At 35.5% G+C, this 122,361-nt stretch overlaps 4 protein-coding genes across 4 annotated transcripts; 3 read left to right on the top strand and 1 right to left on the bottom strand.

Moving 5' to 3' along the window:
- Nucleotides 1-666: 666 nt before the first annotated feature.
- Nucleotides 667-23,381, top strand: LOC109083440 (LARGE xylosyl- and glucuronyltransferase 1). Its single transcript, XM_042745851.1, has 15 exons — nt 667-1,091; nt 6,082-6,266; nt 10,111-10,415; nt 10,941-11,023; nt 11,632-11,755; nt 13,104-13,275; nt 14,559-14,663; nt 14,844-14,956; nt 15,234-15,359; nt 15,565-15,720; nt 15,830-15,993; nt 18,553-18,831; nt 19,931-20,077; nt 20,762-20,957; nt 22,402-23,381. Exons 2-15 carry the CDS (start codon nt 6,161-6,163, stop codon nt 22,597-22,599), a joined length of 2,274 nt encoding a protein of 757 aa, XP_042601785.1. The 5' UTR covers nt 667-1,091; nt 6,082-6,160; the 3' UTR covers nt 22,600-23,381.
- Nucleotides 23,382-28,343: 4,962 nt separating this feature from the next.
- LOC109072959 (uncharacterized protein KIAA0930 homolog) lies at nt 28,344-37,256 on the top strand. The gene is made up of 10 exons (XM_019089152.2): nt 28,344-28,620; nt 31,714-31,862; nt 32,899-33,003; nt 33,161-33,238; nt 34,079-34,180; nt 35,458-35,598; nt 35,694-35,882; nt 36,040-36,199; nt 36,871-37,026; nt 37,127-37,256. Exons 1-10 carry the CDS (start codon nt 28,497-28,499, stop codon nt 37,165-37,167), a joined length of 1,245 nt encoding a protein of 414 aa, XP_018944697.1. The 5' UTR covers nt 28,344-28,496; the 3' UTR covers nt 37,168-37,256.
- Nucleotides 37,257-43,485: 6,229 nt separating this feature from the next.
- On the bottom strand, nt 43,486-57,091 carry LOC109060952 (nuclear pore complex protein Nup50-like). The gene is made up of 8 exons (XM_042745823.1): nt 56,937-57,091; nt 56,244-56,322; nt 56,015-56,098; nt 55,738-55,930; nt 48,246-48,857; nt 47,073-47,154; nt 46,872-46,990; nt 43,486-44,726 (listed from the first exon to the last, which is right to left on the bottom strand). Exons 2-8 carry the CDS (start codon nt 56,310-56,312, stop codon nt 44,527-44,529), a joined length of 1,359 nt encoding a protein of 452 aa, XP_042601757.1. The 5' UTR covers nt 56,313-56,322; nt 56,937-57,091; the 3' UTR covers nt 43,486-44,526.
- Nucleotides 57,092-63,929: 6,838 nt separating this feature from the next.
- LOC109060937 (PHD finger protein 21B-like) lies at nt 63,930-105,776 on the top strand. Its single transcript, XM_042747031.1, has 14 exons — nt 63,930-64,368; nt 86,489-86,710; nt 94,622-94,714; nt 96,247-96,591; nt 96,755-96,880; nt 98,314-98,416; nt 99,491-99,522; nt 100,281-100,337; nt 100,423-100,477; nt 100,782-100,804; nt 101,711-101,869; nt 102,905-102,971; nt 103,077-103,180; nt 103,339-105,776. Exons 1-14 carry the CDS (start codon nt 64,315-64,317, stop codon nt 103,594-103,596), a joined length of 1,698 nt encoding a protein of 565 aa, XP_042602965.1. The 5' UTR covers nt 63,930-64,314; the 3' UTR covers nt 103,597-105,776.
- Nucleotides 105,777-122,361: the final 16,585 nt, after the last annotated feature.

Raw genomic sequence — 122,361 nt, 5'->3', positions numbered from 1 at the left:
TGAAGGGCATAAAACAGAAACTTTCCTGTGTTTTAAGTATTTACGTTAACATGCTTTTACAATCAGCATCCACTTAAAATTTAATTTAATAATTGCTGGATTATTGAATAACTGGATAATTGCAAGGTTCATGAAATCATGTCTTAAAAGATTTAAAAAAAAAAAAAAAAGAAGTCTTGATTGCTACTTTGCCCACATATTAATTTTTTGTGTCTCTGACATTGTATTTACATATTACACATATTACATCAAGTTATGACATGCTCGCAATCCCTGGGCCGATTTGTATTAATTAATTATTTTATTTTATTTATTTATTATTTTTTTTAAATATAGCAATACATTACATTTACTGTGGAACTATTATGAAATGTTTTCATTATAGAAAAGAACACCCAGGTCTAAATAATCTGCATTCATATGGCAAATGATGGCTAAAAGACAAAACTACAAGGGGTACAAACAAATATATATATAAATCATTTAAGTTCAGTTTAGCTCATGTAAGGTACATTTTGGTTTTGCTTCTCCAGTATACGCTACTTTGTAGCACGATGGAAAGCAAAGCAATAGTGCGCTGGCTGTACTGAATCCTATCCATTCTTTCCAGGTTGTAGTGAAGACACATTCGCCTGGACTGGATTGTGGATTGTGGATTGAAGCAGTGATTGGAGGATATGTTGGGAATGAGAACTGGAGGAGGCTGGGAAACAAACAGGGAGTGTTGTGTAGTCTAGAGGCCGCCGTGTTCATATTATATGCGTCGATATCACAAAATGATCGAATAAACGGCGCGTTTGGTCGTTTGTAATGCATATAGCGTGCAGGGAAACAGATGACGATATTTCCCGCTGATCTTTACTAAAGACAAATCGCATCAATCAAGTCCAGCATGCGGCATTTTTACGCGCTGATCTTGCATATGAAATGAACACAAACGTGTCCTGAGACTGAAATATCTGTGGTATCTCCTCTCGGTGATTCTGACTGGATTAGCACGGATACCGAAGATCATCTGTTTGTCGGTCATTTTGGGTTTATTTTAGTGACGATAAAGGACTCGTTCAATCACAAGTGATTCAACATCACAGGTGAGACGGCATGCGTTGATAACAGTCCTACAATTTGCAACCAAAAACACCTTTAAATCACATGAATGGTTGTTTCTTCGTGCCATTATGGCCCTTATGGACTCATCCTTAAACTTAAAACACTTCTGACACTCTCATTAATTTATTTTATTCGTTCAAAGGTCATAGCCGACTTGCGTCATTTCCCATGTAAGTTACCGTTATGAGCAAATATCTTTTCACATGTCAATTCACCGGCATTCATTATGCGAGGGAAATACATTTTAAACATTTTTGTAATAAAATGGCCGACTCTTTTGCTACAGCTAAGTCCACTGTCATACCTGCGACATTTTATTTTGTGTATTGTTTTCACACGATAAATATTGAAATAGTTTATAAACACTGTGAGTTAACAGGAAACGACGATTGTATGAACATCGGATATAAAAAATATTGGTCGATGTAAGTAAATAAATAATAGTCACACGAAAAACAAATAACAAAACAAATGAAAATAATCAAGTCTGTATATGTACAAAGACGTAAAGACAACATACTTTATACTTGTATAAAGAAAGTTCAACCCATCTCAGTATATTTCTTCCATTTTTTATGGCAGTGCTACTAATTTACTACAGTTTTACTGCATTTCCAATATTCGTGGCATTTTGAGTAGGCTAATTGTGATTGTGAAGCTATTCATATAATAATATTTACATTGATTTATCATAGTTTAATTATCCACAGTCTGATGTTGTCACTGTTAATGTTTTGTTTGGAGTCAGGGGCTCTTCAAACGGTCAACTCTGAGGAGGCTTTGTTTTGTTTTTTTTTATTATATAAAATTTTACAAGATTGAATTTGGAGATTGAAATCTACTCGTTTGCATGTTTGATTGGTAGCAAGATCAACAGTAGGGCTGTAGCTATAGATTATTTTAGTAATAGAATATTTTTGCGATTATTCCATTGATTAATCGAGTAATCGGATAAGAAGCGTATTTTTCTTTATTAAAGAGCAATACTAGATGTACAAGAGAAAATAAGATGGGTCTCTTAAAATGAACAACTAATTTGTTTCCTTTTTAGAAAAAAATTTACATTTTTACTGCTGAAAATTGCATACATAATGGTTAAAAAAGTAACCCATTTTTTGTGTTTTTTTTTGGAATTTTATTTTAAATGTGAATATAAATATATATATATAAATATATATATTTTAAAAATATAAATAAACAAGAAAATACAAAAATCTATTTCACATTACTTTAAAAAAGATAAACTTTACAACCTAAAATTAAGGCATAAATAAAGAAGTATAAAAATCAATTTCACATTACTTTTAAAAAGGTACAAACTAAAACTAAGGCATAAATCAAAATAATAGTAATAAAAATAATAATACCTAAACATTGCATTTATGTCATGCAACTTAACTTTCAAGTTTCAGCCTAACTAAAGCTCAAACAAGACACACGCCTTTACTGTCTTTTTGGAAGGCTTTTGTAAGAGGCAAAAATCAGTGGATAGGAAGGTAACTTGGAACAAGAACAAGAGTCCTTACACAATTTCTAAACTCATTTTTCTACAACATGAAATTAGAGTTATTTGGAGAATAAACCCTCTTAAAGCTCCAGTATGTGACTTTTGTAATTGACCACAAGAGGGCGCATTTCCAACAATAACAAAGGCGAAGCTTGATGACGCTATGAAGCAGGTGACGATGGGAGATGTCGTTTTTAATGCGTTTTCACCATAGCAATGTATCTAAATTGGATAAACGAATCATGATCACGGATGAGGTAATTTATTCGTTTTTGTATTACCTGTACATATGATCGTATTATTTTATGTCATCATAATTAATGAACTGCAAGGAACGTGAAATGTTATACTATATTATCCCGTTACAACTTACAGCTATTTGTTAAATGATTTGTTGGGTTAATGTTGTTCAGTGTTACGTGTTTATGGTTAATGCCGTGTTGTTTAACGTGCTCAAACCCAATCGTTCTAAAAGTAAATTTGAACGAACATTTGCAAGTAATGACTAAATATATTTTTAACAACACATATCCGATTGTATTTAATTGTACTGCCATAATCTCGGTCACAATCGGTGCTAAAAATCCTTACCTTAGTACAAAGAGCAATATAACTTACGTTTTACTGGCACTTCAATACTCGCCAAAGAGTTATCGTGATCCATAACAACGACAACCAAACCATACACGCTGCTATAACATAACCACCACTTCCTCATTTGACCATGTGATATTCCGGTGTGGTGGAACATCACATGGTCTACACCGGAAAAAAAGTATAGAGCGGACATTGCGTCACTGAGAGGCGACATATTTTTTCCGGGACGGCCAGTTCTTTAAAATCAGAATTTCTCTGAAATAAAAAATCTTTGGAGACTTTTGAGATATTGTAAGTACACAACTGGAGGAAATATTTCACACTGTGCAAGTTATTTTCGGAAATTTTATTACAAAATTCCTACATATTGGAGCTTTAAGTGTCTCTCTACGTTCTGGTGTGTGTGTTTGTAACTTGTTTTTGATATCCTTCATATTCTTAGTGCTGGTCAGTTCACAACAGTGATAGAAATTAATTTGTTCAAATAAGTTTAAATTGATTTTTACATTTAATGGGTATTTTTACCTTTATAAAGCCTTTTTTTTCATAAAAGTACATCATCTTTTGAGTCAAATTCTTACATTTAATCAGTCAATTAGAATAATAAGACATTTGGGCTGTTACCAAACAAATGATATCATTATCAGTATCAACAAAATTCATCTTTGCAATGCTGAGGAAACGCAGAAGCTGCATCTGAAGAGGCATTTAGATGTAGGCCTATTTACACACCATTTAATTCAGCTCAGAGTAGGGCTGTTCAAAAAATCGAATACGATTTTCATGCGCATCTCTTCAGTAAAGACGCTCCTGTGATTAGTAGTATATCTCCAGCACGTGCGTTAAGATCAGGGTTGCCAGGTTTTCACAACAAATCCTGCCCAGTTGCTTCTCAAAACTAGTCCAAAAATAGCCCAATCGCGTTTCCAGGAGGTTCCCCGATAAAAATTGCATCCCGGGGTTAAAATATGCGTTTTTGTCAGGGTTGCCCTGGTAATATTCACATTTTAGGCGCTAAATATCACGTTATTGGTATTGAACATGGTTCATGAAAAACCATCGCGGACATGAAAAACAACCGCAGACTTGGCAACACTGGTTCAGGTGGAGCGGCATTTACTACACAGAGCCGTAGTCCACCGGCAAGCTACACAAAATCGCTTTCAAAATCGACAAAGAATCGCCTGCGATTTTAAAATCGATTTTGTGTAGATTGTCAGTGAATTACGGCTCTGTGTAGTAAATGTCAACCAGTGTTGCCAAGTGTGAGCTTGTTTTTAATTTCCGCGGGTTGAAGCGACCCCAATACCAATAACGTGATATTTAGCCCCTAAAATGTGAATATTACCAGGGCAACCCTGACAAAAAAACCGTATATTTTTAACCCCGGGTTGCAATTTTTATCGGGGAACCTCCTGGAAACGCGATTGGGCTAGTTTTGGACTAGTTTTGAGAAGCAACTGGGCAGGATTTGTTGTGAAAACCTGGATACCCTGATCTGAACGCACGTGCTGGAGATATACTACTAATCACAGGAACGTCTTTACTGAAGAGATGCGCATGAGAATCGTATTCGATTTTTTGCACAGCCCTAGCTCAGAGGGACATGAATGCATTTAACCTGCAGTTACAAATGCATAAATAATATTTTGTTATTTTAAACATGAAACATTGACTACAGATATTTAGGATTTTTTTTTTTTTTTTTTTTTCTGCAAATGCATGTTTGTTTGATTATTTTCTCTTAAATTTGGAACCTGAGCCCTGTACCACACAACACACTTTAATGTACACTTTCTGTCACTGTTATTTCACTGATTAATCAGTAGACTTTGATTGTTCAGCTTTTGCAATTAAAATGTTAAGTGATACATATTCTAACAAATAAATAAAGGTAATGACTTCAGCTTTTGAAAATCATATGATGTAATTCCAATTATTATACATTTATATAAATAAATATATTTGGCACAAAAATGAGATGACAGAGAAACTCTCTCATTCGCCATTTAATTAGCTATATGAAAAACTAACTGAATGACACATCATTCTTTCTAACATCTCATTTTCTAAGCCATATAATAAACAAAATAAAGGTAAGTGATGAGACGTTTTATTTTTGAAACTATTTTATTCACAGCATAATCTCACTTGAAATAGACCTGAGCTAGTTCAAGCTTTGATCTCTATAAACAAAACTATTACTTTAATTGAAGAATATTTTTCCCCACTAATAAAAACATTTTATCATTAGCTAGCTCCACACTGGAGAGCTGCTTTATAACAGAAAATCAGGTTTTAATTCTAACTGAAAGCGACACTGACTGGTTTTTCATGTTTATGCTGTAAAGCGGCTTGATTTCAGGCTATCTATTGCATAAAGTACTATATAAATAAACGTGACGTGACTGGACTTTACTGGAGTATCAAACTGCAAAGCTTGTGCAAACATCCACATCGCTGTAATCAGATGCTTTCTTAACTGCTGCTATCTCACCGCTGTCATGTTTTATTATGTTTATTTCGTTATTGAGAGGAAAGCACGCAGCATATAAGTACATATTCATCCAAACACCCCCCAGCAGGCAGCTTCAGGTTCAGCTGCATTTTCTCTGAACTGAAGTGCTGTGTCTTCCTCTCTTGAATTGAATCCAGGAGAGCTGAATTACAGTCTTGTACTACAGTGCCACACTGGTAAAACTGAATAACTGCAGGGTTTTTTTTTCAAAGACTTTAAAATACAAAAATATATATATATATTATGTATTTCAAATATGTATTTTAAATGCATGTATCTGAAATACTGCACATCCGTGGTTATCAATATATTTGTGCTATCGCTTACACTATTTTTTGTATTTTTACAGAGCAGTGCCATGCAACCCCTGTCCAAACAGCTAATGCCCACATAGAGGTGTCTGATCAGACACCCTCTGGCAGCAGAGGATGCTGGGAATGTGTCGTGGGCGCAGGAAGTTTGTGGCTGCCTCCCTCGCCCTGATCTTTATCCCAGCCCTCACCTGGCTCTATCTGTCATCCGCAAATTTCACAGGTATACAACTACACATCACAGATGTATTTTCTTTAACTGATGTCTCAAACTCAAATCTGATTCAAATGGGGGTGGTGCGAATTCTATATAAACATAATAAGAAGTTCTATTCAGAAACAATATATTTTTGAACACAATAGATGTACAATGTGCTCCTTCACATAATGTTTGTAACCAATGTTGACTTAGTTAAAACCAAGGCCAGATCTTACTATGTGAATTGTAGGGGTGTAAATCGGATGGTTCGTCACGATACGATACGATATCGATTCTCATACCTAGCGATACGATATTTGCCGATACTTCAAAAATGTCTACGATATGATTACGATTCGATTCGATACAGAAGTATATCAACTGATATATTGATATTTTGATATTGTTATTATACATTTTTATTTTTTTTAAATTGCAAATGAAATATAAATAATGAACATTTATCGGAAATTTTCACATTGTGTACCTCAGTTGGTAGATTCACAACAACAACAACAAAAAATAAGCCGTCACAATTTTTTTTTCTTTTTTTATATAATAAAGAAAATAAACAATTGGACAAACAATTCTGGTTGCTACTATGGGCTCAGTGCAAAAAATCTTTTCTACAGGTAACCAAACTATAAGCAATAGCAGGAAATAAATACAATACAACAAAGACACAAGCTCAATAAACTTTAAAACAGTTAAATAAACTGCTTTTCAGGTTTTTCGGCTCAGTCTAAAATAAATTTTAAGGTATGCTGCAGAAATGTAATAATCAAATGTAAATAACTGCATTGTCTTCACTGTTTAAAACTAAATATAGATTAATCATTTTTGATATTACAAAGGTTATTTAGTCAAAGGGGTGAGCACTTGTATTTTTCTTTGACAATGTTAGATTTATTATTAGTTTGCTTTCACTTTAAGAACCAAGCACGGATTTAATATACACATGCCTTTTCTTTCTGAACTGTTAACTTTAAGACATATGCCTAACCGACTGTGTTTACTAGGATATTCGCCAAAATGCGCATTTTGATTATAATTATGTATTTATTGATCCATGCACAAAAAAAGCGGAAGATAGCTCAATTTAGTATTCGCGCATGCGGCTGTCTGTGTGCGTGCACACGCTTCAGTTGTGTGCAGTGAAAACTTCTGCTCGACTGTTCCACAAACAATCCCAGGCGTCTTTTATGCTCACCTCGTGCCTTTGGCAGTCCTTATACTGAGTCCTGATCCGTGAGTTTGAATGAGAATGCATCCGTTGGCGGTAATGCATAGATGGACATTATGTGAAATTGTAGACAGTGCCAAATAAGCTGCCTATTTATATTACAGATATCGATATTTTACGTGTGCCATCGATGCATCGTATCGTCAGACATCATATCGATATATCGATCCATATCGATGAATCATTACACCCCTAGTGAATTGTGAGTGTTTTTAAAGTAAACTTACTCTGCTGAGCATGATTTTATATGATGCCTTTTCCACCACTGCACTGGCCCATTCTTTCAGTTTGGGACACTGTCTTTCAAAGTCTTAGAATAAAACTACTGACTGTTGTAAAACCTGCCATCATAACTGAATGTGCGCATTTTTATACATTTGGTATTTGGAACTTGTCACCTAAAAGGCATAGTTTAGGAGTTAAAAATTATTTGGAACTAAACCAGCAACTTAAAACGTCCATAACCTGTAGCCAGAATAGTTTGACAAAACTGCATTCCCATATACTGTGTAAAAGGGTACTTATTTCCAGCTGGCATTTCCAACATAAATCATCATTCATCAGTTTCATTCTATAACGCCTTAATGGAGTATGGTAGCATCAATCTTATATTGTGTGAACTTCGCCCTTGCTTCTTTTATCTATTTATTTACCACACCCAGCTAGAATGCTAGACCATTTTTTCAGTCATTTTCTTCACTGATGTGCCTCTGCCAAATGGTCTATGGTCCGTTTTTGACAATATGCATTCTCATTACCACAAGTGATGCTAATTTTGAAAGCTAAGACAATTAATTTAATTATCAATTTTGACAACTAAATTTGTTTTTAAATACATCTGTGCGTATCAAAATTTTGCTGGCTATCCAAGTAATCTAAGTTGTTGCAACAGGGTATTCTGGTATACTTGATAGACAAAATTATTTTATACACTGTGTACATTAATAGGCACGCCAATATGTTGCTATCTACCAACAATCAGCTTATTGAAATAACACATTTTACTGGTTTACATGACAGACTTGCAGATTTATTCTCCCCTCATGTTTGTAGTTTATATAAATATACCTTCAAACACAGATTAAAGTGTTTCCACGCCATACAAAATTGGGATAATGGGCAAAAAAATAAAGCTATGACCTTTCAGCTTAAGCATAATTGGTTGGAACATGCACATTTTTTTTTATCCTTGTACCAACCGTTAAACATAAAGATATTTTCAGATATTTGGATTAATCTGAAAAACATGCAAAAACAAACTATAAAGTTGGTTGTTGTGTTTAATTTTGTAAAGTAATAATAATTTTGTAAAGTAATGCGAGTAATGATTTTTGTTTTCTGTGCATCTGCTAAATGTTTTCATGTAACATTGTATCAGCATCTTAGATTTTGGACAATTTTTTGTGTTATGTGCTGTAAAATGCAGCAATATAAACATGTTTGAGTTCATTCTGCTAGTCTTGAACTTTTCTAGTTAGTAAAGTACTTTAGGGCCACTGAAGCATTTTTACACTGTGTGCTGAATGGAGTCACTCTAGCCTGTCTAAAATTGATGATTTACTCCAGTGGCTTTTAATGACTTTTGGCTGAAAGTTAAATGTCTTTGCTGTCACTTTATTAACTGAATTAATTATTACTCCTCTGATTAATGCTCACTGATGTTGAACAGCTCAAATAATGTATTACAGTTTGTTTCTTTAGGGTCATTCTGAAGTGTGTTTGCAGTACATTCTACATCTTACCTGTTAATGCAGTTTGTGCTTAAAATACCATTTTAAAATTAAATATAATAATTGTAATTTAGTTACATACAGTTTTGCTGCTTTCAAATGGTAAGCAAACTTTTTTGTGAAAGTTATCAGTTAGTTTTTAAAAACTTTTTAAACATCATATGAGCAAGCAACCTTGATAATATCAAATACACTCTAAAATAATTCAGTGTGATTGTGCGTATCACAAAATTATATTTTTAAGATATCCTTAATAATTTTGGTACATTTTAAAATATTTGAAAATGTAGTGGTTACACTGATCTGTTTCAAGAACTACAATTATTGCTCATTCTCTTTGAATATTCTTCAAATTTAACTTTAACAACTAAAATATTTGAGTAAGTTGCACAGAAAAACCTCACGACCTAGGCAAAATTAAAAAAACTGCCCATAGAGGGGAAGAGTCTGTTTTTCTCCATCATGCATTGCTTTTGACTATATTAGCTGTATACATGTTAAAATAAAGTGTTTGTATATTATCACACAAGATTGTTATATTGGGAGATTTGTTAGTGTTAAGTGATCATTTATTGGGGATTCTGTTATGTTGCAGTTTTGATGGTTACCATTTTGGTGATGAGTTGAATTATTGGGTTTTGCATTGTCCTCAATTATTATTATTATTATTATTTTTTATGTCATACTATTAAATATAATTTAGATCATTCAGATCTACTTGTTCAGACCTACAGATGCTGTATGTTTTTTATTTATGTATATATATATTTTTTCAAATCAGACCTCTTAAAAAAGTGCAATCATAAGATGGACAATTAACAGATTTAGTGCTGTAGTTGTGATTTGCTGGACGGATGTTTAGTGATCCTCGACTGTCTGTGTGTTTTCTCCTCAGTCAAACCGTTGCCTCTGTCGCCGCTGGATCCTCAGTCATCTGTGCTGATCGGAGCAGCTGCTGAGCATCAGGATTTGGAGCTGCAGCTACGAGATGTGGAAGAACATAACCATGTGCTGCGGAGAGAGATTAGCCTGCCACCCAGGGTTCCAACACATAGCAGCCATCATAGCAACAGTCGCCAAGGCAACCAGTTACACACCCATTCCACAGAAGAGGGTACAGGTGATAGTGAGGCTAAGAAAGGAGTTGCCTCGGGCAACAGCTCGGACTGTGTGCCTCAGCCTGTGGTGAACAAATGTGAGGTTAGTATGCTGAATCAGGACCTTACACTGAACAGATTCACATATTATCTAGACTCTAACCCTGACATCCTCAGATTCCTCAAATCATATGTTTTGTTGAGGAGAGATGTGCTGTTACTTAACTAAGTGATCAGACAGCACCACAGATACCACCCAGAACACTCTACAACTGCGTAACACCTTAGCAACCATTGAGAAACCCTAGAAACTGTATAGCAACCTACTGTAGTTTTCTTTCCAGAAAACTGTTTCTGTTCACTGGCATTTCCCTACTCTGTGAATTTGAATAAGATGTGATTTCATAAAATTGAAGTGTCATATTTTGAAATTGTGAACTGAAATGTATGCATTGCATCTAGAGTCGGTACCAGAGGGGACCTCGGTAGAAATTGCGTTCTGGGGGGTTCCCCCATCGGTAGAAATCGAAAAAGGTGAAGGGGGCACCGGGCAACTCGTGGCACCGACACTGAATGCATCAATACTGCTTCAAACTGTTCTAATTACTACTTGTCTTTCTCATCACAGACCATTCACATTGCCATTGTGTGTGCGGGGTACAATGCGAGCAGAGATGTTGTCACTTTGGTCAAGTCAGTTCTGTTTCACAGGTAAATTTAGAGTCTGTGGCTGTCCACATTCACAGGATATTCACTGCTCCACACAGTGAGTGAGCAGTATACAGCTAGGATGCTGTCTTAGGAGGTTCCTGCATGTTTAGACAGCAATGTAGCTCCATAAGTTTTTGAGTGTCCAAGTGCCTGTAAGTGTTATTGATCAGACTGAAATTTCTTTCATTCTACAATGCAGTGTAAAAAGTAGTAAAGCTAGAATTGGGTTTCATCATCAGCTTTACTGGTTTGCTGCTCTCTGCTTATACACCCTCCAGTAATGCAGTGCATAAAATGACTTTTCACTGTTTTATCACATGCAGTCAAATTACTTTACTATGCTCTTATGGTTTTATTGTGGTGCCAGTATTACACTCATCTTAGTTTGAAAGGATAAAAGCAAGAGTTCAGTCAGCAATGACAATGATATTTTTTATTCCCAATGATATTTAAAACTAATGACCTTTAAGGTGAATTTCTGAATATCCTGGCTTTTTGTAGGTAATAAAAAGTAATGAAAAGTTGAATAAACGATTTGAGGATTTTCATTTTTGGGTTAACTAGTCAATATTAAATGACAGGAAACGTTTGTTCTCTTTATGTTTTAGACGGAACCCTCTCCACTTCCATTTCATCACGGACTCCATCGCTCGGAAGATTCTGGCTGACCTCTTCCACACTTGGATGGTGCCGGCCGTTCATGTCAACTTTTATGATGCTGATGAGCTGAAGGTTTGTGCGACTACTGGATTGCTCAATAGACCTCAACAGTGATGCTCAGTATTTCAGCAGAATTGATGATGAAGTATTTTTCTCTGTTCATTTTCTGTGTAGGGTTTTCAGAAGATTTTTAAAGATTCCAATTCCTTAACCAAACCAAACATTGCCAGTCGTACAAGGGAGTAATAGACTCTGTCATATAGGCAAATAATTTAACAATGAATCAGAGCAGTGTTAATATTTGCTATTTCTAACAGTAATCTTCTTACGCTTTGCTGGTGATCTTTAATGTGCGTATTTATACATCAATAATCAGAATGCACACGTCTGACATGTAAAAACACTGTGATACTTAATTGTATGTACTACATACAATGTTCTGCTGCTTTCACTGGATATTTTCCAGAGAGATTTGCAGATCACCCAGTTGAGTACTAGCTCCAGCATGAAAACTAATTTGGTTAGTCCGGGTGGGAACTTGCAAGACTTTGCAAAAATAATTCAGATTTTTATGTCTAGCACCTGACTGTTACCTTCTGAAGGGCTGTGAGTCCCTTAAAGGGATACTCCATCCAAAAATTTTGTTATTAATCACTTACCCCCATGTCGTTCCAAACCCGTAAAAGCTTTGTTCATCTTCAGAACACAATTTAAGATATTTTGGATGAAAATCAGGAAGAAAACAAAAATAACAACTTTATTCAACAATTCCTCTCCTCTGTCTCTCTCCAAATCAGTGTAGCGCCATTTTGACAAATTGACCAGTACGCAGATGGCGTACACTCTTCTGTGTCAGCCGTGCCAAAATGATAGGTTTTTTACGTGTATTTATGCTTTGGTTTGAATGAAAACTGCATCGGCACAGCGCGGCTGACACAGAATAGTGTACGCCATCTGCGTTCTGCTCAGAATTGCCAAAATGGCGCTACGCTGATTTGGAGAGAGACAGGGGAGAGGAATTGTTGAATAAAGTCATTATTTTTGTTTCTTCGTGTACAAAAAGTATTCTCGCCAGTCGCCACTTCATAACGTTACAGTTGAATCACTGATGGCAGATGTAGACTATTCTGACGATGCTTTTCATACTTTCCTGGACCTTGACACTGTTATTTATTTGGCAGTCTATGGGACAGTCTCAAGCCTCCCGATTTTCATCCAAAATATCTTACATTGTGTTCTGAAGACAAATGAAGCTTTTACAGGTTTGGAACGACATGGGGGTAAGTGATTAATGACAAAATTTTCATTTTGGGATGGAGTAACCCTTTAATGATTATTGGATCCTTGCTTTTTTTTTTTTCTTTGTTGCAGTATTTGATTTAATTTGATGTTTCATATTTTCTCTTTGTATGTTTATCAGTCTGAGGTCTCTTGGATCCCTAACAAGCATTATTCTGGCATCTACGGCCTGATGAAGCTGGTGCTGACCAAGACACTGCCCTCTGACCTACAGAAGGTCATCGTCCTGGATACTGACATCACCTTTGCCACAGACATCGCTGAGCTGTGGGTCGTTTTCCACAAGTTCAAAGGTACTTTTGAATTACATTCATTTGAAATGATTGTTTATTTGTCATTTGAATTAAATAATGCAAGTTTTGTGGCTGTTGAAGATCAGAAAACCTGTGAAAACTGTGTGCATCCCACAGAAATACTTGTCATAACAAGACAACATTTTGACAGTTGAGACAATCATTAATGTTCAATGAGGCACGTGTTTGCAGCTCAGATCAATAATGTCACAGATTATTCCACCAGACACTGACCGCAGCAACCACAGTGATCAATGATTTCAGTAATGAACCAGCCTTTGTGACTAACTACATTTGATCTCATGCCTGAAGCTTTATCAACAGAGCAATGGCCCGTGACTTGCATATACACACATCACCAGCCAAATGCGGGTGGGCGAACTGTACCGGCCTTTGATGTGAAATCCTGTTGCTTAGAAACAACGACACACTGTTGTTGAATACATTTGATTACTGTGTCTTGAAGGACGGATGCTAGGAAAGCTAGAGATGTCCTTGTCTTATTAACCATTTGTTCTGATCTTCATGTCATGTGGTGTGACTCCCCAAACTACTTTTTACCTGAAAAACTACTACTGAAAATACTTTTTTACTAGATACTGGGCACCACATAACATTTTTAGAGCTGAAAATATTACTGTAGTTTTCCAAAACCATATGTGACCCAGGAGCACAAAACCAGTCTTAAGTCGCTGGGGTATATTTTTAGCAATAAGCAAAAAAACACTGTATGGGTCAAAATTATTGATTCTTTTATGGCAAAAATCATTAGGATATTAAGTAAAAATCATGTTCTATTAAGATATTTTGAAAATTTCCTACTGTAAATATATCAAAACTGAATTTTTGATTTGTAATATGCATTACTACGAACTTCATTTGGACAACTTTAAAAGTGATTTTCTCAGTATTTAGATTTTTTTGCTCCCTAAGATTCCAGATTTTCAAATAGTTGTATCTTGGCCAAATATTGTCTGATCCTAACAAACCATACATCAATCAAAAGCTTATTTATTCAGCTTTTAGATGATATACATCTTAATTTCGAAAAATTGACACTCAAGACTGGTTTTGTGGTCCAGGGTCACATATGAATCCACCATGAATACAAAATAGTACATTTGTTTTAAAGCAGATTTGTAAAAGATTTTTCCTATGTCATTGACCAAAATACGTGAGCGCTTTAAAACAACTACACAGATTTTTGTCCATAGTTCACCATAACTTCCGATCAGTCAATGCAGACACATTGATGTCACTGTGGGGGTGTTTGTGCATTTCAGGTCAGCAGGTTCTTGGTTTGGTGGAGAATCAGAGTGATTGGTACCTGGGGAACCTGTGGAAGAACCACCGGCCATGGCCAGCACTAGGCAGAGGCTTTAACACCGGTACGCCAGCCAGGTTACTGATTATCTGGCTTATCTAAAGGGGAAGACCAGTTTTAAAACAAATACTAAAGTTCCTGATGAATTAAATCATGCCTTTGTGATTTTGAACAGGACAGTTACACTATTTTATAAGTGTTATTTAGTGTAATGGCCAACAAATGATGTTGTATTTGTGTTGAGGTGTGATTCTGCTGTTGTTGGATCGATTGAGGAAGCTAAAGTGGGAGCAGATGTGGCGGCTAACGGCAGAGAGAGAGCTCATGAGCATGCTGTCTACATCACTCGCTGATCAGGTAAACACATAAGCTCGGTTTTAATCTGACCTGCTGTCTACTTAGACAGGAGAACATAATGTATTGTGCAATTCACTAGGGACATTGGTGTGATGAATGCATCATACAAATAGTTTCTCATGAGAAGCACATGGGAGACTCTAGTTTGATGTTATAAAGTCGCTAAGCTAAACCTGAGATACCTACTAAACATATGAAACACAAACATTGGGTGAAATATATTTTAAATGAAATGCACTTTATATCAAAATGACAGTTGACAATATTGTTTCTGCAGGATATCTTCAATGCTGTGATCAAGCAGAACCCATTCCTGGTGCACCAGCTGCCCTGCTTTTGGAATGTTCAGCTATCGGATCACACCCGCTCTGAAAAGTGCTACAAAGATGTGTCCGACCTCAAGGTGACATCACAGTGGAGACAAAAAGTGGAGCTCACACTTATGCTAGATGACAAAAAAACAATTTCTTCTGTAGCTGCCCCGTTTATATGTATATGTGTGCTTAATATAGAATTGTTACTTCTGCATAAAGAAACACAAGCAGTTCAGTTTGAGACAGAGGTCAAGCAGGGTCCACATTTCTGAACTTCTGCATCTGATTGTGCAGGTGATTCACTGGAACTCTCCGAAGAAACTGCGTGTAAAGAACAAACACGTGGAGTTCTTCAGGAATCTCTATCTGACATTCCTGGAGTATGATGGGAATCTGCTGAGGCGAGAGCTCTTTGGATGTCCCAGCGAAACAGACCACAACTCAGAGAATGTGAGTTTCACCTCACTGTGCTTCATGTTGGTTTCAGAGGTCTGCAATCATTTTTTTTTTGTTCAGGCAGCATGATGGAATAATATTTGTTTTCTTAATACCCCTGCAGCTTCAAAAGACCCTGTCTGAGCTTGACGAAGATGACCCATGTTATGAGTTTCGTCGGGAGCGCTTCACAGTCCACCGCACACATGTCTATTTCCTGCACTATGAGTACGAACCAGCCTTAGATAACACTGACGTGACACTGGTGGCCCAGCTGTCTATGGACAGGTATGAAAACACACTTATATTTACTTTCTTAAAGACACCAATAGCGCACAAATCACCTCACCAACAGATATTTAATACATGATGCTAAAAAGAGCCTTTTATAAGGAACATGTAATCAAGTTGATCAAAACTTCCTGGAGGACAATGTCATTTAAGAGCTTTCAAAGAAATAGTTGGTTTCATTTATACAAGTTAAGCACAATCGACAGCATTTGCAGCATAATGTTGATTAACATAAAGTAATTTAATTTGTCCCTTGTTGTTTTTAAAGAAAAAAAAGCAACAACCTAGATTAAAGTGATACATATTGAATGGATGTGAATTGGGCCAATTGGAGGATTTAAAAGCAGAAATGAGAAGCATATAATTTTATGAAAGCACTTCTTTATAATTATTAATTCTACATTTAAAGGGGTCATGACATGGGTTTTTTTATTTTATTAATATGGTCCCCTAGGTGCAATTATAGTATTACTATAGTTTTTTAAAAAAAAAACTTTTAAAATGTAGTGAATTATGACATTTTCCCACCCTGTTTCTCATCCTTTGATTCAAACAGTCTGTTTTTTGGGTTGTTTTCCCTTTAAGAGTTCAGTGTTAATGCCCACTGTTATGATTGGCTAACGACAGTGCCTATGGATCAATTATTAACACCCCAGCCAGAACATTTGCGGATTGAGCGTAACTGTTTAGTTGATTCCATGTACGATGTCGCTTTTCATTGGTCAGTCGTTGAAGCCTATTTCTGATTGGTTGTTGCCGTTTGACAGTTTTATGCCAAGAGCAAAGAGAAAGAGTTCGAAGAGAAGAGTACTTGGCCATGCGCGCGACGCGCACGGGGACACAGTCTAAGCACATACGCGCTTACTTTTAGATTCGCGATTGCACTGAACACGGTTTAAGTGCAGGCATACTCTCTGAGCGAGGCCCAGAGAAAATTCTTACAAGAGCAACGTGTATCTGAGAGCGCGCGTGCCCAGTTCCCGCGCGCGAGCAGAGAGATCCGCGCTCCGCGAGTTTCCGCGCGCGAGCAGAGAGATTCGCGCTCCACATTATATTTAATTGTACTTTCGCGCTACAATAATGCGCTCTCGACATTTGACAGGGAAATAACGCCATGCTGCGTGGCATTGTAATTTTCCTGTACACAGACCCACTCGCTGTCCGTCGACTGAAACACTTGTGAGGGCGCGCGGCGCGACAACGATACGAAATGAGCGTAGTTGTGTCTTGTGCTGGAGGCGGTCATATGCAAATGGTTGGAACGTCACTTCGCACCGTGACGTCACTTCGCACCGTGGATCCAGAACGAGCTGTATTTAGATGATTAAATAAATGGCTTGTTTATAATGGGGAGGACGTCTTAAGCTATGAAACTTGCAGGACGTTTTAATGGTACAAAGACCTCTTATATTCCAAAAGATCAAGGCAAATTTGGTTTCTCATTTCATGACCCCTTTAAGACGTGTTTATTAAAGCTTGTTTATTAAAGTTTATTAAACTAAATAAAAAAAACTAGCTTCTCTAATCTTTTTGTATTCTGTCTGTTTGCTTTTTATTTATTATATAATTAACAAAAGCAAAAAAGGCCTCTACCACTAGCTTGCTCTATTATTTTTCTATTCTGTCTGTTTTTTTGTTGTTGTTGTTGTTGTTGTTGTTTTATTATATACTAAAAAAAAAGAAATGCAGGATGGCTGCATTTAGTCAGGCATGTATGGGCTACCCCAGAATCCCAGATAACCTACACATCAGTCAGTGCCAGTGGCAGAGGGTTATCGTCCTTGTTAATACTATGGGATACAATTCATTGTCAAAGAGGGCATAACCTCTTTGACAGACAAGTTATAGCTCTCAAGGGCAAAACCTTTGTCAGAGTAGATGCCAAAACTAGTTCGACTTGAATGAAAGTTAGATTCTAGGAGACAGAAGTGTAGTCCGTTTAGTCAGAATACTGTGTATTAGGGCTGGGCGATATATCGCATGCAATTGTCACGCGCATTTCGTCATAAAAGCTGGTTCCCTGATTACAGCTAAATCGATAATGAATGCGATCGATTAAATCTCTGTCTATTAAATGCTGCTCCATTTGAAAGCAGGTGATGGCGATTTAGCGGTAATCAGGGAACCGGCTTTACTCACGAAATGCGCGTGACAATTGCATGCGATATATCGCCCAGACCTACTGTGTATACTTAATTAAAATCGTTAGGGTTTCTACATTCTTGGGAAAACCTGGAAATATTTGGGCATGATCAGGTCTGGAAAATCTATAATGATTTTTTTTACTGTGTTAACACCATGTCTCACAGCAGTGATATGCCAAATACAAGCTCCAAAATGGCTCTATTTGGATATAATTATTGTCAGTAGTAGTAGTATTAATTATTAATAGTAGTAGTGTTATTGTTGTTTTATAATTTTATAATCATTAGGTTTTGTTCATGTCAGCGTGTTTTGTCAAAGCAAAAGGAGATAAACCAAATGTGTGTTGACCTATTGTATGAAATTGTATGTTACATGTTTTTGGTGAGTTACTGGAGTGTTCCTTTGTTCCAGACTTCAGATGCTAGAGGCCATCTGTAAACACTGGGAAGGGCCCATCAGTCTGGCTCTCTACCTCTCAGACGCTGAAGCCCAGCAGTTCCTGCGATACTCTCAGGGCTCTGAGGTCCTGATGAGCAGGAGCAACGTGGGATATCACATAGTCTATAAAGAAGGCCAGTTCTACCCTGTTAATCTGCTGCGTAATGTTGCTATGGGCCAGGTCAACACGCCCTACATGTTTCTGTCGGATATTGACTTTTTGCCCATGTATGGACTCTATGAGTACCTCAGGTGAGACAAAACATACATTTAGAATTTTCCTCTCATCTAAACTAAGCCCCTAAACTAAGCCCCAGGTGCTAAATTCTTCAAACCAGTCACAGTACATTTTAAATTCATGTATTAGAATTTTAATAGGAACCGAGTACATTCTGGTACTGTCATTTTGGTGTTTTGCACAACAAATTACTCATTATAATTCAATAAAACAACACAGTTCTCTTTTGAAATATTTTGTATGAAAGCAAATTTAATTTCAGTATTCAACTTGGTTATTATTATCATTTTTATTTTTTATATATATATTTTTTGTTTGAGAAAACAAGAAAATCCCGCACACTATCAACTTGCAAAACAATAAAAAAATTCTTTAATAGCAACGTTTCGATCATATGATCTTCATCAGGTCTTCATATATTTTTTGTTTGAAAATGTTACTCATTTCAACAAATCATATTTTTTCACTTAAGGCCCAAAGAATCATAATCAACACAAATATTGTAGGACCATCACAGACGGACACGTCATCACAATATTCAAATTAGGGCTCAATAAACATGGCTTCTTCAGTGGCAGAATTATTAACAATCCTAAATTTGTTGTTACAGCTGCTTTCAGAATGCTTTGGGGTAAAATTATGCAGGCAATGCAAGAATGTAGTGATGCTTTTGTATCACAATATTTTGTCAAATATTGTAAACATTATTATTATTTTTTTTTTTAAGAAAATCACCTAAAACTGTTGAACAACTGAGCTTGACAATATAATGGAATACTGATAAAGACTGTGGTATAAAATTTTCTCTGATTAAATCGTGCTCAAAAACATTTATAAATGGGCACTTTTTTTAAATGTGATTTGAGGGGGAAAAGGGAAAGAAAAGTCATGACATAACAGAGTATCTGATTAAAGCTGATTGCAAAACTCATTTTGCTCAGAAATCATTAAAAATACAAGAGTGAAAATCCATATACTGTATATTAAAGCATGGTGTTTTTTTTTTCTTTTTTTGGTGCCAACAAAATGTTCTTAGGTTGTGAATGTAATTTGTACAAGAGTACAATCTATTACAGTCCATTCTACAAGTAATCCATCTTGTTTCTGTCTCAGGAAATCAGTTGGTCAGCTTGATATGGGGAACACTAAAAAGGCTCTTGTGGTTCCAGCATTTGAAACTCTGCGCTATCGGCTGTCCTTTCCCAAATCAAAAGCAGAGCTCCTGTCACAACTCGACATGGGCACTCTGTTCACATTCAGGTGATTAATCTAAGAAAAAAAAAAACTGATGAAAATGAATGGCAGAAGAGATTTTCTCAGATGTGACTGAATGATTCATGATTCTTTTAAATCAGTTAATATCAGTTAATCGATTGAACCAAACAATCATAAACTCTAAATAATATATATTTATTTTTTTATTTATTTAGTGAATTCTTGACAGTTTTACAATGACTTAATAAATTGACTATTGACTTAAAGGGATACTCCATGAAAATTTTGTCTTTAATCACTTACCCCCATGTCATTTTAAACCCGTAAAAGCTTTGTTAGTCTTAGGAACACAATTTAAAATATTTTGGATGAAAACCGGGAGGCCTGTGACTGTCCCATAGACTGCCAAGTAAATAACAGTGTCAAGGTCCATAAAAGGTATGAAAGTTGTCATCAGAATACTCCATCTGCCATCAGACATGCAATCTGGGTTATATGAAGCGACGGGAACACTTTTTGTAACAGTAGAAAACAAAAATAACTTTATTCAACAATTCCTTTGTCAACTTTGTCAGGCCTCCCGGTTTTCATCCAAAATATCTTAAATTGTGTTTCAAAGTCGAACGGAGCTTTTACGGGTTTGGAACGACATGGGCGTAAGTGATTAATGACAAAATTTTCATTTTGGGGTGGAGTATCCCTTTAATAAAGTAATTTGCTTGTCCACAGATATCATGTCTGGACAAAAGGTCACGCTCCAACAGACTTTGCCAAATGGAGAACTGCTACAACACCATACAGAGTTCAATGGGAGGCCGACTTTGAGCCGTATGTAATGGTCAGACGAGAAAGCCCAGAGTATGACCGGCGCTTTGTGGGGTTCGGGTGGAATAAAGTAGCTCACATCATGGAGCTGGATGCTCAGGTAACACTTACATTCATTAAAGGAATAGTTCATCCAAAAATGACAATTTGCTTACCCTCAGGCAATCCAAGAAGTAGATGAGTTTTTTTTCTTCAGATTTGGAGAAATTTTGCATTAAATCACTTGCTCAACAATGGATCCTCTGCAATAAATGGGTGCCGTCAAAATGAGAGTCCAAACAGCTGATAAAAACATCACAACAGTCCACAAGTAATCCACATGACTCATCAAGTTCATCAGTTAATATCTTGTGAAATGAAAAGCTGCATTTTCATAATAAACATCCATCAAGACATTTTTAACCTCAAATCATTGCTTCTGTTTAAAATATGATTCCCCTCTCCATAGTATTGCTTTTTCTAGTGAAAATGTTGTCTAATCTGAATCAGGTGAGAAATATGTACAGATTAAGTGACATTTACAAGGAAAAACAGCTCTAAACAAACATGTTGGTGCATTTTGATGTGAGAGGACAACAGGGATTGACATGAGGCGGCGGTTTAAAAGTTAAAACACCTGACGATGGATTTGTTTCTTACAAACATACAGCTTTTCACTTTACAAGATGTTAAGGATAGATCTGTTCATTGATATATTTGAAATGTGTGGATTATTTTGATGTTTTTATTAGCCTTTGGAACTTCATGCAGAGAATCCATTGGTAACCAAGTGTCATTACATAATGGTTAATTTTTCCAAATATCTTCCGATGAAGAAACAAACTCATTTACATCTCAGATGGCTTGAGGGTAAGCAAATTTTCAACAAATTTACATTTTTTCATTAACCGTTCCTTAAATGGACCTTTTTCACAGATTGCGATGATGCATTTTGACAGGTATTAAGATCGTAAAGGTTTTTTTTTTTTTTTTTTTTTTTACCTAATGTACATTTATAACACTATTGTTTGTGATATAAACTTGCCATTGAATTACAGAAACTAGTTAATGCTGCTGCATGAGTGTTTTTAATATAATGACAAATTATGGCATATTTGACATCTTTCTCTCTTCTGACTAATGTATTCAAACTATTTCTATAACACAAAAAATATTTTGTGTAAGTGTTTGTGCAATATGAGTTTGCAGTCTGAATTGAGTGTGATAAGAACTGTTCTTTTTAGTGGATTGGTTAATGGTCACGAATCAGTCAGTCTTGAACTTCCTGAACAACTCAGTGTTCTTAAAAGAATCTTAAAATATAAAATTCTGTAAAAAATATATAAATAAAGCAAATGTCCCAAATAAATCCTCAGTGGAGTTGAGTGAAATGATTGCTGTCTTTAGACATTAAAGGTCTTGAACTTAGTTTCAGTAATATTTCATGCTTTGTGATGTAATTAGGCTGCATTAAATAAATCACTTTTTGTTTAGTTTCTGGTCTTATTTTCTGGAAATTAACTGATCTTTCAGCATGCAAAATGTTGTTTGTTGTGTGTTTTCAGGAGTACGAGTTTGTGGTTCTGCCCAATGCCTACATGATCCACATGCCCCACGCTCCCAGTTTTGACATCACCAAGTTTCGCTCGAACAAACAGTACCGCGCTTGTCTGAAGACGCTGAAGGAGGAGTTTCAGCAGAATATGTCTCGGCGCTATGGTTTCGCCGCGCTCAAATACATGACAGTGGATAACAACAGCTAGCCGAGCACATTGTTCAGCGAACCGATAAAATAACTGCCATGCGCTGATCAAAGAGTGCTGTGTGACAGCGCTTTTATGAATGTGTTCAGTGAAACTGAGATTGCAGGGTCATTAGGAGGCACGGCTCGTGATCATCCATTCATTCAGGGATCCGATAAGACGTTTATCAGTGGTGTTTGACGACTGTGCTGAGAAATAAACTGCTGATTAGAAAGTCATTGATGAACTTTTGTGAGAAGGAAAGCAGATCCTACAACTGGAAACTTCTAGAATAAATAAGGTCTGTTGTTACTTATAAATGAAGGACAACAACACTGATGCACTTCAGATTAAAGCCTTGAATCTGTCTGTCATTCTGTCTTTCCGCCTTTCTAACTATTCACTTGGTTGTTTGTCAGTCTTTTTTTTCTCTCTGCCTCTGTTTCTAACCATCCATCTGTATTTCTGCCTGTCTATATAGTATCTGTAATTTTTTTTCTGTTTGTCTATTTTGCAATGTCTGTCTGCATCTTTCTTTCTAAGAGTCTGTCTATTGGTCTGTTTACCTTTCAATCAATATTTTTGTCTAGTTGTCAATCAATCAGTGTCTTTTTGTCTAGTTGTCTGTACCTCTGTCTGTCTAACAATCTGTTTTGCTGTCTATCTAGCAGTATCTTTATTTCTACATCTGTTTGTTTAAAGGGATACTCAAGCCCAAAATGAACATTTTGTCATTAATCACTTACCCCCATGTTGTTGCAAACCCGTTAAAAGCCTCGTTCTTCTTCGGAACACAATTTAAGATGTTTTGAGTGAAAACCGTGAGGCTTGTGACTGTCCCATAGACTGCCAAGTAAAATACACTGTCAAGGTCCAGAAAAGTATGAAAGACCGTCAGAATAGTCCATCTGCCATCAGTGATTCAACTGTAACTTTATGATGTGACAACAATACTTTTTGTGAATAAAACAAAACTAACGACGGTGATGCGGTGAGACAGAGGAGACAAATTGTTGAATAAAGTCGTTATTTTTGTTTTATTCACGTACAAAAAGTATTGTCGTTGCTTCATAATGTTACGGTTGAACCACTGATGGCAGATGGACTATTCTGACGATGCTTTTCATACTTTTCTGGACCGTGACACTGTTATTTACTTGGCAGTCTATGGGACAGTCACAGGCCTCACAGTTTTCATCCATAATATCTTAAATTGTGTTCCAAAGACGAACTAAGCTTTTATGGGTTTGGAACGACATGGGGGTAAGTGATTAATGACAAAATTTTCATTTTGGGTGGAGTATCCCGTTAACAATTGGTCTATATCTCTAACAAACGGTCCATCTAACAATCTATATCTCCCTGTCTCTCTAGCTGTCTATATCTCGTTCTGTTTGATGTCTATATCCAACAGTCTTTCTATATTTTTGTCTATACCTTTCTGTATATCCGACTGTCTAATCATCTATCTACAGTGGGTATAGAAAAGAATCACCCTGCTTTAAAATAATCACATTTTGTTGCTTTGCAGCCTGAAATGAAGAAGGACACAGTTTTTGTTTTATCCGGCTTTATTTATTCAGTTTTTGTTGTTTTGTATAATTGAATGATGAAGGACAAAGTTTTTGTTTTAAATAAAGAAAAAACAATCACAACTTTGGAAAAAGTATCACCCCCTCCTAAATATCATTTGTAAGCTAAATCAGGTGTAGCTGATCACCTTCTCAATGGCCCACAAAGCCATTTGACTTTTAGCTGTGGTCATTTTGATTAGTTCAGCATGAAAAGAGCTTTCCTAGAGCATTTCAGTCTTTGGTAGTGCAACTGAAATGAACAATCAACTATGGGTGGCAAAGCACTGTCAAAAGATCTATGGGATAAAGTTGTGGACAGGCACAAGTCAGGAGATGGAAAACATTTCAAAGGCTTTTTCAATACCTAGAAGCACAGTGAAGTCTATTATTAAGAAAAGGTATTTGGCACAACACAGACCCTCCCTTGATCAGGACGTTACTCCAATCTGGATGAAAGAGCCAGGAGGAAACTGGTCAGAGAGGCTACCAAGAGGCCTACAGCAACTCTGAAGCAGCTGCAGGAATTTATGACAAAGATTGTTCATTGTGTGCAGGTGACAACAATATCACAAATTCTCCACAAATGTGGCTTGTATGGGAGGGTTGCAAGAAAAAAGCTGCTACTCAAGAAAGGCAATATGCAGTCATGACTGAGCCTTGCCAAAATACAGCTGGATAAAACCAACACTGTGTCCGTCTTCATTTCAGGCTGCAAAGCAACAAAATGTGATTATTTTAAAGGGGGTGATTATTTTCTATACCCGCTGTATATCTCTCTTCCTGCTTTTTTTGCCTACATCTGTCTAAGATGGTTTATATCTTTATCTAACACTGTCTATAACTCTAACAAACTCTATATCTAAGCATCTATCTATCACTCTTCCATTCTGGTTGCCTATATCTTTAATAATAATGTCTATGTTTTTTATTATCTAACAATCTGTCTAGATCTCTTTACATCTGTTTGTCTGCAACTCTCTCTCTTTCCCTCTGTCTAACAATATATCTATGTCTTTAACAGTCTCTGTCAAACAACCTGCCTATATTTCTCTGCCTCTGTCTGCATATAACCATATCTGTTTAACAATGGCTATATTTGTCTGTCTGTCTAATGATCACTGTCAGTTTATATCTCTCTAGCAAACTGTCTAACAATCTATCTATATCTCTCTGTCTGCCTGACAATCTATCTGTATATTTTTTTATATCTTTTCCTCTCTCTGTATCTCTCGCTGTCTTTATATGATCTGCCTGTCTTACAATCTTCCTATATCTAACAAACTTTTTTTATCTCTTTATATCTGTCTGTCTTTCTTTATATCAACAATTTCTCCCACAATCTGTCGTTTTACTCTCTCGTTCTTTCTCGATTCAAGGTTTCTTTCTCAGTGTTGACAGTTGTTATGTGTGGTGAAGATGTGAACAAAGGTAATAAACTGGGATCTTCATTCACTGGACTGGCAATAATACGTGATTAGAGGCCAAAGTGAACACATCATTGACACATTAGAGATGGTTATTTAAGTGTTACTGACTGCATCACACACCACACTAACAATCTTATGCACTTGATTACAGGCTTAATTAACCAAGACTTAGTCATTTTCTTCATAATTTGTAAAAGAGTTGATGCTGATGCAGTAGCAGAACGTGTCATGAGTGTGTTTTGTGGTTATTCTGTACACAGACTATCAGCCAACATCAAGTCTGACTCAGGCTCTTGTTCTCACTGAATTATCATCTGATATTTTGCCTTTTTTGCCACCCTGACAGCACACAAACTCAACGTCGCAGAGTCATTTATGTATACATTTTCATATACCGTACGTCTCTAAAATATTTCCTGTCTGACATTCAGCAGGTTATCACATTTTTGATTGTGAATTTTTGTGAATCAGATATTTTCAAGATGTTTGCACACAATATTTAGAACTTAAAGCATTCTTCAACAGGCATCTTGGCAGCGTACGTGTGTTTTCTGCGGTATCAATGAAGTGCTTTTAAAAGGCTTCAGTCTGTTGCGTGCATTATAGGATGCCTGTGAGATCATCTTTTTAAGTTGACCCTACCCCCAGGACTGCTGCTTTATTTTGTGTTATTTTATTATTTGTAATGGACCGTAGACCGTTCATGCTAATGTCCTATAGAGCCCCTTATGGCAAAGCTGAGAACGCACTGGCATTGCATTACCAGTTGCATTTGACACATTTTGGAAGAAGTGTTTTTGTTTACATACTTGCTTGGAGTAAGTTGTGGGCTTAATGTGAGCAGATAAAAAAGATTCTGTGTATACAATGTAATGAATCTGTGCTGCTCATATTCAAGAGTTACATGTCCATAAGCGCAGACATGGGCTAGTTTTTTGTTTTTATAACTTTAGTGACTATTTCTCAGGGTGGGTTTATTTTTAAAGTCAGTTTCTATATAGACATAAACCTTATAGTCTTGAGAAAGCTATTGAGATATTTTCACCAGTAAAAAACAACAAAAACAGTTAATTCAGTACAGGGACATGTCACACTGTATGGAGTAATATGTCAGGCTGTTTAAACCTTTTTTTTTTAAATCAGAATTTAAATCTTAAAGCATTTTGACACGTACATACACACAAAAATCATAGAAAACGACAAATGTCAGTGTGCTTTTGAAATCACTTGTTCAACCTGTATTACAAAATTACAGTATTCCGTGTGACAACTAGCCCCAGTCTCCTGAATTTGCTATGTAAATTGTAAAACCAGCAGATGAAGTTAATAATGGACAACATTTATGGGTGGCTTTTTTTTTTTAATTAAATTTTTTTTTTTTTTTTTTTAAGTAAAATATTCTAGTACTGATATGTTCTGATGTGGAAGTTTCATAGGTGGCAGTGTTACTACTGATGTTCTGAGCACTCACTTAGATGGTTGTTGTGGAGCGGTGTCATTATTTTTCAGTATTTGGTGCGTGAGTACTGATGTGCAGAGCTGTATGTGCACACTAACTGATTGAAGTGTGTGTTTAATATAAATATAAACAGCCACGTTTCCAGGATAACACTGATAAAACTGCTCATGAATTAAACATCATGTCTTTGCCGCTTATTTTACTGTCACATACATGATGTTACAGTGCAAAACAATGTTTTTCAAACAAATGCAGCAAACCGTTTGAATATTTCATACATTCATTGCATTTTCTTTATGTATCTGGTAACCACTTAAAGCATAAATTGTTGAAAAATTATTTGAAGTGTCATTCTCTGAATTACTGTGACATCAATTTATTTCAAACAGCTGTCATTTTTTCTTTGATATGTATTAGATCAGCATGCTAGTGAATCTGATATATACCAGTAACATCAGTGCCAAAAATATTAAATGTTTTGGAACATCACATTAGAACAATTTGTCAGCAAATTTGAAAACAAAACAAAACTCAATGTCACAACAATAGACTCAACTGTAAATTAGAATAAAAGTCTGGCTTTTTTAAGAAATACTATAAACAATTCTAATTCATTTTAGAGAGAACATGTTAAAGAAAACAGACAGTTCTAAAAAAGGGACACTGTGGTTTAAATTATTTAACAAAAAAATACTTTGTTAATTACCAGTTACTAGTAACTTACTACTATTATTAGCAATAATGATAACTACTTAAGTAATAATTTATTAGGTTACAGTTTATTTTAAGGTGTCTTTGTAACAGTTTAATTATGCATTTAAGTACTGAGTAATATTAATTAACTACATGTACTTACTATATGGTAAGGGTTAGGATTAGCGTTTGTCTTAGGGTTACTTGTATGCAATTATGCATAATTAATTGTTATTATAATAGTAAGTACATGTAACGTGTAACAGGGACAACTTTAAATAATACCATTTATTTATTAATATTTATTAAGCCTATATACCAAACTCATTCAATATATTCAGCAAACTATTAATTTAATACAAGGTTCAGACACAATAGGGGAGCACAAAGAGTCTAAATAAAAACGTGAAAGAAACTGCATGTTAGTTTCAATTGCCTTTTGTTTTGAATGTTTAGTTTCTTTCATTAATATTAAATAATAAATAAAAAAATTAAGAATAAAACTGATTGACTGTTCCATATTCTCATAATATTGCACTTATGAGGTGAGAGCGATTAGTAATATTAGAAGTGGCGTGCCCCCTTTAAGTGACGCCTACGGCGTGACATCACGGGCCGAGCACGGGGTGTTCCCGACGCAACGCGTCGCAGCTGTCGGAAGTACAGAGCGCTTGTGTTGTTGTGCTCGGCTTGTGTCATGTACAGCGGTCTGTGAGGTTGCTGTGAGATGAGCGGTGAGATCGTCTCGTGACATCCGCGCGCATTATGGCAGCTCCATCGAGTCAAAACGATGATCCTGCCGAACCGGACCAGTCCCTGCAGCACATGCTGAAGGCCATCGCGGACGAGCGGAACCGCCTGACCGTCAGACAGGACCTTAGCGGACTGGGTCAGTACATTCAGCAGTAAACACTCACCCCTCGAGCCTGTCACAGCCTCTGTCCTTCATTAACGCCGCAGACACGGCAACATAACTTGATTTTATCATGCCGATCAAAGGCGAAAACAGGCCGCGGTCATCTATTCATTTTTTCAGCTGATGCTCCTTTATGACATCATAATTCGCGAGGCGTGCCGCCGCTCTCTCGCGCCTGTGATGATATATTTCTATCTATCTATCTATCTATCTATCTATCTATCTATCTATCTTTTTTGTCTACATGTCTGTCAATCTGTGTAATCAGATAACGTCAAGATAAAAATGTTTTACTTTATGTTATGGTTGATCAAATCATAATACAACTCTTTCTTAGCTAGCACCTGTTGAAAATGACCGTGCTGTAATGTATGATATTGACAATATAGACCAAGTGTTTATAAAATTACATTTTGGCTTATTGATTTCATTGACATTCCCTTTGGCTTGGGGGTTTTCCATCCTATAAACACAGAAAAGATTTGCAAGGGTTTTGATGATTTTTTTATTTTATTTTTTTGATCTTGTTAGGTGGTTTCTACAGTGTAATCTGAGGATAAACTGCGATTCTACTGACCCTATTTGGTTCGTATTGTCAGAGTACATGTTTGTCCCCATTAAGACCAGCTTTCATTACTGAAATCCTGAAAATTCCCTGAGGAGAGATCCCATAGCTGCCCTTGTAGACTATTGTGTCGTGTTGTCAGGGTCAGAGTTCTGGTGATTATTGAGTAATTTAAGTCACATACAAATTCATAATCTAAGCTCACAACAAACACATGATTGAGTGACTAGCTCTTATTCATTCTAAATCATATACTGTACCAGAATTTTAGCCTTTATTCAGAACATCTTTGATTTTGATGTGGTCTGTGTGCTTTATTCACTCTCTCTGTCACCTTTCTTTGATGATTTGTCCCTTTTAAATATTTCATTCTCTGTGCAACACACTGTTAATGTTTGCGGTTTTGCACAGCTATTCACTTCTGCTTTGTGAACATCTTCCTTTGGTTAGAACTGGCACGTTTAGTATCTCTTGCTGTCTTTGGGGCATGTCTTTTTTAGTAACACTTTAGTATAAGGTTCATTTTGTTAACGTTAATTAATAATGCACTATAAACTAATAATGACCTTTTTACATCTTTTGTTATTATAGAAGAATGTTCTTTATTGAGCTTCATAATACATTGACTAATGTTAATTTACACAACATAAAATGTTAAAAATCTAAAATGGCAAAAATGTATATATTACCATTATTAACCAACATTAATAAATGTTGTAAAAGTACAGTATTAACTTACTCCATTAACTGAATTTCATTTTATTTTAAAATGTTAGAATTTTCCCCCATCAATCCTGTTATTTAAGTTATCCTGAAATTAGCCAAGCAAGCTCTGTTTAAGGAACAGATCTGTGATGTCACTGAAACCTTTCAGTCCAAATGGTTCAGTTCGTGTCTCATGGAGGCATTCAGTGCTAGAAATTAGAATATCTGTCAGTAACTCAACAACTATACAATTAATCCAACAAAAGGCCTAGAACCGAGCCATTTAAGACAGTACAAAAAAAAAATCCTCAGATAAATTATTCTGTTTACTCTGATTAAATTCCATTGAAGTTGCCATTTTTTTTTCTAGCTGTAGAAGAACTGAAAAATTTCAGTAGCTCTAGTGGAACTGAAGAGAAAAAAAGAAGTAGGTTGTAATGTTGTTGTGCTGCCAATGCTTTAGACAGTGTCTGAGTGTTCGGGTTTGTCCGTTGCTGTTGATATACAGCATCTGCTCAAAGGTCAGAGATACCGGACTTCACAGTGCTCACTATCTTAATTTATGTAAGAAGAATTAATCTCAGCTCATGGATTTAAAAGATAGTATGATTTTGAAAGAGGAAGTACTGCTGGATATTTGTTCAGTTCTTCCTGAGGATCCACCTCTCAACAAGCTTAAAGGGGTAGTTCACCCAGAAATTAAAATTCTGTCATTATTTACTCACCTTCAAGTTGTTTCAAACCTGAATTAATTTCTTTCTTCTGCTGAACTCTCTTTTGACTTCTGTGGAAGGCAGTGGGGACCAGCAACAGTTTGGATACCCACATTATTCTAAATAGCTTCTTTTGTGTTCAGCAGAAGAAAGAAATTCATACTGGTTTGGAACAACCTGAGGGTGAGTAAGTGATGATTTTCATTTTTGTGTGATCTATCCCTTTAAGCTTGCTGAGTAGTGGACCATCAGGAAGAACTGAACCGATATCCAGCAGTATCTTCCTCTTTCTAAATGGGGATGTGGAAGTTCAGGTCCTATGATCATTTCTCCTTTTTTGTAGGTTGAAAACCATGGAAGTAAATGTCATGTTAGGAGCTCTTGTTACACAGCACTTTACCCCCTTTTCAGCTGACAGGGTGCTGGTGCAGATCTGGAAGTGTTCGACAACAAAACTAAATGGCTCATTAACATCAATAAAGATGTCACCAATCAACTGTACAGTGCAGCTAATGATGACATAAAGACACTGAATTACATTTCTTTTGAAATATGTTCCAAATGTTTTCAAACCTTGTAATCATTTACAAATTCTGTATCCATTTATTTTTTATCTGTGTTATTCTTTGGGAATTGATTGAATGGAATGGAATGAAGCCAGAAATTAATGCTTAATTGCTAAAACAGTTTCAGAGTTGAAGCAACATTTTAATATTGATGAAAGATTATAAAAATTTAGAATAATATGTAATAATAAATTGTTCACAGTAAGACCAATAATGTGTATTAAGCAAGTAAATAGATCAATTTTGATTTCATATTGACTGTAATATCTGCTTGTTAAACTTGCAGTGACATTGAAAATCACTAATAACATCTGAGAACAATTGTCAGAATTTTTGCTTCCTGAGATGAAAAAATATGTTTGCAGTCAGTTGTTGTTTTTCTAACAATGAAAAAAAAGGTAGCAGATATGGCTTAAAATTTTGCGCAAGAGCTTTTTCGCTGCATTTGATTAAAATGCTTGTACAAAATTCACTGTATTTAATTGGAATCTTTTTTTTTTTTCTTCTTTTTTTTAAGGGTGCTTCAAGGATGACCGCATAGTGTTCTGGACATGGATGTTCTCCACATACTTCATGGAGAAATGGGCACCACGTCAGGATGATATGCTCTTCTATGTGCGTCGCAAGCTCTCCTACGTCAGTACAGATAACACAGAAGGGAAGAAGGTGAGATGAACCTATTAATTCTCATTGAGTGAGGTGTAGAGTTGACAGAGAAATGGTTTCTAAAATTTCACACTTGGGGGTTAGACAATTTCATGCATGCCCTAGATTCCTTTGAGCACTGCATATTATAAACAGTAGCATTTTTCATTAGGTCCTTAACATATAATAGTGTGTATTATATAGTTCACCCAAGAATGAAAATTCTGTCATTTATTTACCCTCATGTGGTTCTAACACAAAAAATAATATATTTTAAGAATGCATCTGTTTTTATGTCTGTGTATTGAAAGTTAGTGGTGGTCAAGTGTTGTTTTGGATAGTTTCAAAGTAATTCAAAGAATGTTCAGAGGTTCTTTTTTTTTTGTATCCCACATAAGTTAAAAAAAAATGGTACAGGTTTGGAACATCATGAGGGTGAGTAAATGATGACAGAATTATTATTATTATTGAAAAAAGTGAAAGTGAAAGTGAAAAAAAAATATTAATATTATTATTATTATTATTATTATTATTATTATTATTATTTACTCTTTTAACTTCTAGTATATGTACTGTCTCCTTACTCTGTCACTATAGTCACCTTCTTTCAAACAGTAAAGATTTACAAAATGAATAAAAAAAAGTGACCAACCAATCTTAGATAACAGAGAAACTATTTTATTATGAATCATCTGGACATGAGATTTATGGGATGAGAACGTTGCTGGTCATATTTTTCGATGCAGTTGGCAGAGCTAATTTACAAAACCTGAAACCACAGTTGGCATTTAAAAGAACCTGCTAAAACTAAACAGATGGTTAATCTTGCCTACATTAATAATGTCATGTTGTGAAAGTTACACCAAAAAAGTTTATGAAATAAGTGTGTGAGAACAATTCAGTTTCATCTAGCTGTTTTAACATGTTCCATATGGCGCTAATCAGACTGAATACAGAGGAGAATCAGATGCTCCACCAAAATTTCCTGTCCTGTCAAAACACATGTGCGGAGCATCTGAACTGGGATTTGATTTGCTAAGACTTGTGTTGGTTTCAGGTGGAGGTCGAGGTTTACAGAAGAGACTCTAAAAAGCTGCCTGGACTCGGTGATCCTGACATCGACTGGGAGGAGAGCGTCTATCTCAATCTCATCCTGCAGAAAGTAAGCAAACCTCGATGATCAGATGTTAAAGGTGTATATGTGCAATGTAAATCCAAATAATTGCTCTAAAATAGAAACTGTAAACCAAAGACTACTCTCTCTGCGTCATAATGGCATTATGGTGTAGTTTTGCCCATGTAGTCTTTTTGTCCCACAGCTGGACTATGTGGTCACATGTGCAGTTTGCACACGCTCAGATGCAGGAGACATCCACATCCACAAGAAGAAATCACAGGTAAGACCACATTTGTGCAGTTTGTGTGATGGGATATAATTATGTAGTTCAGACACAAGATAACACAGTAGGCAGTCTTATAGTTCGGTTAGCCGTTTTTAGTCTAAGGTTATGATACTAAAAGTGATTATTGTAAAAGGAATTGTATACACTTGTCAATAATCAGATGGTTTCTGCACAAAATCTTAGTAACTGGGTTGAGAGTCTTGCAGTTATCCATTATTATCCTTAGCTGAAGATTGACACTAGAAGGTGTTTATTATTAAACCAGTTAATGCATTTGTTAGTAATCGGTTGTTTTAAAAAACAAAACTAAGTAACAGAGTTGACAGTCATACTTTATTAATCTAATGTCTGGTTTACGCAAAATCATCGTAACAGTCTGGCTGTTATTAGGCAAATCATAAGGTTATAAAATACAAATTGTAGTTTGATACTTAAAGTTTAAAGCATGATACATCATTTGTTTACTACACCAATACTCGTTACAGGGTTGATAGTCTTATTATTCAGTCAGCTGTTTTTAGAAAAAAAAACATAGGACTATGAAACTACAAGCTACAATACAATCACTACACAAAATCATGGTATGATTTTGACATGACACACCCAGATAGCACACATACATCTCCAAAATGTCTGATAAATGTTGATAAAATTCTTTCCATACTTTCTACATCATAAACCGAAACCCAAACTAAACGGATAAAAGAGACATTAACTAGTCCTTTAAGAGTTTACTTCCTTGTAGAGGTGACGACACAGACATATCGTAGTTGAATGATTTCATGTTATTTCTATGAATTTGCAACTGAAACCAGAGGATCTCTTTATTTACAGCAAGTGTTTGCCTCTCCAAGCAAACATCCAATGGACAGCAAAGGGGAGGAGTCAAAAATGAGCTACCCCAACATCTTCTTCATGATTGACAACTTTGAGGAGGTAACCTTTTTTAGGCTTCGTGGTGCTATAGCAATGGTGCTTGAACAAAACTGCGCGTCATCTAACATAACGAAATAAACTACTGTATATCTGTTCTGCGGTCATATGGAAGTGATATTTTCTGAGGTATGTATGAACAGGTTGGACAGGTTTACATGGTTTTCCTGGTGCCATTGCTACCTAGCTCAGTCAGGTAACTGAGTTTTAAGTCATAAATGTTCAAGCAATGAATTGTATATTGGGTTCAGAAAATATCATATTTTTTGTAGGTTTATCTATACTTAAGCTGCATCCTAAATGATGCACTTACACACTATGTACTTAACTGTGTAGTGTTATGATAAGGTTATTTTGTCATTCATAATCAGAATCTGATACCTACCTCTCCACTATGTAATTAATGCAGCAACAGTTGAGAGTATGAAGTGTCCAATATTCCACACTACTTTTTTTTTTTTTTTCGGTTAAGTACATCATCCAGGTATTTAAAGTGCACTTTTTCTTTTTGGAATTTTCAGTGTGAATGCACTACTCGCACTGTTTATACTACAAAACGGCAAAGAATAGTGCACAAGTATTTGAATTGGGATACACCTATTCACTGAAGTAAAATGTGTGACATCACGTCAAATTAAGATTATTTTTAATAGTCTTCTCACCATTATTATATCATTGATACTGTATACAATTCTTGTTTTAATATTTGAAGTTACATTTTATTTGTTTATTTTATTTTCTCATTTTATTTAAAGTTTCGGTAATTTTGCTGTGTGATTTTGACAATTTTTTTAGTTTTAGTTCATTTAGTACTTCAGTTTAAACTAAATGAAAGAAAGAAATGTTGCCTTGGCAACTAATTGAAAAAAAAAGTTTCTTTTTTTTCTGTTAATGTTTATTTTATTTTAAGTAATGAATATTTTAATGGTTTTTGTTTTAGTTAATAACCCTGCTTCTCACAACCAGCCATTTTAGTTCTATCTTATGTTCTGTTTGTACTTTGTGCTGATCAGATATAAATCACAGTGTGTTATGCTGTGTAATGCCATGATAATGCCATGTCTGCAGATTCAAGACAGTGTGTTTTTCTGAATTATACTCTGTCGTATAAAAATTAAATGTGCTGAACAAAATGTAGGCGAGAAAACAGTGGGAATTGTACCACTGGTGAGCTGTACTACATAAACACATTAACTAACAGCCCTAATAATTAGTAATTCTTTATAACCAGTGCTGTAATTGTCATCATTGGCTGTAATTATTGTGTGTGTGTTGGGCAGGTGTTCAACGAGATGACTGTTGGAGAAGGTGAGATGGTATGTGTGGAGTTGGTGGCCAGTGACAAAAGCAACACATTCCAGGGTGTCATCTTTCAGGGCTCCATCCGCTACGAGGCTCTCAAGAAGGTCTATGATAACCGGGTATGCTTCCTTTTACATTTGTCTAAAGTGTTTATTGTCTTATACATGCTTCTTGTGTGTATTTCATGGTACGTCTTGTGTGTACATCTTCATAGGTAAGTGTGGCTGCTAAGATGGCCCAGCGGATGTCATTCGGTTTCTACAAGTACAACAACATGGAGTTTGTGCGGATGAAGGGTCCTCAGGGGAAAGGTCATGCTGAGATGGCTGTGAGTCGAGTGCCCACTGGAGACACCTCACCCTGCGGCACTGAAGAGGACCAAGACTCCCCTCTTCACGAGAGGGTTAGTTAAACCCATTGTCTATTGCCACTTCAGTAGATGTTTTCAATTAATGCACAAACCATTAGCATTTGTTCTCTGCATTGAAATTCATGTAATTATATATGATGTAATTAATTTTACGTTTTTGAAGTAATTGATAGCCCTGTTTTTCTCATAGGTGACATCATTCAGCACTCCCCCGACCCCGGAGAAAAACAGACCCTCCTTCTTCTCACCGTCACTCCGACGGAAAGTGCCCCGAAACCGAAACGCTGAGATGAAGAAATCGCACTCGGCAAACGACAGTGAGGAGTTTTTTAGAGAAGAGGATGATGAAGGTACACAAACACACTGGGACAGTACTTACATTTAACAACATTGAAGAGTTTTAGTGGCGTATTTTATAGATTTGTGTCTTTTAACAGGTTGTTTTGGTTCTGATAGTTTTTTAGAGTTGGAATTAGCTGTGAATATACTGATTTAAAAAGTTTTCAGCTTTCATTTTCTGATCTATTAGTGATATCCTGCAGTCTGAAACTGCGAATTACCACAGCAAATAATAAATCTACTTTGAACTAAGGGACATGGAAGGGAAGATATAATCCATGGCCTAGTTTTGTATGATGTGAATTTAAATTTCAATCTAAACTTTTGAATTTCGGGAACTTCATCTGAAAACTGTATTTTTAAAATGATAACACAATACTGTTATATTAGTGATTCATTGTTGTGACAATGAATCACTCATATAATATAACAGTATATAATATAACATTTGATTAATCTGCAAAAAAAAAGTGTTGTGTATAGTTATGCTTTATATATTTATGTTTGTATTCAGACAGAAATCTTCAGATCAGATGGGTTTAGTTTATTGATAGTCCTAGTTTTAACAGGAAGAAATAAAAACAAACATGCATGCAATTTTGTGGCTGGAAAAGCATTCCTTCCTTGTAACAGTGATAGTTTCAGTTGAAGTGAAATTAATGGTACTTTCCTCTTTCCTCAGACATGTGCAACGCCACAAACTTGCGCTCCCGCTCTCTGTCAGGAACGGGCCGCTCGCTGGTGGGTTCTTGGCTCAAGCTGAACAGAAAAGAGGAGTATTTTTTGTTGTATTCTCATCTCACCTACGTGACTCTTCCTTTGCATCGCATTACCACAGGTACAGCACACCTGCCCTCCATACAATCATGCTTCTTTTCCATCTGTTAGCCGTGAACACTAATTGTAGTGGCTAAATGGCTCCATTGTTTCTTTTTTAGATATTCTGGAGGTGAGACAAAAGCCCATTTTGATGACATAGCATTTACTGACTCCCCAAAAACCACATTACTAAGTGCCTCCTCACATCAGGCCTCCGAGGAACAGCTGTGTGGCGTACGGACAGATAACCAAAAACAAAAACTATGAACAATACGCAACAGTGAACGAGAAGAGGAAAAGGGAAACCTAAGGAACAAACTCCATCAAGAAGTGCCTCTTCCACATGTTCTTCAGAGAGGCTCGAGACCTGGAACTAAAGTGGCACTAGATTGTGACATGAAAAGGAAATGTTTATTGGGAGATGAAACCCAATAAATGAATGTTGTTGTTGTAAATACACTGCTGCTTAGATACTCAGTGAACTGTACCGACCACAGCCGTCTCCCTTCAAAAGACACTCGTAGGTTTCACGATATTACTGATTTTGTGTGTAGTATATTTTCCAAAGGACGTTTCCTTGCAGCTCTAGGCCTTAATATTTCGCTAACCAGCTAATATATATCACACGTCGTCCTTTTGATAGCCCATTGTTGAATGAATCACAGATGTCCAGCAAATGTCCTCCTGTACTTAACACAACTGTCTGTTACTTGATATGTTCAAGGGGATTTATGATTTCCAAATACTAGTGAACGTGACGTATCTCCTGAAAAGACTCTGACGCATGTTTCGTAGGCCGTTTCTGGTAGATGGATGACAACACAACCTGAGCACAGTTCTTGGAAACATCTCCGTCCACAAAGACACTTTGTCCTGAAACATGACACTAGATCACATGATCCCACCCAGCAGACATTGCTTTTGATTTTTGGGTTTGTTCTCCACTGTCTTTCTTCAAGTTTGGTGACTGTCGTCTTTGAGTTTGTTTTGAATACTCTTTTGCACTAAAGGGCTTTTGGAGTTGAACATGTATAGCCAACCCAAAGTGTCAGTATTATTTTGTTTTATACATCAGCTGAATGTAATAACTGATCTGACAGCTTTAATATCTATTTGATATTTGATAGGCAGATTTGCCAGCAGCATTTGAAGATGTTGTTCAAACTATTTTAAGATCCTGGTCTTCAGTTTTAATTCATTTTTTTTGCTCGAGGTGCAAAGCTTCAGTGGAAGGCTGTTTTTAAGGAAGTCACAGTTTGTTAAACGCTTTACATGCGCTTTTGTATCAAGTGGTAATTTGGCAGTAAATGTGCATGTTGTCGTATTTATGTTGTAATATATACACACCTTTTCTGTACATCTTTATGAAAATACACATTATAAAAAAAGCTCTTGTTCAAATTTATTGCCCAATTACTTAAAGTGTATTGTGGGATATCGCACAAATTCTTGGAGACTGCAGTAACTACAGTAGTAGTGTAACTAATGACTAATAAGATTTAAGTCATAATATTACAGTTATCATCCATAAAACAGCTAGTTACTTTTGATAAGTTGTGGCATTATGAAAGTTCTGGCATTACTTTACTCTGGCATTACATGGCTTTGCTACCCAACATCCCTCTGATCTCAATATAAATTATATTACTATAATTAAACTTCTTATGAACTTTTGTGATTTCTTTTGATAAAATATTTCATGTAATTTAATCATATTTGGGTAACAGAGAAATTATAGCTACAATAAAGCTTCAAGCTTCACTTGACAATTAAAACAACACTTTTACTTAAGAGTCGACCGAGATTTTGTTCAAAAGATGAGTAGGGACGGTTCTGGGACGGTCCCCTTTGCCCCCCTAAATTTGGACTCACACCACAACAAACAATTTTGGGTGAAAAGCGCAGTTTGTCCTGTAATTATAAAAATAGAACATATAAAAAAAGAAAAACATCACCAGCTGCTAAATTCAAATCGGTATTCTCTGGCTGGCACTCAGGCACACATTTTTAAAGCACTGCTTGAACTCGTATTCTCTGGCCGCAAATGTTCTTTGATAATGTAACTATTCTTTGCTCTCTTCTTGTACAATGAAAGCGTTATAGGCTAATTAGTATTTAAAAAAAATAGTTTTGAATAAATTCACATTAAATACAAAGTTAGACGTATTAAAAATATTTTATGGTATGACCATATCTGGTACTTAAGTAAAAAGATGAATTTTTTATGCAACGTTAATAGATTACACTATTAGGCTACTTTGCCCATCGTGAATTAAAGATCAACAAAGGTGCAAAATGCATTTACTTACAAATATTTGAGAATCTAGATATTTCTTGATATATTTTTGGGGATAGTTTGAATAAAAAAATTTAAAAAAAATAATCCCTGCTGAAAAAATAAACCAATATTTGTAATGGTTTTACTAGTTATAATGGGACTTGTATTGGTTTTACTGGAAACTGTAATGGACCCTGTTAGTCTCTACTGGTAATTGGTTGCCTTCCATTGGTGGCTTGTTAAAACCAATAAAAAATATTGGAATATGTCCCAAAACACACTACAGAAAACCATTTTAATGGTTAAAAGTTGATGGTTTGTAATGTTTGTAATTGTATTTGTAGTGGAAACCATTTTTTTTTTTCAGTAGGGACATAAGCCTATATCAGTTAATACAGTGGTATTGTGGCTGCTGTGTCACATGAACAGCATTCATTTTTGTTGAAATTGATATATATTACTTGTAGAGATTGCAGTGATAGATGACATGGTGAGAAATCGTAGTAGTAATGAGTAATAATATTATTTTTTTTGGAAGGTGTATATTGTTGTGTGTTATTTTTTACTTTTTTGGGTTAAGGGGCCAGGACTGTTGTGGGGAACTTATTTAAATAATTTAACAACACATTCGCATGTTTAAAGCTTAATGGTCACATTGAAATGCAGGTAAACAGATGAAATATTTCAGTTTTTATTGTTTAATTAATTATTAACTTTTTATTAACTCACTAACCCGCTGCATTTCTTATAGTAAGCTCAGTTTGAGACACATCTGGTTTAATGTAGTTTATGCACTTTATGATGCTGGAAAAAAAGAAATTTATGTTAAGTTTAAAACAAGTTAGATCAAAAAAAGGAATCTAAAAGTAATCTAAAAACATAGAATACATTACCTAAAATTAGTACCCTAGATTATGTTACTTCAGTTTTCATCATATAATGTATAATCAATAACAGATTACAACAGATCTACCCAGCCCTGTACGTATTTGTATATGTATTTAATAGTCATTTTAAATATGTATGTGTACACATTCCCTACAGCTGAAGTTGCACCAATAAATTTGCATTTTTTTTAGCATTGCGGAGTCAGTCCATGACTCAAACTGATGACTCCTCTGTTTGACTCAGTTGGATTCACCAGCAGGTTCAACTGATTCTTTAAAAAGAACAAATTGGACAGCACATAATGCTGAATGTTTTCTGCATACAGACAGTAATGACAATGCAATATAAAGCTGTTTTCACATAGAATTCACAAACCTCCAAAAAAATAATGCGAAGTTATTTATACAGGTGGGTGTATATAAATTAGTTTGGATTGGGTGGGTTAGTTTATTTAATTAATTTAAATTTGTTTGTGTAATTTTTTTTTTAAATTAATTGAGTGCAAACTGAAGTAGTTTAAGTCTTTGGTTCTTTTAATTGTGATGATTTTGGCTCACAACAAATTAGAATACTTTAGAAGACAATTATTGTGATGTTTTTGGTTAATTGTTGGTTTTATTGATTTTGTGTTCATTTACTGTACATGTACTCAATACTTGGTAGGGGCTCCTTTTGCTTTAATTACTGCCTCAATTTGGTGTGGCATGGAGGTGATCAGTTTGTGGCACTGCTGAGGTGGTATGGAAGCCCAGGTTTCTTTGACAGTGGCCTTCAGCTCATCTGCATTGTTTGGTCTCTTGTTTCTCATTTTCCTTTTGACAGTCAAGCACACCAACACCATGGTCATTTAACCAACTTTTGGTGCTTTTGGCAGTGTGGGCAGGTGCCAAATCCTGCTGGAAAATGAAATCAGCATCTTCAAAAAGCTGGTCAGCAGAAGAAAGCACGAATGCTTCAAAATTTCTTGGTAAACAGGTGCAGTGACTTTGGTTTTCAAAAAACACAATGGACCAATACCAGCAGATGGCATTGAACCCCAAATCATCACAGACTGTGGAAACTTAGCCCAAGTTGCTTGAAGTCCAGTGTTATGAGCTTCTCCACCCTTCCTCCAGACTCTAGGAACTTGGTTTCCAAATGAAATACAAAACTTGCTCTCATCTGAAAAGTGGACTTTGGACCACTGGGCAACAGTCCAGTTCTTCTTCTCCTTAGCCCAGGTAAGACGCCTCTGACATTGTCTGTGGTTCAGGAGTGGCTTAACAAGAGGAATACGACAACTGTAGCCAAATTCCTTGACATGTCTGTGTGGTGGCTCTTGATTCCTTGACTCCAGCCTCAGTCTTTTCCTTGTGAAGTTCACTCAAATTCTTCAATCGATTTTGCTTGACAATCCTCATAAGGCTGTGGTTCTCTCGGTTGGTTGTGCATTTTTTTCTCCCACACTTTTTCCTTCCACTCAACTTTCTGTTAACATGCTTGGACACAGCACTCTGTGAACAGCCAGCTTCTTTGGCAATGAATGTTTGTGGCTTAACCTCCTAGTGAAGGGTGTCAATGATTGTCTTCTGGACAACTGTCAGATCAGCAGTCTTCTCCATGATTGTGTAGCCTAGTGAACCAAACTGAGAGACCATTTTGAAGGCTCAGGAAACCTTTGCAGGTGTTTTGAGTTGATTAGCTGATTGGCATGTGACTATATCCTAATTTGTTGAGATTTGAATTGGTGGGTTCAGCCAAAATCATCACAATTTAAAGAGCCAAAGACTTAAATTCAGTGCACACAGACTTAAGTAGTTTATTTAATACACAAGTTTCACAATTTGAGTTGAATTACTGAAATAAACGAACTTTTCCATGCCATTCTAATTTATTGAGATGCACCTGTGGCTCAGGGGTAGAGCATTGTTAGCAGTGCAAAAGGTTGTGGGTTCAATTCCCATGGTAAAAAAAAAAAAAATGTATATCCTGAATGCACTGTAAGTCGCTTTGGATAAAAGCGTCTGCTAAATGTAAATGTTATATAGCTAGATGTTGCAGATTGTGTGCACAAAAAGAATTCAGTGTGAAACTATTGCAAAATCACATCAAATTAAACATCAATGTATTGAACCGATTAACTGTAGTGAAAACTATTTTAAAATGAATCAACAAAAACAATATTAGTTACTACTAATAGTTACTGCATGATTTCCCCTTTTACAAATATTTATATTTACAAATACAAATTTTCACAACTCTGCATTTTAAATGATTACAAAACATTTTGGTAACACTTTAGAATAAGGTTCCATTAGTTAATGTATTAATTAACATGAACAAACAATGAACAATACATTTATTACTGTATTTATTAATCTTCGTTAATGTTAATGAAAATACAGTTATTCATTGTTAGTTCATGCTAATTCACAGTGCATTAACTAATGTTAACAAGCACAACTTTTGAATAATGCATTCGTAAATGTTGAAATTAACATCAACTAAGATTAATAAATGCTGTAGAAGGATTGTTCTTGCTTAGTTCATGTTAACTAACATTAACTAATGGAACCTTATTCTAAACATTTTCCAACATTTTACCAACATTTTCAATTCAAATATATATAATAAAATACTTAAAGGAAATGTTGAACATTGTTGGTCCTAAACTAGCATGCCACTACTTCGAAAACATTGATTTGTCACTTCTTTTTATCTTTTAACTTCATGTTTGATTTTAATTCTGTAATCTCTTGCTAGAAAATGTATATATATATAATTGCTATCAAACTTCTTAATGTCCCAAATAGCCACCTTTTTGAATTTTTTGAAGCAACTTTCACTGTTTACAAACAATAAAAATACAGCAATGTGCCAGGCACTGGTTTGTACACATTTTGGAAATCAGTGGTATTAAATCATCCTGAATCACATTCAAAACTCAAGGGCCTCTTAATTCAAGCTTGTGATATGAAGTGGCTTATTCTGTGCTTCAAGTTTAAACTCATAAAAGGAGGCAGCACTTGAATAGAATCTTCTCAATGTTTGATCCAACAACACAGCTATCTTCGTAAATAGACATTTCTTTAACTTAAGTGAAAAATAGGTGCTTAACCATTCAAATAAGTGTTTATCCGTTAAATACATAAATCAATGGACTGTAACACAAAATACTAAAGCTGTTATATTAATAATTGTACCTATTTAATGAGGTTTGCAACCTTATTTCTGATACTTGCATCTAAATGGTACATTGATATTTAGGCCAGAATGAGTAACAGGGTAGCAGATGGATAATTCAATAAATAAATAACCAAAACCAACAGATGGTCAATTATAACACTATTTTTAATCTTTAAGTCTGCAAGTAGGATACCCATTTGTACAAAAATGTGATTTACATCACCATGCGTGTACTGGAAATTAAACAAATCATGTCGGGTTAATTTGATTTATTCACCACTAAATTAATGTAAGGTAGATCTAGTGCTGCTCAACACTTAAAACACATACCTCATCGTGTAAGGCAGTAAAAGGCCACTTACAGGGGAAAGGAAGAAGAAGAAAAAAAAAAACATTGGGAGATCATCTTCAGGACAGATTGCCATAGAGCATTCATTCCTAACCTCAGCAGTTCTGTGGTTTATATACATCAGGTCATTCAATGTACAGAAAACAACATCCACACTGCCATAATCCAAAATAAATACCATCACAGAAAAGTACTGTGAGAGTACAGTACAGTGATATATATATATAAAATAACTAGGTCTATCTGATCACTTCCTCATATGAAGAACTGTGAGAATTACTTTTGAAAAGAGATGTGGAAATCTTCTTATGCCTATTTTGTTCTCCAAAAAACATTAGAAGCAAATCAGTATTTCAAGATCTTCGATGTAACACTGACCCCTAAACAATTCCTCCCGCAAGCATGGAAAACTGTAGAGAACTGATCTTCTCCATACTTGCATTGAAAATTTAGTCACAAGATTAAAAACAAATCAACAAAACGATCCTTGTAAAACAATCAGCTCCATCTAAATCTCGAATAATTCCTTAAATAGCAGCTAAATTAAAACTCAAAGGAATGTCGATGAATACAGACTCGTGTCATTGCTATAGCAAATGTGGCCGCCATCATTATTGATAGACTTTTCTCAAACATCTCTGATACAAGGAGCAGCATTTACAGTAGGACCACGAGTGATTTCACAGTAGGTGAACCAATTGGTTTCCATCACTTTAGATGATTTACAGGACGTAAACGAACAGTTCTAGATCAGACAGACAGAGTAAATGTGTGTTGTGTAACTGGGGTCGTACAATCCACATTCGGTCAAACACATATGAGTGGGGGTGGACGATGCTTTAGGCTTTTTTCTCTTGCAGGGTTCGATGCAGCTCGTCTGCGTCCTCTGCTGTTTTCACGCGTATGAGCACTGGGACGGGCGTGCTAGGGTTCTTGTCGTCCACAGGAGGGTTTGGCACGCACACCACCATCACGTTGTTTTTGCCAGTTCGTGAGCAGGGCATGGAAGAGGGCACCATGATGTTCAGCAAGATGTTCCCTATGAAAAAACAGGGAAGCCAGTAAGCACACATACAAGTTCTGTTACGTGTACAAACTAAAGCTGCATAACTAAAAAAGAAATTTACAGCCCATTTCAGGGGTGGCGAACTCCGGTCCTGAAGAGCCGCAGCCCTGCAGAGTTCAGCTCCAACCCTAATTAAAACTCACCTGCCTGTAGCTTTCTAATAAGGCTTCAGACCTTGATAAGCTTGTTCAGGTGTGTTTGATTAGGGTTGAAGCAAAACTCTGCAGGGCTGCGGCTTTCCAGGACCAACGTTCGCCACCCCTGGCCTATTTCATACATCCCTTTAAAAAGGGATTCTTTGACAAAAAGAACGTTCAAAAGAACAACATTTATTTTTTAACATTCTAAATGTCTTTACGCTCTCTTTTGATCAATTGAATGGGTCCTTGAAGTAAAATTTGTTTTTTTATCGTGCCGTAAACATCTGAATGGTAGTTTATTATGCTTTCCTCAAACAGGGCTGTTGCAGTGAAGAAATTTCCCTTGACTGGTGATTTTGAGAGGGTCAATAATCGCAATATGTAATAGCACCATTTGTTTATTTATAAATGTATCTACATAATTAAGCTCAATGGTATATTAATGTGTAAAATAGTAAGTTCCAATACAAGAGCCTTTTCAGTTGTTGACATTTCAGCAGTTTGAGTACAGGGAACCTTGTCTCTGCATTTGACACAGGCTGTCAGTTACATCGTTATGCCAGTAGGTGGCAGCAAGGGATCCATCTACTTATTAACTGAAACATTTAAAAACGCTTCATTCATGAATGAAACAAGGTGTTGAAATTCATTTAATTTTGAACACCTTTTTACAAGGCTCAATCGATGATCAATGCATTACCTGGTTATAGAGTTGGGCGATACGGAAAACCGGTTTGAATTGTGCAAATGATATGAATTTTTCAAAAAACGGCCTATTGGTAGTTACAAGTGTCTAAGCGTTAATTGAGAGGAGATCCCTGTTAACTGCATACACTTCTGACTAATAGTTGGAAAACATTTAGAACTATTAATACCACACAACTAATTCTTTGATTGGGCAAATAAACCAACTGCAAACGGCCGTTAACAGAAGCCAGAGACGCTGAAAGAAGTATCTGTATCGCAGCATCACTGTATCGCAGGTATTTAATAAGCACCACCTACTGTCAGAAGCCATTCATTTCAATTCTTTTCTATTTAAGTGATCACAATCAGTGACAAGTATAGTTTATCAAGTACACACACATACAAATCTCATGCAATAATAAAAATAAAAATAAAAATAATCACATCTGTTTGAATGTACCACCCGCTCTCGTTTCCCTTGCCTCTGCAAACCAAGACACTTCTATTTTTATGTGATTTTTGTTAACAGTTATTAGGTCCAATGATTGTAAACAGTCATTAGGTCCGTCAGACTTAAGATATTTTAGCGGTAACATGACCAAAAATATTTAAGACCCATCGAATCTGAATTTAATACATTTTGAGACTTTAAGGACCTGTGGACACCCTGGACCTAAATTGTGATATTAACTTTTTGAGCATTCAGTACACGTGCATTAAGTGTAAAATGAAGGGCATATCACATGGGCAAAGCGTGAACATCGTGGTTGTGGCGATGCTCATCATACTCTGTGGTTTGTCAGTATCACGGTATTACAGTATTGCAGTTATCGCGCCAGCCCTAACAGCAAAAACTGTTTTCAACATTGATAATAAAAATGTTTCTTCAGCACCAAATCAGCATATTAGAATGAGGTTTAGGGTGTGCTTTAGGGCTAACTTCACAACACTGTGTCGACTGTCAATGCCATTACGATGCCATTATTATGCTGCTAAACTACAAACTATTTGACTGCATTTCATGAAATGCCCTGCAGGGGGATCCAGATTTCATCTAATAATTTGATCTCTTTTAATTGTACACACCATGTGCCTTGTATCTAATAACTGCAACTTTATTTTACCCTGTGAGATAAAATGGTAGTGATAACTGTGATTACTCTCACAATTTACATCTCATTAATGAACAGAGCGCTTGACTATTGTCATCAATATCAGCCTGAAAAGGTTTCTTAAAAGATACATTTGTATCAGGATTCAGTTCACTGATGACACAGATGCAGACACTTACCCAGGTTGGTGTCGGCTCGCACTAAAAGCTGAAGTTTGCTCTCAGCCACCATCTTTAGATGCAGTGTTCCGACCCCTTTCTCTTTAAACTCGCCGTCCTTCTTATAAAACAACTTACACCTGCGGGAAGATCATTTTGAAATATAACTTATGAAAGAAACAGATGGTGTTTAAAAATTGAGTGACAGGACGTGATGTGTACTTTTTGGAGTAGAAGGCGTCTTTCTCCTTGATCTCTTTTACCACAGGAACAGGTGGCTCCTCTGATTCCTCCCCATTTTCATCTAAAACAGAAAAACAGAATTTATGAAAAAACTTTTGTAATACTAATAAAAAAATAATTATTATAAAATGTTAGTTCTGTGTGAGCACCATTTTGTTAAACTATGCATCAACTGCAAGTTCTAACTGATAAAATCGATAATGAGAATAAGATATACAAGATTTAGCCAGTGGATATCGAAAAAAAAAAAACATAACACATCAGTCCCATCGATACTGATTTTAAACCCAGAAACAGAAAACAAAAAACAATTCTTTGAAACAAAATATTGAAATAGGTGCTTGTTTCTTGAACTTAAGACTTAAAGTCTGCATGAAATCAAAATTTATAAAATTCATTTGTTAGCACCTAGTCTTGAGGTGAACAATGTATCAGTTAATCCACTGAAAAAAATTGTTTGTCTTGGTAAACTTTAATCAAAATTAACATTAACATTAGCTTCCACTCTGGAATGCCATTCCATCTCTGATGACGTCAGTTTGACGGTTGGGCAGAATGTGCTTAACCACGCCCCTCTAACCATGCCCTATATTCAATATTCCATTCCAGTTTGAAATACATCACTATACTGAAATAAAGTCGGCAGCAGCTTCCGGTTCAGGTGGACTTTAAAAATAGGCTATTCAAATATTCGAAAATTCAAAAATTGTCCCAAAATGAAGTCAATTTTGGAATTTTGACTAATCAATCATCAAAAATTGTTAATTGCAGCCTACATTATTGTTTAAACATTATTTATTTTTTTGTTAGCAAATGAAAAAATGATGTTCTGAACATTAATGAAATTACATTTCTACAGCATCTCTACTGAAAGAATCAATTATTTTCTCCCACATTTAAACTTAATTGTACCATGTTTCGACCATTACACAGAACTTCCCCATAACAATTGATACATCAAGAAAAATATCGTAAAGATAAACACTAGCCTATATTATATTAGACTGAAACGAAACCGTAAACTGCCTTGAAATGCAAACTAAATGACACCACTCACAATTTTACAGTGAAAACCTGACCTATGAATGTGAATCAGTGTGTTTGCTGTATTAGTGAATAAGTGAAGACACTCTGCATGTGCTGCTCAAGTACCTGCAGTCTGACTGTTGCTGGCTACATTCAGAGAGGATGACACCGCAGGACTGACACTATTGACCGCTGTTCCAAACACAGATACGCTTGAAGAGGAGGAAGAGGAAGAAAACGAGAAAGATGGTGCACCACTGGATGCAAGTGCACCAAGCACAGAGCTGTCCACCTTCTGGCCGAAATTAAAGGAGACGCCTGGAGGAGCTACGGCTGATGGTTTGTCTGCTGCAGCACCATACTTGTCTTTGAAGGAGAAGAGCTCTGGCTCTGCACCGCTGACAGTCACAGTAGCACCCGTGCCGGAAACAGAAGCTACTGTTCCGCTCGTCAGAAGCTGCTTCTGCTCCCCTCCAAATGACACGCTATCCGCCCCACTTTCTGAAGCACCACTGCCATATTTCTTCTCGATGCTGGCCAGGTGTCGCTCGTAGTCACGAAAGATAGGATTGAGGTCACACAGGGGGTTGTCATTCACATGCTTGGTGATCCAGTCGCGCACAGAGCAGTTTAGTGCGGTGAGCTGCCGGCTGTATTCTTTACTGCTGGGGGTGGAGCCATTAGAGGTGACATCATCTTTGGGCTTGGAGGAGGTGGAGCTGTTGAATGTTAAGGGACCTGAGGATGAAAGGAGAGGCATAATGGTGACTAACTGCTCTAAATGATGCTCATTCTTCCTCTCTGACTGCAGAGTGTTGTGTTCAGAGCAGCCAACTCAAGTCATATGACCTGATTTAATGACAAGTCATGAATAGATATTTGGCCTATAAGAACAATGAAAGTTGGCTGCTACAGACAAAAATCTGTTTTTCTTAAATATGTTAAGTGGGGGGAGATTGATGCGCCTGAATTAAAATTCTTTTTCAAATCTCAGTGTAGTATGCAGTGACTAGTAGCCATTTGTAAAATGATTTCCGAGTAGGGTAGATGGACACATCAATTAATTACATAATTATGTTTTGTCAAAACTTGTGTCATACTAATTAATTTCCTTGGTTGTGTTACTGTTGAATTGAAAGGAAGCCAATTCTCAACGTGCTCAGAGCTGGGCATCGTCAGACTGGGTTGGTGCCACAACACTAAAAATACCAGTTTGTGGTTTATAGGGTAAACATTCACTGTGATTGCCAAATGAAGAGCTGGAATAATGCACAAATACAAAAGCAGCTGAGAATACTTCTGCCAAAAATAGACTATGAATTGAGAACAGATCCAGAGTGAGCCACAGACAGTTGGATTTTTTATAGGGCTGCTCGATTATGGCAAAAATCATAATCACGATTATTTTGGTCAATATTGTAATCACGATTAACATGATCATGAGTGATTTATTTGAAGATAGTGATACATATCAAATATGCATTTCCTGTAAATAAGGTTGCTATGACATCTACAATTTAGTGAACAGCGGAATTGCAAACAAACAAAAGTTAAAATTATTGAAAATAATTAAACTGTCAAGTAATAAAAAAGCAAAGGACAAATACAATAGAAAAGATACAAATGAAACAAACCGTGCATTAATGCATTTTTTTTATGCAAGTCTCAAGCAGTATGATTATTTCATTTATTCACTACAGTATTTATTATTAAGGTCCCATTTCAGTTTAGCTCTAGTTTTGTATTTATTTTATTTTTTATGAAATGGTTCATGTGGCGTGGTACAGCCTACAGAAATGAATAATCAAACAAAATAAAACAGCCCGCTGTCACTTTAAGAGCCGCACGGATCTAAATTACTGTTACGCGTATTTTAATTCTCAACTCTTTACGTTCATTTATTACATGACCGACGAAGGTATACATGAATAATCACCAAGCATAGCATTTTGACACAGTTTTGCGTGTATTTGATCATTTAGGCACGCACCTTGAGCTCAAAGATGACTTTACATGTCCGTGTTCTGTTCCGTCTCTGAGAGTATATCTCTTCCTGAGGAGAAGCTCAAGTTCTCTTTCATGCTTTTAAAAACATGAATAAATATACTTCTATAAAATCAAGTACGTCCCATTTTGCAAATGTCACGTTACACGATTTTACTGATTTGCACGGGAAATTGGGCTTTTATGGAGGAACGAAAGTGCATCGCTGCAAAAGGGGGCGTAATAATCATTTTATCTCGATTATTGCATTTTCATAATTGTTGGAGGTCAAAATCGAAATGTTTTTTTTCGATTTATTGCACAGCCTTAATTTTTTATGAAGGTGTAAAGAACCCTATAAAAAAATGATTTGTGAATGTAGACCTGTATTGAAAACCCCTGTGCTAGACCATTCTGTCCAAATGAAAACCTAAATCAATGAATTATTAATCAATCCACATCTGCATTTGACCACTACATGGTCTGATCTATGCGTTCAAATTTATATATATAAAACAAGTCTAAAATTAACATTTTGCCACACATGCTGGTTGTTTTTTTTTGTAATCAAATAATTGATAAGAGCAATGTTTTCCCTTATTTTACAGCAAAAAGTGTAGATCATTAACTCTATTGAGTCCTTTGCTGTATATCAACATGGGCAGCATCTTGCTTGAAAACTAAACCCTGAAAGTGAAACCTACATTGGAACTAGGGCTGCACGATTATGACAAAAATCATAATTGTCGATTATTCCCTTGAAATTGTAATTGCGATGATTATAACAATTAACATTGAATGATGTTTATATCATTGTTTTATGCAACTGCATGCCGTATTTTTATATGAAAATATACAAGCTGAAAACGCTCAAACTAAAAATCTTTTAGTGCTTTTCAATAGTATAAAGCCTCAAATGTCAACTATACATCGGATTGGTTTCTTCTTTAAATTATAAAAAAAAAAGATAAAATATGAATGGTATTATAGTGTTATACTAAAACTAAAATTAAAACAATGGAAAAAACCCTTAAGATAACATTTAGAAAGAAAGAAAAAAACATCTTAAGCACACAGAATAACAAGTGGACTTTGAACGATTAATTGTCACTTTGAACGATTACGTAATTGTGGCATCTGTAATTGTAATCGTGATTAGAAATTCGATTAATTGTGCAGCCCTAATTGGAACCACATTAAACATGACTTTTAGCATACTACTAAACTAAAATCATGACACTTTAATAAATATAAAACTACACAGAATTCTGTCAGCTAGTTCAGCAAAAACTAATGATAAAAATTGGTAAAAAATAATCAACAACAAAGTGACCGCACTTTAGTGGTTAAAATGAGAGGTCTCAGAGAACACTGCTGTAAAAAAGAGAGCACATTCCATGTTGTCACGTTTGTATGCTTATAATTTAGCGCCATGCAAGCAACTACGGCTATTTTCATGGCAAAAAATAAGTGAAAGAACAGAAGTGTAAATAAGTAGCTAACATATATATGTTTATGACAAAATAAAAAAAAAAATTCATCTGGCCTCACTTCATTAAAAATCTTTTAATAAAAATCAAACAAAAAATTAAATAGTACTCAAGTAATTAAAACCATCAGAGTATAATTATGTATGCTTCAGAGATATTGTACTCTGGCATAAAGGAGGATTTAGTAAACAAGTTAAGGCTGAAATACACTACATGGCTTTTAAAATATCAACAGACTTTAAAATGATTGGCATCATACACTTCACAATTTTGTAAACAGTTACAGAGGACAAACTGGCCATCATACACTAAATGACTTAGGATCACACTACCACAAGTAGAGATCGACCGATAATAGGTCTTACTGATATCTTATATCGGTTTTGTAATATTGGTTTCAAGGATATATGGCGCTTTAAGAATTGTATGCAAAAAAAACGCTATTATGGCACTGCATCTTGAATAGAGATAGGTCAACAATGGAGTTATAGGTAAAGTAACTTGACTTGCTTAAAATGATATGCTTTATTTAACATATCAGCCAATAATGAACAAATGAGTTGTGTTTCATAAATGATTGATATGTAGTTTAAGCTTGGAGTTGAGAAATACAGATAAACTCAAAGAGAGTCACACAATCCATAAAGTCACTCCCTTAAAGACAATGTTACATGAGGTAAATAAGACCAACTTACATAAGTGCATGTTGGAAATAGACATGTGCCGGTATTTGGTAATGCTATAATGTAACGATAATGAGCATGCACCATATTGTTATCATGGGCACTTCAAAATAGCTAATTATTCAGATTTTTTGATTGCATTTTAAGAATACTTCTCCCATCATCTGGTCACACTGCACACTCTTATGTAAATAAGCATTGATGAGAAGCACATGAAGTGCTGAATGAAAGTGCACATTCACTATCTGACCGCAGGTGATGCTGAACAGCAGAAATGCAGCCTTTACGAACAAAGCAGCTGAGCAGGGCTAATTTCTGAAACCTATTTAAATGATTTAAACAGCCATTCAGATTTGTGTATTCGCTATGGTGTTCATCACAGCGCCAAATACTTAAATATTTAGACTTAACAGGCTATTTATTTTCAAAATTTTTTTATATTTTAATCTGGACTACAACATGCCCCAGATATTGTTTGAAAATATTTTGATTCTTTATTGTTCAGTCACACTTTACATTAAGGCCCCATTAGTTAATTCATTAGTAAAACAAACTGCCAATGAAAAAAAATCTTTTAAACGTTCATTAACCTTAGTTCATTTCCATATTTAATAACACGTTAAAATCAAAAGTTGCTACTATGTTATTTAATGAACTCCAGCTAACATGAAGTAACAGTTGTATTTTTTAAAAGATTAATAACTTCTGTAGCTTTACAATGTATTGCTCATTGTTCATGTTAATTAACTAAGGTTAACTAATGAGATCTTAATTGTAAAGTGTTCCCTACAGCACAATTTGGAGTGTCACAGTTATGTCACATGCAGTTGTTAGCGCATTGTGGTGGCAGAAAAACATTGGTAAGTTGAGATTTTTATAAAATACTGTCAAAGACACCATTTAAAGCTAAATGCAGACATTTAAACGGACAGACTATGGATGAAACCTGCTATGATTACCCTACTTTAAAGAAAAAATTAGATTTAAACAATAGGTCTACATAATATTCACAAATGCAGTTAATAGGGGACAAATTGTATCAGCCCTACAATTACAGCATGAAATAGATTACTATTTAAACCTATAGCGTTTATCTATTTTATCTCACAATTCTGACTTTTTTTCTCGCAAATGCAAGTTTATATCTCCTTGTTCGGACTTTATAACTCAATTTAACTCAACCATAGCAAGTTTGTCCATTCTGAGGGGGAAAAAAGCCAGAAGATTATAAACTCATGATTCTGAGTCGAGGGTAAAAGAGAGAATGACGAGTTGATTTTTCTAATCAGAATAATCTCGGAATTGAGAGGGAAAAAAGTCAGAATAAGGTTTTAAATTTTTTATTCAGAATTGTGAGTGGATTTTGATGGAAAACATGAAGTTTTTATACTGTCACATGCCTAGGTGGAAACGAACCAACTTAATTTAACTACCTCTGTTGTTTATGCAATGTTATTATACTCTCGTAAAGCTGCCATTCAGGAGACTCGTTCACTCACCTGATTGACACTCAGGCATGTTAAAAGCTACATTTTCCTGGGCATCAAAAGCCAGTACTGGAAGAAGATCCACTCGCCTAAATTACATTAACAGTTTCTATATGACCTTTATTTCGTTAATAAGCATCCAAGTATTTACAGTTCTGTGGAAATTAACTCTGCGAGAGATCGCGATTTGAGTAAACGTTCTGTGTAAACGCACAGATAAAAAATAGTTTTTTTTTGAGTTTTGTTTAGTTTAACTCTGCGAGAGATCGCGATTTGAGTAGTTTATACTGGTCGACTGACATTCTCTATTGGATCGACCAGTTGCATAAATTTTTTTTTCACCAATAAAGACATTTTCCATTTACTCCTTGATATTTATTCCTTTATTAGCAGTTATATATTACTGTATTCTAAATTAATTAGGCCTATGTTTATCCCAAACTTTAAATGCTTTAAAGGCTATTTTATGCCGCCACAGTTTAGCTCACCACGTGAACACTCGGGAACCGCACCGGTGTCTGGCAGCACTGCTGCTTCACTCAGTAAGGAATATAGGTAGTTTTGCTGTATTCATTCAGTTAGAATGCTACTTGGCTTTAGTTGACAAAAAAGAAATCTAAATCTTTTCCTGGGGCATACAAAAAAAGACCAAGACTGTGGATAGCTATGCGGTTTGAAGCTAACTTACATAGATCAACGACAATATGACCTATCACCTAAAAGCTGGTAAGCGAGATATAAATGTGTCAGACAGCTTACATGTTAATGTCGAAAAGTTTTATATTTTATTGCCACTGGCGTGTTTTAGGCTATTTGGGTTTTTTGTGTGTTTTTTGTGTGAAAACGCCTAATAGATCGGCTGGACAAAAGTTCCAAGCTTTGAAAGTAAAGAAGAATATACAGCCTGTTAAACCAGAGCTTTTGTTAGGACTTTTCATTATTTGGCAGTTTTAGCAATATTTTTTGTAGCGTGTGGTGTGGTCAGGTGCACGATTGTGACTGTCACTATAGACCTAGGACAGAGCTCCTCACTTTGCAGTTAAAAAAAAAATCACTTAATTTTCAAAGAATTGTTTTATTATTATAGTTTTATGTAAATGGTTTTTTCGTTGTGTTTTATAAATGCTCTATGACAATTGTTTAATAATTGTTCAATCAAATAAAACATCGCATATTTTTTTTTTTTTTTTTTAGTCGACTGATCGTTGCGCAGGACAGGACTTTGGTCGACTAAGCATTTCTTTGGTTGACTACAGCCCTACTTAACAGACAAAAATACTATTAATAACTTCTAAAATCGGCTCAATATATCAAATGTTTGCTATCCTCCAACTGGATGGATTCATAATCCGAAGCTAAAAAAAAAAAAAAAAAAAAAAAAAAAAAAAAAGTCTATGACCATCATTAACTACTTGATTTTCTATGAAATCTGTCAACCTGCAGACTGACTCTGACTTTCAGCAACTAGCGTCAACTTCTCCAGACTGTAAATAAGGGAGAAAATCTGGGCAAAATCGTGTAGTGTGTTCCAGCCTTTAGACAGCGGGTGTAAATAATATGGTCCAAAACCATTTTCAAAATAGATAATACATTTTCTCTAAAACATTAAAGAGCTTTATATTAAATGCTTCAAAAAAATTTCATGAGCATACAGTTTAATGTGGCTGCCATGTCAGCAAGGGAATCGTCATAAAATTTATGCACATCAAATCAAACAGACTGCAACAGAGGATGTAATTATTGACTAAAATATTATAATTAATTAAAAGACAGCACAGTAATTCTCAGAAAAAGTGTGCTATGTGTTTCATGAATCTTCTATTACTTTTGCAATTTATAATCAAGTTACCAGCTAACCAGTAGCTCATTTTATGTACTGGTCAAACTAAATTTCACTCAGATTCAGTCCGAGGCAAAGTGTTTATTTTGGAACCTGGACTTACTACTGAATGCCCAGCTCGTGGAAAAGACTTACCACTGTTAGTTTTAGCAGACGTGGGAAAGTTAAAACCAGCAAAAGATGGAGCCACCGATGCTACGCTGCCATTGGTCAGGCTGGACAGAGGCTTGAAACCAGCTCCATTACCGAAGCCCGAGAATAATGTCGTCCCTGTGGCCGAGGTCAGAGAGAACCCCTTAAATGCTTTGAAAGCCCCTCCATTCTCTCCCTGTGACAAAACATCAAAGCTCATCTATAAAACACCCTCAGAACACATGACTTGATGTCTGCTGGGACACAAGAGACACGTTACCTCTGCTCCTACGTTACGACGCCTGGCTTTCTTGATGGAGCGATTCTTCATCACATCTTCACTAGCAATTGAAAATATTCCTGCCTGAGAACACAAGATAATACTTTCAAAAAAACAAAAAAAAAACATTCTTGATTGAAACAAACTTTAATATACTGGAGTGCTTCCATTGGGAAACACTTGATGTTTGACAGTGAAAGTGTGTAGATGCTGAAAACAAGTTGCACACCTCCTCTCCTTCATCTTCCTGATCCCAGTTCCTGTCCGTCAACTCTTTTTCCGCAATCCGCTTGGCCATCACAGCTCAGCTGTCAAACACAAATAAAATGGAGAAAGACTAGATTATATTAAACGTGAAATACATTTAATTTTTTTGTTCTTTCATCACATAACTATACTTAGTTTAGATTTGAAAATGGCTAGTTTTGCGGCCCTGTTCTGTTAACTAGCTTTATGTGACCTGCACAAGCAGGACCAGTTCCTGGACCACAATTCAAAGATCAACCAATTATTAGACACCTGAGTCTCCTGTTCTTAACCATACTATTAAATGTGACTCATTAAAGATCAGATAACATTCAAACCTGTATCACAATAACTAAAACAACTCGAATAGTGCTAAACTTCCATCAGATTTTAATAACATGACTCATTAATTAATGTAAGGTCTTTGACGTTACGGATTGCGCAAACTACCGGCAGATGAATATTAGACAGGTCAAACGGGATTTTAATCGCTTAATTTCTGACTCAAATCGCATTATACTACATTCGCAGTGTTCTTATAGGTTTATACAGTGTGTTTATGTGAATGTGATGCTTTAAATGTGCTAATGACGGGCCGGTTTTTGAGTAAATATGAATATGATGTAACAGGAATCAGTGTGAAATAAACCACTATTTAATTAAGTTAGATACATACCTCACGCCGTCTCCCGCCAACCGTTCACGCCACGCACACAGTATCAAGTGTTTGAATGATGACCACGGGAACCTCACGCATACACGAGCAGGCCGCGCACTCACACCGCCATCTTACAAACGCGTCTCACACTACGCATGCGCACACAGAAGCGGCACCCCGCGCCTCATACTGCGCATGTGCACAGAGCAATAGCGGCCAGAAGGCTCTGTGGGAAATGTAGTCTCTCAGTACAGCATAGGGTATGGAGTCGTGAAGAAAACGCAAAGAATGTTTACATTTGTTTAATAATAACTTGTAAGCTAAATAACATTGTATTGTTTAAACTTCTTATATTTAAGTAATAAGGTTTAGTATTTCTTATATAGTCACCCTGAAAGGGACAGCACACATTAGCGTTACTATGTTTACTAGGCAATATACACACAACGTATGTATATAAAATATATTGCTGTTATACTACATGATAAAAACATATATAAAATTTTCCTTATTATTTTATTATTTAGGCCTAATTCATTAAATATGTCATCCTCACACTAAAATATCGAGTCCTTAATCACATTAGCTACATGAAAATGTTTCCAGTGCTACATTAATCACATGGGCATTTACTGTAGGTACATTTTACTTTGTTTAGCTTGTTTGTGAGATGACTTTGTATTAGTCCAGCATTGTGGCAGACAATTTCTAAGTAACCTGTTGTCTCCTTTAGGAGAACTAGAAATACATCTACCTCCAACTGCCTTTCACCAGCTCTTGTCTCCCTGTAAGAAATAAATAATACAATTTAATTAAATAATTCTGTGTGTGAGTGGATATTTTGGCTGGTTACTTCATCCAGCATTGTTTCCTCCTGTAGGCAGAGTTACAGGCACTTTTGGTTACAGCGGCATGGAGGAACAGATGGCTGTGTTCCAATCTCTCAGGATCCCACACTTCTGTGCCAACTCAGAAGCAGGTGTTTCAGAAATCAGGATGTAATGCCAGAGGTCCTGAAGGCCACATGAGACCCCTGACCAGCTGGATGTGAGAAAGTTAAGGTCTGTAGCCATCATATGAGACTGACTGTGCTGTGTACCATAATTTCTAATAATTAAAAGTGAAAAAGACAATTCATTAAAGAATATAGAAGGCTTTCAGACAGCATTTCCTCCAAAAGATTTTAGGATACATGCTGCGTTTAAGGTAGGCTAAACATTTTATTTTTTTGTTCATGCATTTCCTGGGCATCAAGCTTGTGACCTTGGCCCTGCTAGCACCATGCTCTACTGTTTAAGGTACAGGAATGTATATATATATATACTAATATATATATATATATATATATATATATATATATATATATATATATATATATATATATATATATATATATGACTTAATGTCGAACATTTATATTATGAAGCACTAAAGAGACTGTGGATGTCTGGACAGGATCTCTGTTTATAGCCAAAGATATTTAAGTTTATTAGTTTGTCAGATGCTTTTATCCAAAGTGACATTTAAGCAAAACAATACAAGTAATGATAATATATTTAAGTAATAAGGTTTATTAATACCTTAGGTTTAAGTAATAAGAAGATTGTTCTATTCTAGTACTCAGTTGAATTATGGTATCATAAAAAGAGTACTAGAATAGTACATTCTTTTTTACCAATAATCTTTTTTTCACTGTACATGGTTCTTTTCTTCTTTGGAGATTGAAAACAGGGGTTTCAAACTGGGGTCTGGAGACCCCCATGGGGCCACCAGGGGGTGCAAGAATTTCTGCAGGGGAAAAAAAAAAATAAAAAAAAATAAATAAAATAAAAAATAAAAAAAAAGAAGAATTTTTAATGCAGTTTTTAGGGCTGAATAAAAAAAAAGAAGAATTTTTAATGTTAATTAAATGTTTAATGTGGCTTTAACACATTTAACAAACTGAATACTGTTTCATCCCATTTTCTAAAGGCTGAATGAGCAAAATAAGATTAATAGCTATTATTTTATTCTATTGACATCAGCTTTTAACAGTAAGACATAACACACACACACACACACACACACACACACACACACACATATATATATATATATATATTTATTTATTTATTTATTTATTTATTGTTAAAAATGAGTCTTTAAATCTCTTTCTTTGTATTGTACTCACGTTCAAGAATACGTTAAAAAAAAAATGTTTTTACGTTCAAAAAATGTGATAAAATGATTTCAGTTTAAAAAATAAAAAAAAAGAAGAATTTTTAATGCAGTTTTTAGGACAAATATCTTCCAGATAATATCAGAACAATTAGCAACAATTGGCATTACAACAAAAACAAAATAAAAGCCTGTTATTTTATTTTTGGAAAAAACAACCAACAAACATGCCTTTATCATATCACAAAAACAAAATAAAAGCCTTTTGTTTTATTTTTGGAAAAACCAACCAACCAACATGTCTTTTATAATATCACAATATTTTACTCAAACATTGGGTCTTTGTACAGGTAGATGAAAATAGATGGCTGAATTTATATTATAGGAAGGGGTCCTTCCCGAGGAATCCTTATATTTGGTTGTCCTTGGCATCAAAAAGTTTGAAAACCCCTGTTTTTAGAGAACCAGGCCTAAAGCAGACTAAAAGAATCTTCTATGATATTCAGCTAATAAAACTTTTTAAAATCTAAATGGAACCTTTATTTAAAAATGAAGAGTTAAGTATAAGCGAATAGAACAGTGGAGAAAGCGTAAAAGCTGTGATTTAGGTAAGCATTTTTCAGCGTTTCTTATAAGCACTGTTCTGAAGATTTGAAAGAGCTTTGGAAGAGGCTCTTGGCGGGACTCCAGTGTTGGCCAATTTCCAGTTTCCATTAACAGAAGGACTAAAATGTTCATAAATCTTATAGGAATAAACTAATCTCATGTAACATCCACTAATCTCACCTTTACTATTAACATAAAGTTGAGCCCATAGTGCAGCTTATTCCAGTCAAGATCCACCCACTTAGACAGAAACTTAGACACCCTTATTTAAAAAAATAAATAAATAAAATTCCCACCCTAAAAAATAAAAAAATAAATTCAAAATTTTGTCAGTCTAAAAGTAATAATGCAGTCCATTTTCCTGTAATACCTACATGATTCTGATTATTTCTGTCACCTATGACTTGACTATAACCTTGACTTGAAGCAGTCATGGGTTCTCCATTTTTTTAAATGATTATTATTATTATTATTATTATTATTATGCTGTCTGTGTCTGTAATTTTGTAAAAAAAAAAAAAATAAATTCAGATGACATATTTAAATGTCAGTCAGGCAGCACAGATCAGTGAAAGTCTAATTATGCAGATTTAGTTAACATGCTGTAATTAGAGGAGTGAATGGACAAATTAAGAGGAAATTTAATTGGTTTCTTTTAATGGAACCATCTCTCTGGCATTATCTGCTTGTCTTTGACCATTATTTCAGCACCATAAAGCCCCCGCAGTACAATCAGTTTAATCTTTTAAATGAAAGTTGTCATTGAAAACAATGATTACATTAAAATAGCCTGAAGATGTGAAATCTATAAGTGGTTGTGATGAATATTAAAACTAAACAGAACTCAGTCTACAACATTGTATATTTACACCCATTAAATATGAATTTTGAAGTTTTATTGAGTAAAACTTATTCAGTGTCAGTGACGATTTTTTTCACTTATTGTTCTCTTAAAGATGTATTATACCATGAGAGATGTTTCATTCATCAGGCTTTTGCTACAAAAAGCTTTTCTGATGGAGCAGTGTCTGAACCATAATGTCAAAAACTGTGATGATATGCATTCAAATATATCTGCCTGTCATGTCACATTTATGATGAAGCTTGTCACAGATGATGAAGCGTGTGTTCAAGTGGCAATACAAACCGCCTCAGAGTTTCAGGAGAGCTTAACTCAGGATATTTAGCATATGTGTCCTGTTAGGTTTGAAAAGTCAGATATTTAAAAAAAAAATGTGACAGGTGTCAGAAAAAAAACAAGGGGCAGCTCCATACTCGAACTCATAGAGCCCACATTAGCACTGCTTCTCTATAGAAGTGGGGGAATTACAGTAGTTAGAAATGCATAATGGTTGGCACGCTCCTGATATTGATGCATTTTAGTGATTTCATGTTTATTTTGCATGTTAATTCCACCCATTGTCTAGCACGTGAGTTCATTATGTGATAGTCATAGTGCTGGAATCTGTACATGAAGGTTACGGTGTGATCATCAGATCTCCGCTCTCTGCCGTGATGCTTACAGTAAGAGCTGAGCTCAAGTGACGCACTCACATCTGTTCCAGGAAATTCCGTTAGTAAAGTCAGAGGGTCTCTCAGGACAAGATAATGTGCTGGCAAATATCTGATGCCATTCATGTCATGACCAGTCATTAGCTACACAAAATGTAAAGGAAACTTGGTGGAATTGATCACATTGTGTGTTTTATAGATCATGTTAGGTTTATTGTGCTGATGTTACATGACTTTAAAGTCAAGTCATTTTTTTTTTTTTTTTTTACCAAAATGTACATACTTTGTGTTTGGCACCTTCTTCTTTTTGTTTTTTAGGGTTAGACCCAATCCTGGATTGTTCCGTTCATCTTGGAGTTGTTGTCATAGTAACAGATCCGTGAGCTCCAGAGGTTTATTTCATGTAAACAGGATTAGATTGTGGATTTATAAGCAGAGTCGATACTGTCTGACCCAGATGCCGCATAAATCATATGAACAATCTGTTGAACCAAGGACAGTAATAATTGAGTATTATAATAATAATTATAAATGCACAAATGACGGCATATACAGGATTTACAAATACTTGAAATTTCAAAATACAGAGTTTGTGTAATAATCTATGTAAGCAACTGAAAAGTTGGTGTTTTAAAGGCAAAATACTGTAAGAATGCTATCTTATAAAAAAGCTTTAATTTAGTTATTGTGCAAAACTAATATAGTTACAGTCAAAATATATAGTTAATACACATGCAATACATTAAAACTACCCCCCCCCCAAAAATAAAACAAATAGAAATGAAATAAAATATAGAACATTTTAAACTTATTTTATTTCAATTAGCTACCAAATCAACATTTAACAAATTTAACTTGATATTCTAAAATAATTAAAACTGAAAAAAATAGCCTACAATAAAATGACAACAACAAAACACAACAAAATCACTAAAACATGTGCTAAAATGAAAATAAAAATATAAAATAAATACTTATGAATAATTACAATACATGTACATTTCTTCTAAATTCTACTTAGAAATAATAAAAATGAAATTGTGAAATTTAATTAGCAAACAACTTGCCAGGACTTTTTTCAGCTACTGTGTTTCTTTGCTCTTATAAGGTCTTGAAATTCTTTTTTAAAAAAGACACTTATATGAATTTACTGTATATATTATAATTCCTAATAAAATTGTTCATCTATATGACTTCTAATTTTTTAAGAGTATATGATGTCATTACATTGCTGACTCATTACCAGCCAATCACTGCATTGCTGATCATGGTTTCATGTATCTTGTCATTTCCAAAAAAAGTGTTTGTTTCATTTCAGCAATTATGTTTACTGCCAAAAAAGTGCATAGTTGAAATAAAGTTGTTTTAGAAATTTTTCATGTCCTGTGGTATGGCATGCTTTTAAAAACTCTTTTAGAAATGTGGTAAATTATTTTATAGTTACTGCATGCAGCTTGCATAACAAACAGAGACCACATGACCATTTGAAATGAACTAAAGAAAAAAAAGATGGAAAACTTCTAAAAGATCTAAAAATGTAGGCTACTCTCTTCAGAATGCTTTTTGACTTCCTTCATAAGCACATACATTAAGAATAAAAAGATTGATAGTCAGTTGTAAGTAAATGCACTAGACTGCCCTTTCTACATCACATTAACTTCCACATCACATTCATCTTGTCCTGAAAGCTGATTGGCTCTCATTCATTTGGCTGGTGTCTGTCTGGATGCATATGCTACAGCCGCAACTCCTGATAGGACAGCAGGGCAGAGCAGCGCGTGAGCACGCCGTAATGCTCCAATGACATTTTGACTTGTGTTTAGAGGACTGAAAGGGGCGGAGGGCGGATGGTGGATGAGAGAGTGGATGGGGGTTGGTATGGGGGCAGGGTGGGGTAAACCTTTAACTGGGATAAAAATGATCAGCTGGAGGGGAGAGTACTGTGAATTGCAAAACACATTAGTATGGATGTTCATTTTATAACTTTGCTGTAAGGGGGTAAATCTAATATTAATACACAGTCAGAGTTTTGCTTCATTTATGTTGTATGAGTAACTGAACCAAGCTATTCATAGAAGTAAACACAATAAACTTTATCTTCAGCGATAGACGTAAGATGTCATGTTAAATAATGTTAGCAAGAAAGTAATTTATGTCAAAGAGATACATTAGGTAATGTACAAACAACGCAGATCAATAGAAGTAGAAGCACTGTTACAGACTACCAATAAAGGCAGTACAGAGGCTCATATTTGCATTTTAATAGCTGGAGGGACTTGTGTTAATTTAAGCTATGTGGGGGTGAGGTCTGTGAGGGGCTGGTGGGGTCCCAAACCTTAACGTCAATCATACAGCTCACACTTAATCAAAATACACACTCTTTGGTCTCTCCCTAATCAAAAAAGATAATTTAAGAACAGCCAGAATTACATATCATTTATTGGTCGAATAATATATACATACTATATGATGAGCTATTCATAAACATTTCAAGGCAGTACCTTGCCAAAACGTCTGTTTTGTATTATTATGTTGTTTTCAAACTGTAAAACTGTAACCGATTTACAGCCCATAAGTGTATCTTTACCAACACATTTTGGTGAACATTTGAAACTATTTCTGCTGTTTTGTAGATATGTGTGGGAGCGCGCATGACTCCATAACTGAGGGAGCGCGTTCACGTGACAGAGGAAGGGAGAGTTCTTCTTTTCACTGCTCCATCCGGGAACTTTCCGAATTAGCATTGACAACCAAAGCGCAACTTTTCCCCAAGCAAAGTGAAATCAAGCCGCGCACTCGGACAAAATATAGTTCCATATTTTCAACTCAAAGTCTTAAAAATAAAGCCGTACGATTCGGATAGGTCGGATAGGCTTTTGCCGTGCGGATTTCGGAGTGGATCTATGTGACTGCTGAAATCTTTAGACCGCCTTTTGAGCACTTTTGTTAATACTGGCGTAAAGTGGGTGATGAGTCTTACGGACAGTAAAGAAGCGAGAACTTGCTGTGCAACCCGAGTAGTTCTTGCGATTGTTATTGTTGCTTTAAAAATATTTGTATTACGCCACAAATAACGCGGATCGCGTCGAAAGTGGGGGAAAAGTGCTTCTGAAGTCGGAATATGGAGCTACAAGGCCTTCAAGAAGCATTGAAAGTAGAAGTCCAATGTCATCAGGTAAATAAAAATGGCATTTTGTTGAAGCTTTCCCGGGACTTCTTATGTGAATACACGCTGGAAGACAGAAATCCGCCGTGTTCGAACGTTTTAATTTGGTTGGAATTCGTAGCCTTTCAGAGTGATACAACGGTAACATTCTTTCGCCTTTATGACGCCATAATCACTTTGAGCACAGATTGTTGAAACGCTCTTTGATGCACTTTAACGCGTGCGGTGCGTTTTTTGCGATTTGCACTAATAATGCGGCGGTTTTGTGTAGAGATCGGGACGAGACTTGAATATTTATGAGGTTCAAACGGACTCGCTGCTCGTCGCTTTGTTCCTCCCTCATATCCTAACTTGAAACACTTTAAACGAAACGTCTTATCGTTGTTTTACTTCGTTTAGAAACAAGTTGCACAGATGAAGCCGGACCCACAGGTAATTCATTTTATTTGAAGCGTCGAAGAATGGGGCATTTACAGTGGGTGAGAAACTTTGTCGGCATCAGTAGTTCTTAGGGTCATTCGCAATGCTTTGTCCTTTACGTGACTTTGCCAAATAACACACATGGTTTTGTCAAGTTTTCAAAAATATTTTGCTTGTTTTTTTATTTATTTTATATTTATTTTGTGCTGGGAGAGACAAGTAAGCTACATTAAAGGCAAAACAGAATAACATCTCTAAGTGAAAAACAAGTAAGAATTCACTCATGTTTTCAACATTGCTACGTATTAAGTTAGTGATTACATTTTGCGTTACGCGTGCATTAAACGTGTTAGAAACATATTTGCTCCCCGACCCCACAAAATGAATTAAAACTACTAGAAATCATCTCAACTGCTTTGTTTACAGACTAAAATTTGTTTACACACGACATTTTAGTAGGTCGACACGTTTCTAGGGAGTTTGCTAAGGAAAGTTACTCACTCAGACAAAGTTGCATTTAAACGTGTACTTAACCTAAACGTACTTATACGATACTTATCGACAGTCTTTCCAGAGGGATTTTTTTTGGTCACATGACGACGTGGTCGAATTTGATTCGATCTCTGCAGTTCACTTTCACTTTTTTTATTTTTATAATCGCGACTTATAAGTAAGCTAATCTATTAGCGTTCCGATAGCTATTATTTATATGTTTATGGGTAATTCATCTGTTTGGGCTAGGTTTGATGCGTTTGTTCGAGAGCCTCTCAATCATTCACTGAATTCGTCTGTCAGAATGAATCCCACAGAATGACGGAATTTTGAGTCCGTTCGATGGCGGTTCAGGTCAAAACGAAACATTCAGCACCTCGGACAGCGGCGCACGCCTGCATTTCAAAGCGTTTGACATGTCAAATGTTGCAGCTTGTTTGTGTTTTTGTTAAATGTTTGTTGTGAGGCTTTTTGGTGTACCTCATTTTGATAGTGGAAGCTTCCATTTTGTGCTGAAGGGGTGTTGGTTTCTTCCTAACATGGAGCAAAAGTCTGCAGAGTTTCTGGCTGGGGGGAGGGCTCATTCATGGCCATTCCAAAGAGGGGGAAGGGAGCAGAAAACACTAGTCAGCATCACACAAGACACAACACACAAACCTCTGTAGGCCTTATAATACATTCATTTTGAGCTTCTTGTAATTAATAGTGCCTATCACAGTTAGAATGCTTAATAATACTTATTATTTCTTAAGAGTAAAGGAAAGGCATTAAAATACACGAATACATTAAAATACACTATATATCTGTTGTTTTACCTAATGTAAGTATGATATGTTAATTTTATTTATAACTGTAGATTGTGTAATTATGTCAAAGGATTTGTTACAAGGCATGATGATGCCTCTATAATGCATTAATAATATAATGCATTCAGAGATCTAAAGCCAAGAGATTTCAAAGCGTATTATTAATACACAGCTAAATGTTAACCATTTAAAAAATAAAACATTGGCTTTCACAAACCAAATAAAAGCTGCATCTTTGGAGTTCAATTTATACATTTTCATTTCACATATTTGTCCTGCTTATTTTAAAAAGTGAATTATGTGTTATAAATGTGTGGAAGGTATGCAGTGGTTTAATAGATAATCTAGAGTGTTGCAAACTTAACCACAACATTTATATGCAAATTCTGAGTGAACGTTGGAGTTTTGCTGTCAGAATTAAATGCGATTAATTGTATTTGTGAAAATATAGTCTAACTAGAAATATGTTGAGCTGTAACTGAACATTATATTGGACATTTTTTGGGCGTCTGGGCCTGTACTGACCTATCCTCTTTATATTTCACTCAAACTTTCATTTGAAGGAGGCTTGAAATGCAGATGAACAGGGGAAGCAAACCCTCCAGCATTTATTAGCTGAGAACATCATAATCGTGGGAAGCCTTTGTAAGTATCTAGTGTTCCCCGCAGGGCTAACGTCTTTCATCCACATATAAGTATCTATCTTAGCTTGTTAGTTTTTAATACATATTGTGTGAGAGGGTTTTGTATTGTTGTCTTCTTGCTAGTTGTTGCATCACTGATCCGGAAACGCTCATAAACTTGGTGTAAGTCTTGAGCTTTGATTTGCTTGCTTCTACTCAATTTTTGGTCTCTCTCAGGGCTTACAAATCCTTCTTAAAATAATCCCTGTGTGTGTTCATGTGTGTCCCTCGTGCAGAGTGTAAAATGAATCGTGTTGTTTTTGTCTTTTGGAATGAAATAATATTTCCTTCCTGCAAAGATGTCCCTGTTTTCATTAGCTTGCAGGAAAGGCTACATTTGCACTGTCTGTTTATTCAGATTCTGTTACATTTCCATGTGATAAATGAATAGTTCACCCAAAATCTCATTTTATAGAGAGTGAAGAAAGTACAAGTTTACAGTTGCATACGTTATTTGCATTAGCACAAATGCAAGTGACTTGTATCTCTTTGCCTGAAAGCAGTTCAGCGTCCTGTCCAGAGTGATTTGTGTAACTCTGTCCCACAGACTGACAGCAGCTTTACTATGTAAAAACATCTGACTGTGATTGTAAAAATGTATTATAAATATATTATACACTTGGAAGTAAACATGTGAAACCTTGGAAGTGTGAAATCTCACAGATGTGGTCACTATTGCACATCAGTATTTGGAAAATGGGTTCATAAAGGATTTTCAAAGGGTCCTCTTTTGTGTTTTTGCTGCATACATTTTTGTACAGAAAATTCAGATTTGGCGAGATAAGGCTTGCTGTTAGAACACATGTTTGTTAGCATCATGAAATGGATCTTTATGGCACATATAGGAAATGTATGAAACTGTTCCTTAAATGATACACAATGTTTTTCTTAACATCTTATCAGAGCAGAATATCACAGTCACTACTGGTCACAACATACTTCTTCGTTTAAAGTACACTCAATCCATTATATTGGCAAGATTGATATTTTGCAAAGTTCATCCAGATTTGATCAGGCACATTGGTCGTATCTAATAGTAACACATATCAAGGGCAGCAGCAGTGCGAATCATTCAAGTTCAGACATGATAGTGTTAACTACACAAACCGTTTATAGGCCCAGACTCGAGCTCAGTGTGTGAGGCTATAGGACCTGAAGGAAACATCCAAAAGCACATGATGGATGACCAGCAGAAGCTTCCTTTTAATGAATTTAATTGGTTTGTACCGTTTTTGATCTGTCCTCTTGTCTCATAGCAACACTGTCTGTGGTAAATCATTCATGCGGTTATTTCTGTTGATGTATTTCACTCTATTATTGTGAAATGCAGCTGTAGCCATTCATTCACAATCTCATAAGACATTAAGTCACATAAGTGATTTGTGCCATGCTTTTAAAATAGTTGTGACGCAGTAGAGGTTTTCAGACCAAAGTGATTAAGGCTGTCATCTCCATTGTCTTAATATTCTTCTCAAGATAGCAGTGCTTTTCAAAGACCTGATTTGTGTGTCCAGTAGGAAATATCTCCAGATTCTATCAATTGAATTTAACTGTATGTCTTTTCATTTGTGCCTCAGTAAAGACTCCATGGTGAACAAAACAACACTATTTTTGTAGCATATTTAATGTTTTTTCTACTTAAATGTCATTCCAAAAAAGTATGTGTGTATATTCTTAAAAACTACACGACATATGAACAGCCAGTATATAATAATATTGTAAGTCCTGTAAAATGTCATAAATTTTCTTTCAGAAGTTGTTCTAATCTTGTAGGAGCAAAAAAATAAATACTTAAAGGGATACTCCACCCCAAAATGACAATTTTTTATCATTAATCACCCCCATGTTGTTCCAAACTCGTAAAAGCTCCGTTCGTCTTCTGAACACAATTTAAGATATTTTGGATGAAACTGTCCCATAGACTGCCAAGTAAATAACAGTGTCAAGGTCCGTAAAAGGTATGAAAGTCATTGTCAGAATACTCCATCTGCCATCAGACGTGCAATCTGGGTTATATGAAGTGATGGGAACACTTTTTGTAAGCGAAGTAAACAAAAATTACAACTTTATTCAACAATTCCTTTGTCAACAGTCTACTCTGTGTCTCTCCATATCACCGATGCTGCTTATGCTCTTCTGTGTCATCCGTGTTTTTGTGGTAGTTGAAGATGGATGTTATTTTTACGGGTTTGGAACGACATGGGGGTAAGTGATTAATGACAAAATTTTCATTTTGGGGTGAAGTATCCCTTTTAGCCCTATTCGGATGGTAATTGTTTCTCAGGGGGATGTAAGTGATTTCACCATTTACAAGGGGTATTTGGTGATTTAATTGCTGTCCGAATCCAGGATGTCTGTGTTTTTCTCTCACCTGCCACATAAAACTCCCCAGCCAAATTACCTACTGTTTTTTGACAAACATTTTACCGATGTCATGTGGTAATTTAATTGCTGTCCGAATCCACATCTCTGAGTTTACAAGAAGAAGTCGATTAAAAATTCAGTGCTTAAACCCTTTTTGTGCACTCCTGAACACCGTACGGTACGCTAACTGTTTTACTCCGGTTTAATTTGCATACATATTTATTTCTGAAATGCTTGAAAGTATTTAAAAGAACAATACTTCATAACTGCTCACGGCGACTGGGAGCAGAAAGAGAAGAAAAGAACGCAAACATTCGAAATGGGTTTTTATTATGGCAGCAGCAGGTATGCAATACAGTTTTAAAATATGTATTATAAACAAATATATAGGCTACATAACTATATCACATGTAATTATATACAACTATAATGTGTCTTTTTAAACAGGAGATTTAAATAATCAAATAATAAATAGGATTATATATTATAAAATATGCTTGCAATGATAAGAATAAATTTTAAATAAGTATTTTTTAAATGCGTTTTACACAATAATAAGAATACATTTTGTAAATAAAATTCATTTTATTTAGCAGGCAATTATGTGACTGGTCACGTGAGCAGCACGTTCCCAGGTTCGTAGCATCACAGAACTCACTCCTCCTCTGTGAATAGATCGCCATCCGAATTCATGAGTTTTATCACTGAGGTAATATGTTAATTTATTTTTACAGACGTCCAAATGAGAAACAATTACTGTCCCAATCAGGCTTTAGTAAAACATCCAAACAGGTCTTTTCAAGAACTTGTGCACTATATTATAATTAATTAAAATTGTCATACTGAAGATCTTTGTTAGGAGGAACAGACCAAAGTAGTTATTTTTTAATAATAATTTTTTTTGTTTGTTTTTTTCATAGTAGCTCTCGAATTTCGAATTTACAAGTCATATGGACCATTTCTGTGATGCTCTTATGGTGCCTTTTTAGAGCTTGACAGATGTGGTCACTAAGAACTGTAGAAAATTTCTCCAGAGTGCATAAGGTTCATTCTGTCACTGAAATGCATCTGAGCTTAATGTCTGATTCAACACTCTGGCTTTCTCTGCTGTGAAACTGTAATGAGCTAATAAGGTAATGAGATTAGATCACGTTAGATGACCAATAGGATTACTTGATTTGAAGTTGACGCTTTCAATGATGACCGTATGGCTCTGTTCCAAAACCTACTTATGGTGCTTCATAAGATTTGGTTTTGGCCCATTTCAAAGCGGCATTGTGATGTGAAAAAACTCAATATTCAATATTCTTGCCCCAATAACACTAGGCAGCATCACATGAGCGTAAAGACACAACCTCATCTCATCAATCATTAAACAGTTTTTATGTACTTTATGCAGTGTTGGGGGTAATGCATTACTGCGAGTTATGTAATCAGATTACTTTTTTCAAGTAACTAGTAAAGTAACACATTACTTTTTAATTTACAAGAAAATATCTGAGTTACTTTGTTTTCCCATTTAATGACTGACACGTCTCCTGTCCCCATATTTGGAGAAATCAGAAGTACAGAGGCGTTGTGTGCACTGTGTGAACATGATGTTACTGTAGTTCTGGACTAAATGCGGATGTGCATTAATTCATCCCACTCGCAAAAAAAAAAAAAAAAAAAAAAAAAAAACAGATTTAATATTCATCATAATGAATTAAAACAGGGAAATGCAAAATCAGATACAATACATATGATACAAACCTGCAAAAATTAAATGTTAAATAACACCAATGTATCTAATCCCATTTTATTAACCAGTTTCTTTGCTGCTGTCTTTTGATGATCCAGTTCAACCATACTAATAAGCAAAAATGACTTTAGATAAACTAACAATTGTGCTTCATTGTTTTTTTTTTTATTGCTGAAGAGTGTTGAACCTAATTCTCCTGCGTTCTACTCGACAGACGTGGATTTACTTTTCCTTCGGCCTGAGGTTTATTCATTACACTTTTTGGTGTGAAAGGGCTTTTAGATTTACTATAAATAGAGGGTTTTTATATTTAATATATTTTTATATTATAAATATTAAAGACTTGTTATTTTTTAAAAAGTAATGTGAAAGTGACGCAATATTGTAATGCATTACTTTTAAAAATAACTTTTCCCAACACTGACCGTATGTATTTTTTATAATATAATATACTATAGTATAATTCAGTACCAAATAAAATCAAAACACATTGTTACAAATTAAAATTTAACTATTTATACAATATTTGGGTGTAACTTTTTATACAATATTTGTCTCTAAAAGTCTGAATTAGTTTCAGAAGGCAGCTGCCTATATATAATATACAGCAAGACAGCTTAGTAGGTTTTGGAACAGAACCAAGTCTGTCAGATTTACTCCACAATTTTTCTTTGTTGATTTTTTTTTCGATGTGAGGAGTTTGAAATATTCTTTTGAGAGAACCCAGCATACTATTTTGGAAAGCTGAAAGTAATCAGCATGGATGCTGGACACAGATCGATGTCAGTAAGGTTGCTCATGTGCTTTGAAGTTGTGTTTTTTTTTTTTTTAGTGCACTACAGTACTGTTCAGGAAGGGTCATGTCTTGTCAGACGTCCCACCCTCTTCTGTCTTCTAATCTGCATGCTCTTCTAGGCCGTCAGACTCAGTAGTGGATGCATTATTGAGGTGCCCTTAAAATACGTAAAGACTGTTTAATGATTGATGGGATGAGGTTGTGTCTTTATGCTCATGTGATGCTGCCTCTAGTATTATTGGGGCTGCAGGGTAGTGCTTTAGTAGGTCACCAACAGCTGAAAGTGTTTCCACATGTGTGCAGGTGTTTACTACTGCCCACAGACTCTCTTAAAAATAAAATAACTGCTTCTTATGCTTCATTAATAATGATGCTTAATGAAATAAAACTGAACACGTACTGTAACATGCAATGCTCAAAATACCAGTTCCAGTCCAAAAAAAGATCCTTTATGGCAAGGGTCTTCAACTGGGGGTCGGCAGCTGTACTGCAGGGGGTCCACCAATTAATGTGTGAAAAATGGAAACATGGGTAAAGAAAAACATTACAAAGTGATTTTTAAATGTAAGCACCCTGAAATGAAAGCAAGAGCTTCCTCAGTTGATACTGCAATGATATTATATTATTGGCAAAACAGATTTAGCAAACAAAAACATTTATTTTCAATGTGAATAATCATGATTAATCATTTGACAGCACTAAAAAAAATTCCTTTCCATTTAATTATTAAAGTAATGCCTTGTAAATAATCTTCAATGTCTCACTCTACATTGCTATTCTTGTCATGTTGGAAATGTTGCTTACACATTACATCAACACTTTGTTAGAAAACCCTCACTAATTTCAGAAACTCAGTGATTTGATTCTTAATTGTCCATCTCACAGTAAAATTAAAACATTTAGTTTTAGTAATCTAGTAGCTAAAGTTCAAGTAAATGTTTATTTGTCCATCTGACAGTAAAATTAAAATGTGAATTTTTAATAAACTTGTAGCTAAAGTTCAGGTAAATGTCCATCTGACTTATAAAATTAAAATGTAAGACGAATCCATTAAAATAATTTACTACACATGCAAACAAATAATGAATTGTGATTTCTTTTTAATCTCAACATACTGTTGTTATGATGCATAAATCTTAATTTTAAAAATAAAAAGTAATACACAGGCAGTGATGCATGTGCAACATCAATAATGTGCATAGTTCTGATCTACTGTCTTAACATCATACATATAACAATATAATTTATTCTTAACCATAAAATGATTCGTTCTATTAATACACTCTAAGATCTTGGTTAATTAAAATGAAGATCAAAAAAAAAAAAAAAATAGGAAAACATTATTGTCATTTGCAATATTGTCAATATTGGCATTAATACTGGCCAAATATTTTCCCTTAACGAAATTTCAGTGCATTACTAATTTTTGTGCTTTCTGTAGTCATGACCTTGAAGCCTGGTGAAGTGCCCAGAGCCCATGTGTGTTTCTTGTGGAACGTATGGCCCAGTTGGTGTTGTTGATCTGGCCTTGTGGCCTTTGCTTTCATGTGTTTGTGAATTTCATGAAAACAGAGGGTCTATCAGTAGTAATATTTTGATTCAGAGGGAATTTCAACTAAGCTGTGGTCCCAAGACCTCTAGACCAGCATCAAACCATAGTGATCATGGTGAACATCAAAACATCTATATCCAAGTGGAGGAGCAGTGGCTCCGTTTAGAACATTGACATTTATATACTGTACAGAAACTTTCTTGTCAAGGGTATTTGAGTATTATAGGATAGAAGCATAACCTTTATGATGGCACAGTCATGCTTACCATTGGTATTCAAATGCTCAGCATGTTTTTGCAGAGGAAACTGTTCTAGAGAAAAGCTCTATTGATTGTAAATGAACAATAATGAAGGTTAATTTCTGGAGAAAACATGCAGCATTTGAGTTTTTACCGAACGGAACAAAGTGTTCAGATAATTGATTTTATTCCAGTCAAGTAAAGGCTTGACTGCTGGTTCATATTTCACATTCTGTCACTAATATTCATGGGAAGTCAAACTAATTATAATTCTAAGTAATGCTGCTTTACTGAACTCTCATGACTCCATTTACGCAGTTATTCATGTGCAGAATCTGCAAGATGTTTATCAATTTAAAAAAAGAGATGGATAATATGTTTTTTTAATTAAAATATTTTATATAATTTTAAAAAAAAATTTATTTAGTAGTGTTTTGTAAATATCTACCATATGGTTTATTTTTTCAAGATTTCATCTCTCTTAGTTAAATAAAATGCTAAACTGCTTACATATTCAGCAACTTTGTATATGGACTGCATGTATGAATTGAATACATAAATAATAACAGATGGAACAGAAGTTGATCATGTTTAGTGTCTTGCTTTATCTATCAGGAGTCCAAGGTTGTTGTCATATTTAGTGTTTGTTGTTGCGTTAAAGGTTCAGAACTGGTCAATCAATGGGCACTCACATAGGCTGAAATAGAGAAACTGAGAAAATTAAATGTTAGTATGGTGGTGTAGTTGTGTAAGATCTTGACAGAAGACTGAAACATTGCAAGTTAAATTCTTGCACAGGTACTTTCCATAAATAGTAAGGGTGTATTGGCACACAAAAATTATAGCTCGTTGTGAAAATTAGCCCATGAATTACTCACCCTCAAGGCAATCCTAGGTGCATATGACTTTCTTCTTTCAGACGAATCCAATCGGAGTTATATTAGTGACAGTGAAAGTGAATTGACATACAGCCAAGTATGGTGACCCATACTCGGAATTCGTGTTCTGCGTTTAACCCATCCAAAAGTGCACACACACAGCAGTGAACACACACACACCAATAATAAGTGATTATTACGTTTTGAATCTGGATATTTTTCTTATAAAAACGCATCGATTCACTACTGGAGGCCTTTGTTCACCCCCTGGAGCCATGTGAGACATTTTTTATTATGGATGGATGCGCTTTATTTCACTTCTTTTGGAGTGATGAACTGCAACACCCACTGACTGCCATTAAACAGCAGTTAAAAGTTGTTTATTACAATAAATTGAATATTAACTTATTATGTTAAAATATGACACTGTTGTATGATTGTCAGATTCAGTTGATAAAATCATGACCTTTAAGGTGGGACAGGCCAAAATCATTATTTTATGGGGATGGAAACAGATATGTAAAACTAGCTACTTTTCATGTTAATTTGAATAGATTATTACACCCATTTAATGATTCTCGAAAAAAAAAAAAAAAAAAAAAAAATTTGCCCTTCAAATGGTTTATAAAAAGTCACGGGAAACAAGAGTACTGTGTTCATAGACTGTTATAAATGTCACTTTAGATAAAGGCTTCTTCTTGTTTACTTAGATGGTTTATCCAGTGTTATCTTGGCATTTCTAGCACACGGTGCTTCAGGGTTCATGACATTCTTCTCCTGATGTTGCTAGCGTTCAGCAGCCGGAAGGTGGCATGCTTCATATTCAGCATGCACAGATAAAGCAGCAGAGCTATTAATAGCTTGAGGACAGTTTAAACACACACCGCCCTCTGGGAAAGAGTCGCAAGAGCGCTCGAGTGACTCACTGTAAATAAAGAAAGCCTCACATGCTCTCAAAGACACTTCACATCTCCTGTCCGCAGATCGAACTTACGTTATCATTTAAAACACCACATGCCCTTGCTCATGCCAGTTAAAATGTGACTGAAGACCTTTAACTGAGCGTAACATTTTCATTACAGACACAGAAATGCATTCATATCCCAATATGATGGCAGACATACTGGAACGGATAGTCAGAGCTGAAGTTCAAAACCTGCAATGTGATGCAAGGCCAAAAATAAACCACTTTAAAACAGTGCAGCTGAAGGGTGATGTGATCGTTTTCATTGATCAGCGTTTGGTGTATGTCAGTGTCTCATGTGGATGGTTATTGGACTTCCTCTCACATCCTCTGAGAATTCCCAGGAAGCTTTGGAATCTGGAAGGATTCTTTAAACCATGGTAATCTGACCATGTTAACTGTGGTAATCAATAGTGACATCAGCTCCACTCATCAGATTCATTTTCCTTATGAGCGTTCTGGTGACACCAGAGAAAAGTAGCTATAGTTGAACTGTTTTAAAGTAGTCATGGAGTCTTTGTGAGCTTGTGTCTTGTAAAGCTTCAGTTTCACAGTCTGTCTTTGTAGGGTGGCAGTAAAACAGATGAGGGCAGAAATAATTGAAGAAAGAGAGGCTGTCCTTGTGCTGTCACTCAGAGACATGGGCGGAACAAAGAGCCACCCATCGTAATGAATGAGACTTTGATTTGTTTTTTTCTGACAAGGTCAAAAAAATAAAAATAAAAAATCACTTTGTCTGAAAATGGACAAAAAGACAGACACAGAAAAGAACTCCTAAGCAGTCGCTCTTCTGCATGTGCATTCCAAGAGGATGTGCTTCTTTATTTACTGTGTAAAAGCAGCATTTGTGAGATGAACATTGTGTTCTTGAGCTGTCTGCAGTGATGTTTAAAGGGGTAATTCACCCGAAGAACTAAAAGGTGTCATAATTAAAAGAATATTTGAGATTCAATACAATTCATGCTTAATTGATCGCATTTGTGGAATAATGTTGATTAATTAAAAAATGAAGACTCATCCCTTGTTTTCATAAAAAATGAGGTTAAGTTAACCTACAGTGGAAGCGAAGAGGGGATCTTGACATGATTTTGGCTTTTACTGTGTAAAGTCATATCCAATTTAACAACTTCATAACCCCTAAAACATCTGTAAAAATAGCAAGAATAGCTTTACAGCTTAAAATGCGAACATTATAATTTTATCCTTATAATAAAGATCCTTATATTAATTCACTTCCATTGTAACTGGCTTTAAAAAGGCAAAAAAGGCAAAAAAAAAGGCAAAAAAAAAAAAATAAAAAAATAAACATAATAGCAGTATATATATCTCTACTATATTCACTATAGCACTATATCCCTACACTAAAATCATATGATTGCTTTGTGTGAGAAACAGGCCAAATGTAAGTTGTTATTCACTGAAAATCTTTAGTAGCACTTTATTTTAATGTGTCTGTTGTATTTCCTTTAGTAATAAAAGTTAATTATGCATAATTATATAACACTAAATATATAACACTAAACCAAACCCCAACCCTATATCTATAGTAAGAACATGCTGTTAATTAATATTACTTAATTCTTAACTTAGTTCTTATTAATTGCACTGAAACAACGACACATAAAAATAAAATGTGACTAAATCTTACCCTCCATTAAAGCTCTTGTTATTTTGTAGTCTTGTTTTTCAAACATGTTTCATTCATGTATTTCATATACATGCCATAGCTGTTATCACGGGCTGTAAAGGACATTGGTATTTATTAGTATTGATGCCATTTTAGTATGTTGTATGTTTTCAGTACTTTAAGGGCAGAGACATATTCCCTTTTTTAGTGTATAAATGACAAGCACAGACACATTAAGCATAGACACATTAGGATTAAAGATAATAATCCATCTTGAGAAATAGAAAGCTTTGTCGGGCTAATGTGTGTCCTATGGTTGTGCTTTTTACCTGTAACATCCTGTTCTGGGATCCATTAACATAATTTAACACCATAACCTGAAAGCAAAACAAATGAATAAAAGCTGAAAGAGGTATTAGAAAGACTAAAGAACATGACAGTGTTTTTAACATCTCTTGAATCAGTTATGAGTTGATCGTGTCATAACAGATCTGTAGCCTCATCATGTGGATTATTCAAAATCACAGAAAGACGAAAACAAAAGACGATCAATAATTCTCTTCAGCATGGCGCTCTCAAGGTGTTTGAGTTATTATTGAGACTATTATTATTTAAATAAAATAAAATAAAAAAAAAGATCAAAAACCAAAGATTTTGTTTGTTAAAAACAAAAAAACACTTAGCCACACAATTTTATATATTGATGTTTAGATACCTTTAGGGAAAACAAGACAAAAATCATGCATGAATTAGAAAATAAATTGCAGGACATGGCTGATTTTGAATACAGTTGTTAAGGGCAATACGCTGTGAAAAAGAACTCAATGTGGTGCTCGAATTGAATGACACACACCTGAAGCTCACACACAGAAAACTACCTCTCTGCATGCAATCCTGAATTCAGTTCTCTTTCACGTTCCGTTGCTTTGAATGGTCAAATACAAACACAGTTATGTCAAAATGCCCAATGTGTGGAGTAATTAAACACAGTCGGTTATGTCATAAGTGAACATAAACAGTTGGGTGAAAACCGGATGTGTATCAATATATTGGATCTGTGTATTCAGCATAATAAACCTGCTGCTGTATGTATCATTAATGTTAATCAAACCATAAAGACATCTTTAAAACTGTTCACCTATTGGCCAGGTAAAAATTTAGCTTGTGTTGTAAAAAAATACAAACCCGATTCCAAAAAAGTTGGGACACTGTACAAATTGTGAGTAAAAAAGGAATGGAATAATTTACAAATCTCATAAACTTATATTTTATTCACAATAGAATATAGATAACGTCAAATGTTGAAAGTGAGACATTTTGAAATGTCATGCCAAATATTGGCTAATTTTGGATTTCATGAGAGATACACATTCCAAAAAAGTTGGGACAGGTAGCAATAAGAAGCCGGAAAAGTTAAATGTACAGTACATATAAGGAACAGCTGGAGGACCAATTTGCAACATATTAGGTCAATTGGCAACATGATTGGGTATAAAAAGAGCCTCTCAGAGTGGCAGTGTCTCTCAGAAGTCAAGATGGGCAGAGGATCGCCAATTCCCCCAATGCTTCAGCGAAAAATAGTGGCGCAATACCAGAAAGGAGTTTCTCAGAGAAAAATTGCAAAGAGTTTGAAGTTATCAGAGAATCTGGAACAATGTGCGTAAGGGTCAAGGCCATAACCATACTGGATGCCCGTGATCTTCAGGCCCTTAGACAGCACTGAATCACATACAGGAATGTTACTGTAATGGAAATCACAACATGGGCTCAGGAATACTTCCAGAAAACATTGTCGGTGACCACAATCCACCATGCCATTCCCCGTTGCCGGCTAAAACTCTATAGGTCAAAAAAAGAAGCCATATCTAAACACGATCCAGAAGCGCAGGCATTTTCTCTTGGCCAAGGCTCATTTAAAATCGACTGTGGCAAAGTGGAAAACTGTTCTGTGGTCAGACGAATCAAAATTTGAAGTTCTTTTTGGAAAACTGGGACGCCATGTCATCCGAACTAAAGAGGACAAGGACAACCCAAGTTGTTATCAGCGCTCAGTTCAGAAGCCTGCATCTCTGATGGTATGGGGTTGCATGAGTGCGTGTGGCATGGGCAGCTTACACATCTGGAAAGGCACCATCAATGCTGAAAGGTATAACCAAGTTCTAGAACAACATATGCTCCCATTCAGACGTCGTCTCTTTCAGGGAAGACCTTGCATTTTCCAACATGACAATGCCAGACCACATACTGCATCAATTACAACATTATGGCTGCTTAGATGAAGGATCCGGGTACTGAAATTGTCAGCCTGAAGTCCAGATCTTTCACCCATAGAAAAAATTTGGCGCATCATAAAGAGGAAGATGCGACAAAGAAGAGCTAAGACAGTTGAGCAACTAGAAGCCTGTATTAGACAAGAATGGGACAACATTCCTATTCCTAAACTTGAGCAACTTGTCTCCTCATTCCCCAGATGTTTGCAGACTGTTATAAAAAGAAGAGGGGATGCCACACAGTGGTAAACATGGCCTTGTCCCAACTTTTTTGAGATGTGTTGATGCCATGAAATTTAAAATCAACTTATTTTTGCATTAGAATGATAAATTTTCTCAGTTTAAACATTTGATATGTCATCTATGTTGTATTCTGAATAAAATATTGAAATTTGAAATTTCCACATCATTGCATTCTGTTTTTATTCACAATTTGTACAGTGTCCCAACTTTTTTGGAATCGGGTTTGTAATATGCCTGTCTTAACCCACATGTTAAGCATGTTAAAAGACGATCGTGTCTATTAAAGTTAGTTCAGATCAATAACAGTGTTTAGTTAGTCGATCAACTATAGGCAGTTCTACAGTAGGCAGCAATGTTGTTATTGTTAAAGTTGTATATGGATGCTATAATAACCTTGAATCAGATGCAGATCTACAACTGTCGTTTTGTCTAAATGAAATGTCACATAAACTTTCATAAATGTCAGTAAACTTTGTTGATGTAAAGAAATGTGCATGTTGTTTTTCGGTAGATTGTGTGAGTCTTATGTAAATATGTTTATTCTAGGGATGCATGATATAAAATTTTTGCAGATATCAGATATACTGATATTTTTCAACTCATTTGGCCGATAGCCGATGCTGATACCGATATATATTTCTTTTTGTTTGTAGTAACACCAAGTTTCTCATGTGCAGAAATCATAAACCATTTTATTTTTAATTTTGAGCAGAAACTAATTTGCTAGAACTAATAAACATTATTAACGTTCTTTTTTAATGAGAGTATATTGAAACCTTTTTTTTCCAGACAGATGCAGTTGAAATGTTAACATTTTATTAGTAGATTTAACATTAACAGATATTATAACAATAATAATATTTAAGGTATAAAAACCTCCTTGTATTTAAGTTTTCATAATCCATTTGAAGAAAATATATATTACATATTAGTGAATAAACCTGTGTATATTAAATTATTTTATTTACAAGTGTTTTTTTATATTTTTTTATTCACATAAGCTACAGTATAGCTTCTGATCATTAAATCAAAACAGACTTGTGAATTTATGACACCAGTTACTGCTTTGTTTATTCAGAAACACAAGTATCTTAATGTTATTGGTGTATTTTTCATTGAATTACAAGTAGCCCTACAGCGTCCCCTAAATAAACAAAACACCTTACTGGATGGGCATTTGGCCCCGGTGGAGGCTGTTGTTGCTGCTGCTGCATGCGCTAGTAACTGTTTAACCCACTGCACATTGGACATGTCATTCTGTATGTACTTTCTCAAATTAATTGCAGCAATCCTAAACAGTGAATCCAATCACCAGGGGGGCAGTTGTGGCCTAATGGTAAGAGAGTCGAACTTGTAAACCAAATGTCGGAGGTTCGAGTCTAGGACACCATACTTGGCTACACGTCATGTCACTTTCACTTTAAAATTTAGGCAAAAGTTTGCTTCAATTTTGATTAAAATGCTTATGTGGTATTATTGTTAGTAAATTATTTGATTTTTTTATTATTTAAATGGCATTTGTTCATATTTTTTGCCGATGTTTACATTTTAAGCCTTTATCATCCAATTCTGATAATGTTCGGATAATATCATGCATCCCTAATTTGTTCTTTTTATAAAATGTGAAATTATTTATGATGAAGAATGAAACATATTTGGCCTTTTTTTCTTGACTGTTAAAATTATCTTAAGGCTCCTTCATGTGAATTAATAAATTCCAATAATTTTTTTTTTAATGTGGCTCGATCCAGAAATGTTTGTGAAAGAATCGTAATGTTGAACCGGTTTTTCCCCTCGCAATAGTAAAACAACAGTAAAAGACAGATTTCCTAGGAGAGAAATCTAATCAAGATTTCATGTACGCTTCCATTGGAAATAAATGTTAGCAAACATTGAGGAAACGTCAAGCATGCAGAACATTTTCATCTGGAAAATGACACTGGAAATGATGCAAGCCGTTCGTTATACAGCAAACAGTGGAGTCAAACTGAACTGAACTCAGGCCGTCTTGCTCCACCACACACAATAAAAGAAACAAGATGTAGTTTCACTCGTCACATTCACATGCGAACGCCTGCTATAGTTCAGTAAAGATTGATTTCTTGAACAGTCATAGAGGCTACAGGAGCTCACATATGGCATTTCATTTGTGTGTGTGTAATGAAATAGTGATGCTTTCTGAGATGAAGTGCTGTGTTGAATCTCACAGGCAAAATGCAGAAGCATAGGCAGCTGTCTAAATATTGATCTGCAGCTTTTTTAAAGCAAGAAAATGATCAGTTTCTGAATATAGTGGAATACTCAAACTCACTTTCATTGTGCTGAAAAACTAAAGAGAGCTGTGCTTTCATCAGACATGATAAAAGAAAGAAGTTTTTGGCATTTGGGATAATTGAGATGGAGGCAATTAAAAGACATTGTCTTTTATTTGTTTATTGAATATGTTAAAGGGATAGTTCACACAAAAATTAATATTCTGTAGTTTTGCGTATCATTATGGTGCCTATTTCCATTTTAAATATGTCTCATTTGGAAGATTCACCACAACATAAAAACTGTAAACTGTAGTTGTATTTCCTGTCTAAGTTGGTGGTTCTTGATTAAAATAAGCTGCAGTGTGGACGAAATTTAATAGTCATGTCTATCAAACAGTCCCTGAGCAAAAATGAGAAGACATCTTAAAGCTCTTACTGATGGGCTTGTGTCTTCTGATGTGTTGATTGATGTCCACACAGTCTTATCATCACAGAGAGTGGAGGATTGGCTCATGTCCTGTTGTTTGGCAGGAGGGTACTGGTGTTGAGGCCAAATCACACACCATGAGGCAGACCCGGATTATCCCATTCTCCAGTGGGATCACCCCATGTGATGGGAGGAGGTGCTCAGGTCATTTGGATGGAACCTACTCTGCATCTTCTACAGCTCTGTAGCTCTATAAAGCATGAACCTTCATATATTCTCCAAAGAGTGTTTGATGCCAAATTAAGCCCCTTTCCACTAACAGGGTACTGTTACCCAGCCCAGGACTGTTTTGACCATGAACTAGTCCATTAAACCTAAAGGTCTTTACACAGAAACCATTGACATCTAAGGGGCTTGAAGAGATATTAGGAGATACATTTTTTGTATAGTGGGTTATTGTTTAATTTTAGTTCAAGGCCCAGAAACATAGTAAGGATATTGTTATAATAGTCCGGAATTTATGAAGCTATGATAATTTTATGAAGCTACTTTTTGTGAGCAAAGAAAACAAAAATAATGACTTTATTCTGCAATTCTTCTCTTCCATTTCAGTGTCTGCCGCCATTCACAAGAGTTCCAAGATGCATGTGTGTGCTGCTGCTGATGTAGAACACTCATGCTGCACATTGTTTACAATACAAAACACAAAAAGTATTGGACTAAAATAGATGGGCTATTTTAATGATGTCCTTACTACCTTTCTGGGCCTTGACTGTGGTAGTTCCCTAGCTGTCTGTGCAGTGTCAGAAAGCTCTCGGATTCATCAAAAATATCTGAATTTGTGTTCCGAAGATGAACAAAGGTCTTCCAGGTTTGGAACGTAATTAATGACAGAATTTTCATTTTTGGGTGAACCATCCCTTTAAAGTGACTCCCTAAAGGTGTCTAATATCTGAGAGCATTTCTTTTCCATTCCATTTATCAGGAACAATGAAACTGGAAGCTCAGTGTTGACATGAGACATGTGGCTGATTTGTTTAGCCTGAGGCAAGAGAACTCAGAGCGCTTCATTATAGCATTGTAAAAGTCTTTAATGTGTATACGTCAGACTGTCAACTAACCCCTGTCAACTCACTGCTGCTGAGTATGCTGGAAAATGACCCTTGTATATGAAATGTCATATACATGTCATGTGTGTGTATATAGGATATATACACACACACACACACACACACACACACACACACACACACACACACACACACACACACACACACACACACACACACACACACACACACACACATCACTTTACTGTGTGGAAGAATATTAATTTAGGTCAAACATGGTAACAATATTTAACTAATGGATTGAGACACTTAACTGATCTCATCCAGATTTGCCTTCAGGAGGTGATGTTGCTCATTTGACTAATAAAGTCAGCCAGCAGCGTGACAGTACTGTAGTTCAGCTGTTCTTAAATATAGCGTCATTTTTTTTTTATATGTTGCAGTGTAGCATGATAAATTGCAACACTGGTTTGCAAACTCTCTATTATATGGGATGTCTGATTCATTTAAGTGAATCAGTTTGTTTTGATTTACATAAACTGATTCCAAAAATTATTCACTGATAAGTGATTCACAGGTAAACGATTCGCAGGCATCTTTGTGGCATTAAAATTTTGGGATACACTTAATTTTATATGACTATTTGAATTATTTAATAATATATAAATTTGATGTTGCTGTTCATAGAAATGCTTTTGTGTCATGTGGTGTTTGTATTGGTGGTAATTTAATTGACTTTACAACTTAACACACCACACAGCTTTTGATACAAAACACTTTTCCGCAAACAAAAGCAGGTTCATTAGAAAGCACCACTTACTCCATAAACAGCCTATTTTATACTGATGGATCTGGCATGATTTTTTATTTTTTTTACCTTCTTACCCATGTGCCTTGAGCTTGTTTGGGGGGTGGGGGGGGGGGGGGGTGACCTTTGAAAACAATCAGCAGAGGGAGCAGTGAATGGTTGTGTCCAGATGCCAGTCGTGAGTTTCCTGTGGATTAAATTGATCCTCAGAAACAATAGAGCTCACCGCATGCATTGTGAGGGAATTAATGAATAACATATGAATAATTTCCCCATCCACACCACTTTGGTGAGCTTTTGCAGTGATTTTAAATGACTTTTGCGACACCTATGCTGTTTCTTTGTCATAAATAAGGGGAAGAGTTTATGAAGCCCTACAGTCTGTCCTTATTGGTGAATGTTTAATTTCCAGCATATCCAGCAGTAATGAGAAACTCAATGCAAAAATGGTGACAGAAATTGTAAAATACCTTTCACAGTCAAACTACTCATAACAAAAAGTTAATAAAGATGTTATAAATTGAAAAATCGGATTTGTTTGTAACAAAACTATTAAGACTAAATGTAACGTGTATCATGAAAACGTGAAAAAATAACACATTGTAGGAGATCCACACCAAAAGCAATATCTTGACATGGCACAGGAAAAACTGCTAAATTATTATTATTGATATATTATGTAATTTATATTATATTATAGAAGTATTTGTATCAAGAGTAATGCATTAAAACTTAATTTCCTAAGCAACGCAGCAGATTTTTATTTTGTTGATTAAGCAACATAGTGACAACACTTTGCATTCAACAAAAAACTTGAACACAAAATTGTGATGTTAATTTCAGTTTCTGAGAGAAGTTTACATACTAGAGCCATAAATGAACAGAACATAAATGACTATACTTACTAAAACATCATGCATGTAGTGCTACTTTTACTGTGCAATTTGTACAACACACTCAAAAAAAGACTGAGAGTGCATCCTGATGTGTTTCTACTACATTAGCATGTTTGTTCGATGTGCAGATTTGAGTGGATTTTGTAGAACAGTTTTGCAGCTTTGACTGTTATCTGAAAAAAAATCTTGATGATGTATCTTGCACAGTCAGAGCAATGCAAACATCACACTGCAGAGGCAATGTGATTCTTCAGAGTCATAAGCTGAATATACATTATGAATATATGTGTCAGTCAGGGTTTACTGGCTGTAGGTGCTCACATGTGAAAACATATTGAAAAAGCTCTTTTACAGATAGACGACCTCTGAATATGAAAAGCTGAATATGAAAGACCTGTCTCTCCCTTTCTCTTGCTCCCTTCCCCCTCACAGTTCTCAGAAAACCATAAAAGCAGTTCAGAAATGAGAACAGAAATGGAATATGAAATATTCAGAGAGCTTATAGTGTGAACTGTGCTGATCAGAGCAGGAAAAGAGGGTTTCTGTGTGTAGAACAATGATGACACTTTCTCATGCACCGTCAGACTCTATAATACACTCTGTCAAAATTGGATTTTGTCTTGTTTTCCAGTACAATATTTAATTATCCTTAAACCAATGTATTTAAATGTACTTAAGTGGAATTATGTAAGATACTAAGATTTGTTATTAGAAAATAAATTGTTATTTGTTAATAATAAATATATTTATAAACTGTATACATTTTATAAGTATTAATACTAGTTTTATTAATAGTTTTTTTATTGTCATAAGCATAAACCGTAAATAATTTTTGTTAACGATTTATGCTTTAAAGCAAGTTTAGTGTATTGTTTTCCTAGAAATTCTAAAAACACTTAAAACAAGATACATTTCATTGTTTAGAAATAATTCTGCATGAGATAATTAATACTTGTTTTCAAAGAATATATCTTGAATTAACTTAAAGATGAATTGAAAACAAAATAAATAAGGTTTATGCATAAAATGTTGAAAGGATAACAAAAATGCTAAATTGTCCTGTTTTAAGGTTGTTTTACTGGAAAAAATACAAAAATACTGATTAGGAGTTTTATTTGCAGTGTGCTTGACTCTACACAGCACACACATGAAAGTGAATGTTGCTCTACTTTCTGCTTTTAAAGACTGTTTGATCATGTGCTGTATTATTTCCCAAGGTAAATGAGAGGAAATGGAAGAAGACTTTGAACAGCAAATAAACACACTTGCATTAAAGTGCACACTTAAATCTGAGTCCCTGAACTTGAGCTGATGCAAGAGCATGAAGAAGAATCAAAGCAGCCTCGCATTTTATATTTCATCTCTTCATTATGTACGAGCTGCTGTGTGCTGGAAATTGGGCAAATACTTTGATTATGCATGACAATTAGCATGTGCGTACACTACTGACATGAATTGCGCTGGTTCAAAAAGAAAACTCTAGGGACAAATGGCCTGTTAGATCTACCATTAAAGTTTTAATCCACTGCAGAGGTCTTAAGGTTATCAGTGTTTTCAGGGTTAATGACCTGCTGCTGTTTGTGTGTTTTGTGCGACAGAAGCTCGCTGTCAGAAGTTGTCCTGTGGGGACGGCCGCCAAACCCCTCGCCCTCATCAAGCCGCCCAGCCAGAGCATCGCCATCTCTGTGGTGCAAGCAAAGACTCCTGTTTCCATGGTGACGGCACACATTAATGGACAAAAGGCGTTGAGTTCTGAGACGCTCCAGACATCCCCCATCAACCTCCAAACACCCGCTGGACAGCACATCAGCTGCTCACAGGTACAATTACACAACACTTTACTAACATCAGCCAGCCACAAATACAATAAATTCATCCGAAGCACTTCCATCACAACCTCTACAGATATACTTCGTCATTCTGAAATAGTTCAGCATGAAACAGGAGCGGACCCTCAACCTCACGACACAATTACAGTAATGTACAACATCATGCATTGACAGATGATACATTCAACCAAGTGGGCTTCTCAGTGTGGGTCAGTTCTGCCTGGAAGTGCTGTCCCCTTGCACAAAGTGTGCACTTAAAGCATTAGTTCACTTCCCGAATCAAAAAAATCCTGATAATTTTCTTACCTCCATGTCATCCAAGATGTTCATGTCTTCAGTCGCAAAGAATTTAAGGTTTTTGAGGGAAACATTCCAGGATTTTTCTCCATATATTGGACTTAAATGGTGGCCAACAGGTTCAAATTGCAGTTTCACTGCAGCTTCAAAGGGCTCTACATGATCCCAGCCGAGGAATAAGGGTCTTATCTAGTGAAACGATCAGTCATTTTCTAAAAAAATTAAAATTTATTTACTTTTTAACCACAAATGCACATCTTGCACTAGCTATGCTATGCACGTCTGCAAATTCACACATTATGTAATCATGTTGGAAAGGTCACACACGGTTAGCTCTTTTTCTGTAAACTCTGGTTTAGAAAGGTAGGGTAGGGCAAAAAACTCTCAACATCTAGTTTGTAGACAGATTTTTGTTTTTCTGGTTAAAATTGGGATTGTGCTTGTAAATCAGTGACTGATAAGAATGCTTGTTATTGTTACTACTAAATAAAAATAACAAAATAAAAAAATGTCACTGTTGTAATAAAACTATTTCACTATTAAATAAAATCAGGGTATTTAATAATAATAGTAATAATTAATTTTACAGAAATTTTACAGTTTTTGGAAAACTGCAGGTGACCTATTAACATAGAGGCGCCTATAACTTTAAACCATTAGGAAGGTCTAAGGTTTTATCACAAAATATTATATTATTATGATAACATATACAACAACACTCTCTTAATTTTTGCCAGGAGGTCAGAAGTCTGTGCCTTAAATATGAAATGTCAGCCTCTTATACATCCACTGAGAAAAAACCCCTGGGCTGCATTTCCCAAAAGCATCATAAGCCTAAATAGATCATAGATCCATTGCTAACAATGGTCTCTACAATCAACTTAGCTTACGATGCTTTTGAGAAATGCAGCCCTGTACACTTCTCAGAGTCCTCTACTAAACTACTGTACATCCCTTTTCATCCAAAAGTGTAAATTTCATTAGAGAGAAATGCTAATTTCCCTATTTTTACCCAAAATAGGTTGGTGTGAGCATTACTGAGTGCTAAACACATGTAATATTTCATTTATACTGGAAGCTGGAAGGTGCCTTAGTGCAGAAATTCCAAAATTGCCTCATAGAAGTAATATATCTTATGACGCTCCAGTTGATCCCTAATGTGGATGCAGACATTGAGCTATTGCTGTAGCTGAATTAAAAATAAAGAGGAAAAATTTGATTAAACATGAAGACACACAGCTGCGACAAGCATGGTTTACATATACATACGTTTTATTCAAATTAATTGTGCAACTTCTGTAAACAAAATATTGTATTTTTAATTTTTAGTTAAGACTATTAAGATTGTTCTTCACTCACTCACTCACTCACTCACTCACTCACTCACTCTGTCTTGCCTTTTGTTGTCAGTTGTCTTATGCTATGCTCATATGTTTGTCCACAGACGTTTACAGACAAGTTTTTTATTTACTCAGATCATACAACACTGGACACACTCAAAGTACAGTATTACGATACATTTGTTCTTCTGTCACTCATACTACTATCATACTATTTTGTTGAATTAATTGAAATAATCTGTCCACAAACTTCTGAAAAACAAAGCATTTTTTATTGTTTGGCAAACAGGTACAGTGTTTCAAAATATTGTACAGTCATCAGTAGCCTTGTTGTTTACATCAAATAAAAAATATGGTCTGCTCTGGTTGGAGTGTGTCCTGGTGCAGGTCTTTATAAATAATAGCACCTTCCCAACAGAAGAGACTCTTTATTCGCATGAGTAGTCACCCCCTCCACTGTTTCTTTCACTCTTCCTCCCCCTTCTCTTTCCCTTCCCCCTCCTTCATGCTGGAACGCTGTGATTGTTTTACTGCCTTTTATAGCTGTATTGTTTGGGAGAGTGAAGCTGTTTTCAGCTCTCCCAGCTGCCAACTGATTCAAACCCTAAAATACCCATCACACTGGAGGAGGAGAACCAATCACAGCCTTTTTGTTTTGTTGATGAATACAGGAGGGGGGAGACATCTCAGACCACCTGGCCAGTCATTTGGAGCCGGATAATAAGTTGATTGTGGTCCGGTGTGGATGCATATGCTAACAGCATCATTTAAGCACACATGTACCATATGAAGCAGTTTTACAAAAACAAAACAACAAGGATAAAACAGCAAATAGTTGTAGTATGTGTGTTTTTTTTTGTTTTTTTTTAAGTTTTATTATAATAATTATTTTTTTTATTTATGAGTGCCTTTCAAGACACTCAAGGACACCTTACAATAAAAAAATACATAATTAAAGCAGAAGAAAACACAATAAACAATAATACAAAGAAAAAGCAATACCCAATAACGTAACTAAATCACTCAGGATAGGCTAATCTAAAAAAAATGAGCTTTGAGATGCTATTTAAAAAATTGAGATACTAAAACTATTATGTATGTCCTGAGGTAGAATATTCCAAATCAGTTATAAGAATTAGCAACATCTTTACCAAAGTTTGTATGATTGGATTTGTAAATCGCCAGTGGATAGCAAAGGTTAGGGCTGTTGCATTTTTTCATGTGCACTCCTGACATATATTAAAAATTGTCACCCCCTCCACTGTCACCCCCTATCATTTTAATCATAATTGTTGAGAATTTTTTTTTTTGATGATATACAGTTTTTTGAGATGAAATAAGATTTGAGGAGCATACAGTACATTTAAAACAAATTTGTAAAGAATATTATTATTATTATTATTATTTATAAAAAAAAAAAAATATTTGTTAGAACATCCAAATGTTATATAGTTTGTAGAACTGGATGATAAAAGCATGCAGGAAGGGAAAAATTTGTATTATGGCTGTAATGTTTGTAAATGTTAGAATGTTCAGATAATATAGCTTGTCAAAATGAAGAATTTGAAGGTACAAGCAACAAAATATCAAATATCTATGCTTGAATGTTAGAGAATGTTAGATCAATCATGTACAGTTTGAACAGATGAAACAAGCCAGGATTTCCTGTAGCCCAAACAGTAGTGCATGGCTCTATCAACATCAATGATTGAATTCTCAGGGAAAGCAAGAAATTTGTACCTTGAATGCGATGTAAGAGGCTTTGGATAATAGCATCTGTCAGTCGCTATGTAAATTAAAATCACAAATGTTCATCACTACAGTATTTTGATTTGCATATAACAATGCTAGAGTGTTATAACTTAATTTTATTATTGGGGTTAAATTTCTTATTATTTGACTGTAAAACAATGTATGAATTATATCTATGTGTATTGTTAAATTAGACCTCAAATAATGCTTGTATTATCATGTATTATTAGTGTCCATGTGCAAATGAGATGAAGGATGTAAAAGGTTATTTCAGAAGGCAACCTATATTTCAACACAGGAAACACAAAAGAGGAATATTAGGCAACAGATTGCTCTCAGAGATTGGGTTTACTATTTACAGAGTCCATAAAAATGGAGTCCAGCAGCACATCTTTGAGAAAGGTCGTTCTTCTGTCTGCCTCCCTCTGATCGTCCTTCTGCAGATGTCTTTACTTTTTTTAAAGGGATAATCCACCCCAAAATGAAAATGTTGTCATTAATCACTTACCCCGATGTCAAAAAACCCGTAAAAGCTTTGTTGACACAGAGGAGACAAATTGTTGAATAAAGTTGTTATTTTTGTTTTATTCGCGTACAAAAAGTATTGTCATCGCTTCATAACGTCATGGTTGAACCACTGATGGAAGATGGACTGTTCTGACAATGTCTTTCATACTTTTCTGGACCTTGACAGTGTATTTTACTTGGCATTCTATGGGACAGTCACAAGCCTCCCTGTTTTAATCCTAAATATCTTTAAATGTTGTTCCGAAGAAAAACAAAGCTTTTACGGGTTTGGAACGACATGGGGGTAAATGATGAATGACAAAATTTTCTTTTGGGGTGGAGTATCCCTTTAAGTAGCAGTCAGAAATGTTGCTCTGCTGTTTTGCATTGATGTCAGTGCAGAACAAAAGAGACTTATTTAGAGCGGAAATTCTTTATGTTGGTTTCCAGGAATCAGTTGAATAGATTTAATTACCATTGTTGAAACAAGTCAAGTCACCTTTATTTATATAGTGCTTTATACGACGCTCCAGGAGCGTAACAGTGTTAAACAGTGTGCTGATAATCCAAGAGGACAACAGAAAACAGTCAGTTTATTAGTTAAAGTCAGTTCATTGTTGATTCAGTGATGTCATCGTCCAGCTCAGTTCAGTTCTCTTACAGTAGTGTCTGTGCAGTCAAGTCAACAGTGTTGCCAGAAATCGTGTCCCCAACTAAGCAAGCCAAAGACGACAGTGGCAAGGAACCAAAAATCCATCGGTAACAGAAATGGAGAGAAAAGTGCATTTTTGTGTTTCACTGCGCTGCTTTTCAGTTTAATTTTTTTTATGTAAACGTGTCCTAGATGGCAGTCTTTAACCATTTTGCCACATCTTGCTGTTTTCAGCTCCTCTTGCAGGAACAGTCTTTAAGACGCTGTCAAATTAAAAGTTCAAATTCAAAACCCCTGTCAAAACCATGCCTTCTTTTCCATTCATCATTGTTAGTAAACATTTTGAAATGATCTGCAGCTTTGGCGCTTCCAGCGTAGACTGCCTCAAAATGTTGCCCTCAGTTGTATCTAGTGTAGCCTTACAGAGCTCCTTCAAACCACCTAAATGGAGTTGGGATCTGTGCTGATGTTTATGCCCCACTGATAAGTCATCATTGGGGTACTGTGTTACAAACAGCACAGTAGCACGCGCCTGTCCAAAATGCATCACTAATGACTCCCACACACCCGTGACACAGCAAGTGTCAAGTGTTAATTGAATTGCACAGCATCTACATATGCGGAGAGAAAAGCAGAGGGGTGTTCTGATGACACATTTTGACTGCTTCATTTCATTTCCATAAGGTTGTTACTATCCTGGTTCAGCTGACATGTAAGATCATATTTTAGATTTTTTGTTGTTGCGACACGAGTTTTCAATATCGTAAAATAATAGACGTTAGTTTAATGTTAGATTTTTAAGGCTGTTTATTTGTCTGTCTCCATGGTTGAAGTCAGCTGTCCTTTCCAGCAAAAGGCTAATTTAAGTCTGTGTGGGAAAAAAAAAAATGTATATGCTTGTGGTCCAACTATATTGAGATAAACGGCACTGTAATTTTCCCTCTCCATCTATAGAACACTCATCTGTAAGTGTCATTTCCTTGTAGGCCAAATTGCTGAAGATAGTGGCTTTATTAACTATAGTATTTTAACTGCTCACAGCGCCTCCTTGTGGAGTTTGCTGGTACTGAACCACTAGTTAGATAGACAAGATATTGTTGAGTTGTAAAATATATATATATATATATATATATATATATATAATATATTTATATATATATATATATATATATATATATATTTAAAGTCACATTAATATTCTAAGAACTTCTGTGTTAAGAGCAATTTTGATTTCATTATGTACAGCTTTTTTGGTTATTTCTTTTATATTGCTCGTAATGTGAGAATATTGCCATAGAACCTGTAGGTATTTTTGTACCGGAAAAAGGAAGAATTTGTATTTTTGGCAATAAACAACAATATATACTGTATATTTTTACTACAGCATATAACTAAAGAAATTCCATGGGAAGACTTACATGAAAGTTTTTGATTGATTGATGAATTGTAGAATCAAAATTTTCTTGAGTTAATATGATAGTACAGTTTGAATAGAATGTCTCATACAGTAATATAGAAATGTCAGATTTGACTGTCATTGAATTCAGCAGTTGTTTAAACAGTTATAAGGTCTATGAAAACTTACACTTGTGTCATTCCAAACCTGAATGATTTTGTTTCCTTTTTCTACCACTAAAATAGACCATTGCATTTTAAATGTTCTGGTAAACAGCTAAAAATAGGAGCTTTAGTTAATATTTACAAAGCATAATGGGGCTTCAGTCCAGAATAAGCTTTATAGCTTCTGACCGAACATAAACTCCTGCTGGAAGTGTTTCAGTCTTGTTCCTTTGTGTGAGAAGCCTTTTACACTCATTTCTGTCCTACACAGGTCTAATCAGGCCTCTGAATCCTCAAACTGTCTGTGACATTCCAGGAAAGAGCAGTATTGTTAGCGTTCACCTGACATTTCGGTCTTAGGGCAGCTGCAGGGACTGATGGGTAATTCACTGCAGGCCTGCTGTTTAATTCAGCACTTTCACAAAATACAAGCTGAATGCCGCAGCTCAAGGTTACTGCTGTCTCTCTGTCTGCTAGGATTCAGCAATTACTAAAATCACAGCCCTGACGGAGCAAGACATTTTATCCGGACCGTTGTCATGGGAACAGGCCGCAGGCTGCCCCACCTCCTCATGTCGGTTTGCTACTGCATAATAGACAGAGATGAGTGACTGAGAGGGATTTTAAAGCAGTACGTCTCAAACTCTTGTCTCGTATACTTCTGGTTATATAAACCTCCTGTGACAGTAGGACATAAAGTGCAAAATTGGTGCTCACAGTGGCCATGGATGACATTAGAGCGTCTACAGCAAACTAAAGCTTAGGAAGCAAAAGTAGTTTAATACTTAGTGTATATATAATATTATTATATATGTCTGATTCCTTAAAGGAATATGGTTTAAATTTGAAATGAAGTGATTAGTGCAAACATGAAAAGGGTTCTTTAATTGAAATGTAAAATCTTTAATTGAAATCATTTTGTCGCATGTTAAAATGTTAAAAATGCTCTTTCTGATTTTCTTTGTAAATTTGAAGTTTAAATTGAGCATCCAGTGGACACTTCATCCCATAAGGCCATGGGAGAAGAGTAGCAGTGAAGCAACCCAAGTGACTTTGTAGGTCCCATGACAGTAACAACGTGACTAATGTAGTACCTCTGTACATAAACTACATAGAACACACCTTTTAAATAGTTGCAAAGTAAGATCTTATTCAAAAAAGTACCTACTCAGAGAATATGCGATTTCAAATGTTTTTTTATTTTTGACTGATACTGTAGACATCAGCGTCAGATCCAAACTATAAACTTTTATGCTAGTTACATCAGTGATTATTTGAATGTTTGTATCATAAAAAGAGAAGATATCGAATGGTTTACCGTTTCTAATGCAGTTTCATATGCAGATTTGAATTTTCAAATGACACCAGTGTTATCATGTTTCAGAGGTTTAATAAATCAGTCAAACATGAACAAATTAGTATAAAGAAATAACTGTACAGATTGGTCTTCCAACCCACTGATCCACTGATTTATTCTGATCAATTAATGAGTTAAACTACCTCAGTAAAACAAAAGAATCACCACTTAATGACTGACTCAAAATGAGCCATGAAATGAGTCAATCCCAAGAGCATATTTGTGTACCAGTTTTTGTTTCAATTCCCTGAAAAGCACAGTTAGAAGAACCACTTAATGGAAATGAATCTGGCTCTTCTGTCCTCTTTGGCTGGTTAGCATGAACAGTAGATGAAGTAACTATACAATTACGGATCTTTTTTCCATCATTATATCCTCCTAACTTCTTAAATGATTGCTATTCCTGTCTCATCATATGTTTGGTTTCTCTCTGACAGATGTTGGGAGCGCTCACCGCAATCCCAATTAAGGTGCCTCAAATCAGCTCTTTGCAGCGGCTGGCAGGACACTCACCCAGTGTGCTACCTCAGGTAATACACAACATTAAAAAACATTAAAACCTTTATTCCTGAAACCTTATTATTTACAAATAATTTTCATAGCAGACACTTTTAAAACATGTAAAATACATGGCAAGTGTCAAGTGTAGATAATAAAACGGGAGCAGCTAAAAGTGAGAATGAGAGAGATTCATAACGGACACTTTTATTTATATTATTGGTTTTTGTCCCTACTTTATTCTTTCCTTTAAGAGAGTTTATTTTTTTGTAATTAATGAAATAATTGCATTAATAATTGATTCATGAATATATTGAATTAAACTGAATAAATTGAGTGGCTGACATATGTAGTATCCTTTTCATCAACAAGTATTTCTGAACAATATTGCATATTAACATATATGTAAGTGTATGTCTTAAAGTTCACCCAGAAATTAAAATTTGTTGTTACAGTTTTTCTGAATTGCTAAAACACATTTCTTGAAACCATCACTCATTTTCTCAAAACCTTAAACACAAATCCAAATTCTCAAACTAAATTCACGAAACCTCTGACTCTTCAATTAAAATCAAACAATCACTGCACAAGCATTTCACTTGCACTCAAAATCAAACTGTGCTCTTCTCAAACTAAATTCACGAAACCTCTGCTTCACAGTGTGATAAGTGTTTAAGTGAATGAACGTGTTTAAGGTTTAGCAGAAACAGTGCTTTATTTGACAAATTGGTTTAAGCTAGTGAGAATTTAGTTCAGAGAATGGAGTTTAGTGGTTTAGCAATTCAGAAAAACTGTAATTTACTCTCAGGTTACTTATTTTCTTCAGTATGACAGTATAGAAGATTGAAACTGTGGTTTTTTGGTGATTAATAAAATGCAAGTTCATGGCTACCATCACTTTGAGAATCAATAAAGAATATACAGGCAAAACAAAATTATTATTTACAACATTATTACCTTTAATCCATAGTTTCAGACAAACAGGATTTTTTTTCTGTAAACTGGTTTGTTTGGACAGTTCATTCTAATGAATTGGTTCAGATAATCGATTCACCAGCTCGTTTACGTAATCACAAAATTAAGTCACGTATACACAAAGCATCCAATAATGATGTGAAACGTGGATGTTTTACATGTCTAAAGCATATAAAGTCAATAAAATTGTTTTAATCAACTCACCTTTTTACATAAAACCATGGCACTTGTTCTCTAAATGACTATTGCTGGAGTAAAATTCCTCCATCATCAGTTTTGTATCATAATGGCAAAATGCATTTGAAATTATACCAATGTGAAAATAGCCAGAAAACTTTGTGCTCACATAGATCTTTATACACAAACTATTCATTTATGACTTAAACATCTGAGATGAATTTAAAGAGATCATAAATGAGCCAAAATTCATCCAAAATACCCTGAAACTAATCAAATGTCAAACAAAAGCTGTCAGAAACTACAACTGAAAGATTGAACGATTTTGTTTAAGAAATTAAAGTATTTCAAGCCAAAGCCAAAAGCCATCTGCTGCTTTGGGGACTAAACTTTGTGGTCTGTGTTTTTTTAGGTTAGGCCAAAGACTCTCATTCCAGACAGCCTTCCCCACAGCCCATGTCGAGAGCAGCAGTCCGGTCAAACGCTGGCCGTACCACAGAGCATGGCTGTGGTCAGCCCAAAGAGCCAAGGCGCATCTTTGCCAACTGCCAACAGCACCTTCAGTCACGAGAGACTCTCCAATGGGCAGGAAGGGTGTTCCTCTTTGCCCTTGTCTGCGCCGAGCACTTCCACAGCCTCTGCAAGTCAAGGGGTGGCTTACGCCATCATCTCAGCAACCTCGCCTGTAGCCCATAGGGTGTCAGGAGTAACCGAGGCCATTAAGGTGCAACCACTGATTTTCAGCCCTGACAGCAAGGTCAGAAGACCTTTCATCACCTACTTAACAATTAAACATGCCGCTCAGCATGCTGAATTAGTTTTGAACTTGCATGATGCTGTTAGTGTCACACTGTGGCAAATGCTAATTAGATGCACAGTATCTGTTCAGTTGATTTAAGATTTTTAATGTGTGTATCCAGGTTATAATCATTCAGCCCCAGATTCCCAGCAACTCCAAGAGTTCTCCGGCCTCACAAACTAACAGTCCTGTGAAGGAGCCAAGCCCTGACCCCTCAACCCCATCTAAAAAGGAGGAGGATCCAGAGGTACATTCACAACCAGTTTTAATTGTTAGAAAAAAAAGTTTGTATAACAGTTAATTGTTGATATGACCAGTGCACTTAGACAGGAAGAGACCATCTGATTGACACGGCAGTGACATATTACAGCAGTGTTGTAAAACTGGAGGCCAAGACAGGACTCAGACTGTCAAGTATGAGTTTGAGACCATATTATTTATGACTAGTCGAGACCCGTTTATTAGAGTCTGAGTCCAGGCCAAATATTCCTGAAAATATAATCTTGAACCCTGACTTGTGGAGGACTTGATTCTGTGTCTGGTATTGTCTGGACTTGAGTACTACAACATTGAATTACAGTTCATCCAAAGCATTTTCTTATTCTTGGAATCTTGCGACTTACAGTTGAGGAATACAAGAAACAATGTATCATAAGATGGCAATTAACACGAGAAGTGCCTGTTATACAAGGTTTCAGTAATCATTCAAAATAGTAAAAAGCTAAGACAGGAGGATAATAAGAGAACAGAAAAATTGAAGGCATAGAATTTTATTTTTAATTATTATTATTATTATTGGAGGCAGTTAGATGCTAATGGAAGAGATGAGTTTTCAGCTGTTTCTTGAAGATTGTGGGGGATTCGGCTGTTTGGATGGAGTTGGGTAGGTCATTCTACCAACAGGGTACGGTGAAAGAAAACATCCTTGAGAGTGATTTTGTGCAGCCACTCATTTACCAACTGCGGGCTTCTGGAAGGGATGTAGATGCATAGGAGAAAGCGGAGGTAGGAGGGTGCAAAGCCTGTGGCAGTTCTGTTGGCAAGCACCAATGTCTTAAACTTTATGCAGGCCATGATTGGAAGCCAGAAAGAGGTGGAGGGGGTGTGCATAGGATGTTGAAGTTTTGTTGTTTGGAATCAGTTTTTGCACTCCGTAGCGCGTTGTTCTGTGAGAGGAAGGAAGATACTTGCTTGAAAACAATGCTTTCAAGTGATTTTGCTATGAAATGAAGGAGAGACACAGGCCTGTAGCTTTCATTAAGTGAGGTGTCTAGTGTAGGTTTTTTAAGCAGTGGGGTTACCGTAGACTGCTGTTGGATGTGGTTTTGTTTGTGAAGTAATTAGCAAAATCGTTAAAGAGGTGGTGGGAGGTGGCGGAGGGGGACAAAGGGGAGTATTGAATGTTTTGAAGAGTTTGCTTGTGTCTGATGCTCTGTTGATCTTGTTATGGAAGAGGGTAGTTTTGGCAGCGTGAAGTTGGGCGGAAAATGAACATAGCAGTGACTGATACCTGCTGAGATCAGCTGAATCTGCTCCATTTTCTCTCCGCTGCCCAGATAACTGTTGCAGGTGTTTGGACATGTTGTCAAGTGAATTCAGTTCTGAAAAGAAATACTTAAATTAACTTCAAAGGTAGTTCAATGTTTAATGTATTAACTTTATTAACCTTCTGTCCTACAGAAAATTGCCTTCATGGTCGCACTAGGCTTGGTCACCACAGAACACTTGGAAGGTGAGTTACATTTAGTGGCAGAGCTAGAGTTTTATACATGGGGTGGCCAAGGCTAATTCAGGGGGTCCATAGACCATGACAGAAAATCAGTGTATATAACTCCAACCTGGCATAAAAAAGCATGAATAAATCCTACAATTGGTTATTTCAGGGGGTTATTTTTACATTAATGAGTTCAAATGTTAGTTTATTGGAACTTATTTCTCTTATTTCTATCATCTGATTAACCAGCGGTTGGAGCAAAAGATGCAAAAGTGTAGTTTGTAAATGTTTTTAAATAAACCTAAAACTTCAACTTACTTCAAACAGAAATGCCAACTTTTGAGTTTAGCCTAGAGTGAGAATTATTAAGTTTGTGATTAAGTACATATAATTTTTTTATGAGTAAAAATTCAATAAATGTAATGTTTGCAAAATTCTTCTCTCTAGTGTAATTTTTTTTTTTTCACTCGAATTTTTATAATAATGTTATATCTATAAATTTTTATTAAGTATAATAAAGTAATTATATGAGTAAAATTTAAACACTGATTTAATAATTAATTTGTAGTTTATCTTTCAACATGCCCTTGTATGTTCATTCATGTTTATTTCATACTAGTTAAAATACAGTCCTACTTCGCATGAACCTAGGCAAAGCGGGAGCGCACATGAACCGTCACACCACTAAAGAGCTCCAAAACTGTATTTATCGGTCAAAATTCTTAACTCTTTCCCCGCCATTGATGAGTTATCTCGTCTTTTAATAGAAAACGCTAAAAGAGTTTTTACGTCTTTTCGTGTTTTAACTGTTATACACTCGGGGGCGCACATCTTCTGAATGAGTATGAAACCTCCCGAACAAAAACACACATGAACGGTATGGAGAAACGAGCAATCTCTTATATACACATATGCATATGAGAAATAATACGATTATCAGCAATAGACAGCATATAAATGAAAACTGCATAATGTTACAGAGTAAAATGTTGAAGTGGTATATGTCTGTGCAAGCTCTGGAGGTGTTGATGGAAGAGATTTAATGGATTTATGCTTTGATAATCATACTGAATGTTATCCAGATGTAGTTTTTGATAAAAATTTGATTTTCTCACCTTTTTGCTCAAAATTATGCATTTTTAGAGCGTAATGTGAAAGTTAGCAGAGGTTGGAAGGTACACCGGACGAGATGAAGCGTTCATGAGTTTGAGGCTAAAATAAATGGTTCTTTCAGTATGATTAAACAAAGAAAATGAAATAGTCGCATATTAAATTTTGGGTACGTGAATTTGACGTTATTATGTGTTTTTGATTTTGTGTGTTTAAAAATATGGTGAATTGTAATTATAATATGAATTAAATTAAGTACAATTAAAATTGAATAAAATTCAAAGTTTATAATAATATAGTTTTTTATGTTTATAATTTTTGAATTTTTTATGTTTTTATGATTTACCTATGAGCTTTTTAGATTTTTCCATTAAACATTAATGTCTTATTTTCCAAGTTGGAAATCACCCTTCAAAATAGAGCCAAATATCAATATATAATCAATAGACTGAATTTTTGATATCAGTATAAATTTTTTATGTGATGGTCATTTTGTGGTGCTGTTTGTTAAAAATATTTTTGATGATTGTTAATTGTTTTGATATTAATGTTCTTGAAGAAATATGTGTATTCAGTTCAGTTGCATTTTACATATCAGGGAATATGTATAATGTTGAATATTCAATTCCAATTCAAGATCCTGTGTGTTGTGGCCCATTATATTCAAATTCACACTGAAAGGAGACAATTATTCTGATTTCTGCTTAACTTTGAATGAAACCATTTAACACATTAACAAAGAATAATTTTGAGGTGTTAGGGGTTTGTGTGTGAATTTGGGGTTTTGTTTTCATTTATGTATGGTGTTTTGATTTATGTGAAGGAGAGAAAAAGGCGAAGCACAGCTAACCCTGCGTACAGCGGACTGTTTGAACCAGAGGTCTGTCTGCCAGTCATAATTTCTTTAAATAATGGTCATTATATGGCTTTGTTCATTTGTAAACATCTTGTATCTCGCTTTTCAGCGCAAACGACTTGCCTCCAATTACCTGAACAGTGCGATGTTTCTGTCGGCGAGAGGTAAAACAGATTTCTACTTCTTTCAACATAATGGTGTTGGGGTTGAGCTGAAAAATAATGCATGAAATACAGAGAAACATGTTTAAAAAGGATCAATTAAACTCACACATTCACCATAAATACTCATGTCTTAATAGTTCTTTAACCAGTGACTTTTCTTTGTCATGAAAGGTTGACTAATAAAGCCAAATGCTAAATGCTTTAACCTGCTGAATTTACGCCAACATTGCTGTTTAACTCTAATAACTCCGTTTTGTCAATGTGACGGCTACTAATCTACTCTCTGCTTTCACTCACACGCTAGACTCTGAGGAGCTCTGCTGGAAGGTACATCTTTACTCTAACATCACTCTCTGTGTGTGAATCTCTTGTGACAAGAATATATACTGTATATAGTTTTTTGAGATATTGGTTTGACATGTTTTAAATATACAAAAATGACCAAAATATATCAGAAAAATGTGAATTCAGTCATCATTTAATTAACCTTTTCTGTTCCAAACCGGTATGACTTTTTTTTTTTGTGGAACATACTCACACAAAATGTACTGTTATGGTACTTTCCAATTTGAATACAATTACAATACTCAGTTCTCAGGGTAAAGTACTTTAGAAATTAAGTAAAATTGAAATACTATGTAAGTAAATTACAATTGAAATACGTTACAGCTTTGGTCAAAAAGCTGTTTTTGTTTTCAACCAAATGTTTCTATTTCAGGCATTTAAATACAGTAAAATCTTTATTGTTTAAGCATACAATAAAACTATTTTAGTTGGTAAAAAACATGTTTATTGAACTGGAAAAAAATTATTTAAAAAATCTTTTAAACTTTTTGACTATTTCTCATCGTAAACAAACACTATGACACCTATTATAACTTACCGATCAACTAACATGACCATTGCAATAAAAGAAAAAAATAAATAAACAAAACCAGTATATTAGCACTATCATATAGCACAAACAGTTTCATGTGACCAGCCTGATGCATTGCAGTGGAAATAGTAATGTGATGTGTTCTAAAAACTTTGGGATAAAAGATGTTATAAGGTGATGGGATTATTTAAAAAGGTTTTTTCTTGTTTTATTTATTTATTTATTTTTACAGCTTTTTCTTTTTACTTGTGAAAGGGCTAATAGTTATATATTTAAATAATATTAAAAGTGTATATTAAGAATTGCTGACAGACTGTTGTGTGGTGTGTTTCTGTAAATGTGTGTGTGTGACATAGGAGGAGCGGCAGCATGATGCTCACTGTGCAGTGTGTAAACAGGAAGGAGATCTTCAGCCGTGCCACACCTGTACCCGCGCCTATCACCCTGACTGCCTGCATCCACTTCTCAAAACTGCCACCCGGGGCATGTGGATGTGCCCCAAGTGCCAGAAGAAAGTATGTTCCTCTTTGCTTTAAACACACATTATAAAAACCCCAACAGCACAAGGATGTCTGCAGGACATTTATTTTATGTTTTTCATTTCATCTGGACAATGTAATATTCTGCATGGATACAACCTAAACGTTTGTCTCATGCAGTTATTAAAGTAATAAATTAATCTTGTTTTAGGAATAATTTGATATTTTTACTAGAAAAAAAAATCTATATATAGCTGTCCTCTTTTTGTGTCATAATGATAACATAAATTCAACATTTCTGATGAAAGTGCCCAAGTCATATTGAAAATGATATTCTGTTACAAATACATAATTTAGAGGAAAAGCTGGAATAATTTAGGGGAATAATTATATTCTTTACTGTAGACAGTTAGCCATTTTAGAAGAAAAAATTATCAAAAATGTCTACAGTTAAAAGCTTTAATTTGGTCAACATTATTAAATTTAGTTGCCTAATCCCTGACAGCATGCATACATCTCAGAGATGACTATTTAATGTGTGTTTACATCTGGAAGACATATTCTTAGAGTGATTGCTCATCAGCAATATGTCTTTAGGACGTTTCCTGTTAGACGTCAAATAGACATTTAGAAAATATCTTTTGTCTTTATAAAGACAAAGATTAATAAATACGGTAATAAATGTATTGTTCATTGTTTGTTTATGTTAGTTAATACATTAACCTTATTGTAAAGTGTTACCATGAAATTACACTGTATTTTAAGAGACAATATATTGTTTTTTAAATTACCTTTTTATTTTTAAGCATTGTTTTTCACAATAATGTTCATGTTTTTTGCTTTTTATATTTAACAATATAATTATTACGGTGTTGTTTAGAAAGTTTGAAGTGTTGTTTTTCTTCGTGAATTATTCATTCATACACTACAGAAAAAATTAAAAATCTAATTTTGCAAATGATGCAAAACTATACCCTTAACAAAAATGAAAGTGTGCATTTCTTTAGGTTTTGTTTGTGTAAAGAAGACAAACTGAATCTGCTCATTCTCTGTTCTGCTTCTTTTTTGAAGGTTTTGAACAAAGAGAACTTGTCTTGGCCACAGAACTTCATCCAGTCATATGTTACACATAAAACAGGTGAGCTGTCAAACACATCTGAATGCACTAGCACTCCTCAGGACTCCTCGGTTCTCAGTGATGATGAGGATGAGAATGATGATGAAGATGTGTGTGTTTGTGCAGTGAGAGAGGAGGAACGCAGGAAGCTAATGAGGAGAAACACTGAGCTGAAACTAGAGTGTGAACATCTGAGTGAAGAGGACAAGAGACTCTACGATTCTCTCTCTGTAAGAAACTGCTGAATAGGGCAGAGTTGAAATATTGACTACCTAATTTTTATTTTTCACACACACACACAAACATTAAGACTGTCTGTGCCTGACATTGCTCTGTCAGATATATTTAGTAAAATCTAAGTAAATAATTTGAAATCTGTGTTCAACAGAAATGCATTGAGCAGAAGGAGTGTCTTTTGGGTCAGAAACGGGAGACTCAGACGTCCCTTGAGCGTCTCAAGACTCTGATCCGACTCATTCAGCGTGACCAGATGATCCAAGTAACTATGACGGCCACCACCACCACCGGAGCATCGCTGCTCTCGCTGCCGTGGATCAAAGCCACGGGCACCAGCACCACGGCACCCACAGCTGGCTCCTCCACAGTACAGCACAAAACCACACTTCAGCCGCAAGGCAACAACTGACCCCCAAACCACACAAACACATAGAACAGCTCTCTCTACAAGACCACCAAACGTCTTTGTAAAGAGACACGGACGGTGATCTAACCAACGTGCATTTTCTTCTGGTAATGTCTTACCATAAAATAATGGAAAATTTTGAAAAATAATTAAAAGAAATTATGAGCGTCACTCAATTCATAAGTATTTTTTAAAGCCAACACACAGTGCTCACAAGATTTTTTTATTTTATTTAGTTTTTTAATGTATTATTTTTCTTGGCCTTAATGTATTTATGACTAGATTACGATGCAGTTGCAAGTATATGAAATACGTATTCTACATAGTTAGAAACATTTCTTTTTATGCTTTGCATTTTTTACTGGGGTTTGGTGTGTTTGCGTATCGGGGGGAATAATCGTTCGCATTTAGTTATTGAGAAGGTTAGCGTAGTTATAGTTGAAGACAAGCGACATATGAAATGAAGAGCACTGTACATTGATATATCGAATAAACATTTGTTTGAATTTTTTTAAGAACAATGTTTGCCATAATAATTCAGGTTAAAGTGAGACAGGGAAATGTTTTCATTTTGTTCATTTTGTGTGTACTTGTGAGCATACATACATAAAAAAACAAAAAACAAAAAAACAACATGAAATAATTTTTCAGTATTAATAGAGATAAAAGAACAAAGTATTTAAGATAACAACAGAATTGAGCCTTTTTAGTGAAGAATTTAGTATTTTCATGCTGATGCCTGTTAATGATTTCAAATAAGTATTGGAGAGAGGGATTTTTATACATATATGATTTTTTTTTTATTTCGGCTGTCCCAACAACACAAACGAAAAGGCCATTTGAGTTCTTTGAGTGCCTGATCCCGGAATCCAAAAACTTATGTTTTGTCTCCCCAGTATTTAAAATATGCCAAAAACCCTTGAGTGTTTTTGTACCATTAACTGTATAATGTTTTCATCTCATCTTGCTTTCTTTAAGTGTTTTATGTTTTCATTTTCTTATTCCAAGTCACTCCAAGATTATCACAAGTTGCATTATTATTATTATTATTATTATTTTTAATTGTTTTTTAAATGTTAGAAGTGAACACTGCCTGATGAATAAAAGTAAAAAATTCATATCTAAAACACTCAGTGGAGAAAAATAGGAAATAATTTGAATGGTACTTATTTGGAGGGAATTTAAGCATGTTCATTTAAATGGTTTGTCTTCCTGTGTGGTTCGAAAAACAAAAGAGTTACTACAAAATGCAAAAGAAATAACAAGTCGCACATGGTTAACGACAGCACTGTCGATCTCAACAAAGAATATTTCATTAAAAAACAAACATTGGTTTTATTTATGATTTAGTGTTAAATAATAAATACCATTATTATATATGTGTACCTTTAAGGGCTAACAGACTTGTATTTAACCACATTTGGAGTAAAATTTGTTTTTTTTTCTTTCTTCAGTGTAGAATGATATCTACTGAAATGAAAAATTGTCTTTTGTGTAACATTTTCTATGAAGTCTGTATATGTAATGTAATATTATGGGATAACCTTACACTGTGTCTACACCGGACGCGAGCGTCGCTATGCAACGCGACAAAATACAATAGAACCTAGTATGCTGTCTACACTGGATGCGGCGCGGCGTGACAAATTCCCGACAGTAAACTTCTGCTGCGTTCTATTTATGACGTACTGGCACAAATTTCAAATGATTTTCAACAGTTCTCTATCCAGAATTAAACAAATTTGTAGTTTCACATTTTTTTCTCTTTCTATTTTTTATGTTGCTATTACAGATTAGAAATTAAAACGAACCAAGATTAATAAATGTGAAAAATGTATTATTGTCAAATTATTTTATAACAAATAAATATGACCACAGTTATAATATTACTTATAATAGTACTTATTAATGGTAAGTACAATACATTTAATGATATCAACACTGTTATGTTATTTTGTGTAAGATATTTAAAAGGTGTAACCATAAGTATTTATTGTATATATTAAAATATATAAAGCATTTCCTATACAGACATCATAAAAAGTGTTATTTTTATTTTTTGATAAAATTTAAATCTCATCTCACAGAATCTTTTTCAGTTTCTGTATTATCATATTCAGAATGTAACTTAATGCATATCATCTGTTGTTTCATAATAGTCGCTCCTACTAAGTTCAGACTCCATTGAGATCAGTAATATATATATATATATATATTATATATATATATATATATTTGGCAAGCATCTTTCATGTTTCCAGTAAAAAAAAAAAAAAAAAAAAAAAAAACACCCCTAATTTACTTATTACTTGTTTTCAGAAAAGAATTTCTGGAAATGAAATTGTTTTTATTTTAAAGTAAATAAGTCTTGCTCTACAGATGTTTACTTGTTTTTTATTGGACAAACAAGATGATGCTGATTGAGAAAATAACATGGCAAGGCAGTGGGATGTGACATTATTATCAGCCCTTTCCATGAATATTATAGATATTTTTATTAGTATTTATTTATAGAATATTTTAATTTATTTTGTATTTAATTTATTTATTTGTAATTAAACTATACCTGTGCTTTGTTCTTCATATCACTTCCATCTACATTTCCATCAGGCACTTCCCTGATAGTGTTCACCCATTGTCGCCCATGTTCCAGATATCCTCTCCGGGAGAAACTGTGCAGTGCTTATACAGATCTATTTTACTACACTCAACACTATGTTGAACAAAAATCTAATTATATTCTTTTATCAATGAACAAATGAGGGAAGACAAAACATTTTTTATTGTTTGCTAATTATGCATTTTGACTTAGCTTGCAATATGTGATGTGTCCTTTTGCAATGGAGAAGGAAGCAAAGCAAAGTGGATAAGACAACACAGAGGTGTTTAGCTAGATGTCTTTGGACTGTGTTTTTCTTTGTCATTCTGAAGGGGACTGTCCAGTGGATAGAACATATAGAAGAGTGTTTGTCTTACATATGCCAATGTAGTTTTTACATCATCTTATGATCTATTAAAGTTGATGGAAGTTCATCAGTTGTAAGACTTGTCTCACTTTTTGTGCTTCTTGAGAATCATGGGAAAACAATACCATGTTAATTGTATGGTAAGGGTTATTGTTGAGTCCCTTTTACTATAAGTGATTTGAACAAATCGTGTTTTACCGTGGTTAGATGTGTGGCTACTTTACAATGTTTTTAGGTAAAAAGAAATCTCACAGATAGCTGTATCTAGACTAAATAAGCCAGTAAGCAACCATCTTGCATTTGTTCAGAACACCATAGCAATAATTTGTCATGCACTCAGAAAACTGTAGTAACCACATAGTGCTATAAACCACACAGAACACCTAAGCAAATGTATTGCTACCCTGGCAACCAACTACAACCCCCTGACGACTACATAGTAATACACAAATATGGCTTAACAATCCTTACCAACCATATAACAACAAACTAAAAAATTAACACAATCTCATAGCGTATTTTATGTTTCATACAATCTGCTTATGCCCCAAAGACAGTTATGTTTAAGTTGGACCTTCATGCTTTTTTTTCTAAAACGCATGATGGTACCCTAGAAATTGCATTACAAAAAAAAAAAAAAAAAAAAAAAAACATACAAAGGAAAAACAAAAGGCATCCTGCATAGAAATGTTAAAAAGCGCTTACCAACTACATATAAAATCCCTGCAACTATCTAGAACACCCTACCATCTGCATAGAAACATACTAAAAACTACTAAGAAAACCTTAGCAAATGCTAACACCCCCCTGACCAGCACCCATATTAACCTAGCAACCACAGAGCAATGCCCTGGCAACCACTAAAAGCAACACAGTAACAATTGCAAAGCTAAAAATGCTAAAAAACACCATGAAAACCTTAGCAATAAGATAGCAACACTGGCAGCCAACTATAGTGCCCTAGCAACTGGATAATAACATTTTAAAAACACAAAAAATAGGCAACCTACATAAAAACAGGCAATCAGACAACCTTAGCAACCACATATAAAACACCTGGCAACTAACCTCAGTACCCTGGCAACTGCAGAGCAACACTCAGAAAGAGTGCCCTGGCGACCACTCACATAATCCAATAGAATTACTTACTGTTTATTTACTTATCACGATATTTCAAACATTGACTTGATTCATGAGACAAACCATGTTAATTAAATGTAACCGTAATATCAGATTAGCAAAAATTACTTCCATGTTCATACTGTATGTTATACTGTGAAAGTGTGTAATATGAATGGAAGAATTAGGGAACATCAAACAAACAAACAAACAAATAAAATTACCAAATTTAATTTGTTCAACATAGAAATGCTTATATTTTATGTTCATAGAGTATGTACAATTTATATTTGCCAACGAGTTCAGTCATTTAGGCACAAGTCTAAGATGAAAAGGTGATGATGAGATGGTGAGAAACAAAAATTCTTTCAAGTGTAATGGTATATTATATGCGTTACAATGTCAAATCATACAGGCGACTGATTAAGACATGATCGCATATTTTCTGAACATTAAACTGTTGATGTGCTTGATGCACACTTGATGTGCTGCTGATAATTGTACTCCATAGTATCTGTGGAGAGTACATAGATCATAGATATTCATTAAGATGTTATTTATGTGCCATTTATGACTAAGAGAAAAAATACAGTGGGGGTCTTCTTAAATAAGAAAAATTCCTAATGAGCTTTTAGTTAACTAAAATGAGCTTTTAACTACAATCCTCATAAGCAACAAGATATGTGCTATTTTCTTTTTATCTAATTTTTGTTCACTTGCCACTCATGTTGCATTACTGATTTCCAACATATCACAAAAACAAAGCACATTCACTACACAAATAAAACCTCCACTAGAACAAGCCCATTACACTGTGACAACCCAAAATTAACAGTCGCCTCCCAGCAACACACAAGAGCACCTTCTTCTGCGCTTCTGATTAGAGGACTCCACGGCCGGATGGTGACTGATGCAACATCCCCCTCTCACAGCCAATCACAGCACAGAAGAGCTCATGACCCTTAGATTTGGCCGTTGTAATGTTGATCAGCTTCATTTGGCTTCTGAATGTTTCCAACTGCTGCTCCAAACACTTTAATCCAGAGCTGAAAAATTGCTCCAGGTTTCCTGGTATAACAGCTGCAGTTAATGGTCTAAATGAATGAATAAATGGTTACTGAAGCTCATATAAGCCCTCTGAGTTTCTCTAATATCAGCGATCACACGAGGAGCACGACTATTGATAACAAAAGGAAAAAAATTTAGCTTTGGCCACTTTTAGTAGTTTTGAACAGAAATGAAGATGGCTTTTCAACAGTGACGTCCAAATGGCAAAAATCAGGAAGTAAAGGAAAGAGCATTTAGATGTTCATTTTAAAGTGCAAAGTTCTGTAAATCAAAATCTGTTGAAAATACACACACCTGTGGTCTTTAGGCCCATTTCAAAACACTTGGGTAGAAATACAAGTGTCTTTATGGGTGAGACAGTGGACCATTCATTCAACCAGGTGTTGAAATTATTCGAATGCTTTTAATGCATTTGAAAAACAAGTTTTACACCTTTATGGTGAATAGTCAAAAGCTTAGGCTCAATTAAAATGCTTTTAGCTTCAATGTGGACTGGGCACTTTCCAAAGAGTTATAAATGATCTGTATTGTCTTTGTTATCTAAAAAAAGTGATTTGTGTTTTCTGGAAAAAAAAAAAAAAAAATGAATGTTGCTTTAATGTGTATGGATTAATATGACTTTTTCAAATTTTGTATTGCCAACATACTAAATCACTAAGGGTACATGGTTGAATCTAGGAAAGATTGCAAAGCTTGGTATTCACTCCATTTTGCAGAGAAACTAGGGTCTGAATTTAAGCTGTCACACCGTTAACATATTTTTATTTATTAAAGAAAAAACTAGCTGTATAAGAATGGAGAAAGATTGCTAAGCTTTTAAAGCTCCAGAACATACATTTTTCTGTGATACTGGTAGGAAAGCGTTGTATCATACCTATGCAAAGTGATGCACCTTCGTTAAAAGATTATTTGACATATGATTTCATTATCTTTTTACACACTATTACACTCTCAGTGCTCTTTCAAAAGCACTTAAGATACTATTACATGTCTTTAATGTACTAATATGCAAGGTTTATCTGTAAATATGGTACAAAGGTGTAACTTTTGAAAGGGTACTGCAGTGACAGCAAATTTATTGTATATTTATTGTGCAATTTATAGTGCTAAAATATAATTTCTTATTCTATTTTATATAATTTCTCATTTTTTTCCTTTTCAGTTTTTTCTTTTATTTGAAAGTTTTACTAATATATAAATAAATGAAAAAAGGAAGAATTTCAAAAAGCTGAAGAATTCTAAATGAATGGAAAAGCATCAGGTTTTATTTTCGTGCAGTGTTGCTCATGTAAACAGAATCAGTTATTATTAGTCATATGGATCTAATGTGTCTCGGATATGATAAATCAAGTTATAATAAGTACAGACAGAGGGCTAGGCAATTCCTCATGTATATTTAGTGCAACGTGGGAATTCAGACAGGCTGCTTTGAGTTCTTATATAGACCTTGTTCAAACAGTTGCTGTTTATAAAAGAGTAAAGCAAATGGAAGATGCTTATAGACACCAGAATAAAGAGAAGTGAAGATAACAATTTCATCACTACGTTTGGTTTAGGTGTTTATATGCTGATCTGAGAGCAGTTTTGGAGAAGTCCTGTACAGTATAGCATAGCAAGGAAACATGCCCGAATGGATGACATACGGCCAAACTCATTTAAATGAACACTTATATACATACATCACTTACTGAATGTATATTATGTCAAAACAAATATGTCCAGGCCTAAAAATGTCAAGCTGGTGAATTGCAGAAGTATAAACGACTTAAATTAGTTGGCTACAGATTAGTGACTAAGTAAATGAGCATTTTTACAAAAAACAAACAAACAACTGTAAACTGTGTTCAACAGAAAATTGAAGTGGGGACCATATACATACTGTAAAAATCAAAACCGTGATTTTGGAGTTGCTAGTGTGGTGCTCAAGCAGTAGAGCTATTCATGTCATGCATAGTGCAAATATATAGTTGTCTCTCTGAATAAAACCCTCAAATACCTGTTTTTGTCACAGTAGATGTGTCGTTGCACTCACAATCGCACACTAGTTTCTAAAGTCTAAAAACTAACATCATCCAGCAGATGGCAGTATTGCAGTTTATTGTATTCAGTTCAATTAAGTATATTTTGGGCTCATATGGAAAGCTAAACAATGTTTGTTATACCCTTTTAGGGTTCATTATCATTTCGGTGTTTGCATGTTACATCCATCCATGTGTTGGGGAACCTTGAGAGATGAATCATCTCTGTACTGTGTATACAATAGGTTGTGGTGGTTTATTATATACCCTGTGGCTCACAGATAGTTAACAAAGGTGATGGCGCCAGGGCCGTCACGTCCTCTGTGTGAGCGGTTCCACATCCAGCGTAATCCTGCTTGAGCCACATCTGATCTCCTGTGATAGCACACAATTCCCAACAACACTACCACCTTAGATGCCGTGTGCATTGACAGATCAGAGTGCTGATATTGTGTTCTTGTGTTTGTGGTTTGAATGGTCTAATAAAAGCTCTGACCTCTGTTGGGAGACATCAGTACTGCTGAAAGTCAAGCAGCCCACCCGTTTGTCCACCACCAGCATCCTGCAAGGGCACAGGAGCATTGATTTTCTTTAAGGACCTGATGACTTTTTGCCGTTTACAGCTTTAGCTCAGCACATTGACATTAATTATGGTTTATAGCCTATTTAACACATAACAATATAGTAGAGGTGATGTATTGGTGGTCAAATTAGCATAAACAGGTCTTATTCTTCCAGTTATAAATGGAGAAAAGAGGTAAATAGGTGCCATACAGTGCATCATCTCATCCTTGTCGTTGGTCAGCTAAGACAATTAGTCCTGAGAAAAATCTGAGCAGAGTTCCATATCCGTGACAAAAACAACATTATTTAGACACTCAAAAAGGTTTTACAGTTAGGTCGGATTTGTGTTATACTCAGTTATCCTAAGTCATTTATCTGGGCATCGATTCTCAGTGCCAAATGTGACTGGTGCCACATATAATGTGAGATCCACAGCAGAAGGGAAGATTTTCAGTAAAGAGATTGATATTTTGGGGTCTGTTTCTTACTTAAAGCTGTGATATGATGACAGGAGATCTTAGTACAGTCATATGGAGCACCTTTATTATAGTCTGATGTACTCATTATTTGGAGCTTGACAGCTTTAACTCTCTTTCACTTTCATTATGCAGTGGGTATTGAAAAGAAAATAACCCCCCTTTAAAATAACCTAATAATTTTGTTGCATTGCAGCCTGAAATGAAAAAAAAAACCTTCCTTGGATGTTTATTATTTATTATTTTATCAGCATTACATTTATCAACAAAATGTGACCAAAAGACTCACAGATCACAGATCCTTGTCTAATGCAAGCTCTTCTTCAAGCAACTCCGTGATGTTAAGAGGTTGGACAGAATCAGTGACCTGTAATCAGAACGGAGGGGTAATGATGAGCTGAGCATTACCTCTTTACAAGGTGAGTGTTATGTTGAGCAATGTCACTGCTTTCTTTACTCAGTGTCAGACTAAGTTCAGAATCAGAATCAGAAAGAGCTTTATTGCCAAGTATGCTTGCGCATACAAGGAATTTGTTTTAGTGATATAAGCTTACAGTACACAGAGACAACAAAACAGAAAAAAAAAAAATATATATTTTTTTCCAATATTGCAAAATAAATCGACAAATAAATAAATTGTATGAACAGTTGTGCTATAGATGATAATGGAATAGAATATGATGTACTGGAGGTGGTAACAAATAAATATAAGGATATTGCACATTTTTATTGCATAAGTGGGGAACATTTAACTTTTCATGAGGTAGATTGCCTGGGGGAAGAAACTGTTCTTGTTCCTGGCTATCCTGGTATTTGTGGCTAGAAGCACTGGCCAGATGGCAAAAGTTCAAAAAGGGGCTAACTTGGATGTGAGGGATCCAGAGTGCTTTTCTGAGCCCTTTTCCTCACTCTGGATGTATACAGTTCTTAAAGGGTGGGCAGGGAAGCACCAATAATCGTTTCAGCAGTCCAAACCGTTCTATGTAGTCTTCTGATGTCTGATTTTGTAGCTGAGCCAAACCACACAGTTATTGGGGTGCACAGGACAGACTCAATGACGGCTGAGTAGAACTGTTTCAGCAGCTCCTGTGGCAGGTTGAACTTCCTCAGCTGGAGAAGGAAGTACAACCTTTGTTGGGCCTTTTTAACAATGGAGTCAATGTGATTGTCCCACTTCAGGTCCTGAGAGATGGTGGTTCCCAGGAATCTGAATGACTCCACTGCCGCCACAGTTCTGTCTATGATGGTGAGTGGGGGGAGTGCAGGGGGGTTTCTCCTGAAGTCCACTATCATCTCCACTGTTTTGAGAGTGTTCAGCTCCAGATTGTTAAGACCTCACCAGACAGCTGCTCAACCTCTTGTCTGTAAGCAGACTCGTCACCGTCCTGGATGAGACCCATGACTGTAGTGTCGTTTGCAAACTTCAGGAGCTTGATAGCGGGGTCTTTTAGAGGTGCAGTCGTTGGTGTACAGGGAGAAAAGCAGTGTTTACTTAGTCCCATGTTTACTGCATCATCCACGGACCTGTTTGCTCGGTAAGCAAACTGCAGGGGGTCCAGTAAGGGTCCAGTGATGTCCTTCAGATAAGCCAGAACCAGTTTTTCTAACGACTTCATGATGACAGACGTTAGAGTTGGGTGTACTGTGTAAATATTGAATCTACATTAAATATTTACACAGTACGTATGATGTACGTAGGAAATATGGACTGGATAACAGATATATCGATTGGAATATTACACCTCAGTCTAGTGAGGAGCTGTATAAGATTCTGCTGAGCTCAACTTGATTGCCATAACACAGAGTAAATCAATCCTAGACATTCTCTGAAAATGGGGCCAATTGTGACCTAATTTGTCCTTATGACTTAAATGCAGATATAAATACAGGATGATGAACTTGCAAGAATGAAATAATATAAACAAACAAATATTCTCTAAATATGTTAAGGATTAAAGTGTCCTTAACAAATGGCACCTGTTCTGATTGGTCAGGAAATTTGACTGCATCTGCAAATGTTTTTAATAAATCGTTCAAGCAGTAGATGCATACAGACCTGTTTCCCACCATGGTCTCTCTGCCTTTGAAGAATCAAATCTTAATAAAATAAATAGTCTTCAGCCATGCTTGATCTTGTGACTGTGTGAACACCTCTGGGGTTTGTATTAAAGGGCGAGCCATCACATCAAAGCACTGAATGATCTTCAGCAGAAGATTAGTACACTGTTTGCTTGGAACTCATCATCACAAGTAAAAGAAATGTGTTTTCCCAAAGAATAATTACAGCATGTTCAAACACATGAATCAACATCGACTTGATCTTTTGAGTGCTTTGCCCTAAAGCTATAATATCCATTGTAGACCAAACAAGCAAGTCCTGGATATGAGAAGATAATATGACATTCAGCAATGGGCAGCTATTTTGCAGGGGCACCCAGGGAGCAATTGGGGGTTCTGTGCCTTGCTCAACTGTTTCATGCACCTGCTAGGTTAACTTCAAACAGGACTAAGAATCAGTAGTGGTTTTTGGCACGGGCAAACCGGGAAGCCGCCCGGGGTGGCATTTTTTCATGATACATGAGGGGCGGCATGAGCAGTTAAAAAAAAAATTAAATAAATAATAATCATCTGCACTGCCGCCATGAAGCGGTTTTCTATTATCTATCATTTTACTGTGTGGGGAATTGGCAAATTGGCGCCCATGCTTGCTGAGAAGGTGCCATGCACAGAAGCTGTGTGAGAAGGGGAGAGGGGTTGCTGAGATGGTTGCTTGGAAGGTGGCATGCACAGAAGCTGTGTGAGACAATTTCTTCCAAATAATGCACATTTCATTCATAATATTATAAATACTGGCCTATAGTTCCCGCACATTTTTGTTTTTCTGAATTGTGTGAAATGGCTAATAAAAATAGGTAATAAAAAAAGATTATGTGGTCACCAAAGTGAATTGGTTTAGTCTTGACTTCTGGTCGTGAGTAACAGTGTTGGGGGGATGAGAAATCTGTTGATTGTCGAGTGGCAAATAAACACAGAGATGGACAGGAAAAGGTCAAAGTCATCAGGTGCCCAATTTAGTAAAAAAAATTTAGAATAAAAAAAGAAAGAAGAGGAGAAACAAGCAAAAGATAAAGGTATGCAACTATGTTCTCTCTGTATGATTATTACGGTATCCATGTCATGAATGAAGGGCTAATGTTAATTGGTGGGTGTAACTCTTAAGTCTGTTAACCTTTTTGCTATGATGCTTGCTATGCTTATACAACAATTTGGTTTTAACTCAACAAACACGTGATCTAATTTCACCATAATATTGTGCTCTGCAACAAAACTGTTACAGAGTCCAGTTATTATTTAATTCCATCAGTTGTGTTAACGTTAGTCCCTGTAATTAGCCAACAGAATTTTCAAATCTGTGTAATATAATTTAAATCTACTACTTTTCAAATTGTATTTAAAAAACCAACATCTCAGACGTTATGTCAAAATGTTATGGGGTATCACATCAAAAAATGACTTTCTGTTACAGAACAGGGCATTGATTTCATAGATGTCTACTGTAGAGGACATCAGGACTTAAATCATGTTTATCAGGCATTTTGGGAGACACAACAAGTGAATATGGAAATAAATTATACGTCAATATTCCTATAAAATATTAGATATTATTATTAAAATGTTGCCAATTAGTACTCCAATTATTAACATATTATTTTTGCTCTCTGCTCTTGTTACATTTTTTTTTTATATATCGGATTGTATATATTTTTGGTACATTTATGTATATAGTGTATATTTATTTAAGTTCTGATAACTTATACAGTCATATTTTGTGCAGAATTGTGTTTATTGTCTTTTGGCAATGTTGGAGGTGGAGATTGTGCACCTTAAAAAGTGTGTTTCCTGTTGTAGGCAATAGTTAATAACAGGATTCTCTGTGTTTTTCAAATGTTCTAATGAAGGATTAGGGGTGGGGAGGGGTGGCTCGAAGGGGGTCTAAGCCAGGGTGTAACTCAATGTAGAACCGCCACTGCTAAAAATTGACCTTGAAATTTAGGAAACTGTAGGTTGTTCTCTCTTTTGATCTCAACCATAGGATTAGAAGAATGTGAGCTTTTGACTCAACTATTCCTTTGAGCAGTCATTTGGAATGTTCAGGCAATACGCAGAGCACAACCCAGAGCTCTATCCCTTCAGTGAATTGTGGTGGTCGACAGCATTGTCTTTTGGGAATTCTTCTGGAAAATTACAAAAAAAAAAGAGAAGGAGCTCAAACCCTAAAGGGAAGCGTGCTGTAATCCATGAGTGCACTGCAGACAATGATCCAAAACATACAGCAAAAAGTCCCTCAGGGTAAGATCACATTAGAGAGGTTAATGTCCTTGAGTGACCCTGAAAAAGATCAAGATCCGCATCCAACTGAGAATCTCACTTTCTCCAAACTATTCTAAAATATTTGCTGTCTGTTTGTTTTTTTCACTTTCATTTTGCACAGTATCACAGTTTGTCCGCCACTATACCCTTAGCTATAAAATATGAAAACGGTTAAAATGATTCATATTAATTTAAAAATGTTAGTAAGTTTCCATCACAATCACCGATTTTGCCTCTGATAACTTCCTTTATTTAGCAAGTTAGCAAATTTAGAGTAGCATAAGTTAGCACACTCCGTTTACCAAAAGACAACAGCATCAATTAAGAGTTTAAAGGGATAGTTTACCCAAAAATGAAAATTTGACATTTATCTGCTTACCCCCAGGGCATCCAAGATGTATGTAGGTGACTTTGTTTCTTCAGTAGACCATAAAAATGAAGATTTTTAACACAAACCGTTAAAGTCCTTCAATTATATAATGTAAGTGGATGGGAATCACGGCTTTGAGAGTCAAAAAAAACATACACAAACAAAACCAAATTAAACCCTGCAGCTTGTGATGATACACTGATGTGTAAAGACACAAAACGATAGGTCTGTGCAAGAAACTATAAAGTATTTATATATTTTTTTACCTCTGAATCACGCAGTGTCCAAACTGTTCAAACTGTCCTGAGCGTGTCCTGAGCGTGTCCTGTGCGCGTTCTTAAAAGCAGGCGCGTGACGCGTCTACTTCTTGCTTTACAGACTTATAAGTGCATTACCGCCACCAAATGGACCATTGACACGCTATCTACAATCTTAATTAGGAGTGTCGATGGTCCATTTGAGAGATAGTTGGATCTCAAAGCCGTGATTCCCATCCACTTAAACCATTGCAGTCCTTCAGTCATATAATGTGTGTTAAAAATCTTCGTTTCTGTTCTACTGAAGAAACAAATTGACCTACATCTTGGATGCCCTGGGGGTAAGCAGATATACATCAAATTATCATTTCTTTTCAACTATCTCTTTAAGAAGAAATAGGAGACACTGAATATGTGAAGAAAACAAAGAAAAACAGAAAAGGTAAATATCACTTTATGTCACGACATACTACTATATACATACTATGCATACACATTTTTACTGGAACTATCAAGTGATAAATTAATTGTATATAAATCAACTTTAACAGGACTCAGGGACCATGATTGTGTGCAGCACCGGATGAATCACATAACGGCTGTTTTTGCCTCAGATATTACACGTGGACACTTTTTTTTTGTTGAACCCCGGAAGGTTTGACATGTGTTGTTAGTTCTAATGATATTTTGAGTCAATAAATCTGGGCAGAATGGATGAATAGAATGGATGAGTAGAAACTCACACCCTTATAAATAAAATAATAATTGACTCATCTATAATCTCAACTATTAAACTTGATTTGAGGGTTGATTTTTTGAGGTGAATTCCATTCAAATTAAATTGTATTGCTGAATAAAAGCTTTCTTCAGCCCCAGTAAGTTACTGGAGGACGTTATTCAAACATTAAAGGATGTTTATTTGTCCCAGGAGTTTTCCCTCCAAAACTATTTGCTCTGAACTATTTGTTCCCAAGCGTCCAGACACAAAATGAGGTTCCCTCATCATACTGACATATTCATTCAGAGAGCAGGACAGGGAAAAAAAAATAATTTACTGTTGGGTCAGAGACTCTGGTCTGAGGAGTGAATTTTAAAGTACACACAGTAGAAACTGCAAAATGATCAAGCCTAAATGTTATTTCAGAAACTATGCGTAAGTATATGAGCAAGTTAAATTGGTATATTGGTATAAATCTGTGGTGCTATAACTTGAATTTTCTATATAAATGGACAACTTTTTATAATGACTACAGACTTTTATACAGTAAATAAAATATAATAATTGGTGCAAAAACAGTTTGCCTCTTGTTGCCTTAAATAATTCTATAAGCAGTCTTAATGATGAACTGACCTTGTTTAAAGGGTTTATATGATGTTGCTAAAAAGAACATTATTTTGTGTATTTGGTCTTATGAAATGGGTTTATGTGGTTTAAGTTTCAAAAAACACATTATCTTCCACATACTGTAGATTATTGTTTCTCCTCTATGCCCTGTCTTTCTGAAATGTGTCGATTTTTACAAAGCTCATCATTCTGAAAAGCCAGCTATCCAGTGCGCTGTGATTGGCCGAATACCTCAGGCGTGTGACAGAAATGTTATGCCCCTTACTATATTGTGATGCCGTGTGTCCCGGAGCGCTGAGACAAAAATATTAAAACTCATTATAAACAAGTCATTTGTTGCATCCAGTGGGGACATAGTTACAGATTATAATGACAATACTAGCGGTTCTCAAATTTCAGTCATCGTGCCCTCTAGCTCTGCATATTTTGCATGTCTCTCTTTGTTAACACACCTGATTCAGATAATCAGCTCTCTAGAAGTAAGCTCAGTGCTCTGTGTTCCGATTGACATGGTCCCTACACAGTGTTCATTGCTCCCTACTCCCTAAGCAGGGGAAATCTGCTTAAGTTTACTTCACTTCGATACATTCATTGACAGATTTGCGCAACGTCTTCACACGTGGACAAGTGTGAAATCATATACCTCTGTAAATAAATACAATTTAAATTCACGTCTCGCACACTTCAATGCACTTTGAATGGAACATATATGTTCGCTTCGAACAGGAAACATAGTGGAATATCCTATGATTTCCACTTCACAGTGCACTTACGTTCGAATAGAACAAACGTCTGAAGCGAAGAGAAACATACGAAATGTGCAGAGCAGGGGGGTGCGAGGACTGGAATTGAGAACCACTGACTTTTTACGCACTGCATTGCATAGCGCCGTGTAAACATAAAACCATGTCTGCATTTGTGATCTGAGAAATGACAAACAACAAGCGTTACTCTACACTGCGCAAAACTTCCGTTTGAATCATCCGTGGCAATTCCTTTACATAACTTACTTACAGACTGTGGGCCGGCATCGTAGTCTACTCTCCCAGGATCAGGAAACAGTCCTCCATAAAATGCACTGCACACCTGAATATTTGGGTTGAACTTAACCACTGATTTCTAGTTGTGTCCTCTTTTGGAAGGCCAAACAAAGTAGTTTGGCTTTCACAAGGAAACACACAGCGTCTCCAAAACATGGCGCCAGCGGCAACAGTGAGAATGCCTTCTTTCTTTGCATGAACATTTGGGCGGCGTTATGCATATCTTCCCACATCGTGATGTAGAGATGTGGGGGTGTGTTAGAATGAGTCATTTTAGGAGGGCGTTGTTGACTCTTAACTTTTATAAAGAATATTTCTTTGGATTTTGACTTTACAGATCTTCTTTATGCACCAGCATAAAGCATAAATGAGCTTGTAATCAAATTAATAATAGTCAGAAGAGGATCTATGACTTCTGGGAGCACCTCTTTTAGGAGCATAGATGGAATAGGGTCTAACGTGCATGTTGTTGGTTTAGATGATTTAACAAGTTTATACAATTCTTCCTCTCCTATAGTAGAGAAAGAGTGGAATTGTTCCTCAGGGGATCTATAGCACATTATCTGATGTGATACTGTAGCTGACGGCTGCATGGTTAGAATTTTATCTCTAATAGTATTGATCTTGGAAGTAAAGTAGTTCATAAAAGTCATTACTGCTGTGCTGTAGAGAAAAGATACACCTGTTGATGCTTTACTTTTCGTTAACTTAGCCACTGTATTGACTTAATACCTGGGGTTATGTTTGTTTTCTTCTAAATGAGATGAAATGTAATCAGATCTAGCAGTTTTTAATGCTTTTCTGTTAGGATAGGGTACTTTCCCACCAAGAATTATGAAATACCCCTAGTTTTGTTGTCCTCCAGCTTCACTCCATTTTCCAGGCTGCTCTCTTTAGGGTGTGAGTGAGCTTATTACACCACAGTGTCAGACTGTTTTCCTTAGTCTTCCTTAAGCGTAAAGGAACAACCGTATCTAAAATGCTAGAAAAGAGAGAGTCCATAGTTTCTGTTACATCATCACGTTGTTCTGAGCTATTGGATATGCTGAGGAATTGAGATAAATCAGGAAGATTACTTACAAAGCAGTCTTTTGTGGTAGAAAAGATGGTTCTACCATACTTGTAACAAGGATTAGAATTTTCAGTTTTAGCTATATGAAGTTTGCACTAGACTAGATAATGATTTGAGATATCATAGCTTGGCTGCATAATTTCAACACCATCAACATCATCTCCATAGGCATAACAGTTTTTATACTGTACAAATTTATACTGTATTTTCTATCGCCCTACACCAACCCTACAAGTCAAGTCGTCAAGTCAAGTCAAGTCAAGTTGTCAAGTCACCTTTATTTATATAGCGCTTTAAACAAAACAGTGTGTCAATAATGCAAAATGATAGTTAAAGGCAGTTCATCATTGAATTCAGTGATGTCATCATCCAGCTCATTTCAGTTTAAATAGTATCTTTGCAATCATTTGCAATCAAGTCAGCGATATCGCTGTAAATGAAGTATCCCCAACTTAGCAAGCCAGAGGCGACAGCGGCAAGGAACCAAAACTCCATCAGTGAGAGAATGGAGAAAAAACCTTGGGAGAAACCAGGCTCAGTCGGGGGCTAGTTCTCCTCTGGCCAGACGAAACCAGCAGTTCAATTCCAGCCTGCAGCAATGTCACATTGTGCAGAGGACTCCATAGGTTCCTGTGGTCTTGTACCGGTGGTCGTCTAAGACAAGGTCTTTACAGGGGATCTGTATCTGGGGCTCATCTAGTTGTCCTGGGTAGAGGTCCTTTCTAGGTGCTGATCCACCATCTGATCTGGATACGTACTGGATCCGGGTGACTGCAGTGACCATCTGATCTGGATACAGACTGGATCTGGTGGCTACGGTTACCTTGGAATAAAAGAGAAACAGACTAATATTAGCATAGATGCCATTCTTCTAACGATGTAGCAAGTACGTACATTGGGTGTTATGGGAAGTGTTCTTGGTTCCGGCTTACCTAATTAATGCAACCTAAAAACCCTTTAACGGATTTGGATATTAGAAGCGTATTAGTGTGTTATGTGTAAGCCAAGTAAAAGAGATGGGTCTTTAATCTAGATTTAAACTGCCTCTTGTGTCTACTCTTGTGTCTGCCTCCCAAACAATATTAGGTAGGTTATTCCAGAGTTTAGGTGCTAAATAGGAAAGGGATCTGCTGCCCGCAGTTGGGAAATACCCTTGGTTGGGTTAGCTGGACTGTCAGAGCTGTGGCAGTGGGCTCTGTACATACTCATGACATTAGAGCTGTTGACTCATGGGGAAACCAGGTCATTTCCTGATTACACTTAGCCCTAATGTCCTTGTAATAAAGACATATAAGTCCCAAAATTGTTCCTATAATAAATGCATTGTGAGTTACATTAAACACTTACTGTGGATACATTATGAACATATTTCATCCAAATCCTCCTACCTCAGGACAGAAATAACAGCTCTGTGTGCAGTTTGTGAGTGGAGAAAGAGATTAATTGGTCAGCTTCCAAAGAAAATATAATTTCACCTAATTCAAAGTACTGATAATTAGAGAAAACAGTATGGATATGAAGCCAAACATAGTACTGAAAGAAAGAAGCCTCCCCCGAAAAAGTGCCACACTCAGTCTCGTTTGCGCTATGTAAAAACACACCTGGAAGGTGCTATGGTTTGTTGAAAGCAAGATAGAAATTTTTGGACTGTACTTCAAGCGCTAAGTTTGGCAAAAAGCAAACACACCACACCACCCAAAAAAACACAATATGTTCAGTGAAGCAAGGTGGTGGCAGCATTATGTTGGGTTGGTCAGCATTGAAGGGAAAAGGGATGCTCCCAAATACATCCAAATTCTTCAGAACCTTGACTTAAATCTGACAGAAAATCTGTGGATGGACTTGAAGAGAGCAGTCCATTGCCACTCACCATGGAATTCCCCAGTCTAAGTGGGCAAAGCTAGTACAGACAGATCCAAAAAGATTAATGTAATTGAAGCAAAACGTGGCTCTATGAAGTATCAAATGAGGACTTTCCAAACTTGTTATTCTAGTTTTTGATTTTTTAATCATATTATGCTAATATTATTATTTTTTTGTGTGTGTAATTATTGTTATAGGTTTTGATATCAGGCTGTACAACAAATAAAGTTACTCTTTCA

The sequence above is a fragment of the Cyprinus carpio genome, chromosome A4 (assembly GCF_018340385.1).
Source record: "Cyprinus carpio isolate SPL01 chromosome A4, ASM1834038v1, whole genome shotgun sequence".
NCBI lineage: Eukaryota > Metazoa > Chordata > Actinopteri > Cypriniformes > Cyprinidae > Cyprinus > Cyprinus carpio.
Note: the sequence above shows the minus strand (reverse complement) of the source record. Positions and strands in the feature narration are given on the sequence as shown.

What these genes read in the sequence shown, in the direction of transcription:
- LOC109072959 (XM_019089152.2), top strand. Translation starts at nt 28,497, where the DNA reads ATGGCAGCTCCATCGAGTCAAAACGATGATCCTGCCGAACCGGACCAG. An exon ending in AGAAGGTCTATGATAACCGG is followed by an intron (nt 35,599 to 35,693) that starts GTATGCTTCCTT and finishes ACATCTTCATAG; the next exon opens with GTAAGTGTGGCTGCTAAGAT. An exon ending in ACTCCCCTCTTCACGAGAGG is followed by an intron (nt 35,883 to 36,039) that starts GTTAGTTAAACC and finishes TTTTTCTCATAG; the next exon opens with GTGACATCATTCAGCACTCC.
- LOC109060952 (XM_042745823.1), bottom strand. Translation starts at nt 56,312, where the DNA reads ATGGCCAAGCGGATTGCGGAAAAAGAGTTGACGGACAGGAACTGGGAT. An exon ending in GTCGTAACGTAGGAGCAGAG is followed by an intron (nt 55,931 to 56,014) that starts GTAACGTGTCTC and finishes GTTTTGTCACAG; the next exon opens with GGAGAGAATGGAGGGGCTTT. An exon ending in GCGAGCCGACACCAACCTGG is followed by an intron (nt 44,727 to 46,871) that starts GTAAGTGTCTGC and finishes GTTTTTTCATAG; the next exon opens with GGAACATCTTGCTGAACATC.
- LOC109083440 (XM_042745851.1), top strand. Translation starts at nt 6,161, where the DNA reads ATGCTGGGAATGTGTCGTGGGCGCAGGAAGTTTGTGGCTGCCTCCCTC. An exon ending in CTGTGGTGAACAAATGTGAG is followed by an intron (nt 10,416 to 10,940) that starts GTTAGTATGCTG and finishes TTCTCATCACAG; the next exon opens with ACCATTCACATTGCCATTGT. An exon ending in AGGCAGAGGCTTTAACACCG is followed by an intron (nt 14,664 to 14,843) that starts GTACGCCAGCCA and finishes ATTTGTGTTGAG; the next exon opens with GTGTGATTCTGCTGTTGTTG.
- LOC109060937 (XM_042747031.1), top strand. Translation starts at nt 64,315, where the DNA reads ATGGAGCTACAAGGCCTTCAAGAAGCATTGAAAGTAGAAGTCCAATGT. An exon ending in AGCACATCAGCTGCTCACAG is followed by an intron (nt 86,711 to 94,621) that starts GTACAATTACAC and finishes TCTCTCTGACAG; the next exon opens with ATGTTGGGAGCGCTCACCGC. An exon ending in GACTCTACGATTCTCTCTCT is followed by an intron (nt 103,181 to 103,338) that starts GTAAGAAACTGC and finishes TGTGTTCAACAG; the next exon opens with AAATGCATTGAGCAGAAGGA.